Source organism: Dama dama, chromosome X (genome assembly GCF_033118175.1).
Source record: "Dama dama isolate Ldn47 chromosome X, ASM3311817v1, whole genome shotgun sequence".
Classification (NCBI taxonomy): domain Eukaryota; kingdom Metazoa; phylum Chordata; class Mammalia; order Artiodactyla; family Cervidae; genus Dama; species Dama dama.
The window spans coordinates 100,718,719-100,840,614 of record NC_083714.1 but is presented as its reverse complement, the minus strand read 5'-3'; the positions used below and the strand labels follow the sequence as shown (position 1 = coordinate 100,840,614).

General features: G+C 42.3%; 3 protein-coding genes and 1 pseudogene across 7 annotated transcripts; 1 reads left to right on the top strand and 3 right to left on the bottom strand.

The window, feature by feature from the left end:
- Positions 1–1,234: 1,234 nt before the first annotated feature.
- KANTR (KANTR integral membrane protein) lies at positions 1,235–41,741 on the bottom strand. 4 transcript variants are annotated; one of them, XR_009692096.1, is made up of 4 exons: positions 41,536–41,741; positions 41,349–41,422; positions 7,197–7,969; positions 1,235–4,420 (listed from the first exon to the last, which is right to left on the bottom strand). XR_009692096.1 is itself a non-coding variant. In XM_061138027.1 (3 exons), exon 3 carries the CDS (start codon positions 21,091–21,093, stop codon positions 20,863–20,865), a length of 231 nt encoding a protein of 76 aa, XP_060994010.1. In that variant the 5' UTR covers positions 21,094–22,448; positions 41,349–41,422; positions 41,536–41,741; the 3' UTR covers positions 15,452–20,862. The 4 variants fall into 4 exon arrangements, 2 of the variants coding, with proteins under 2 accessions (XP_060994010.1, XP_060994008.1); XR_009692095.1 differs by having other exon boundaries at positions 1,235–7,969; XM_061138027.1 differs by lacking the exons at positions 1,235–4,420; positions 7,197–7,969 and adding an exon at positions 15,452–22,448.
- A 4,741-nt stretch (positions 41,742–46,482) lies between these two features.
- On the bottom strand, positions 46,483–53,519 carry TSPYL2 (TSPY like 2). Its single transcript, XM_061136322.1, has 7 exons — positions 52,556–53,519; positions 51,235–51,312; positions 50,996–51,107; positions 50,769–50,914; positions 50,549–50,646; positions 49,492–50,213; positions 46,483–47,174 (listed from the first exon to the last, which is right to left on the bottom strand). Exons 1-7 carry the CDS (start codon positions 53,348–53,350, stop codon positions 47,029–47,031), a joined length of 2,097 nt encoding a protein of 698 aa, XP_060992305.1. The 5' UTR covers positions 53,351–53,519; the 3' UTR covers positions 46,483–47,028.
- Positions 53,520–55,376: 1,857 nt separating this feature from the next.
- Positions 55,377–78,514, bottom strand: GPR173 (G protein-coupled receptor 173). 2 transcript variants are annotated; one of them, XM_061136271.1, is made up of 3 exons: positions 77,855–78,514; positions 63,761–63,936; positions 55,377–61,293 (listed from the first exon to the last, which is right to left on the bottom strand). In XM_061136271.1, the coding sequence occupies exon 3, from the start codon at positions 58,587–58,589 to the stop codon at positions 57,468–57,470; it is 1,122 nt and encodes a 373-aa protein (XP_060992254.1). In that variant the 5' UTR covers positions 58,590–61,293; positions 63,761–63,936; positions 77,855–78,514; the 3' UTR covers positions 55,377–57,467. The 2 variants fall into 2 exon arrangements, with proteins under 2 accessions (XP_060992254.1, XP_060992252.1); XM_061136269.1 differs by lacking the exon at positions 63,761–63,936 and having other exon boundaries at positions 55,377–58,686.
- A 26,827-nt stretch (positions 78,515–105,341) lies between these two features.
- LOC133051492 (von Hippel-Lindau disease tumor suppressor-like) lies at positions 105,342–105,922 on the top strand (annotated as a pseudogene).
- The last annotated feature ends 15,974 nt before the right edge of the window (positions 105,923–121,896 follow it).

Here is a 121,896-nt window from a genome sequence, read left to right as displayed (position 1 = left end):
CTCTCCTCCAAAACACTACTTGATTTTGTAGGTGAATTGTAGCAAACTTTCAAGTTTCTGATCTTATGCATAATAACAAAAGAGTGAAACTTATCCATTTAATTTTTTGAGCTTAGTGCAACCTAGATTGAAAAACCAGATAAGAACCCATGAAAAGAAAATTCTAGGGCTGTTTCATTTATGAAATGAAAATCCCCCAAAAATGTTAGCTAACAGACATTAACAGTGTATTCAAAAATATAGATTATTACCAGGTAGAGTTTACCCCAGGAACTGTTGGTCCTTTAATGGACCGGAACCTGGTGGTCCGGAGAGTAAGAGAGAGAGAGAGGGGCTGACATCCCCTGGTTTACGCGGAAAGCCAATAGAGTCCTGTTCTTAGGGCCCGTGCTGCTGCACGTAGGCACCAGGCGCCCTCTCGAGTGGGTGAAGGCGCAGTGCGCCTTCTCGAGAGGGTCTTAGAAGCTCGGACAAGAAAGTGAGCTCAGCGGGCCTCTGCACTCCAAGGAATTAGCCAGAAAGAGAAAGAGAGAGAGAGAGGACACGGGGACCAAAGCTCTGATGGAGCAATGGTGTTTTAATCAACATGGTGTGGGCCTACATACTGTAATCTCAGCAAAGATAAAGATTAAAATTCCAGACTTACAAAACATAAGATGATCCCTATCAAAGAGAGAGTTGCAAACAATCACCTTTAACCATATGGCTCATAAAAAGGAAGAGAGTACTTATCACCGTAATGAGAAATGCCTGGATTCTTCAGCCCCGGGAAAGGCGTGCCTCTCCTCTTAATTCCTAAATATTCAGGAATCAATAAGGGCCAGAGGGTTCCTGACAGATCCAAAACAGCACACAGGAAGCCTCTTGTTAAATGCTTCCTGACAAGGAACATCAAACATTACCATATAAATGGTCTAAAGGACAAAAGCCTTTAGATTTTTCTGCATCAATTGAATTAACCATAAGATTAGCTCAATTGATGCAGAAAATCATTTGATATATTCCTTTTATGTTGAAGTTAGTGCATTATCTTGATTTTTAAGAACTGTGTAGGTGGGTTCCATTAGTAGCAAATTTCATTTCAGGTAAGTAGAAGGTACATTGGGTCTGATGAGTTGAGACTTCCTGCTCTCAGACTGTTGCAGGAAGGGGGACCCCTTCCAGGGCCCGAAACGGGGCTCTTGTCTAACACTTGGAAATGAATTGTCCGAGGAGACACATGTGCTGACAGAGATTTTATTGGGAAGGGCACCCAGGTGGAGAGCAGGAGAGTAAGGCTATCCAGAACTGCTCTGCCGCGTGGCTCACAGTCTTGGGTTTTATGGTGATTGGATTAGTTTTCGGGTGGTCTTTGGCCAATCATTCTAATTCAGAGTCTTTCCTGGTGGCGCACGCATCGCTCGCCCAAGATGGATGCTAGCAAGAGGGATTCTGGGAAGTGGACGGACAGGCAGTGTCTCCTCTCGACCTTTCCCGAACTCTTCTGGCTGGTGGTGGCTTATTATTCCTTATCAGGATCTCCTGTCATAAAACAACTCATGCAAATGGTTACTATGGTGCCTGGCCAGGGTGGGTGGTTTCAATCAGTGTGCTTCCCCTAACAACTCCCCCCTGAGAGACTTCATACTCAAGATGCTTCTTGGGAATTGGGGCGGAGGTCTCTTTCTTCTGTAACTTCTTCCTGCTGTGCCTGGGGGTAGGCCTGCCTAGCAGAGCAGAAGTCTCTCTCTACCTGATCTAAATTGGGGTGTTCCATATCTGAAACCAGCTTTCACTCTTGTAATAACAGCAATTTAGTTTGACACTGTTGGCACCTCTCAGAGAAGAAATAGACAGGGGCCAAACAGGAGACCTAACAGGATGGTCATCACTGGTCCCCAGAAACAGGAGGCAACATTTGGGGTGAGGGCTGCAGGGTTTGTGACTTTTTTTTTTTTTTTCTTGATTGGCTGGTGGTGAAGCAACAGAGCTGTGCTCCAGGAATCTTGTGTTTAGTCTGAAGTTACCATCCTCCACCTAAGTGGGGGCTCCAGTTCTGTAGAAGAACTCAAAAGACATTGTTATGCATATTTCTTTGGGTAGGAAATAGGACCCTGTCTCAAGGCTGTACCACCATTTGATTGTTTCTCCTCTGTTTCTGTATTCCCTCCCTTCCCTGATTAGCAATTGTTTGAATCCACCCTTTGGAACTCAGGGAAGGTCAAGGAGGCTGAATGAAGCCTATATCCTATAGATAAGAAATGGAGAACACACAGCAGATCTGTACTCCAGAGTCACCACCCCACAGAGTCTTGCTCAGTTTTAATTTAGGGAACAGGGCAACTATGACTGTGATAACTTCCTGTCAAAATGGGGCATAGGACTGCCTCAGCTTGGAGAAGAGACACTGATTTGGAAGTATTCCTGAGTTCCAAGTCCTAGATCTGAACCTTGTATGATTAAAATCTCAATCCCTTGGTCTGCCATTTTGTTGTAACAGACCCAATTAGTAGTAGCTGCAGGAGGGATACCTTGACAAAATAAATCTCTTTCTTTTTAGAAGAATAGGCCTGAAACCCAGTCTGGACCTGGCATTTCGGGGAGACTTTTAGCCAGGTGGCCAGTTGCCTAGTTTTATAAAAAGTAAGGTATAAGTTACTAGCTTCCAGCAGACATTGTTTTGAGAATGGTGGCATCTAAGCCTGACACGACTCAGAAAACTCAAGTGTTTAGCAATACAACGTCTAATCTGAAATTACACCCGTAGTAACACCTGGTTATTTCCCAGGATGTCTGAACCATAGCTGAGTACTCTATTTTGACTTTTAATTGTAAGATTTTCCTTAATAGCCAAAGCAGATGTCACCATTAATGATGTCAGTGTTTCTCTACGTATGAGAAGATGCAAGAATTGGGACTCATAAAATCTCCTGAAAAGATCTAACTATCTGAAGGCCTGTTCTGCCAGTTTTTTTCAGAGCACAGAGTGCCTCATTCCTGATTTTCACCTTGAACACCTTTCAGGGCCGTTGAAAGTCAGCAGTTGCAGTGGCCATGATTTAATCTCTGTAGATGTAGATGGCAAGTGTCAACCTTCAGTTGGCAGAGCCCCCTTTTGCTCATAAACTTGACCATGATTTTGAGGGGGGCATTTCATGATCATTTTATCCCATGGTGCTGAGAATGTCCATTCTCAGGTTTGGCAAAGATTTTGTTGACAGGCCACTCAATGTGCTGTTACTGGACTAGGCCATAAAACAATATCCAAAATTCTCTGGACCACCTGTCTTACTAGTCTCTTGGTCCAGGAAAACATTCCCTCTTGTTGCTTTTTCTCATATCTAGAGTTACACTGTTATCATCATCGATCTCATAGGGAACTATATATTATTCTATCAGAGGCCTCAGTCACACATTTGGCACTGTAAGAAACAGCAATTTTATAAAACTGGTGAAATACAAAGAACGTAGCCAGCAGTATTAGTAAAGTCACAAGTAAGACTTAAGAGCTTCCATTAGATGTAGCCCAGTATATCCCAGGTCGTCTGACTTAGTCTACTCTGTACGAATCTTTATCTTTCAGGGAAATTATACATTGGCACCACCATCTATAAGGCACATAGCCCAGTTTTCTAGTATTACTAGACTGATTATCCTTAGTATGATTTAATTGTTTTCAACACAGTGGAGACTTTAAACCTAAATTACCATAGCCTGGTGTTATCTATATAAATCCATCTCATAATTGTGGGAGATTTCTTTCTCCTTTGCTGAAACTTTTCTTGTTGCTCTGATTGAGCTTGAGTAATAGAAAAAGGCTCAAATTTATGGCCAGAGTCAGAGTAGGCATTATTAATTGGCCCAGTGAGGGGACCCTGTCTGGTAGTATCACAGTGACCTGAATATGACTATAATTTTTTTTTAAAATAAATTTCCTCAGGGCCAACCAGTTAGAGTCTTGTAGTAGAGAAATTTACCAAGGTAACCCAGAACTAGATACAGGTAATTGGCCACAAACCCAACAATTGGATTGATTTCTAAAACTAGCATAGGATAAGGCCTATGATAGAAAAGCATTTGATTTATATGCAAAGGTCTAAGAAGTCAAGAAAACATTATAGATGATCATACGAATCAGGTCCAGCATCTTGGACAAGCTGTCTACCTCTGATGTCGTTGTCTTCTCATCCTGGTGTAGTGTAGTTTCTTCTGTTTGAGCATCATTTTAAGGTGAGATCAGGTCGGCTGTCTTCTCTATAGACCAATCCAGTGTAGGGGCCTTTGGAAGTGGGAATTAATCTAAGAGTTAATTTCCCTTCAGTTTCATTGTGCATGAGCTGGTAAGGAGTACCTGATTAAAAAGTCCTTCCATCCAGGTTGGAGACAGTCCCTTAAATTATGTCTTTTTCCAGTCCTGGTTGCAGGTCATGAGGCATCTGATCTTCATCCAAAGATAGATTACTGAGATAAGCTTCAAAAACAAACTTAGGGTGTTCTTTAAGAATTCAATTAAATTTTGCATTAATATCACATAACAGCAAAGAACTATCCAAGAAATGAGTCTTACTACATGCAGACCTCCATTAACAAATTGGGATTTAACATTTTTTGAAATATCTTTTTCTCCCTAAAGTTACCCTCATTTTTATCAAATACAACCAAATTAAGGCTAGTTTGTTTGCAAAATAGGTCTGTTCTCACTAATTTTGGTCTGATGATTTATATAACCATAATTGATTATAGACTTTTTTATTTTGCTGAAACACTTATAGAATCTCAGACTGAACTTTTAATATAAAACAGGGCTGGGAAACTCACACCAAAGGCTTATCACAGATTTTGCCTAACAAATCTAGGTGAACTCTTCCCTTTTTAAGGTCTCAAAAATTCCTTGAGATTTTTGTACCTGTTAGTGAGATAACCTTCCTAGCTCATTTGATAAACTTACTGGAAACCTAAGAGTTTCAAATTTCTGGAGGAATCAGATAGAGAGAAAATATAATTGTTTTGTTTATAACATATAATTTTACCAAATTATTTTCATAATTAGTTTGAGAGGAAGGTTTTCCCTACTCCCGGAAAACACAAGATTCAAACCTGTAATTTTTCAGATAGAAACCATAAAAGTTATAAGCATATTCGCTGGTTCATTCAGTCCTTTGTTAACTTTTGTGAAGTCATCAGGTTTCTCATTAGAACAGCAAGACATATCAAAATGTTAAGAACTCCATATAATTTCTAGGATATCTGTATTAGTAATTTTATCATACATTATAACATGAGCAGATTTATTACTCATTTGATAATCTTTTTCACGTAATTTAACCAACCAAATAAACACAGTTTAATATCTCTCTTTGGGATGTTTCAGGGGCCCTCTGAAGCACCCCAAAGTTAGCTAGAGGTCAAAGGAACTTCAAAAGAATTCAATTTAGGAAGTTTTATTGAAAAGATCAATTAAAAGCATTTAGAACATTTGGTCAGATTTAGTCAATGTTGATGGGAGTATCATTTAGCTTGTTGATATGTCACAATGGGCGTAAATACCAAGGCTCAAGGTATAGTGAAAGTCAGCTCCGCCACCTTGGACCTAATTGGCTCTAACCAGTTTTCTTATGACCTGTCATTCCTAAAAAAATCCATTTATCTAACTAATTGTAATCCAATTTTAGAAAATCCTGATCATGCATAACTCTTTTTAGTATTTTTTCATACCTTTTTTTTTTTACTGAAAGCACACTTCCTGCTTTCCTTTAGCAACCAAGAGCTAACTTTTGTATTAGCATTTTATAGATTGGTGAGCATAAATACCAGTGATAATTTCTAAAACCCTTGCTTTCTTAAAACATTTTAGGATGGCATCAAACATTATTCATTTATAGTCCCAAATCTCTTTAGTTTTTCTGTAAAAGGAAATCAGTGTTTAGTAGTAAATGTTTCAAAATCTTATTTCATTTGGAAACGACCTAATTATTTAATAGACTTCCAATACTTAACAGCACAATCCTTAGAAATTCAAGTTACGCCAATCTGGGGAGACTATTGTAGACAGATATTCTTAAAGAATAATTATTCTTAATAGAGTTTATATACAAACTCATACCTTATTTACATTTTTTAGTTTTTTCACTCAAGGTAATTTCCTTGTTGACAAACTTGTAACAGATATAATATTTAACTTATATTAAACCTAGGTACAATGAAAATATTCTACTTGATGTTAATTACTCTAAGATATGTCTATATTAGATAGGTCAACAAACAAACATTAATATCAGGTATTTAATACTGAATATTTCCCAGTTCACCTGAACCTGGAATTTATTGTTTAATTTAGAATTATTTGATTTGTAAGCACTTACCTTTTTTTAAGCCAATTAAATAGAGCTCATTTACAAATTAACCTAAAAAATATTACCCAAAGACAAAGACATACTAAGACATATTTAGACAGACAGTGCAAGATCCAGCTTCATTTTCTAAGTTTGGTCATGAATTAGATATTACAATATAAAATTTAAATAAATAACATTTTAAAAGGCTTTTTTTCCTTTTTCTCTCAGTCTCAGGAGTTAGAGATGGTCTAGATAAGTGTTCCTGAGAGCCCTGGTCTCAAGGCACAGGGAAAGAAAATCAAGTTCTAACAAAATGGCGGCAGGTCTAAATGGTGGCCAGACAAAGCAAAATGACCGACACAAATCACAACACAGAACACAGTTAAAACACACACATATAAACCCTCATCAGACACTCCCTTAAATACAAGAATACAGTCTCAAAAAAAAAAAAAAGAATACAGTCTCTCAGAAAACCTTCTACAGAGACACAAAACTTCAGATGTCTTCAAAGATTTCAAAAGGAGGAAAGGAAGCCAGGTTGAAAGAAGAAGGAGGAGGAGGCGGGAAAGGGGGGCAAACGGGGTGGCCTTACAGACGTATCCTGCCACCTGCAGACACCCAGGCATTACGGGACTTTTCCCTGGGCTTCCAGAAAAGGGAGGACTGGAACTCGGCCCTACCAGAAACCAAACCAGAAAATTCGAGTTCTCTGCCAAGAGGAGGTGATCAGTCTCCAATCCTCAGCTCAAGCTGAGGCCCTTCGACCAGATTCCTGCATCCAGGACCGGGGGACTAGAAAAACGGGAAGGATAGGCATGGCTAAGGAGAGAAAAGAGAGAAGGAAGGGGTGAGAGGTCAATAAAGTCTCTTGTTCCTTACCGGTTGGGGCACTCTGGCCAGTTATCCACGTCAGGAGGAGACCAGGGACAAAAGGGTCCCAGTTGCGGCCGCTAGGTCTGGTCCATTGGCAGGCAAGCTGGCCCCTGAGTACCCCGAGTGGTCAGGATGTCAGTCTCAGTGAAGAAGAGTCCCCAGCAGAGTCACCATTTGTTGCAGGAAGGGGGACCCCTTCCGGGGCCCGAAACTGGGCTCTTGTCTAACACTTGGAAATGAATTGTCCGAGGAGACACATGTGCTGACAAAGCAAGAGATTTTATTGGGAAGGGCACCCAGGTGGAGAGCAGGAGAATAAGGGTACCCAGGAGAACTGCTCTGCCGCGTGGCTCAGTCTTGGGTTTTATGGTGATGGGATTAGTTTTCGGGTGGCCAATCATTCTAATTCAGAGTCTTTCCTGGTGGCGCATGCATCACTCAGCCAAGATGGATGCTAGCAAGAGGGATTCTGGGAAGTGGACGGACAGGCAGTGTCTCCTCTCGACCTTTCCCAAACTCTTCCAGCTGGTGGTGGCTTATTAGTTCCGTATTCCTTATCAGGATCTCCTGTCATAAAACTCATGCAAATGGTTACTATGGTGCCTGGCCAGGGTGGGCGGTTTCAATCAGTGTGCTTCCCCTAACAAGATGACACTGAGGCATACTGAGGACTAACGTAACAGTCTAGTTTCCTTACAGATGCTGGGGCCTGGGAAGGGACAGTCTAAGTTATTAGTTGTTGATGGTGGGTGAAGGCAGTTTTGGGGAACTGGAGTGTCCTGAAACAAGAGAAACAAAGAGATGCTCAGATCAATCTCAAATGAGTTTAAGATAGATGCATGGAGAAAATGAGGTGGGTTCAGAACTCTGAGATGAAAGGGGTGACATATTCATTAAAGTGATGTGGGTTTGGAATGTTGTGGCAGACCTGTTGGCTCTTAGGAATAAACTGCCTTTTTACTGGGAGGACAAGGCTATTGCAAAGATTATGAGTTGGTATTAAGATGCCATGTTTGAGTGGATAATAAAAAGGTCCTACTGTACAGCACAGGGAACTATACTCATTATCCTATGATAAACCATAATGGAAAAGAATATTAAAGAATGTATATATATATATATGGATGAGATGGTTGGATAGCATCACTGATTCAATGGACATAAACTTGGGCAAACTCCAGGAGATGGTAAGGGTGAGGGACAGGGAAGCCTGGTGTGCTGCAGTCCATGGGGTCTTGAGGAGTTGGACACACCTGGTGACTGTACAACAACATACATATATGTATCTGAATCACTTTGCTGTACAGCAGAAATTAACACAACACTGTAAATCAACTATAATTTTAAAAAAGATGCCATGAGCCTGGATTGGTGGGGGTGGGCTTGGGGAGAATGGATACATGGCTGAGTCCCTTTGCTGTTCACCTGAAACTGCCACAACATTGTTAATTGGCTATATCCCAATACAAAATAAAAAGTTCAAAAGAAAAATAAGATGCCATGTTTGAGGAGAACATTGATGACAGGCTCTTTGGGACAGAAAGGTAATTATACGCTCTGTAATTCTTTTAAAAAAATATTTATTTGACCGCATTGAGTCTTAGTTGCAGCAGGCAAGACCTTTTGTTGTGGTGCACAACCTCTCTAAGTTGTGGTTGGCAGGCTCAGTTTTGTTGCAGCTCGTGGGCTTAGCTGCTCCCTGGCATGTGGAATTTTCCCAGACCAGGGATTGAACTTGTGTCCCCTGCATTGGCAGGTGGATTCTTATCTGCTGTACCACTAGAGAAGTCTGCAAAAAATATTTCTAGTTGATATGTTAGTAGACACATGGGTTAGGGCAGGAAGGCACATAACACAGTAATAGGGAGCCATTTCATAAGATTAGGGATAATTGGCTTTATCTCAATTTCAATTCCAGTAAACAACAAGTTTAATGAGCAAACTGAGCATGGGAAGATTAGGTGGAACAGGTGGCCTTAAAATTGAGGGGGAAATGAGGATTTGCCCATCAGTGGAGATGGGGATGCTAGGATTAGGAGCCAAAATGAGATATTGTGGCCAGGAGTGAGCTGAGTAGACTCAGTGTTACCCTCATGATTCTTCTCCAGGCTGAGGATGGCTGAGGTTTACACAAGCACTCATTTTCCCAACTGCCAGGTTTTGTTTCTTGTTTTTAAAACTATAGAGGCAATTTCTTTTCCCTCTTTTGCTCTTATAAGAACATGACTTTAATCTCTTGCTTTCTCCACTGGTTTTTTGAGTTTTATTGTGAAATGGGCTGATGCACCAAGGGTTGTGTTGGAATCCTTCAGGAACACTGGGCAGGAGTCCACAAATCAAACCTTGGAGAGATGACCACTCAGAGGGGCCTTCAAAACCTTCCACCTTGGGAAACCTTCTGTAGCAACCCTTTGTTATAATAATCTTCATGTGATTTGACTTTGCACCTGTTGATTTTGAAGAGATTTGTAAGGCCCAGCTGCTTTATCATATTCAATATTCAGGGGCAGAAGGTAAAGGAAACTGTCATTATTTTTGACCACTAGACTGGATGTCTTTTTATTTATTTATTCATGCATCCCATTTTCTCTTCATTCTCCATTTACATTTCCAACCCTCTGCCTCCATAGGCAAGTATTCTAATTTGTTTATTGTGATTCTCTTTGATTCTATGTGTTCTGTCAGGTGTAAATGTTATTGCGGTTGAAAACTGTGCTTCTTCAAAAATTTTAACTGCATTCAACATATAGAAAAGCTTCTCAAACTTATTTGTACTATTTGTTGTGTTGTTTAGTTGCTAAGTCATGTCTGACTCTTTGCAACCCCATCGACTGTAGTCCGCCAGGCTCCTCTGTCCATAAGATTTTCCAGGCAAGACTACTGGAGTGGGTTGCCATTTCCTCTTCCAGGTGATCTTCCTGACTCAGGGATCAAATCTGCGTCTCCTGCACTGGCAGGTGTATCCTTTACCACTGAGCCACCAGGGAAGCCATTGTACAGTTTAAGAAAGAGTAATAAAATATCCAAGACTCAGAACTGGAACTTTACAGTATTTTAGAAGCCGCTTTGTATCTTCCTTCCCCCAAGGAAACCATTATCTTGACCTTTATGTTCTCATTCTCTTGCTTTCCTTGAAAGTTTTGCCCTAGACAATATATTGCTTTGTTTTGAAAATGGTTGTGGCCAGCACACACCTAGCTGGTTACTGAAGTTACTGTTGGGTGAAGATGCCCAAAAGCGGGTAAGCTGAACAGTCTTTTGGTCATAGTCTGGCTTCAGCTTCCCTAAGAGTTAATGAGAGCTAAGTCTGGGACGGTCAGAGGGTAAGGTCACATGTGAGTCCAGGGAAACACACATGGCTCACCACAGTCAGGGCACCAGCAGGCTGCTGTGCAGACCAGAAAAATTAGTTGTCTGGTAACAATATGTTTTGACAGGAAGTGGGTCCCTCTAACTTTTCTACTTCTCATCTCCCCATGACCTGCCCCCACTTCCCAGCATGGGCAAGAGTAGAAGACAGCAGATAACTTCTGTTGGGTGGAATGTATGTCCACATCTGATTCAGGCTATGCAGTGCTTGGAGGGAGGATGTGCAGGAGCTTCGGCAGCATGTGGTCAAATTAACACAGATAAAGTACAGATACTCTGAGTCAGGTTCCCCTAGGCATTCTGTCTCCAGGTTAACAGAGGACAGGTGGGGCTGTTTCCTCCTCAGTGAAGAGGAGATGCCAAAGGATGAACACCACAGAGAGTAGGTAAACTAAGACAAAGGAATAATGCTTTCTGTTTATTTTTTTCCTTTCTCCCTTGCTTGTTTTGTTTATTCCCTATTATCCACACTCCCATTCTATGCCAAATCCTGCCTCACAAGCATCTCTTCGAATGTGTTTAACTTATATCCTTTTAAGGGGCTTCCCTGGTGGCTCAGATGATAAGAATCTGCCTGCAGTGCAGGAGACCCAGGTTCGATCCCAGGGTTGGGAAGATCCCCTGGAGAAGGGAAGGGCAACTCACTCCAGTATTCTTGCCTGGAGAATCCCAAGGATAGAGGAGCCTGGCAGGGTACAGTCCATGGGGTCGCAAAGAGTTGGACACGACTGAGCGACTAACACATACCACATAATATACCCTTTTGAGTTCTTTTAAGATGTATATTTGGTATATATGTGCATGCATTTGTAACTTATGAGAATAGTGTTTTGTTTTATGGCATATTATTTTTCATCCAGTGCTATGTATAGAAGATCACCAGTATTGCTCTGTGTATGCCTAACTCACTGATCTAACTGCTGAAAGGCCAACTATGGAGTGTATCTCCTGGTAACAACCAGAATGACCCCAACTCCCCACTGTTGCAAATCATGCTATAACAAACATTCTCCTACCTGACCTGTTATGGATCTGTGTGAGAATTTCTTCAGGTGGCACATGAGGATATTGACTGGATTATGTATTGCCACATTCATCTCTGGGATGGCTGCCCAAGTCCCTTCTATCACTAGAATTGCATGAGGGTCCTTAACCTTACATCCCTATTATAGGACATGGCATGATTGTTGTTCAGTTGCCAAGTTGTGTCTGACTATGCGACCCCATGGGCTGCAGCGTGCCAGGCTTCCCTGTCCTTCACTCTCCCTGAGTTTGCTCAAACTCATGTCCATTGAGTCAGTGATGCCATCCAACCACCTTATCCTCTGTTGCTCCCTTCTCCGCTTGCCCTCAATCTTTCCCAGCATCAGGGTCTTTTCCAATGAGTCAGTTCTTTGCATCAGGTGGCCAAAATATTGGAGCTTCAGCTTCAGCATCAGTCTTTCCAATGAATATTTAGGGTTGATTTCCTTTAGGATTTACTGGTTTGATCTTCTTGCTGTCGAAGGGACTCTCTAGAGTCTTCTCTAGCACCACAGTTGGCATGATTGAGCTTTCTAAAATTTGGCCATCTATGAGATCTAAAGTGAAATCTCACAATTTCATCTTGTACTTTTTTTATGATAACCAATGCATTTGCACATCTTTTCTTAAGCCTGTTAGTTTTTTCAGTTTTCTACTTCAGCAAATCGCTTGTTTGTATCCTGTGGAGGCCCCTCTACTGTTTTTCCTATGGTGGCTCTATCGACAGCACTGATCCTGTAGGAAGGCTGGACCCTAACCAAAGCTTCTGTACTCTGTTTCAGGTTCTGCAGTGCCTTTATATTTCTATATGAATTTAATTAAAAAAAATTTTTTTAAATTTTATTGGCTGCATGGCATGCAAGATCTTAGTTCCCTAACCAGGGATCAAACCTGTGCCCCTTGCAGTGGAAAGTCTTAATCATAGGCCACCAGGGAAGTCACTCCATATGAATTTTAAGATCACCTTGTCCATTTCTGCAGGAAAAAAAGCCTGCTGAGACTTTTATAGGGATTATGTTAAATGTACAAATTGGTTTGGGAAGAATGGACATCTTAACAATTCTTAGTTTTCTGACCCATGAACAAGGTGTATCCTTCCATTTAATTTGGTCTTCTTTCAGCAATATAGGTGTACAGGTCTTTCTGTCAGAAATATTCCTAATTCATATTTTTAGATGTTATTATGCTGAAATTTTAAAAATTTCTATGTCCAATTGTTCACTGCTATATACAGTTGGTATATACAATTGTTTTGTGTATATTGATCTTGTATCTTGCAACTTGGGGAATTATTAGTTCTAGTAGTTTGTTGTTATTCGGTAGATTCAATTAGATTTTCTACACAGATAGTCACATCTTCTATAAAAAATATAGTTTGATATAACTATAAAAATATAGTTTAACTTCCTCCTTTCCCATCTGAATGTCTTGCCTTTTCTTCTCTTTTTTCTTTTCTTACCTGATTGCACTGGCAAGAACCTCCAGTACAATGCCGAACAGAAGTGATGAAACCAGACATCCTTGTGTCGTCTCTGATGTTGGAGGGTAAACCTTTCAGTCTTTCACCACTAAACATAGTGTCAGCTGTGGATTTTTTGTAAATGCTCTATGTCTGGTTGAGAGGTTCCCTTACATTCCTAGTTTGCCAGTGGTTTTCTTTTTAAATCAGGAATGGATATTGGATTTTGTCAAATGTTTTTCTGCATTTATTGCAATAATCATATAGGGTTTGGAGGGGGGTTGTTAACATGGTGAATTGCAATGACTGATTTTCTAATGTTAAGTCAGCCCTGCATTCCTGAGATAAATTCCACTTGGTTATCTTTCAAAATATATTGTTGGATTTGATTGGATAAAATCCTGTTTACAATTCTTGCATTTCTTGAACTTTCACTTTTGACACTTTCCTCAAATTTGCCTCCCCACCAAGCACTTAATTTCAGTATGACTCACTCCTCCTGTTCATATCCTCTAGATTTCTAGTGTCTGAGATAGTTACTAAGGCTGGGAATTTCCCTAAACTCAGAGGGGGGCCCATAAGAATTTAGAACAAAGACTGAAAGCATTTCTGATGTGGTCAGTCCTACCTCTGAGAGTGTGACTCAACTCCTGACAGTAAACTTGCTTTCCAACAGATTCATGTCCTCAACCTGAAGAGCCATCACACCCTTTAAAAAGCCTCTCAGTACCTGACAGCTTAGTTCCAAAAGAGAATTATTAAATGCTTAGGAAATCCCTTACCCTAGATTGCCTCCCCTGGTGGCTCAAACAGTAAGGAAGCTGCCTGCAATGCAGGAGACCCGGGCTAGATACCTAGGTCAGAAAGATCCGTGGGAGAACAGAATGGCAACCTACTCCAATATTCTTGCCTGGAGAATTCCATGGACAGAGGAATCTGGCGGGCTATAGACTATGGGGTCGCAAAGAATCAGACACGACTGAGCGACTAACACTTACTTACTTACTTACTTACTTACCCTAGATTAATCCTTACTATCAGTGCTCCCCCATTTGGTATTGTTCTGGTCCAATGAGGAAATAGCCAATGTGGGTCACCTCTCAAGAGGGGTTTAACCTTAAAGCCTGCTTCCTGTTTTCCCATTGAAGAATCCTAAACCATTCTGACTGCCTAATGAACTTGATATCCCACAGCCTAAAGTACCCAAATAACTTCTCTAAATTCCCAAATTTGTGTTTTTTGAGAATAGTTTTTGTTTCTAAGAGTGCTTACTACCTGCCAGTCTCTATTCTAAACACATTAGATATATTTACTCATTTAATACCCTCAATAACTCTGTGAAGTAAGTACTATTAATATCCACATTTTTTTTAATATCCACATTTTTATAGAAGATAAAACTAAAGAATATAGAGATTAAATGACTTGTCCAGCTATGAAATGGCAGATCTAGGATTTGAACCCAGGCAGTCTGGTTTCAGAGTACACTGCACTACCATGCTATCAAGTGACAACTGTGGCACTGACGCATGCTTGCACAGTAATGGAGCCCCTCCCTCGATATCATATAAACTCTAAGTCTTCAGAATATGTTATGTCTTTGGTATGTGTGATGCCTCTGGCCACATCTGGTAGCCAGTAAGTTTCTCACTGATACCCAAATACATATACTTAGAAACAAAAACTATGCAAGGAAAAGAACACTTTTTTTGAAAGACACTATTATTTAATGTCCTCAGAGTGACAAGAAAAAAATACTGCATTCATGAAGCAAGATCAAGAAGCTGTACAAAGAAACATTCAAAGAACAACAACGATGAAAAGCCCTTAGAGTTATGCAACAATTAAAGAAGGATCTTCAAAACAGCCAGAGAAAAAGAACACCTGAAAAAAAAAATGAAAACTGACAACAGACTTCTTAACAGCAACAGTTGGAACCAAAAGACAGTGCCATAATATTTTATAAGTGCTAAGAGAAAAAGAGGTAAATCGGAATTGGGGACCAGCAAAACTTATCTTTCAAGAAGAATAAAATATAATAAACACATTTACAGATAAATACAGATTCAGACAGCTTCCTGTTAAGAGGTCTGCACTAGAGGATCTAAAGTATGTATTTCAAGAAGGAAACTTATCCCCAAAAAGGAGATCTGAGGTTTAAGAAGGAGGGTGAGCAAATAAAATAGTAAATAATTATTTAAACACTGACTGCACAAAATAATATTGTTAGTGTCCATACATCTCCCTTAGAAAAGAAAGAACTAAAATAGTAGACAAACATAATATGTAAATTGGGAGACATTAGTATTTGATAAAATCCTTGAATTGTTTGGGGTGGGGGATTAGGATACTGTTTAGACTTTACACCGAATATTTATGGTAAATTTTCTAGACTAACCACTAGAAAATCTCTGGAGGGACTAATCAAGAAAGAGAGAAAAGGCACAAATAAATAATATGAACAACATAAAAGATAAAGCAGAAATTACACAACAAGAGGATACAATTAATTTGAGAAATTAGATGGACTGGACCAACTAATTTATTTACTGGATGAGCCCTCTAATAACTTTGACCAGACAAATATGGTGGATGACCAAAGGTGTGAAAATCCTAAAGAATTTATTAGCAAAACAAATCTAGTATGAGTAAAAAAAGATTTAACATAAGATGAAAATGTTGGGTTAATTCCAGAAATGCAACAGCCAATTAACATAAGAAAGCTCCTATAACAAGGTAGCCCTGTGGCTCTGAGGGGCCAGCTCAGTCCTCTTTGTTAGCCTTAGAGAGGGGGAAGCTAAAGGTAGGTCCCCTGGGGAGGGGGGGAGTCTCTTGAGAGGGCAGGCTGGGGAGGGGTCCAAGGTTTGTGAAGGCTCCCACCTCACATATAAATCCTGCTACAAGAACATACTCTGAGGTAGGTGCAGTAAGTTCATTTTACTAAGGTTTTTAAAAAGGTTAGGAAACTTGACCAAGGTCCCAATGTTTGTAAGTAGTTGAGCTATAATCCAAATCCAGGTTGGTCCGGATCTTCAGCTCATGTTCTTAACCACTAGGCCATTCTCCCTTTAATACTGGTGTTCAATAAATAGTGGTCAGCTGCCAAGTACCTCACATATGCTTTAACACCCACAACTATTCAAGGTGAGTATTCAACTCATTTTACTGATGAGTAAACTGACACTTAAAGAAAGGACAGGTGACATGGCTAAGGTCACACAACCAAGATATGGGGGCTCCATACTTTGAAACTAGGCTTGCCAGACTCTACAACCAACTTGTCCTAGATTATTAGAGGTATGAATTAATCCTAGAGGAGGTTAACCCTAATGTCCGAGAACAAGACAGGCAGGCAGGCCCTGTCCATTCCCTGAAAGATGAATAGTCTTTATGCCATGGTTGATATCAGGAGTCAGAAAAACTCCTCTCCATGAGATCTTTATACAAGTTGTTGAGGGAGACTCCACAACCTCCAGGACAGTGGGACTGACCCCAACCCCAGGGGAGGTACAAAGGAAGCAGGTAATATAAACACTATCATCTATTTAAGGAATACACGAACGTTGGAAGCTGGTATGGACAAGTTTGAGGACAGTCGTGTCCAACCAACTTTTCACTGCTTTTCTGGAGTTAACAGATTAGCACAAACTCCTCATGTCAGAATTTTGGTCTCCTAGAATGATCTCATAGAAAAAAAGGTGAACAGTGAATGCAATTAGGTTGGTGTACAGCACATTGTTTCCCATCTTTGGGCCTTTGCCCATGCTGTACATTTTGCCTGGACTGCCTTCCTCTCCTCTTGCTAGTCACTAGAAGATTCCTACTCATCTTTTTTAGAGTCAGTTCACATACCACCTCTTCCAATGAAACCTTCCTTGGTACCCTGAGCTGGGTTGGTGTGTTCGATAGGGTCTCTCACAGTCTCTTGTATCATCACTATCACTGTATTGACCACTGCCCTGAGATGATGGTTGTGTGTCTGAGAACACACCTGTTCATCTCTGTGTCCTCAATGCGGGACAGGAGGCCTGATACGTACTAGGTGTCCTGTCAACTTTGCTGCAGTGAACGTATAACTAGTTGGCTGGTTAAAACCAATGTGACAATGATTAATGAACTGATGTTGGCCCAGAGAGGATGTCTCTAGGGGTATGCCACAGGGACCTGTGTGTATTGACAGCATTCTGATGAAATCAGTGTGTTACAAAAAGCCAGGGGAGTAGGCTACACATTAAACAGAATTAGTATCTAAAGAGTCATGGGTAGACAAAAACACTGGAGCCATGCTGGCCCACAAGGGGGTTAGGGGAAAGGCCAGGATTAAAAAATGTAAATCTATGGCTGATTCATATCAATGTATGACAAAACCCACTGAAAAAAAATAAATAAATAAAGGGAAAAAAAATAAAATAAAATAAAATAAAACAAAAAAAACACCTCACAACCTGTTGTAGCCTTTACAATGGAAAAAAATTTTCTGAACTGAAACTTACCTCCCTGAAGTGTCCATCATTATGACAGCACTTACTATGTTCCAGGCTTTATACCAGCTGCTGTACCACCACCCCCAACCTAAGTACTACAGAAAAAGTCTAATGGGGGTGATCGGCTTGGCCTGAGGACGAAGAAACAGTCTCTCACAGGCTGGAGAAAGGAGGATCCTAGCTGGGACCAAAAGGCCTAATCAGAGCAGGGGCTTTGGTTTTCACCAAGTAAACAGGTAGGCATGACAACACAGCAGTTTGAGGGCTGTTTGAGAAAGAGGCTGGTTTACCTTCAAGAGCCCAGGGTATAGAGCCAGTCATAAAGATGGGGTTTTGTTACTACCCTATCAACTCTGAACTTGCTTCTCAAAAGAATCCAGGAGCTATCCTCACTGCTTTTTTTACAGCCCCTACCCTTCTGAACAATAACACTCAAGCTCCTTTGCATGACACGAAAGGCCTTCATGCCTAGTTGAGTTCTCAATGCATTTCTCCCTTTATCCTCCACATTAATTCATTAATTAATTCACTCAGTTTATTCCAAAAATATTTATTGAATGTCCATTAAATATGACTATGCACTATTCTTAACACTAGAGAGACAACTATGGACAAAACAACAGTCCTTGCTTTGTGCAGCTTACAGTCTATTGTGGAGAGACAAACACTGATCACAGTAAATAAATATATCAGTTGGTCATCAGTGATTTGTAGAAAAATATAACATAGAGGAGGATAAGGGGATAGAAAGTGCTGGTGAATGGGGTTATTTTAGATATGTCAGTCAGGGAATGCTTCTCTAGGGAGGTGACATTTGAGCATACTGGAAGTGGGTGGGTAAGTCATCAGATTATCTGGGAAGAAGAGTATTCTAGATGTGAGACTAGCAAGTACAAAGGCTCTGAAGTTGGTGGGGGGAGATACCTGACATGCTTAAGGAATACAATGTGGTTGGAGAACAGTGAGTGATGGGGAGAGTGGAAGATCAGAGAGGTGATGGGGACCAGGTTGTGTAAAGACTTTTGGGCCATGGTGAGGGCTTTGGCTTTTATTCTAAGGGAGCTGGGAGCTATGGGAGAATTTTGAGCAAAGGAGGGACATGATCTGATATGAATTTTAAAAAGAATTTCAGAGAAGAACTAGTAATGGTATTAGAACACTAGGCAAAAGAAAAAAAAAAACCAGTTACTAAGAAAACAAAAAGGCATACAACAGAGGATATGTAATCCAACTGTACTATGTAGTTGGATGTGAACAATATTTATAATGCCATACTTAGACAAACAATGATTACTGGTTGAATAATAATTGTATAAAATGTTTAAAGAAATAATAAATGCAATCACAAAGATGAGAAAGCAACAAGAGACTATTAGGGATGACTGGGAAGATTAGAAAGTGAAATATATGAAGTTTGTATAAGTGAAAAATATAATTCTTGAAATAAAAAACTCAGTGGACAGATTAAACAGCAGATCAGACAGAGTTGAAGAGAGAATCAATAAGCTAAAAGACATAGCTAAAGAAATTGCCTAGAATGAAGTTCAGGAAGACAAGACAATAGAAAATATCAATGAGACATTATGAGATATGGAAGATAGAATGAGGAGGTCCAAAATATGACCAACTGAATTCTGAGAAAGAAAATATAGAAAGAATGGAAGACAGGCAATATTTGGAGACAAGGCTGAGAAGTTCCCAGAAATTATGAAAAACATAAACCCAGAGGCATGAAGAACATCTCCAAAGTATAATAATAAAAAAGAAAAACATATGTAAACACTGATAGAATGAAACTGCAGAATCCCATGAATATCCAACCCCCAAGAAAAGAGAAAAAATAGCAATTAGACAGATAGTGGACTTCTAATATTACCTATAACAAACTATCTTTTAAGAATGAGAATAAATAAATTCACATATAATAATGACTAGGAGAATTTAACACCAACAGACATGTACTGTAAGAGCAGTTAAACACTGTAATCATAATGAAGGAAAATGATCCCAGAATGATGTCTGAGATGCAAGAATGTATGCATGTAAATCCGAACACAACTATCTATGTAAAATATACTAATGATGTTATATTAGTAAGGTTAGGGGAGAAAAAGGAACAAACAAACATACTCAAAAAAATAACATGTAGTTAAGATAGGAATGACTAGAGTTGAAGGCTTCAAAGGTTCCTGAATTCTTCAAGAGGGAGGTTAAAATAATGTTCAACTTTAAACCTTGTAAGTTAAACATGCATGGTAAAATTTCAAGGATAACCACAGAAAGAATGGGAAAAAACAGGCAAATTCCAAAGAGCAGGGAGGAAAAAAATAATCGAAAAAGCAAACAAACAAATTTTAAAACTAAAAAAGCAGGCAAAAAAAGGAGGAAAATGAAGCATCAAAAAGGTGGTAGTAGGAAATAGAGGTTAAAAATTATGGTGGTAGAAACAAGTCAAAATATATCACAATAAATGTAAACAGACTAAAGTCATCATTAAAAAAGAGATCATTAGATCAGACTTCTTAAAAGGTCCAGCTATATGCTATTCCCAAGAGATATAATTAAAGTATAAAGGCATGAAAATGTTGAAGAGTAAAAGGATGGAAAATTATATACCACACAAATCCTAACAAGAAGAAAAATTTGTGTTGCTGTATTAATGTGAGATAAAACAGGAAGAATGCATTATCAGGAATAGAGAGGGTCATTACATGCTTACCAGGAATATATAACAATTCTTAATTTGAATATTCCTAATAAAATACTCTCAAAAATAACTAAAAGAAAAAAAGAACTACAAGGAGAAATAAACAAATCACCATCATAACTGCATATTAATACACCTTACAATTATTGGTATATTATGACCAAAAATTCAGTTTATATATAGAAAATGTGAATAATACAATGAACAAATTTGATAACAGACTTATATAGAACTCTGTATTCAACAATTAGAGAACATACATTCTTATAAAGCACATAGGAAACATTCAAAAATATTGATCACTACTAAGCCATAAAACAAGTCTCAATAAATATCAGTTTTTAATCACACAGATCACATCCTGACTATAATGCAATTAAGACAGACTTCAGTAACAGAGATAAATTTTTAAATCTCCAAATATTTAGAAACACACTTCTAAATAACTCACAAGTCAAAAAAGTAACCATGATGGAAATGCCAAAGTACTTGGAACCAAACAGTTGCAAAATATAACATGTCTGAACTTGTAGAAAAGCAGTAATTAGAGGGAAAGTTATGTCCTTAAATGTGCAAATAAGAAAACAAGCAAGGTTGAAAATTAATGAGCTCAGTGTCAAATTTAAGAAATTAGAAAAATAACAACAGAATAAATCCAAAAAATGTGGAAGGAAGGAGATCAAAAAAGATAAGAGCAGAAATTAAAGAAATAGAAAACAAAGACAAAATAGAGAGGAGCAACAAAGCCAAAAGCTGGTTCTTTGAAAAGACTAATAAAATAGACAAACCTCTGGTGAGATTGATCAAGAAAAAAAGTGAGAAGGCACAAATTACCAATATTAGCAATGAAAAAGGAGACATAACTACAGATTGTATACAGCAGAAAATAAAAAAAAATAAGGAAACTTAATGCTAATAAACTTGAGAAGGCAGAAAAAATGGACCAATTCCCAGAAAACTATAACTTAGTAGAATAAATTCAAGATGAAAAAGAAATCCTGACTAGTCCTCTAACTACTAAAGGAATTGAAGCAATAGATAAAACTCTTCCTACTAAAAAACAAACACAAGAACAAAAAATAACAGGAGACGAAATTTCCCAGTTGATAAGTGGATGACAGGTAGGTGAAAAAATACTAATCCCCTTAGATCTGGAGTGTCCACATAGGACCTAAGGCAGTGGAGACCCTAGGCAGGCCACTTCTCTCTATGGACAGCCTCCTGTTGAGATCCTTAGAGGGTGGCCCTTAGTGAAATGGGGTCTGACAAATCCCTTTGCAGTCCCTAAAGGTGGTGAGCATGAACGACTAACATCCAGCACTCAGTTACAGCACTGTGCTAAGCAGGGCCAATGAGGAGCTCTAAGACTTGGACGGCCTCTTCAGTAGCCAGCTTCTGTAGTCTTCTGCTCACTGAGGGCAAGGGGCCTGTGGAGCTGCTGGAGAAGTCTATGTTCCAGTTGCCAAGAAATACCACACACGACCCAAGTTGTGACTGGATGGAGTGGGGCTGGGTGCAGGGAGGCCAAGCAGGGGCTTCTGGAGAATGTAGCTCCAAGGAGAAGCCCTGAAACTGTCTTCAGATATCAGATACTTCTATCCGTTTGCAGCTGATGAGCCCTTTTAATGGTGTCCAAGCTAGCTGCAGGGTGATGGTTCTAACAATGATGCATGTTCTGCAAATAAGAGCTTCATCATTATTTTGAAACAGTTAATACAAAGAGTTCAATTGGATTTGAAATCTAATCACATTATCACAAGAAAGTTTTAAAAATATATTTGTCAGTGAAACAAAAGTTGTTAGATATCATTTCACTTATTAAACATTTTTAAACAACTTAAAAGTTGGTTTTAAATACTTTATCACCTAATTGTACAAAAAAAGATTTTTATTGGTGACTGTTAAGAATTTGAAGAACACTTCATTAAAAAGTCTTGATCAGGATTTGTGTGTAGCCATTTCAAGCATAAAACTTGATATAAAATAAACATGTTAAGGAAGCAAATTTCAAGTTTTTAATTAAAAAATTTGAAAATATTTAAAGTTTAATATTCACTTAATATTAATAATGAAAACACCAGACAAAAGTGGTTTCACAGGAGAATTCTACCAAACAGATCATTCCAATAGCATCTTCCAGAATATTGTAAACGAGGGAACACTGACTCATTCTATGATGCAAGCAGGACTTGATGCCAAAAGCAAATAAAAACAGCCTGAGGAAGGAAAATCAAAGACTGATTTAACTCATGAACACGGATACAGAAATCCTAAACAAAATATTAACAAACTGAATCTAGTATCATATAAAAAGGAAAAGATCATGACCAAGTTGTATTTACACCAGAAATGCAAATGTAGTCTAACATGCAGAAAATCTATAAATGTCATTTATCACATCATTGGATTATTGGAGGGAAAAAATATAATCATCCTAAGAAACAGAAAATGTATTGGATAAAGATTACAATACACTTTCATGATTTAAAAACAATAACAAAAACTTCTTATCATAGATGAACAGTATGGAACTTGTTTAATCTGATAAAACCTGTAGGAATCTACAGCAAATATCATTCTTACTATGGAAAAGTTAGTGGTGTTTCCTCTAAAATAGCCAACAAGTCAAGGAAGCCCATGGCCATCTTTTCTATTTGCCATTGTACTGGTGGTCCTGGGCATCTCAGTAACACAAGAAAAATAAAAGCATGAAGATTGGAAAGGAAAAAACAAAACTGTCATTATTAATAGCTGATATGGCAGTCAACATAGAAAACACAAAAGAATATATAGACATCTCAAAAGGAAGCAGGGCTCTTTGAGAAATGGTCAATTCTGGGGTTGGGGTTGGGGCAGGAAAATAAAAGATAAGTAGAGAGTATCTTGTAGAGTTGGCAAATAAGGAAGTACTTAAAAACAAAAGGATGGGGGCCATGTCAAAGGGACACAGAAGCCAAACTAAAAGAGCCTCCAGTGGCTAAAGCTGGAACAATTTGAGCCACGGGACAAATAACAGTATTGGATTTATAACTCAAATTATTAAACAAATATATATCAGTTCAGTTCATACTGATATAAGCAAGCAACTGAATAAATAGGTAGGCAAACAAAGGAAAAGAAATAAATCTTTTTTAAATTTTTTTTTAGAAATAAATCTTTTTTACAGAATTCCAGATATTATATGTAATTACACCCCCTTCCAGAGGTGCAGCTTAATTTATTTCCTTCTCCTTGATGGTGAGCTAAATTCTTTCAAAGAAAAGAGAGTGAAAAGGGAAAAAAATAGCAACTTTATAGTGGAGAAATCTGGCAAACACTACCTTAACTAAGTGGTGAAAGTCAACATCATCAGGGATGTCATAGGGATATCACATACTCCTGATATGATGTGATGGAAATGGCACTTCAACTCTGTGGTATTCTTTCCAAGACCAACCCCAGTCTAATTATGAGGAAAACTTCAGACAAATCCAAATTGAGGGATATTCTATAGTACATCTCAAAACTGTCAAGGTTATGAAAAACAAGGAGAGTAAGAAACTATCATAAACCAGAAGACACAAAAGAGACAAGGACAATTTAAATGCATGGTGGTATTTGGAACTGGATCCTAGAACAGAAAAAGGACAATAGTGGGAAGACTCAGATGTCTATACAAAGTCTGAAGTTTAGTTTATAGTCATATACCAAAGTTGTTTTCTTAGTTTTGATAAACATATCACGGTGAAGAGTTATACAGGAACTCTCCATACTGTCCATGTATTTACTTTTCTATAAATAAAATTCTTCTAAAATTAAAAGTTTGCTTAAAGGTAATGAAAGTTTAGCAAAATGAATGGCTATAATAACAATATAAAAATCAACTTCATTTCTATACACCTGCAAAAAAGATAAAACACATTAAAAATAACATGATCTCATTTAGAGCAGCAGATTAGAAATGAGATTTATAAACAGATCTCATCTATAAAAGTCATAACTAACAAGGAAAAAAACTAATACAAATATGCAAAACCCTATATGGAGAATTATAAAGCTCTACCAAAAGACATTCAACAATTTATTTAAAATGAAAGGATATATCATGTGTAGAGTTAGGAAGAGTCACCATGATAAACACAGCATTTTTCTTCAAACTGATCTATAGATTTACTCCAATTCCAATGTTTTTGTAGAACATGACAAGCTCATTCTGAAATGTGTTTGAAATAACAAAGGACCATGAATATATAATACTACTAGAGAAAATTAGGATGGGAAAATTTTGCTCCTTTAAATACTAAGATTCTTTATGAAGCTAAATAATTAAAGGTAGTGTAGTACTGATTCAGGGGCAAAAAGTCGGCCAAATCAGAGATCCCAGAAACAGACCTACACAAATGTGAAACTTTGATGCATGACAGAAGTGGCACTTCAGATCATAACGCTATCCATGGGGACAATAACACAACTGGCTTTCTGCCCTATGACTCGTACCACACAAAATCCGATTCCAGTTAGACTGAGGACTTAAAAGTGAAAGGTATATCTTTAACTTTTTATTAGAAGAAAAGAAAGAATATCTTTATGACTACAGGTTAGGGAAGACAACACACAAAAAGAACTGGCTACAGAGAAAAAATTGAATTGTTTAACTCACTTAAAATTAGGAATTTCTGATCATGCAGACACCATAAAGAAAAAAAAGGCCACAAACTGAGAGAAGAAATTCAAAATATGTAACTGACAAATGATTGAGTAGTATCCATGGAATTCTCCAGGCCAGAATACTAGAGTGGGTAGCCTTTCCCTTCTCCAGGGGATCTTCCCAACCGAGGGATTGAACCCAGGTCTCCCGCATTGCAAGTGGATTCTTTACCAGCTGAGCCATAAGGGAAGCCCAAGAATACTAGAGTGGGTTGCCTATCCCTTCTCCAGCGGATCTTCCGAACCCACAAATCGAACCAGGATCTCCTGCATTGCAGGCGGATTCTTTACCAGCTGAGCTATGAGGGAAGCCAAATAACTAAAACCTTTCTGTAATTCAATAAAAATGATAAAAATATCCATTTTTAAATGGGCAAAAGATATTAATAGTCATTGCACAGAAGAAGAAACATGTATGACCAATAAACATGAAAAGGTGCTCTATCACATTAGTAATTTGAAAAATGCTAATTATGCCCAGGTGGGATGCACGAGACAAATGCTCCGGCCTGGTGCACTGGGAAGACCCAGAGGAATCGGGTGGAGAGGGAGGTGGGAGGGGGGATCGGGATTGGGAATACATGTAAATCCATGGCTGATTCATATCAATGTATGACAAAACCCACTGGAAAAAAAAATAATAATAATAAAAATTAAAAAAAAAAAAAAAGAAAAATGCTAATTATGTCCACAGACTCACTATAATGACAAAAATTTAAAAGTGGGACAATATCAAGTATTGATAGGGTGTGTGTGAATGAATGGGACCTCTTATAAATTGCTGAAAAGTGTGTAAATTGGTAATAACAGTTTAAAATACATTTTGGCATAATCTTGTCAAGATGAATATTTATATGTCTTATTAACCAGCAATTCCATACATAGGTATATAACTTGGAAAAGTGAGTGTGCAAGTGTACCAGGAGACATGTACAAGAATGTTCATACTAGCACTTTCTATAAGAGCAAAAGCTAGAAATGATCCAAATGTCCCTCAACATGTAAATAGATGAATAGTTTGTTTTAGGATCACCCAATGAAATATTATACAGCATTGAGAATGAACAAGTTACAGCTACATGCAAAACAGGTGAATCTTGGAAATACAATAGTGAGTGAAAAAAGTAAGTCACAGAAGACCACATATAGTATGATACTAGTTTTTTATGGATCTCACAACCAAGCCAAATAAACAACATATTGGTTACACATCTCCAAAAATATGAATTAAAAAATAAAAAAGAGGGAGATGGGAGGGAGGTTCAAAAGGAAGGGGATATATGTATACCTATGGCTGATTCATGTTGAGGTTTGACAGAAAACAACAAAATTCTATAAAACAATTGTCTTTCAATAAAAAAATAAATTAAAAAAATATAAAGAGCAAGCAAAGAGTAGCCCCCACTTGCTGCTAGATAGAGAACACACAGCAATGAAGATCCAGCACAGCCAAAAAAAAAAAAAATACATAAATAAAAAAATTTTTTAAAAGAAAAAAAAATCTGGAGTTGAAAGGTATAGTAACTGAAATAAAAATTTCACCTAGAGGGGCTCAACAATACCTTGAGCTGGCAGAAGAGGGAAAGGATAAATGATAGGTCAAATAGAGATTATCCATTTTTGAAAAGCAGAAAGAAAAAAGAATGGAAAAAAAGAAACAACCTCACACACCTGTGGGACACTATCAAGTGTACCAACATACACATAATAGGAAATCTTGGAAGGAAAAGAGGATGAGAAAGGGGCAAAACATCACAAATTTGAAAGACATCAATCTATATATGTTCAAGAAACTCAAGTAGAATAAACTTGAAGAGATACACACACACAGAAACTGATAAAAGTCAAAGACAAGAGAATCTTGAATGTAGCAAGAGAAAAATGACTTAATGCATATAAGGGATTATCAATAAGATTAATAGCTGATTTATCATTAGCAACCATGGAGGCCAGAAGACAATATACATCTTCAAAATGTTGAAAGAAACAGATGGAGAATTCTTTATCTAGCAAAACTGTCCATCAAACATGAAAAAAGTAACAAAAACTGAAAGAATTTGTTACTAGTAGAATTATCTACAAGAAATACTAATTTAAAGCTGAAATGAAAGGACACTAAATGTTAACTTGAAGGTAACTACACAGGTATTATGACACAAAGTATTTCTGTTTGTAACACTTTTACTGACTTATCCTACAAGAAATACTAATTTAAAGCTGAAATGAAAGGACACTAAATGTTAACTTGAAGGAAACTACACAGGTATTATGACACAAAATATTTTTGTTTGTAACACATTTATTTTCCTACCTGTTTTGAAAGACAACTACAAAAGACAAAGACAACTACACAGACCAATAATAAAACTGTGTTGGCAGGCTTATAGTGTATAAAGAGGCAATCTGTATGATAATGATACTATGAAGGAGGGAAGAGGAAACAGAGGTATACTGGAGCAAAGTTTTTACATACTATTGAAATTAAGTTAGATTTAACCCAAAGTAGATTGTTTCAAGTTAAGATGCAATCCCCAGGGCAACCACTAAGAACTCAAAAATAAATAGTTAACAAGGAAATTAAAAATTTATAATAGAAAACATCTACTAGATATATAAGAAGAGAGAAATTAAAGAACAAAGGAACAGAAAAGACATAAGACATACACAAAGCAAGTATCAATCCTTCACAAACTCTTCTAAAAAACAGGAGGAAACACTTCCCAATTCATTTTATACAACCTGTATTATCCTGATACCAAAATCAAACAAAAACAAGAAAATTACATCCCTTAGGAATACTGATGTAAAAATCCTCAACCAAACACTAGCAAACCAAGTTCAGATACATATAAAAAGTGTTACGTAACATGACCAATGAGGATTTATTTCAGGAATGCAAAGTTAGTACACTACCTGAAAACTAATCAATGTAATGTACCATGTTAGTAGAACAGACATAAACTCCACAGGAACATCTCAGTAGATGCAGAAAAAGCATTTGACAAAATTCAACATCCATTTGGATCATTTGCAGAATGATCTCTGTTCGTTTCCAAGGCAAACCATTCAATATCACGGTAATCCAAGTCTATGCCCCGACCAGTAATGCTGAAGAAGCTGAAGTTGAATGGTTCTATGAAGACCTACAAGACCTTCTAGAACTAACATCCAAAAAAGATGTCCTTTTCATTACAGGGGACTGGAATGCAAAAGTAGGAAGTCAGGAAACACCTGGAGTAACAGGCAAATTTGGCCTTGGAGTACGGAATGAAGCAGGGCAAAGGCTAATAGAGTTTTGCCAAGAGAACACACAGGTCATAGCAAACACCCTCTTCCAACAACACAAGAGAAGACTCCACACATGGACATCACCAGATGGTCAACACTGAAATAAGACTGATTATATTCTTTGCAGACAAAGATGGAGAAAGTCTATAGAGTCAGCAAAAACAAGACCGGGAGCCGACTGTGGCTCAGATCATGAACTCCTTATTGCCAAATTCAGACTTAAATTGAAGAAAGTGGGGAAAACCACTAAACCATTCAGGTATGACCTAAATCAAATCCCTTATGATTATACAGTGGAAGTGACAAATAGATTTAAGGGACTAGATCTGACAGGCAGATTGCCTGATAAACTATGAACAGAGGTTCGTGACACTGTACAGGAGACAGGGATCAAGACCATCACCAGGAGACAGAAATGCAAAAAAAGCAAAATGGCTGTCGGAGGAGGCCTTACAAATAGCTGTGAAAAGAAGAGAAGTGAAAAGCAAAGGAGAAAAGGAAAGACATACCCATTTGAATACAGAGTTCCAAAGAACAGAAAGGAGAGATAAGAAAGCCTTTCTCAGCGATAAATGCAAATAAATAGAGGAAAACAATAGAATGGGAAAGACTAGAGATCTCTTCAAGAAAATTAGAGACACCAAGGGAACACTTCATGCAAGGATGGGCTCAATAAAGGACAGAAATGGTATGGACCTAACAGAAGCAGAAGATATTAAGAAGAGGAGGCAAGAATACACAGAACTGTACAAAAAAGATCTTCACAACCCAGTTAATTATGATGGTGTGATCATTCACCTAGAGCCAGACATCTGGAATGTGAAGTCAAGTGGGCCTTAGGAAGCATCACTACGAACAAAGCTAGCAGAGGTGATGGAATTCCAGTTGAGCCATTTCAAATCCTAAAAGATGATGCTGTGAAAGTGCTGCACTCAATATGTCAAATTTGGAAAACTCAGCAGTGGCCACAGGACTGGAAAAGGTCAGTTTTCATTCCAATCCCAAAGAAAGGCAATGCCAAAGAATGCTCAAACTACCGCACAATTGCACTCATCTCACACGCTAGTAAAGTAATGCTCCAAATTCTCCAAGCCAGGCTTCAGCAATATGTGAACCGTGAACTTCCAGATGTTCAAACTGGTTTTAGAAAAGGCAGAGGAACCAGAGATTAAGTTGCCAACATCCAATGGATCCTAGAAAAAGCAACAGAGTTCCGGAAAACCATCTATTTCTGCTTTATTGACTATGCCAAAGCCTTTGACTGTGTGGATCACAATAAACTGTGGAAAATTCTTCAAGAGATGGGAATACCAGACCACGTGACCTGCCTCTTGAGAAATCTGTATGCAGGTCAGGAAGCAACAGGTAGAACTGGACATGGAACAACAGACTGGTTCCAAATAGGAAAAGGAGTACGTCAAGATTGTATATTGTCACCCTGCTTATTTAACTTATATGCAGAGTACATCATGAGAAACGCTGGGCTGGATGAAGCACAAGCTGGAATCAAGATTGCCGGGAGAAATATCAATAACCTCAGATATGCAGATGACACCACCCTTATGGCAGAAAGTGAAGAAGAACTAAAGAGCCTCTTGATGAAAGTGAAAGAGGAGAGTGAAAAAGTTGGCTTAAAGCTCAACATTCAGAAAACTAAGATCATGGCATCTGGTCCCATCACTTCATGGCAAATAGATGGGGAAACAGTGGAAACAGTGAGAGACTATTTTTTTGGCTCCAAAATCACTGCAGATGGTGATTTCAGCCATGAAATGAAAAGATGCTTACTCCTTGGAAGGAAATTTATGACCAACCTAGACAGCATATTAAAAAGCAGAGACATTACTTTGCCAATAAAGGTCCGTCTAGTCAAGGCTATGGTTTTTCCAATGTCATGTATGGATGTGAGAGTTGGACTATAAAGAAAGTTGAGCACCGAAGAATTGATGCTTTTGAACTGTGGTGTTGGAGAAGATTCTTGAGATTCCCTTGGACTGCAAGGAGATCCAACCAGTCCATCCTAAAGGAGATCAGTCCTGGGTGTTCATTTGAAGAACAGATGTTGAAGCTGAAACTCCAATACTTTGGCCACCTGATGCGAAGAGCTGACTCATTTGAAAAGACCCTGATGCTGGGAAAGATTGAGGGCAAGAGGAGAAGGGGATGACAGAGGATGAGATGGTTGGAAGGCATCACCGACTCAATGGACATGAGTTTGCGTAAACTCTGGGAGTTGGTGTTGGACAGGGAGGCCTGGCGTGCTGCGGTTCATGGGGTCGCAAAGAGTCAGACAGGACTGAGCGACTGAACTGAACTGAACATCCATTTGTGGCAAAAACACTCAGGGAACTAGGAGAAGAGACTTTCCTCAAGTGCTAACAACATGCTTATTGGAGAAAGACTCAATACTTTCCCCCTAAGATCAGGAATAAGATAAGGATGTCTGCTCTTGTTGTTTCTAGTCAATACTATAACTCTAGCCAGGGTAATTGATCAAGAAAAAATAAATACAAGGCAACCAGATGGAAAATAAAAGTAAAACTACCTCTATTTGTAGATGATATGATCTTATACATAGAAACTCCAAAGGAATCCAGTAAAAAAAAACTATTTGAACTAATAAGTTCAGAAATGTGACCAGATAGAAATCAATAAACAAATCAATTGTATTGTACACACTAACACTAAATAATCAGCAAGTGAAAGTAAGAAAACAACCCCATTCATAATAGTAGCAAAAAGAATAAAATATCTAGGATAAGTTTAACAAAATAAGTGCAAGACTTGTACACTGAAAATACAAAACACTTTTGAAAGAAAGAAGGCATGGATTGGATGACTTAATATTGTTAAATGGAAATACTTCCCCAATTAATATACAGATTCAACATAATCTCTGTAAAAATTTTAGCTGATTTTCTGCAGGAATTGACAAGATGATTCTAAAATTCATATGGAAATGCAAAGGACTTACAGCCAAAACAATCTTGAAAAAGAAGAACAAAGTTGGGGGACTCATATTTCCTGATTTAAAAATTGACTACATAGCTAATTTAATCAAAACAGTGTGGTCTGGCATAGTGACAAACATGTAATTCAATGGAATAGAATTGAGAGTTCAAAAATTAACCTTTATATTTATGATTTATGGTCAACTGATTTTTCCCAAGGTCGTCAAGACAATTCAATGAGGGAAAGAATACTCTTTTCAACAACAGGTGCTGGGACAACTAGATATCCACAAGTAGAAGAATGAAATTTGGACTCCACCTCACAGCAAGCACAAAAATTAATTCAAAATGGATCACTGGCTTAAATTTAAGAGCTAAAACCATGCAATTCCTAGAAGAAAACAAAAGAATAAATCTTTGTGATCTTGGTTTATGGAATGATTTCTTGTATATGACACAGAAAGCTCAAGTAAGAAAAGAAAAAAACAGATAAACTGAACTTCATCAAAATTAAAAGCTTTTGTGAATCAAAGGACACCACCAAGAAAGTGAAAAACTAGCCCAAAGAATGGGAGGAAAGATTTGCAATTCATATATCTGACAAGAGACATATTTAAAATACATAAAGAATTCTTACAATCTTACAATATAAAAAGATAAATAATCTAATTTTAAAAGGGCTAATGATTTAAGTAGACATTTCTCCAAGAACGATGTACAAATAGCCAATAAACACACGGAAAGAAGTTCAACAGCATTATTAGGGAAATGCAAATAACCACAATGAGACACCATTTCATACTCATTAGGATGGCTATAATAAAAAAGACAGACAATAAAATAAAAAGTGTTGGTTAGGATATGAAGAAACTGGAACCCTTAAACATTGCTGACTGAATGTAAAATGGTGCAGTCTCCCCCTTTTCCTATTTTTTTGCCATGCCTCAAGGCATGTGAGATCTTAGTTTCCTGACCAGGGACAGAACTCATGCCCCCCTTTCTGTGGAATAACAGTGTTTTGACCGCTGGACTGCCAGGGAAATCTAGTGCAGCCACTTTTGTGAACAGTTTGACAGTTCCTCAAAAAGTTAAACACAGAGTTGCCATATGACCAAGCAGTCCCACTCCTAGGTATCTACCCAAGAGAAAAGAAAACATATTCTAAGTGAAAGAAGCCACTCATAAAGGCCAATATACTGTATGATCCCATTTATATGAGATGTCTAGACAAGACAAATCAATAGAAACAGAAAGTAGATTAGTGGCTGCCTAGGGTTGGGTGGGGGGAGAAGGCAATGGCACCCCCCTCCAGTACTCTTGCCTGGAAAACCCCATGGATGGAGGAGCCTGGTAGGCTGCAGTCCATGGAGTCGCAAAGAGTCGGACATGACTGAGCGACTTCACTTTCACTTTTCACTTTTATGCGTTGGAGAAGGAAATGGCAACCCACTCCAGTGTTCTTGCCGGGAGAATCCCAGGGATGGGGTCGCACAGAGTCAGACACGACTGAAGTGACTTAGCAGCAGGGTTGGGGGGAGGGGGAATCGTGGGGAGTAACTGCTAATGAGTATGAAGCTTCTTTTTGGAGGGAATAAAAATGTTCTAAAATTGATTGTAATGATGGCTGCACAATGCTGTGAATATACTAAAGACCACCGAATAGTACCCTTTAAAAGGGTGAGTTTTATGGTATGTGAAATATATCTCAATAAAGCTGTAACAAAGAAATGGAAGCAATAACAGGATGTCTGTGTGCTAGTGGGAATAATCTTGTAGAGAGGGGGAAATTGAGGCAGGAGAGAGGGAGAAATTGCTGAAGCAATATCTTCATGTAGGTAAGAGAATAGGATCTAGTGCCAAAGTGGAAGAACAGGATTTTGATGACAGTATGGACAATTTTTCCATAATAACAAAAAATAAGGCAGAGTATGTGAATACAGATGCAGTTTGGTAGTTGGCTGTAGCAATGGGAATCTGTGGAGGTTTTCTTCTGATGGTTTAAAATTGTCAATCAAGTGGGCAGCCTGAGCCTAGGATGGGAGAGGAGGTGTTGGAGATTTGAGGAGAGAAGGCATGAAATAGTCATCTAGAAGGGTAGGACAGTGAATGGTCTAGGGAGAAGTACAGTGGAGCTGGCAGAGTTGAATTTAAGCAGGGCTGGTGTTTTGCCTGATAAGTATGCTATAGTGACAGAGGGCAAGGGAAGTGAGGATGTATGCAAGGGAATGATTATTTTGATGGACCACGGAATCTAAGCTGATTAAAGGAAGAACATGGGAACCTGGAGAAAGTAAAGGGCAGTGAAAACATTCAATCCCAGTGGCATTGAAGGACTGTTGGAATTGGGGTGCTGGAAGGAGTGAGCTAGAACGATAGTTACTGGTTGGAGAACAGGATGCCTGAAACAGATTATGGAGGTGATGCAGTCAGAGGTAACTCATAAGATGGGGAAGACTATCAAGGTGCACGCCTGAGGTGTGGCTGAAGGCAAGAATACCATAGAAAAACAGACTATAGAACTGAGACACAAGAACACTGGAAGGGTAATCTATGAGGATATTAAAATCACCAAGAAGTAGGACTGGAGTAGTGTTACAGAGAGTGACAGTGAGCTGGTAGCTAAATTTTTCTAGGAATGGGGCATGAGGCATGAGGCATGTACATGTGTATGTCTGTACCTGACTATAACAGACAGATAGGTGATGGTATAGTTTGACGACCTGAGATTTAAAACAAAGTGGTTGATACTCATATAATCTTAATGTAACTCTTCATAAATTACTCATTAATTACAAAGGAAAAAAAGGGTACAATGGAGAAACCTGGAGACATCAACTTAAACAAAGTCAATGTGAACAAAACCAGTATTGATAAACTGACATCATGTGCCTCCTGATATAAAGCACTGAAGGCACATCTCTTCTGTGGCATCCTTGCCAAAATTATATAACTTAACTATAATCACAAGGAAATATCAGACAAACCCAAATTTTATAAAATCACTGCCTAGGACTCCTCAAAAGTATCAAAGGCATGCAAGACCAAGAAAGACTAAAGAACTGTACCAGATTAAAAGTGTCTAAGGAGAAAAAAAAATAAAAGTGTCTAAGGAGAGAGTACCATTCAAGATGGCGAAGTAGAAGGATGTGTGCTCATTTTCTCCTGAGAGCACCAAAATCACAACTAGTTGTTGAACAAACATCGATAGGAGGATGCTTGTTGTTGTTTAGTCAGTCACTAAGTCATATCCTACGCTTTGTGACTCCATAGACTGTAGCCTGCCAGACTCCTCTGTCCATGGGATTTCCCAGGCAAGAATACTAGAGTGGGTTGCCATTTACTTCTCCAGGGGATCTTCTTGACCCAGGGATCGAACTTGGGTCTCCTGCATTGCAGGCAGATTCTTTACCACTGAGCCACCAGGGAAACCCAAGGATTCTGGAACACACCAAAAAAGTTACCCCATTTCCAAAGACAAAGGAGAAGCTGCAACAAGACAGTAGGAGGGGTGCAATCATGATAAAATCAAAGCCCACATCTATTGAGTGGGCAACCCACAAACTGGAGAAAAATAATCCCAAAGATGTTCTCCCACTGTTGTGAAGGTTTTGAGCCCCAGGTCAGACTTCCCAGCCTGGGGAGCCAGCATAGGAACTAGGAATCTCCAGGGAATCTGACTTTGAAGGCCAGCAGGATTTGATTATAGGACTTCCACAGGACTGGGAGAAACAGAGACTCCACTCTTGGAGGGCACAAACAAAATCTTGTGTGTACCAGGACCCATAGGAAAAAAAGCAGTGACCCTACAGGAATCTGAACCAGACCTACCTGCTCGTGTGGGAGTGTCTCCTGCAGAGGCATGGGTCAGAAGTGGCTCATCACAGAGATGGGGGCACTGGCAGCAGCAGTCCCGTGCCTTGGCCTAGGCCCATGGAGCCTGTAGATTCCAGGGCTGGGTTACCTCAAGCCAAACAACTAACAGGGAGGAAGGCAGCCCCACCACTCAGTAGACAATTGGATTAAAGTTTTACTGAGTATGGCCTGCCCACCAGAGCAAGATTCAGGTTTTCCCACTGCCAGTCCCACCTATCAGGAAGCTTATACAAGCCTCTTAGCCTTATCCACCAGGAGGCAGGCAGAAGCAAGAACTATAATCCCACACCTGCTGGAACAAAAACCAACCACATCACAGAAAGTTAATCAGGATGAAAAAGCAGAAATTTATGTCAAAGGGATGAGATAAAACCCCAGAAAAACTAAATGAATTGGAGATAGGCACCTTCCAGAAAAAGAATTCAGAATAATGATGGAAAAGATGCAAGAAATGTTTGCCAAAGATCTATAGGAACTAAAGAACAAACAGAGATGAATAATACACTAGAAGGAATCAATAGCAGAATAACTGTGGCAGAAGAATGGATAAATGACCTGGAGGACAAAATACTGGAAATCATGGTCGCAGAACACAATCTAGAAAAAAGAATGAAAAGAAATGAAGACAGCCTAAGAGACCTCCGGGACAACATTAAATGCACCAACGTTCTCATTATAGGGGTCCAGAAGGAGAAGAAAGAAAGAATCTGGGAAAATATTTGAAGAGATAATAGCTGAAAATGTCCCTAACAGGGGAAAGGAAATAGTCAACCAAGTCCAGGAAGCACAGAGTCCCAGGCAGGATAAACCCAAGGAGGAAAACACTGAGACACATAGTAATCAAACTGACAAAAATTAAAGACAAAGATAAAATTTTAAAAGCAACAAGGGAAAAAGAATAAATAACATAAAAGGGAACTCCCATAAGGTTATCAGCTGATTTCTCAACAGAAACTCTACCAGCCAGAATGGAATGGCATGATATATTTAAAGTGATAAAAGGGAAGAAACTACAACCAAGAACACTCTACCCGCAAGACTCTTGTTCAGACTGAATGGAGAAATTAAATGCTTTCCAGATAAGTAAAAGTTAAAGAATCCAGCACCACCAAACCAGCTTTACAACAAATGCTAAAGGAACTTCTCTAGGCAGGAAAGACAAGAGAAGGAAAAGACCTACAAAAAATAAACTCAAAACAGTTATGAAAATGGTAATAGGATCATACATATCAACAATTTCCTTAAATGTAAATGGATTAAATGAACCAAACAAAAAAAATGAAGAAGAAAAGAATAAATGCACCAAACAAAAGACATAGGCTGGCTGGGTGGATGAAAACACATGTGCACATATGCACTTCCACTTACCACATTCTTCTACTTAATCCCCCAAATTGTATGTGATTATTTTATATTGTTAGGTTAATCATGTTCCCATTATGGCTAGCAATTGTAACTATCTTTTATTTTTTGTCCATTGATTGTGAAAACTGATAAACATCTTTTACTATTGTGATTATATAACTATTATTCATTTAAAACCATTGTATCATATGTAACTGTTATTCATTCAAAACCATTGTATCACAACTGGCCAACAGAAAATAATAGAATTCTATATTATAAAACTACCATTTAATAGAAAAACCTGCAATCAATTTTTAAAATCCAAATGCATATCAGAATTATCTTGGAATTGTATGAAAAACACAAATGCCGAGATTTTGCTTTTTTCTCCAAAGCTTAACTCCAGATGTGTTTCTAATAAGCAGACGTGTTTAAAAACAATTGGACTATATGATGGTCTTTTACTTTTATCTAGTTTGTTTCACTTTTTCTATTTCATATCCAGTGCTCGCATTTCATTTAGTTTATGTTTTTCCAGTTTCTCAGTCTCATTTTTCGTTGTTCTTTCTCAAGCTTTTATCAAGTGTAGAAAAGCTTTTGTATACATATATAGTATGTATAATACAATATAGTATGTATAATATAACATATATATTTTAGAAAACTTACAACTTTTTGCATATCCCAAAAACATGACATTTTGATTCCACTTGTTTGACTAAGTATGAACAGAATGCGAGATTTCTAATTTATATTCACTCAAAACTTTGATATCGTTCCATTTATTCTGACATCTAGTATTACTGCTAAAAGTCTAGAAAGCTTATTACCTTAGTGATTTAAAAAAAACAAGTTGAACAAGGCTTGAAATTTCTAATCCAATTCTGAGAATATAATGAAATACTATGTTGAAAAAAAAATCCACTAAATTAACATATGATACATATTATAAACTAAAGTATAGATTTTGCTCAAATTTCACAAAATTTTATGTTAGTGTCCATTATCTGTTTTCATACCTTAGTCAAGATTCTATATAGTATTTAGTTGCATTGAGCAGCTTCAGCTGCATGCAACAAATTCTGATAAATTCTTTTTATTTTTATTGTTATATTTTCTAATTTTTCTTGTTATGGCTTATTAGATACACTCATAATTTTAGAGTAGACATTTAATTTCCAAATACATGCTTTTTTTAAAAGTATTTTTGATTTTTTTTAAAGTATCTTTGATATTAATTTCTCATTTAAATGCTTTCTTCTCTGCAATCACTCACCCTCTGTTTTTTCAGTGTTTTAACTTTACCGAGGCTTTCAACGGCTAAGTCAAAGGTCTCTGTTGGTAACTGTCACATTGCACTTGAAAATATGTGGTTTATTTTTGAATATCTTTTGATATTGATTTCTAACATAATTCCACAGGGATAAGAGAACAGACTCTGCATGATTTCAATACTTTCAGACCATGAAATTTTTGCACCTTGTTTTTGGATATGTTCCAGTGTCACTCAGTTGGTAAAGAATCTGCCTACAATGCAGGAGACCCAGGTTTGATCCCCGGGTTGATATGTTCCAGCGTCTCCTGGTTTATAGTCTATGGGAACTTGAATAGAATTGTATCCTGCTGTTGTGTGAAAATTGTATAAGTCTTAATTACGTTGAATTGGTTCATAGTACTTTTCAGGTCTACTATATCCTTCTACTTCTCTGTTTATTCATTCCATTAATTTTTGAGAGTTTGATATTGAAACTCCAACTAAAAATCTTATTTTATCTACTTAAAAAAGTAACTGTACTTACTATATAGTGGAACTATATGTAAATTTGTTCTGTATTTTCCAAGTCTCCTGTAAATGTGTTATCAATTTTCATAATTTAAAAAAGAAAAAAAAGTACATAGTGATGTATTATTGGAGATAATCTAAATAAGTACATGTTTGATTGAAGAAATAATTGCATTGACACATGCTAATTTCTCATTGTTGAATATAACAATAAAAATTTTCATGTATTCTCATGGACAAATTATATTCATAGAAATGGGTAATATATATGTTGGGCTTTTCTTCTCTACAGGTTTGTAAACTGAAATTAAAAAAAATAATGTATAGTTGATCTATAATATTGTGTTAGTTTCAGATGTATAGCATAGGGATTAAGTTTCCTGTTTTTGTTTTATGGATTTTTTTTTGCAAATTATATTCCGCTATAGGTTATGACAATATATTGGGTATAATCCCATGTTATACAATAAATTTGTGTTGCTTATCTAAAAAAAAGTGCCTAAGGTGATATGACAGCTAAACACAATGTGGAATTCTGAATCTGATCCTAGAATAGAAAAATTATAGTAGTGGAAAAAATGATGAAATTCAAATAGATTCTATACTTTCATTAAGAGTATTGTATCAAAAAAAAAAAAAGAGTATTGTACCATTGTTCATTTCCTAATTTTGATAATTGAAATGTAGTTGTATAATTTCTTAACATTTGGGGAATCTAAGTGAAGGATATATGGGGATTCTTTGTATTGTTTTTATAACTGTTAAAAAGTCTGAAGTTATTTAAAAATAAGAAGGTTTTAATTCTAAAAAAATAGAATGTTTAAGGAGGAGGGAGAGAAAATGTCTGGGAAGGACATATAGAGTGAGGACACCTACTCTCATGTCCTAATCTCCTGGCAGGAGGGGTATGAGGGGGCTGCTGGGGGAGCAGAGTGCTCAGGGAAAAGCCAGATTTCTATTCAAGCAGTTGTTCTCAGTGAGGGATTGAACAGACAGGCAAGGGGTGTTTGGGGAGCATTTGACTGTCACAATAATTGGAGATTACTTGTGACATTCAGTGGGCACTAACCAGGGATGCTCAGCATTCTGCAGTGCACAAGACAGCTCCACACAGCTAACAATCATAATGAGTCCCATACAACTTTAGAATGTTCCATCAGACAATCACGTAGGTGAAAAACCTGTTCATTCATTCATTCATTCAATCAACAGTTATTGAGAGAGACTACTATGTTCAAGCACGGTTTCAGGATACATCAGGGATACATCAGAACACAAAACAAACAAACCATGTCTGCCCTTCTGGAGTTTACAATTGAGTGGGAGAGTCAGACATACAACAACAAACATAATAAAGATGTAAGTTATGTTATGTAAGAGGGTGAGAAGCACTATGGAAAAAACAGAGCAGGGTATGTGCTAGGGGAGTGCTACAATTTTAAATATGAAGGTCAGGGTAGGCCTCTTTGAGAAAGTGACATCTGAGAAGAGGCCTGAAGGAGGTGAGGGCATGAGCTTTGTGGATATTGGAGGCGGGCGCATTCTAGGTACAAGGGATGGCCCAGTTCAACCTCCTGAGGTGGATGTGTGCCTAATATGTTCAAGTAGCCTAGAGGAGGTCAGGATGGGTGAAAGAGAGGGAGTAAGTGGGGAAAGTCATTGGAGATAAGATCAGAGAGGTTATGGGAGCCAGATCATGGATTTTAATATATAATGACTTTTCCAGTAATTCAACAACTATATAAATTGAGGGAAGACTGCACTTTGTTTTGTTTAGAACCTTATGAAGAACTGCTCATCATCTAGGAAAATCACATCACCCTATCCATGGTTTGTGAGTCACAGTGTAGCTGTCACACTCCCAGGTACAAGCATTATATGTTCAAGACCACTCCATTATGTTCAAAACCACCACATTATGTTCAAGACCACTCCATTATGTCTTCCGGTGGAATTACATCCCAGGCTTTACATATAGAAATATATATTTTAAAAGAAAAAAAGATAAGGAAATATATATTGTTTTATCATAAATTATTTTTCCTGTACTTCTCACTTATATCCAGTTAGGACACTATATTGGTTTTGAGGGGAATTATGTGTGTAGACAGATTCTATTATCTATGCATTTCAGTTCAGAACAGTGAAGGAGATATTTCAAAATGTACATTATAAAAATGGAGTGCTGTGTCCAAAAGGTATGAGAACCACTAAGGCATGGCAAAAAAACCAACAGGACTATTCAGAAACCAGGGTGAGAATGAAAGGGATTTTGCTGATGACTGAAGGTGAGTTCCAGACCCTTGGTCAACTCCCGGGTTGTAATGAGAAGACCCCTGGTCTCTGGTCTTCTTGTGGTAACTAACATGATACAGGATAGGAGCCTGATTCACTTTTTCATCTAAGCTGCTCCCCACCCTAGGGGGGTAGGTCTCACGTGTTTAACACAGTAGCTGGGGAACAAAGAGGGTTGTCTCCTCAATGATGCCAGAAGCAGCCTAAGAACAGGCTCCGTTTTTTTACCCACAGAACAGACAAGAGCCCCAGACTAAGCTGATAGGCACTCTTAGGCCAAGCTCATGGCTATAAACAATGTACCTCTAACCTTCTAACCTATTTCGGGATGGGAAAGAGACAGAAAGAGGAAAAGCAATAACAGAGAAAGAAGCATTCAGAAAGAAGAACCAATTGGGGTGGGGGGAGGGTCATAGACAGGGAAAAATAAAGGCAAAGGCCAAGAGAGACTATATTCTTTTCAATCATAACAGTTATTATTTATTGACACTTTTCTAGGGGCCAGGCAGCAGGGCAAAGGGAGGCACATGTATTGTCTCAGGAGATTATTAGACTCCCATTTGACAGATGAGGAAACTGAGGCCCAGCTGGGTGAGGCTCAAGGTTTTACAGCTAGTTTTTACTGGCTGGATCAGGATTCAGCCTTGTAGGTCTGGATGGTCTCCTATGTCTCAGAGAGGGAGCCAGATAGAAAGGTAAAGGCAGACAGAAAGGTGGGGATAGACACAGAGGAAGGGGGAGTGGAGTGGGTAGAGAGAGACGGAGACTTTCAGACAAGCAAGCAGACAGACAATCACTGAGCTGCAGACCTGCAAAGTACACCGTTTACCAACAGACAAAAATGAGGGGAGCTCTGAGGGCGGGCATGGGGGTGGGCTCCGCAGGGTACTCACCTGGTTGCTGTTTGGGGCCGCAGGAGCACTCGCCCTCCTTTTGCTACCCGCACGATCCTCCGCAACCTGCTGACCTAGGGTTGAGAGGCCGCCCAGATAAAAGCTCGCCCAGGTCCAACCTCTCACGCGCTTCGGCTGGGCATCTTTCCCCCCGCGTTCCCCACCCCCAGTCTTTACAGAGTCTCACCGGAAACCTCAGGCCGTCGGTGCCGCCACTGCCTCGCGCAAGCAGATTCCAGGTACCGGCAACTGGATCTCGCGAATGCACCGGATGCGTCCCTCCCGCCAGCCTAAGCGCTAGGGGTGGTCGCAGGCCGCCACTGCTACCGACGGCTCCAGGGTCCTATTGGAGGAGTGCCCTCCTGTCTTCCCTGGGATTGGCTGGAGGTGGAAACACTTTATTTTTACCCCCCGCCCCCCCCCCCCCCCCCAGCTAGGATCCAAGCCCAGGAAAACCCGCCCCTCTGGGGGTCTTTGATTGGTTTATGAGCCAAGCCCATCCTTTAGTAGGATTGGCCAAGAGGAGGATCGTCATCGCTCTTTGCCAGTCGGTTCGATAGGTCTTCGGGCGGTTGGTTGGGAGCACGCAGGCGCGAAGCCTAAAGTGAGGCCTGGCGCGAGTCACTGGACAATCTGAGATGCGCAGCTTCTTGACGTTTTATTCTCCGTAAACCACCGCTCCGCTAAGAGACACCATTCTGCCCCCAGTTTCCCATAGGTTACCCCCGCCTGCAGGCATCTCGGAGCCAGGTTTCTCTCGCTCAAAGTGAACGTAGTTCCCAGTTTTATCCCTGGAGGATGAGGTGGTTATAGGCGTCTGGCCAGTCACCCACTAGCCCCTGCTACTTACTGATTAAGACATTGGTCAAGTGACAACCTCACTCAGAGCCTCAGCTTAACCATCTGTGAAATGGGAAGATAACTTTTAAAATCTTACCTGAAAATGCTATCCATTCAATAGGGGATTCAATGAGAGAACATAAATTAGTTGCCTGGAACATAAATAATTAAGGTCTCCCCTCCCAATTCTTGCCTTTGCCATTGTTTCAGATTTAGGGAGCTATGGCTCAGAGAGGCAAACTGATTGACTTAAGGTCACACAGCAGTACGACCCAGCATAAAACCCCAGCTTCTGTCTTCCAGACGAAAAGGGTTTAAGAAGGGAGGAGATACAGGAAGGCCCTTCCTATTATCAGGGTTTCTTAGTTTGGGTTCACATACCTCACTTCAGTCCAGCTGGGACAGGGTTTAGAGGGGTTCCTAAATTTGAATGGGGGAAAATGTTTTTTCTCTACTCTCCTGTAATTGAAATTTAGCATCTTTTCAGCAAAGAATATAACTCACCATAGTAGTAATAGTACCTGTGACTCCATCACTAATAGAAATCACAGAGATTTTCATGTCATATTCTAGATGTTTCACATTTCTTGAAATATATAATCTCATCTCTATCTCAAAAGCATATTTGTCATTAGACTGTCCATTAGATCTTGTGATTGAATGGGTTAACAAGGAGCAAATATATTACTATAACACATATTTGTTTTTCCATATTTAATAACAATATTTAAATATACTCAACATTTTATGGCTCTAATTATTTTATTTTATGCATTGAAAAGATATTGTTTTCTGAGAAAAGATGCATAGGCTTCACCAGGTCACCAAGCAGGTCCATAGCACACAAAAAATGTTATGAACACTTGTTTCAACTCTGTACTCCAGGGGGACAAAAACTTGGTCTATTCATGTTCCCTTGCTGTATTCCTATCACTGAGTTTCTATCAGGCACACAGCATGTGCTCAATAAATGTTTATGGAATGAAAAATAGGATGCTTCCCTAACCATCCTCCACTTCCCCAACCACGGGAGCCACTGATGGCCTTTTTGGTCACCAAAGAAGGAGGAATCTAGTTTCCTGAATTTAGTTTTGTCCCTGCCAATCTACTTTTAGTCACAGAAGTGGGTGGCACTTTAAAGGTCTGGTCCTAGGAAGTCCTGGGAACCTCACCCTAAGGAGGTTGCTCCAGGCTTCAGGGGAGTGGGGTGAGTTGTGAAGGATATGAACAGGCTCTGGGGCACATTGGATCTATAGTTCCTCACTCTCCTCCTGGTTTCTGTTTGGGGTCCCAGCAGATGGGCCTGTCTTCGTTGGTCTTCAGCAAAGACTATATTCTGGAGTTGGATGTGACCTTAAGGACTTCTAGAACAGTCCTCCCTTTTGGAGGACCAGACTGGGCAGAACTGAAGCCACACCACACACTAAGGAGTGAGAGCACAGGGAAAAGATGTCACCCTAGACAAAGAACATTTTCTTCTCCCATGCCTCAGTCCAGGACATGAGCATCCTGGCCAAGTATATTAGAATCCCATAATTGGGTCCTAACAGTGTCCCTGAAGTCAGAGGCCCTCTCTGACAGGGTGGGTGAAGAGGAGCCAGGATGAGAGGCTAGGGATTTGATTAGAGAGATAGAGATGAATCAGGGAAGAGCAGGATGAAGGCCAGACTTCAAAGGTTTGCTTTAAGATTAGACTCCATTTGGGATCTTAGGCTGGTTGCTTCTCCTGGGCTGATCCCCCAGCATGATTCTGTTTGTAGATGGGAAAGCTGAGACCCTCTAAAGAGGGTTAGGGAGTCATGTTGTGCATCAGAGTAGACTCAGGCAAGGATACCCAGGCCATCTTTCTCCAGATCCTTTGCCCCTGCTGCTTTCCCCTCCCCTCCACTTCATCACGTGCTCATTAGGACTGACTCCAGATACTGCACATAGGTGTTTCTTTCCTTTGCACAAGATGCCTTGACTCAGCATCCTGTACTCTCAGCTTTGGCCCTGGGGAAAGATGTTCTCCTTTTGGGCCAGGGTCTCTTCTACCCACTTCTGATAGTGTGGTCCCAGCTTAGAACCAGAGGCATCCAAGCTTCCATGCTTTCCCCAAAACATTTATCAGAATCTGGAGTATATCCAAGATCTGGTATTCTAACCATTTCACAGGAGGTCCCACAGCAACTTGGCAGTCATCTCTGACTTCTCTCAATCCCTCTTTTTCTATACTTAGAGACTGTTGATTCTAGCATCTTAAAAGCACTCATAGAATACACACATTTCTTGTGCAGGAGAATTCCAATTAATTTATGTAGATACTTCCCCATCAAGGAGTTGGAGGATAACTCCCCACTCCCTAAGCACGGCCTATGCTTAGTGGCTTCCTTCCAGAGAGTACAGTATGGAAGGTGGGGGAATGGAGTGACTTTACAGTGGAAAAACCTGACATACACTACCTCAGCCAGGTGATCAAGTTAACATCAACAGTGATAATGCATATTTATAGCATGTACCTTTGATATGATACAAAGAGTATGGTACTTTATTTCTGCGGTCCTCCTTTTCCAAACCCATAACTCCTGTCTAATCATGAGGAAAATAGTAGACAAATCCCAATTGAGGGACATCCTGCAAAATACCTGACTAGTATTCCTCAAATGTTGATGACTCCAGGTCATCAAAAATGAGAAAAATCTGAAAAACTGTCATAGCCAAGAAGAGTCTATGGAGACATGATGACTAAATGTAATGTGTCCTAGATGGCATCCTGGAACAGAAAAAGAAAATTTAGTGAAAACTAAGGAAATATGGACTTTCATTAATAGTGTTTTGATATTTGTTCATTAATTGTGACAGACATATCATACAAATGTAAGATGTTAACAATAGGGGAAACTGGTAAGGTATACTGGTAGGGTATAGGTACACTCTCTGTATTATCTTTGCAATGATTTTGTAAATCTAAAATTTCCAAAAGATAATATTTTAAAAACCTCCTGTATCCTTCCCCATGGGGCCATTCTCACCTTAGGTATAGCATCAACTTCCTCACTGCTCTCCCTCCCTCGAATCAATGCTCCTGGCAGCCAGCAGAGGGCATTATGTAAAACACAAACCAAACTGTCTGAAGCCTTCCCCAAAATAAGAGCATCGGATGGAAAGTTTGGGACGTATATTGCAGAAGATATACTCGGATGTCTGGGATCTGTGTGTAAGTTATTATGATTCATAAATAAACTGGGAGGTTTCTGTGGTGTTCGTGGAAATAAAGTTACTGTATCCAAAACGTAAAGCCACTGGGCCTTTCCTCAGATATCTCCCAGATAAAGCCTCTTTCAGACGCCCAACTCCTGACCGTTTCCGCCCTGCCCCCACAGCTACATAGTAATTTTCCTTTTCTCTTCCTTTGAAAAGTAGTGAAAGTGTCAGTCACTCACTCGTGTCTGACCCTTTCCGACCCCATGTACTGTAGCCCACCAGGCTCCTCCGTCCATGGAATTCTCCAAGTAAGAATACTGGAGTGGGTAGCCATTCCGTTCTCCAGGGGATCTTCCCCACCCAGGGATCCAACCTGGTCTCCCGCATAGCAGGCAGATTTTTTACCGACTGAGCCACCAGAAAGCCCTGCTTTTCCTTTATCTCTATGCAAACTCCCCAGTCAGGGCTCTCTTTTCTTGCCTTCTCTCCCAGGTCCAGCCCCAGAGATCATGCACCCTCTTCCTGAGAGAGCGCTTATGCATTACTGGATTAAGTCCTAACTGATATCATTTTTATTTCACTACATGCGAATGAAAAAAATGGATTCCTCTAGCGCCCCCTCTCCCAGCCTATACTAGGCCGGAGGAAAGGTTTGACGCACGATAAATAAAAAGATAACTGCATGGCTGATTCATATCAATGTATGACAAAACCCACTGGAAAAAAATAATAATAATAATTAAAAAAAATAAAAAAAAAATAAAAAGATAACTGAATAAAATATTCCAGGGCGCAGGGCATCTCTGTGCGCATGCGCGGAGGGGAAGGCGTGGGAAGCCGTTAGCTACCTGCCTGGGTCTACTGCGGCCTCCGGGAGAGGGAGGGGCTCCCTCAGCCTCGCCCTGCCATTGGTCAGGATGGTCCGCATTGACCTGACGCAACATCTCTGCGGTCGGGAGGAGCTCGCCCCTAGCCAGGCACCCCCACCCCCAGCAACTACCATCTTCCTGGCCCCTGCATAGACGAGGCGCCTACTTGCGGGCCTGTGGGAACGGAGACTGGCTGTTGGGGTCCGCGCACCGAGTGGGACAAAAGACTCGAAACAGCACTCTGAATTTGCTCACACTTTTATTAGGATTACCAGGTCCAGAGGGAAGGAGGTGGGACTTCTGGGGGAGGGGCACAGGAATACCGCAATGGCGAAGCGGCCTTGCATAGACACCGAGGCGGGCTAGCGGGCGCAGCTGGTAAAGGCGACGGGTGGAGGAAAAGCGAGGGACTTGGGAGAACAGGGTGGCAGCAGAGCCCCCCAAGGCCACAGCAGCCCTCCCCGCTTCGGGATCAAGGGTGTCCACTCCACACAGCACGAGGAGGGGGATAGAGGGGCCCTGACCAAGGCATCACAATAAATACGTTTAGCAGCACACAGAAGCCTGCAGGGGAGGAGGGCTAAAAGGAAGGGGAAAGCCCCCATTCCCTCCCCCCAAAATAAGAACTTCTCAATTACTAAACCATAAAAATAAACTTTAAACCCGTGTACGAAGTCAGTCACCCCCCAGAAGTGCAATGCGGGGCCGCTCGGCCCTAGCTGATAGGGAGGGCAAATGGGGCAGGGGGAGGAGGATATAGAGAAGCAGCCCCTGAAAGGGTAAGACGTTTATCCCATTTTGCCCCTCTTTGCCGGGATGGCCCAAGGGTTTTGGACCTGAAGCACCTTCTCCATGTCGGAGTCTTCTGAGTCTTCCTCTCCTGAGTCGTCCTCGATTCCTTCCTCATCATTGCTGTTCTCACCTTGCTCACTGCCTGCACAGGACAGAGAATCAAGGGGGTTAAAATGGAAGAGGGTGGTTAGATGGACAGGTAGATGTCACTCTTCATAGGGAAGAGAGCCCACAGTCAGGTTTTGGGGGGCCTGGGACCACTCATCAAGCACCTCTGCTTGGAACAAGCAGCCAAGTATGTGTGTGAACTCAAGCTAAGAGAGTAAGGGGCAGTGGGAGGAAAGCAGGAAGGCAGGGTGGGCTGCCCCTGTCCTAATTAATACACCTCTGAAAGTAGCTTTTTCTCCCAGTGTATGCAGTGTGCATGTCTCTTCCTGAGCTCTGACTTCAGCTGAATAAACCTTCTATTCATCCAGAGGCTGCTCCCTCTTTTTCCTTCGTGTGATTCAAATAGGCCTAAGTCTGTCTTCTTTGGCCCAATTCCCCACCCCTGCTCCCGTACTAGGGTTGTGTGGATAACTCTGCCTCCCCTTTTCTGAAAGGAGATGCCACTGAGTAGGAGGGGATGAGGCCACCAATTCCCTCAGTTTCCCTACCTAAAAATATGTTTAGATTGAATCTGCTCGCTCATTCAACTCCTCCTTTCTCGGTGCCCTCTATGGAAGTTTGCCAGGGATACCATGGCCAAAACTCCCAGGAGTGGTTGGTCCTCCTGCTCCTTCCACCTACGGGGCTGCCTCTCCTCTATTTGCCTGCCTACAGCCAGGCTCAAACATACCCCTTGCTTGCCTTCTGGCATTTCCTTCTTAGCCAAAGTTTGACTCTATTACCTTAACCCCTGCTCATCCCTCCCCCTCCCTACTGTGGTCTGGTTCTACCCCCACCAAGCCACTGAAACTACTCTTCCCAAGGTCACAGATGATCTATTCAGCCGCTAATACAATGAACACATCCCGGCCCTCATTTTACTTGCCCTTTCAGGACCACTGGACACTGCTGACAATTCCTTCCTTCTCAGAATGTTCCATGACTTAGTTCTCCTCCTAAATCTTCCCTTTCAGAGTCTCAGTTTCCCCATCTATAAAATGAGGATAATAGTACCTACTTCTTAAGAGTTGCTGTGAGAATTAAATTACTTAAAGCAAGAAAACCCTTAGTACAATGTCTGGCACATAGTAAACACTTCATTAATGTTAATTGGACCCAATTAACATTAACTGGCCCCAGAATCCAGATAGAGGATTCTGCCCTGGCTTGTTACCTCCTTTCTTTACAATTTCTGACTTCCCAGACATACCACTAACCATCTGCCTCTCAGACACCTGTACCTGTGTCCAACAAGCCCTTCCAACTCCATGTTCCTCTCTGCATCCCACCAATCCCACTGCCATGCCCTTCCCCATCTCATGAAATGGTGCCTCCTTTGGCCAGTCATCCAGGCCAGAACCAAACATGACAGTTACCTTAATTACTGCTTTCTCCCTCAACCCTCCATGTGCAACCCTTCCTCAGCATTTCCCAAAATGCTTTTTTTGGTGGACAGTGAACAATGGCTTCTGTGATCAACATTTGGGAAATGCTGACTTCTACAATGTTTAAATAGGTTTCTTAGAGCAGGATTTATCAGAGCCTTTCAGGTGCCAATGTACATGTGACTCTACATAAGGACATTATTGTATGCAGTATTTCCCCAACATATTTGACCACTGAACCTTTTTGTGAGAACCTTTTGGTGAAGGGTCTTTAGAAGACAACCTGGGAAACCCTAACAGACAGACTATGCATTTTCACCCTTCTAGGTTCTTTTTCATGTGATCCCTTCCACCAAGAATGCCCCATAATGCTCCTTAATGTGAAGGCAGCCTCCAATTCAAATGTCACTTTCTTTCTCTAGTTCTCCCCTTCCTGATTCTGGAGATAGAATTAGCTCCTCCCTCCTCTGGGATCACTGAGCACACTGTTCACTTCACCCCCAGCTCCCCAAGCAAGCCTGGGAGTTCCCAGAAGGCCAGGGCTGGGTACAGAGTGTGCTGAATTGCAATGTGTTTGCCACTTTTTTTCTTCTGTGTGTGAACCTGTCTTAGTTTACCACCCACTGCCTCCTATCTCTTCTCTCTGCTTCATTTGTCTTGTGTTCTGTTACAACCTATCTGCCTATCACCAAGAACTGAAATTTGTTTCTTTGTTTTGTTATGTTTGCAAATTTGTTTCCTGGCCTTGCTTCATTTAAAAACTTACTGAGAATGCTTTTTTCTTTTCTCCACAAGAGCAGATTGTGCTCTTGCCTTGATACTCTGACCCCAGCCAGATTTTCTCTGACAGAAGAGAAAGGAGGTAAGACAAAAGGTGAGGGTCCAAAGAAAAAAAAACAAAACAAAAAAGGTGAGGGTCCAGCTCACCTTCCTCACTGCCCTCCTCCTCTTCCTCCACTGACGACTCTTCTTCAGAGATGTTCTCTACTTCGTCCTCATAGTCATCCTGGTTGGTGGTGTTATGGTGATCCTTGTCAGAGTCTTCAAGGTAATTCTCGTAGTCTTCAATGTCTCTGTCGTCATCATCGCTGCCTTCATTGTCACCTTCGTTGCCATCATCATCACTACCTTCATTGTCACCTTCGTTGCCATCATTATCTTCAATATCACTGCCATCATTGTCTCCTTCATTGTCACTGTCACTGCTGTCCTGGTTGTTGCCATTGCTGCTTTGGTTGCCACCTTTGGGGTTCTCATCAGCATTCTCATCGTTGTCATCAGGGTTCTCTTCGTTCTCATCAGTGTTGTCATCTTCAGGGTTCTCAGTGTTGTCATCGGTACTCTCCTTGTCATCAGCACTCTCATTGTTATCAGTGGTTTCATTGTCATTGGGGCTTTCGTTGTTGTCGGTGGTCTCATTGTGGCCAGGGCACTCGCTGTCACAGAGGCTCTCACTGATATCAGTTATCTCGTTGTCAGTGGTCTCGAAGCAGTCAGTAGTCTCCATGAAGTCAGAGATCTTGACGTCATGAATGGTCTCATTGTCGGTGATACCATCACTGTCTGAGGTCTCTCCAATAATGTCTTCCATGATGTGATAGTCATCAGAGTCTTCCACGATCACCACTTCATATTCATCCTTGTTTTTACTGTGGAGAAGTCTGGGGTTCAGTATAGGGTTGGTGGGAGGTGATGTACCCAGAGCAGATAAACACTGAAAGGTGGTAAGTAACACGGAGGCAGTAGGCTACAAGGATTCCCAGGTATGAGGCTAGGTGGGGAGAGTCCCATTTCTGCCCCTGACAGCATAACCTCAGCCAATCACACCCCATTTCTGGGCAATATGTTTCACCCACTTGTAAAACATATTGGATTGGATCATCTCAAAGGTCCCTTTTGGCTCTACGAATACTGTGTGACACTAGCCTAGTCTTTGCCCCACCCCTAACAAACCACCTCTCAGTCATCAACACTCCGCAATCACCTTTCTTCTTTTTCTTGCTTCTTTCTGCTTGTTCTGTAGCCCCCTTCTCCCATCATGTAGTAACGCACAGGGTTAACCCACAGGTCATTCTTGATAATCTGTTGAAAGAGACAGGGGAAGGGAGCTATGGGCACAAGTCCCAGAGCCTACTCCCAATCTCCCAGGCATCCAAGGGCAAGCCTAGCAAGGTCTTCCCTGGCAATGCCAGGAGGGGCCCCACCTCAGCAATCCTGTCAGCTTCTGGGAGGCTATGGTTTGAGAACCAGCTGAAGAAGCTGTGGCTGGCGTCCTGGTTCCCATGCCTGTGGGCCTGAGGTTCCTGGCCCCGGTGCCAGCGAATTGGGGTGGAGTGAGACACCAGCCGGCCTGGGGCAAAAGGAAGCTATAGAGAGGGCACTGGACAAGGTTAGATGGGGGGGATGAATTTGCTCTGGGGCTACCTCTTACCTGAGCGGTTGCGCTGGAACTCCTTGACAATCACCATATTTGTGAAGTAGGGGTTTGTCTGGAAGTACAGCTTCATTTTGTAGCCCATGGAGATATGTCTGAGATCCTGTACCTGCTCAGGGTGGGGGTAATGGTGGAATTCCCACCACACTGTGGCCCCTCCCACCCAATCCCCCCTCACCTCCAAGGACCAGATTCCTCGCCCAGTCCTAGTAGAAAAGATCTCTCTTTGGCCTGACCTGCAGGTTGGTCAAGTAGCGGAAAATGTCTTCATCGCGTTGGTTGATCAAGATTGAAATTTTGGGGTGGTTGAGGAACTGATGGAGGGAGCAGTTTAGGTCAAGGAGTGACTGTTCAATGAGAAGGAGGGAAGGAAGGCCAGACAGGGATATGCAGGGTGGAACAAAAGAGAGGCTGGAGCAGAATTCCTTCTGTGCTCATGTGATGTATGTGGAGCAAGTAGGTCATGCGACAAGACCCATACTTTTATTCCCATGATACCATGTGGTGAGCGCCTGTGTTTAAAAATATCAAACCTCTATATTAGGTGGCCCTGCCATGGTTCATATTTGCCGTGTGTTTGGGTGCTGGGAGTCTATACCTAAGTGATGTTGTATCTCTGAGTGTTCACAAGACAAGACATCGTGTGTCTGGGGGCTAAAAGCCCATGTCCAAATGATGCTATATCTGGTTGCTGATGGCCTGTTGTCACATGATGTTATATATTCGGGTGTTATGGGTATGTGTGCACATAATGTTGTGTGTCTGTGTCTGAGGGCTTGTGTCCAGGTGATGGTGTGGTCTGGGTACTGAGGACCTGTGGCCACATGATACTGTGCCTGGGTACTGGGGGCCTGTGATCATGTGATATGTATGTATGACAGTGTCAAGTGTCTGTGTCCATGTAATTCTATTAGGATGTTAACCCCAGGTGTTCCTAACATGTTACATGGTCCCCTAGAGACAAGCTTATCACCAACAGTGAATTACTGTTATTTCCTTCATTTAACTTCTTAATCTCTAGATACTCCTTCTCCTGATCCTTCAGGGCTCTGGCCCCCTCCTCTCCAGCCAGGATTGGGGTCTCCCTAGAATCTAAGTAGAGACCTAGGCATGCGCAGCCATGTGTGACTTGGGTACCCTTTCTGGGCCAATTCTCTGCTGTATGCCCTTCCCCTCCCTCTTCACTGTCTCTGAGTCAGGTTATCTTCCATGTCCCCCTATCCCCACTCCTCTTTTTACCATCTCTGGTCTAATTTTTCTGCTATGTGTCTCTGTCCTCCCCCTTTCACTGTCTGTGATCCATTTATTTTTTAACGCTATGCTCTTCTCTCCCTTTCCCATTTGTGGTCCAGTTTTAATGGGCCCCCTCCCCCTTCCCCAGCCCAGCTTCTCTGATGTTTTGCCACACTCCTTCCATCCCTTCTCCACCAGACTTCCTCATTCTTCCAACAGGGGCCCGCCCCCACACCCTTTCACCCAGTCTGTCCCTCCTCCCACCGCCCCCCACCCAATTCTGGTCATGGGCTCCTGGCCCATGAGTATAGATGACAAGGATACTGCTTTGACCCAGAAGCCTGGGATATGCTGGATGATAAGATCTCTGCGCTCCAGGAAGGGTCTCCGCATCTGGATGAACTTGCGCTTGAGACGGAGGAAGGCCTTGCCTGCCTTGATATTCACCGCCTCCAGGTCTAGTTGAATGTTTTCCAGAGCCTGCAGGATGCACTCTATCTTCTCGGCATTCTTCTCTGGGCTTTCCCTCTTCACCTTCCTGGGCTTCCTCTTCCTCCTCCTCCTCCTCTTCCTCACGCTTTCCTTTTCATCCTCGTCGTCGTCTTCCACGATGATGACAGTCTCCTCTCTCCCCCTTGGACCGGCTAACCTCTGGTACCCCCGCCCCCCTGCGCTACAGGTTTCTAGGGCCTTCTCTCCTGCAAAGCTGCTGGGCTCCGTCACCTGGAAGTCAATCTCCAGGCTTCCCCCAGAAACCTCTGAGGGAGAGAGCGTTTCTAGGCTCTCCGCGGGAGGGGACGACCCCCCGTACCCTGACTCGACTGCGGGCTCCCAGCCAGGACCCCCAGCCCCCAGGGTGAAGTATGCGCGGATACCCCCCTCCTCGAGAATGACATAGGGCGGAGGCGGGGGCAGAGCAGGGCCCAGTCCCACCCCCCTCATGTCAGCCAGCACCTGTGCCGCCTCGGTTTCCTCCTGGAGCCTCGGGCGCTGCTGAGGTGGAGGCAGGGGCAGGCGCAGGAGAGGAGGAGGCGGCGGCGGCGGCAGCTCGCTCTGAGGGGGCTCGGAGCCACTAAGGCGGCGGGCCTTGGCCGGAGGCCCTTCATCTGGGCGGTCCATGGTGACCGCGTTTGCACAGCTTGGTTCTTCGCGCTCGGCCAGGCCGCCGCTGCTCGTCACACCTGAAGCGAAGCTGCCGAGCCTCACGCGACCAGCTCTGCTCTCAGCCTCGCTGTGGCGCTACCGCCCACAGCTCCTGCCGTACTCCCTCCGCGCCAACAGTCAGGCCCAGCCCCCTCGTGACGCCAGGGGCCGTCCCGCATCGCCATTGGCTGCAAGCCGTGGCGGCGGCCCTTGCGCCCCCTAGCTCCCCACTTTCTCGCAAGCAATCTGCTTGCCAACACCGCACCTCATCACTTTCCCATTGGCTTCCCCCAGGCTCGCCAATCACCCGGCTGACTCTCTCAGCGACCGTCTAGACTGTGCAGGGCGATTGGCCGCGGAGAGATCTGAGGGGAAGAAGCCCTTCTCCCTCACCCGCCGACGTTTTATCCAATGGGAAAAGTACCAGTGGTTCTGAAGACCCAAACGCAAAACAGAAAAACAAGCGCAAGCAGTGAGCAGGATGTGCTCAGATAGACTCGAGAGCCTCGCCGTCATTCTCTCCCTCCCCCCCCTCCCCATCAGCAACTACGCACTTCTTAAATCTGCCCCTTACCCTCGGCCTTGCTTTCGCCCCTGCAGCGGCGAACTCGGAGGTGGCGAACTCGGGGCTCGGGTGGCCCTGAAGGAGCCTGGGGTTTAGAAATCGAAGGTCTTTCGTTTGGGGCCAGGTTTTGACGTGGCGTTTCCCATTTCTGCAAAATGGCTCTAGCAATAATAATCACACCAAAAAACTAACTTCCTCTGCGTCATGAAAATTATTGTGATTCAGTTCATCTGCTAGATCTTTCTAGGATTTTCTATTTCTTCATCAACTCCATACTTCTTTCCACCCTTTCCTCTCAATTTCCTCAGTGTATGCTGCTTTTAATTGTATTTTAGATTTGGGGGGGGGGGTGGCAAATGGATGGTCTCTCATGAGGCACAGTGGTGGGGTTCTGACTTCCGTCTGGGACTCGTGCCACAGGTATGCTTCTCACTTTTAAACCCTGACAAAATCACTGCCTCTTTCTGAGCTTGTTTCCTCTCCTCTTAATAAGGTGTCACTAAAAAGACATTTAGAAAACTGCCCATTGCAGTCTTGTCGTGGTAGCAGAGAATTGGAGACACCTACAGACACATCATCCAGGAGAATGAATAAGGAAAATGTGATATATGTATAAGATGGACCACTAGAATGAATTAGGTGTAAACACGGCAACATGGCTGGATATCTCAAAAAACAGAATGTTGAGTGAAGAAAGAAACGGAACAAGATTTATAGTACAATACTGTTTATGTAAATTAAAACACATAACAATACCATACATTTCCCACATATACACGTATATGTAAATAAAACACATGAATGGTGGATTGGAAAAACACACGTTAAATACACAAGAGTGGGGTGCCTGTGTGGGAGGGGGGATGGGATTAGGGATGGGTGATGAAGTGGACAAAACAAAACAAAAAAGAATATAAGGGCTTCATATGGACCAGTGATGATACAGTGTGCCAAGAACTGAGGAGTATGGTCAACTCAATTCTGTGCATCTCATAGAGTAAAGTAATTGAGCGCCCAGGGAACAGGCTGACTGGGGAGACTCCCAGGCTTGTTTTTTTTCCCCCCTGTGACATCCATCCCTCTGAATTTAATCAAAGCTTACCAAAATCCCAGCTGTATACAATGGATCCTTCTGAAGGGCTCCTATCCCAGACTGAGCAGTCCCTCCATAAACCATTACTTTGTGTGTGTGTGGAGGGGGGCATTACCTAACCCAACAGTTCCCCCAAGTTTGATCCCCAACTACCAGTCCCCATTCTCCATGGTGGTCCAGTTTCAGGAACACCTTATCTGGGTTTTTGAGGGGAGACTCATACAGGAGTTGGGAGTGGTACCTGGGGGCTCCAGACTTTTGGAAGAGATGGTATTCTCAAGTATCCTGTCCCCCATGTTCAGAGCCTGGGCCAGGGGAGGAAGATCTTTTGAGATGGGAGTCTACCCTCTTGCTACATCCATACATATCAAGTTCCATCTCTCCAACCACTCTGCTTCCTGCTGCAGGCACATACTGTTTTGTCTTCTTTCAATTAGGTGCATATGTGCATGTGTGTGCTCACATGCACTGTATAAGTCTCCACATACAGGCATTTGCTCACATATGTGCCCCAGGCCAGAGTGTGCCCCAACAAAGTCACACAGACACACTGTCTCACTTGACCATACCTCCCTACATGTGGCCATTGCAGATAGGGCACACACCCACCCACACACACAGACAGAAAGAGAAAACATTCAATATAGCATTGTTCATTTCAGTTTTCCATTTACAAAATCCAGTGGTGAATCCAGGCAGTTAGAAAAAAGAAATAGAGGAAAATCCTCCTGAATGTACCCTATCTACCCCCACCCCACTCCCTGGGAAAGGCACCCCCATCACTATCACTGAGAGAACAGGTACCCCCCTGTATACCAGTCTCTCAGCCACTCTGGCCTGCCTTTCCAGGGCCACTCCATAACCAGGCTCATTAATGTCTCTCCTGCCTAGAGTGCCTTCTCCATTCCTCTTGCTTAAGTCGAGGCTTGCCCAGTTCCGGAGCTGTCTTAGGGTAGGGAGGGAGTGTAAGACAAGGGCTTCTATAGGGGAGAGAAAGGGGGTGGAAAAATACAGATCTCCCCCTCTCCCAGGAGATAAGAGGGGGACAGAGAACTTGGGAAAGACCAGGCAAAGAATGCCAGTTTGGCTCACCAGTCCATAAGACTTGATGTGAACCCAGAGTGGGCTCTGCCCTGGGAAGGAGGCTTTGGATCTCCCACCTGGGAAATCTGGCTGCATTCTGCTCCACTTGGGGTGGATGTGATGGTGGAGGGAAGAAGAGGGCGAAGGGCTGTTCAGAGCAAGGAAGGTGGGGGCTAAGGGCCCAGAAGGCCAAGGGTTACCACAGAGGGGCCTGAGGCCCCTGAGGCTTTAAGGGACAAAAGAGGTCAAAGAGGAATGGACTCAAGTCCACAGTGCCTTGGAGCTTATACCACAATGACTTACCAAGGCCCTCAAAGAATTTTCATCTTCAGGAGAGTAGCATGAACTCAGGAGACAATTCTGGGGTTCAACTCTGCTCTGACCCCAGGCTTTGGGATTCAGCCATTCTGGGGAGTTTGACTTTCTCCTTACACTTCCCTGGAGTGCTTCCCTACAGCACCCCCTGGAGGGGTGCTGCTCCTGCCTGTATGGCACCCATCGATTTCAGTGGGGTTGGAGTGGATTTCCATCCTCAGGAAGAAGAGCTGTAGGATGGGGATCCTGGAGGCAGCTTGAGAGAATGCAGCCAAGCTGAGGTCTCTTCAGCTCAAGGCATATTGCTCACATCCTGCTCTTCACCTAACCTGGGTCCATCCCAGAGGCCCTTCTCCCTCCCCTCCTTGTTTCTCAAACAGATGCTCAAGAAACACTTGGGAGGTCTGGACATGGTAGGGATGGATAAAAGACTGGCCTTGGGACCAGGGTTAGCCTAAAACAACATTGCACACAACATAGCAATTAAACCTTGCTCCCTGGGGACCGAGCACCCACTTTGGTCCCTCTCATCAGCAGATCAATTTCATTCAGGCCTTGCTAAAGGACTTGGAAGGAGAGGGTGCATGGGAGCAGAGGGGACAATAAGAGCTCTAGAAGTCTATTTTACAGGACATATTTCCCCCTTCTGGACAATGTCAGAGGAGAGACATTAAAGCAAGAAAGCCTGTCTCCTCAGCTATGAGTAGGAAAACCTGCATTTTCAGTTTTGTTTTTTTTTTCTGAATTGTCACTTCTGAGAGAGAGAGAGAGAGAGAAAGAGGAGAGAGACTGTAGAAGTGGAGAAGGAGGAGGTGGAGACAGGCCCCATAGGACTAGAAATGCATCTTTCCCAGTCCCCACCCAGTCCCCAGCCCTGGGGAGGTGTTGGCAAAGGTGCCTAGATTCCAGGTTGTTCCAGGGTCTGGGGCTGGAGCTCAGAAAGAAAGGCTCCTGTGTGGAGCCCTACCTCTTCCCTTCTGTTGGCTCCATCGTGGTGGCCACAACCTTCTCCCTGCCTGTCTGCCTACTAGCCTGCTTCACATCACACAGTAGGGTTCTCTAGGAGCTGGGGCACCTCCTGTGCCCCAGCAGGGGGCGTGAGTCCTCAGGCACTTCTTGAGGTCCTTGTTGAGCAGAAAGCAGACGATTGGGTTGACGGCAGCCTGGGCGAAGCTCATCCAAACAGCAGTGGCCAGGTAACGGTGGGGCACGGTGCAGGCTTTCACAAACACTCGCCAGTAGCAGGCCACGATGTAGGGTGACCAGAGGAGCAGGAAGAGCAGTGTGATCGCGTAGAACATACGGCCCAGCTGCTTTTCACCCTTGACCTCGTCCATGCCCAGCAGCCGCCGGCTGGCTGCATGCCCATTCTGCCGGATACCCAGTAGGGTTGGTGGCATGGGCCCTCGGCCAAAGCCAGCGATCCAATTGGCAGCAGCCTGGCCAGTGGCCCCAGGGCCATGGAATGTCCAGTTCTGACTGATGGCTGGCACCATCTGCACAGGCTTCATCTTGCGGTGACGATACTCGAAGAGGAGCAGCTTGCCATAGACAGCATGTGTGGCTGCCATAAGCACAGCCAACATAAGCATGAAGCCCAGCGTGTCATTGGCCTTGAAGTAGCGATGCTCAAAGATACACTGGTCCTCCTCACGGATGAACTTGTAGGTGCCCACGTCAAAGACAGGTGGGAAGGCCATGGCCACAGACAGGGTCCAGGCCATGCAGATGACGGCTGCGCATGTCCAGAGTGTCATGCGCTTGGCATAGAAGCGGTGGTGGGCGATGGCCATGTAGCGTGTGACGCTGATGCAGAACAGCATGAAGGCCGCATGGAAGCAAAAGAGCACAGCCATAAAGGCCACAATCTTGCAGCTGAGCGCACTGAAGGTCCATGAGGAGCCGTGGCGCACAGAAGCCAGCACAAAGGGGAAGCAGACGGCAGAGCGTATGCCGTCAGCCAGGCACAGGTCCAGCAGAAAGTAGTAAGGAGCCTTGTGCAGGGCACGGTCCTTGAGCACCAGCAGGGACAAGATGGCGTTGCCCGCCAGGCTCACGCACATGATCAGTCCCAGAAGCACCAGCTTCACGTAAGCCGCTGCTGATGGTGGAGACAGTGCACCGCTCACCTCCTCGGGCTCTCCAGTGGTGTTGGCCATACTGAGGGGCAGGGGCTGCTCCCAACCTTATGGGGTCAGCCAGTCCAGTACTCGATGGGCCCCAGGGGACTCCATCAGTTGTTCTGCTGGGCTGCACCTGCAAATGAGGATAATGGGGGAGACACAGACACAGATAGACAGAGGTATGAGGGCAGGAGAGCGTGAAAACACACACACAGGGGCAGAGAGAGTGAGAAAGGACAGAACAAAGAGAAAATGGACATAAATTGAGACAGAAATGGAGGGGATGAGAAAGAGTTAGAAAAGACAGGGAGACAGACAGAGCCAGAGAGACAAGAAGAGGGGGAAAGAAGGAGAGAGGAGGGAGGGAGAGAGAGAAACACAAGAAAAAGAAACAGTGAGAAACAGATGGAAAGGAAAGGTGAGGAAGAAAGAGAAAGGGCAGTGTTAGTGTGTCTACGCGGCCTCCCCTCTTACTCCCAGCTGGTGTCAGGCCCTGCCCCTGGCCCACTGCTGCTCCTCCTCCCTCCTTGCTGAGTGAGGGGTGCTTCATCTCTCTGGATGTCCTCGGTTACCTCTTTCCTCCATTGGTGGGTCTGTGGGATGGGGATGTGGGTGTGGCTCTTCTCTCCCTTTGTAAAGCCCAAAGGTTGTGTTCTTCAAACTTTTAAAACTGCCACCCATAATAAGAAATACATTTTACATCACAACCTGATACACATACACACATGTGCACATAGAGCTGAACCCAAAGTTTCACAAAACAGTACAGATCCTATATGTAATGTACCTCATTAGCTTTTATTCTATTTCACAGTGGTTTTATTTTTTTCTTTTTGGTTAACACTAGTAGCCACTCATTAAGTAGGTTTCTTTATTCATAATCAAGAACGTGTTTAGCACACTCATGGAACAGTAGGAAGATCAGTGTGGTTGGAACAGGGCAGGCAAGAGAGACAGTGGAAAGTTAATTCACAGAGGGGTCTGGGGCCAGATTGTGCAGGGCTGTGGGCCATGACAAAGACTTGGGTTTTACTTTAAATGAAGTGGAAAGTATGTGTGAACATAAAGATATAGGTATGCTTGTATGTACTCATTTCTTGAAAAACTATTTATTGAGCATCTACTGTGTGCCAGGCACTGGTGACACAGATGTGAAATAAACAGACAAAGGTCTCTGCTCTTGTGAAGTTGACATTGTAGATAATAAAGAAGATACATAGGTGAAATATAGTAGGTCAGATGATGATAAGTTCCTAAATTTAAGGAGGGAAGGGGGATAGGAAGTGCCAGGGGTGGAGGAAGTACAGTTTTGTTTATTTTTGGAAGTACAGTTTTAAATGAGGTGGACAGGGGAAGCTTCATGGAAGAGGTGACATCTGAGCAAAAATATGAAGGAGGTGAGCGAGCCATGTGGATATCTGGGAGAAGAGAAGTCTAGGCAGAGGAAATAGCCAGAACAAAGGGTCTGAGGTGAGACTGCACGTGGTACATTTGAGGAAGAGTAAGGAGGTAGGTGGGATGGAATGAGCAAGGGGAAAGTGGTAGGAGGAGAGCTCAGCAAGGTGGTGAGGCCATATCACATAGGTCACATTGAGGACTCTTGACTTTTACTCTGAGTGAGATGGGTGCCATGGGAGAGTTTTGCACAGAGATAAGATGTGATATGACTCAGGATTGAATGGGATCCTGCTTGCTGTTGTGAGAAGCATAGATCATGTGAGGCGAAGGTAGAAGTAGGGATACTACTTAGGAGGCTCCTGTAGTAATCTGGGTGAGAAAACAGCACCCCTGTGCCCCCCTGCCCTGCTTTATTTCTCTTCCTGGTATTTCTCGCTTCTGATGCACTACATAATTTACCTTTTTTTTATAGTTGTTTTAATTTATTTATTTATATTGTCATATATTTGATGTAAGTATTATATAAGTTACAGACAGTGATTCACAGTTTTAAAGATTATACTTCATTTATGGTTAGTATAAAATATTCACTTTTAAATTTTGATTTATTGCTTGCCCCTCTCTATTAGTAGGAAAGCTCCACGAGGGTAGGGATTATTGACTCACACACTCTAAAAGAGCAGTGCAGAGCCCACCGTAGGCTCTCAGTCAAAAGCTGTCAAATCAATTGGTTGAGGGACTTGGGGGCTAGTGGCTCAGGGAGGGCCACCTGGAGGCATCCAGGTCGGGTTTGCTGAGAAAGCAGCCTGGGCAGCGTGTGAATGGGAGGACGCAGGAAAGCTTGGGGGTAAGTAGGAGAGCTCCTAGTGTATGAGGGCTGGGTGGGGGATATAGGGTGTGATAGGATAGCAGGGCAGGTTTCCCAGGAGAGGCAGTAAAGCAGAAGCCAGAGAAGCCCAGAGCTCCTGCTGGGGCTGGGATGGGATTGAGGTTGTGGGGCTTGAGTGGATGTCTTTCTACCCCCTCCCTCCCTGGAAAATGGCTCCCCTCTGCACTGTTTCTCAGCTCAATCCAACTGAGCCTGCCACAGCCACCTGGGGCCAAACTTTTCTCATGGTACCCCCAAAGTCTCAGAGCCAGTGCCAGTGGACCAAGAGAAGGTGCTAGGGCAGGGGCTTGAGATAAGCGGAGTTGGTGGGCCCCTTCAGCCCCTCAAGGCCTCACAGCTCCCACAGATCTGTGGACTAGCTGATAGCTGGGTGTGTGTAAATATGCACACACACATACACACACACACTCCTTAGCCTTGAGGAGTGGCAGGGGGAAGTGATAAAGACAGAAACTGAATGTAAGACAGAGTCAGACACACAAGTGACAGAAAGAGAGAGGAGCAAAAAGAGAAAGATGGAGACATAGGAACATGGCGGGGAGGGGTGGGAGAAATAAACAGAGAAAGGAAAGAGGTTTACATAGAGAAGAGGAGACAGAAAGAAGAAGAAGAAAGGAAGCCAAAAAAAGACAAACAGACAGACACAGAGAAACAGAGACAGTGCAAGAGACCAACAAGGGAGAAATATAGAGACAGAAAGGGGAAAATAGATGAGAGTGGGAGAGAGAGACAGAGAGAAAAAATAGAGACAGAGAGAGAGAGGGAAGGAGGGAGGGAGACAGAGACAAAGAGATAGAAGGACAGGGATAATGCCAGGAAAGGGAGGAAGATGTAGAGAAATAAAGAGACAGGGTTGGGGAGTGAGAGACAGATATAGAGAGGTGATGGAGATAGAGAGAGGCAGAAATAAAGATGGATACAGAGAGAGGGAGACACAGAGAGACAAACTAAGACCAAGAAAGTGGATAATGTGTAGCTCAGAGTCTCAGTGAAGACAAAACAAACACTAAAACAGAATAAACAAAACAAAAAACCATAAAACAATACTAGCAAACAAACAAAACCCTGGTGTTGCCTGGAAAGCTGGGGTGATAATATAAAAAATGAGGAGAGGGTCTGAGCATGGATGGGCAGCCACAGCCTGGGACCATCCGAGACTAAGGATGCATGTGCATATGCGTAACATGTACACACCTGCTTGTGCCCAGATGTCCTTAGACAGAGGTACACAGACACCAACACAAACACTCAGAATCACATAGGCTACTTCTATAGAGACCAACGGACAGCAACCAGCTCACATATAGGGGCACTGGTGTGCATGTGAGGTGTGCATACACACACACATACACACACACACACACACACACACACACCGTATATTGTGTATGCTGCCTCATTCACACGGCACAGTGTACCCCTGCTTAAACACTGGCGCTTTGTTCTCAATAAGGGTATTACTGCCCCCTAGGGGAAATTTTGGAAATTTATAGGCGCATTTTTTGGTTTCCACAATGCTGGGTGTGTCCCTCTAACATTTTTGGAGTCCGTGAGGATGTTGGCTGTCTGGAGACCTGTAGGGCAATTCCACACAATCAAAATATGTCTCATATCCCATAGATTTTAGGACTTGGCATGAACTGAACCTAGACTCTAACTCTATTTCACTGATAAACACAGTTGTTTCTTTGATTAAATATATCCTGAATTATCCAGGAATGTGGCTGTCATGTTAAGTCTAAAGACTATGCTTTGTTTTGTGGAGTACTTTCTTTGAGTAGTTCACTATTTCGGAAACTCTCATTCCTAGACCTTTGCCTGTCATTTTCCTGCACTTTGTACAAACGGCAGCTTCTGATTTTTCCCCGTCTCTAAATCCATGTTTACCTGTTATGTTACAAGCCTTAATTCACGGAATCTCTTAGGGAGTGTCATGTTCAAACATTTCTGTATTGAAATACAAATTATTTTCTTATAAATCACTTTTATTCCTTATTTATTTATATTAGAGTTAATACAATGTGGATATGGTATAAAATACTATATGTCTTCTTTTGAAATTATATATGCAGAGAGGTTATATTATCTAAGAACTTAATGTCCAGATGGTAAAGGGGTGTTACAAAATGTGTTACATAAAAGAGGGTGTTGTGTACGGGAGGGCTAAGAATTGCTCATATGCACAGACACACCCAGACACACACGCACATACACATACATGTGCAGTGGCCCACAAACCCATTAATTACAACTCCCCTAAAACACACACAAATTCTTAAATCCTGAGAGACACACACACATAAACCTACTCATTGTCACTCACACTCAGGCTCATATATACCCTTTGTCCCAGTGTACCTGATTATTCAAATCTTCTCATGTATTCAAACTCTTGCAACACAGGTATGAAAACAGTGGCATATCTATATTATCACATATACAATCATGGTTACACACGTTAACACTCAGTTACATACACCAGCATGCTCACATGCACTTGAACCCTGACACACACATATATACACACACAAACACACATATGTATGTGTATACAGACAGACTGCCTCTCGGATACCAACAGAAGAAACAGACTAGTTAAAAACTACTCACATATACACACATGTACATACTCTAACACACAGAGACCAACTGATCCAAGATGTCTCACACAGATTAGTTACACTCACCAACACAGATGTGTACACCCTAGCACAGGTACACACAGTTGCCCATTCATGTACATTATGCAGAGAAGTAGACCAGCTCCAATGAACACACACACACACACACACACACACCTTAGCAAAATGCAAGCACAAGCAAACACAAAGAGAAAAGCCAGATATAGTATATACAGATACACTCTCACACACAGGTGTCTATACACACACATTCTTGCTCACAACCCAGATATACTTACTTGACATATACATCCTGCAACAGGTACATATCAAGAGACAAACCTGTGCAAGTGCACAGAGCAGCCAACTCTGGAACATACAGGTGGAAACATTAGCAGAGCTGCCCCGGGCTGGAGCAAGATGGGGCTCAAGGGGACCACATGAGAAGGAAGGTTGTAAATGTCTGGACTGCTTCCTGTAGGAACATCCCAGAGAGTTGGATTATTACTTTGATTGCCACTTTTTGTTCATAATCAGTGAGGCTTTTTGCTTTTGCCCATACATGTACAATGTTTGTTTTTCTTTTAATTTTATCTCATTCTTATTTTGGGGCAATTTTTTTTCTACAAAAAAAGAAGGGCTATATGATTGTAGCTGTTATTACTATCATATAGCATCATGTGCTCAGTTGCTCAATTGTGTCCGACTCTTTGCAACCCCATAGACTGTAGCCTGCCAGGCTCCTCTGTCCATGTGATTTTCCAGGCCAGAATACTGGAGAAGGTTGCCATTTCCGCTTCCAGGGAATCTTCCTGACCCAGGGATTGAACCTGCGTCTCTTGCATCTCCTGCATTGGCAGGTGGATTCTTTACCCCTGTGCCACCTGGGAAGCCCTATGTAGTATTAGGTGTTCCTAGAGAGAATATATCTATTTTGTTAATTTCCTTGATTATTGCTTCTTTTGGGAAGCCCTATATAGTATTAGGTGTCCTAAAGAGAATACACATACTTTGTTAATTTCCTTGATTATTGCTTCTTTATTAAAAAAAAAAAATGTTTTCTTCTAGAACATTTCAAACAGAAATGTAAAAGAATCCTGTAACGAACCTCTGTGCACCCACTGCCCAGCTTCACCAACAGTCAACTCATAGGGTCTTGTTTCACCTATAATCTCACCCAATTCTCCCACTTTCAGAGTATTCTGAAGCTTGTATATTACACCATTTCATCCATAAGAATTTCAGTAATTATTTCTAAAAGATAAGAGCTCTTTAAAAATATTAGAACATTTTTATTATTTCTTTGCTTATTTATTGATCTATTTGTTACTGGCTTTTAATATTTAAAATTTGGCAAATCTGATTCTTGGCAGGATTTCATAATTGATTTCACAATTAGTTTTTATCTCTTTTTTTAGTTCTACCACTTTATTGCTACCAACCCATCTCCCTCCACCCTCGTGCACACATGCTCAGTCATGTAACCCCATGGACTGCGCCCGCCAGGCTCCTCTGTCCATGGACTTTTCTAGGCAAGAATACTGGAGGGGGTTGCCATTTCCTTCTCCAAATTTTTATCTTTTATTATGTAAAAAATTTGTCAACAAACAAGTGCAGCCTGACTACAGTTGAACTGATTCATTAAAGAGAACTCTAAGCCTTTCTGAGTGCTGCTTAAAAATATAGAAGACCTAGAACTTGATTTTGGGGAAAAAAATCAATTTTCGGAAGTCACAAAGGTCTGCTGACCCCTTCAATGGTTCATATTCAAGTAGATTTAATTTTTAAGATATTTCTTTCTTCATCAAATTGGACTTTTTGATCAAAACTGGAAAATCAGGAGACTCATAAGACAAATGCAGTAGTCTCCCCTACAAAATAATCCAGGATATTCCTAATTAAAACAATTTAATGAGGATTGTCTCAGACTTGAGTTCAGCTGCCAATTAGCCCTCTTTACCTCAGCCTAAACATCCAATTCGCACGGAAAAGTTATCAAAAGAAACTTTCCCAGTAGGCTATGTTGGTCAACAGACCACAAAACAATCTATTGCACAGAGAAAGATATGGACCTTTTGAAGCATCTAGAAGAGCAAATTAAGAAACTGGGCTCTTTTTTGAGATGAGTTAGAACATTCTTAGATGGAGATCAACCAGCTAGTAACAAGGTTATGCAATTAACCTGTAAAGCTAAGATGCCTGCCCAGTAGAATCTTTTATGTTAGCAGTCTGCTGGGAAATTGTCCACACATTTGAGACCAAATAAAAAAGGGGACACTTTCAATGATATCCGTTAGGAGACACACTGATGACAGGTCAAGGGATATCAAGATAACACTAAGCCAGAAGATCACTGAATCAAAGAAGTTTTCATTTTATATTGATATATCTCAGGATGTTGATTAACTGTTATTGGTTTATAGTACTGGTCAGAAAGCCTTAAGAGAAATGCCAGAAGCACCAAAAAAACTAAGGTTGAAGTATTCAAAGTGATAGATAAATATTTTGAAATACTGTGGAAACTCTGCACAAGTCTGTGGACTGATGCTGCTGTTGTGATGGCAGAAAGTTTACAGTTGGAATTTGTTCTGAAAATGCTGAGAGTCATCCATGAAGGAGCCTTAACCTATAAAAGTTTGCCCAAAGGTCTAACTTCTACTGTAAATGATGCCAGGTGAATTTAATTAGATCAAGGCATTACCCACCCACTTATCAGCTTTCTCTGGAGCACTGAAATCAGTATACCTTTCTCTATTGTTTTAAACCTAAGTGTGTAGGATATTATAAAGGAGTTATGAGCTAAAAGAAAAATTTCAGCATTCCTTTGTGAATGATTCTCCCTTTGCAGATTGGATGCTTACTGGTTTCAACACATGGCTCTTTGAGCACGTGAATGAAATATATCAAAAATTTTCGACACTCAAAGATACATGAAAGTATGCTGATAAGGTTTATGGATTTGAAGCCAAACGTCACCTTGGAAGAAGTCAAGTGAAGTATGGTTCCTTGGGTGATGCTTAGTTACCGTTACAAGGTAATACTAAAGAAGACTTATTATGAATAGGACAAGGTCTACTTAAGGGAAAACTTCATTACTTTTAAATGCTCAAAATGAAAATTTTCTGTTGGATTCAAAATTCATGACCATTTGTTACAAGAAATTTCAACATCACATTTGATTGAAAGAAAAGAAAGAGGGGTTAGAGTTCAAGAAGGAGCTCACCTTTGAAGCACAAAATTCAAAGGCTAAGAATTATTGATTATTGATGAGAAAAGTTTTAACCAATTAAAAAAATACCCTCTATTTGCTACCACTTACTTATGCAAATGGTTTCCTCTTGACAGTGATTACTAAGAGATAGAAGAGGTTATGTAGCTATTCCCAACATAAAACCTGGGTCTCTGCCTGGCCATGGCAAGAATGAGTGAGTTATAAAAGGGAGGTGAAAAAGGGAAGTGTGCTCAAGCAGTTGTTCCATTTCTTAAGAAAGGTTGGTAAGGTGTGAAAGCACCAGCCATATTCAACATAAGAAACTGCGCCTGATGCTTCAGAGAAACCAAAATGATACCTGATGGCCCCAAAACTCATGCTTTTAAGTGAGTTTTCTGAACTATGCTGCTACATTTCATACATCCAAGCTAATTACAAGGGCATTAGGGCAAACTATGCCCAAACAACCTCCATGGAATGGGTCTTACCTTTTGACATCAAGAAGAGACAGGCCACAATAGAAATTTATATCCCGGTCAAAAGTACCAATGGTTAGTTGCTTTATGTTTTGTTTGGGCTTTTACCAAGATGTACAATAATTATATAAATTATCTATGCTCAGCACTAAGTGATTTACCAAATCATGATGAAAACGACCATAAAATAAATCAAGACAGTCATGACTGAACATGCAGAAGTGGGCATGAATGTTGACCACTACAGATTTGCATGAGTGAATTAAAAAGTTATGTTTACAGAAGTGAGCTCAAGTGTGCCATGAAAAAAATTGGAAAAGATTTCATTGAAAAGTTGTATACAGGGACTTCTCGGAAGTACAGTGGTTGAGAATGTGACTGCCAATGCAGAGGACACGGGTTTGATCACTTGTCTGGGAAGATTCTATGTGCCATGGGGCAACTAAGCCTGTGTGTCAAAACTACTGACCCCACGCTCCACAACGACTGAAGCCTACATGCCCTAGAGCCTGCACTCCACAACAAGAGAAGACACTGCAATGAGAAACCCATGCATCACAATGAAGAGTAGCCCCGCTTGATGCAACTAGAGAAAGCCCACGCACAGCAACAAAGACCCAGTGCAGCCAAAAATGAATAAATAAATAATTTAAAAAATTGCATACAAATCCAACACTAAATAACTTCTAAAACTTGGCATTTTAATTTCCTTATCACAACTTTTATAACATAAAGAAAATGTAAGGAATTTCTTTTCCCCAAACCCCAGTACCCCAAAATCCCCTTAAAGTTTACTATGGTGTGCCATACAAATATTTCACCTTCTCTGTGTGCTTGACACATTCACAGCTAGTCATATTGCATAGACACTTGCAGACGCAAACAGATACACAGCACACAGGCAAAGGTGTACATGGAAATTCAAATATGCACTCACATCCAGACTTACTGCGTCTGATAAGTGCAATTGGATGCTCACACACATACCTCCTTTCCTACACAGAATGAGTTAGGCATGTGTGTAGGTGTCCACCTACCAGCAAATCATGCAAAGATTTATATAACACACATATAACCACCCTTCTATAGAAATACAGCCCTAGGCACTGATACATTTGCCATTCACATGAGCACGTGCAGACACACACACCTACAGACCAAATCGTATGGACTTATATGCTTTCAGACACAGTCATACATGCACAGATGTAAGATCTGACATTCAGACACAGGGTACGTCCTGCTCACATCCTACAGATCTAAGCCCTTCCCCACCCCCAGGCTCTTACACTAAGAGATTTAAACCTACTCTCTTATATAAATCCTACCCTGGCACACATACATATATACACAATACAGACTTGCTCACACATACAGACACATGGCTCAGGCTCACTGCTACGTACACAGAGGCAGGTAGGCATGTGGAGCAATGCAGACTCATGTATACACACACACATAGCCACTGCTGCTTATAAACATAAACAGACACACTGATTCACACCTACACATGCATTCACATGACACAGAACACATATCTTAGTACATGGCCATAAGGCATAAATCCTCTTCACACATCCACATCAACCCACATCATCACATATAAACCTGAATACCAATCTTCTTACATTTACAGACACTCACAACATGCATACATTTACACTCTGACCATTAAAAAACCCATTTACAGTTAAAAACACACTGTGTACTGACACAGATACAGGTATATGCACTCATACACTCAGATGTGTGTATGCTGGGAAACATACACACAGGGCCAAACCCCCTCCATCAACCTCCCAGAACCATGCTTCCATTCTCATATACCCATGGTTTTATACACACACTGGGACACATATAAGTACAAACCCACTTTTATGTACAAACACACTCTCACATACAGCCAGGATGAGCAAATACATGTGGATACTGATAATGTGGCAAATATGCATATAGAAACTACCCCATTCACACTTACAAATAGGCACATGTGACAATTATAGTACTGGGTAACGCCATATAAGGTGCCAAACACAGTCCAAAGCACTTTTTGAATATTAACTCATCCAATTTTCATCCTATAAAATAGGCAGTATTATTACCCTACTTTACAGATAAGAAATTAGGGTATAGAACAGACTTTTGGACTCTGTGGGAGAAGGCGAGGGTGGGATGATCTGAGAGGATAGCATTGAAACATGTATATTATCAAGTGTGAAACAGATCGCCAGTCCAGGTTGGATGCATGAGACAAGTGCTCAGGGCTGGTGCACTGGGATGACCCAGAGGGATGGGATGGGGAGGGAGGTGGGAGGGGGGATCAGGACGGGGAACACATGTAAACCCATGGCTGATTCATATCAATGTATGGCAAAAACCACTACAATATTGTAAAGTAATTAGCCTCCAACTAATATAAATAAATGAAAAAAAAAAGAAATTAGGGCATATTTGAGGTTAGGCGACTTTCCCAAAGTCACATAGCTAATAAAGGCAGAACTAGGATGCAAACTCAGATCCTGGCTTGAAACCTTACAGATTCAACTTACTCACATGTAGAAACACACTCACCTCATACACATATACAGATACACACTACTCTATCACAAGCACATGTACACACAAGCCATGTACTCAGGCTCAGGAACAGTCACATACATACACATACATAAAAACTCCATACATATACACATACATATATATGTCTGTATACACATACACAGACAACCCAGCAGAGGTGTATTTTGCCCCAGGAAAGATATACACATTCACACACATTCCCCAAATCATGCACCCCACCAAGACACACCCACACTATCAAACACACACACATACCACCAACACACCATCTAGATAAATCCACATCACATACAGATGTACCCACATCCATAGATATACTCCCTACCCAGATATAATAAACTGTGGAAAATTCTGAAGGAGATGGGAATACAGACCACCTGACCTGCCTCCTGAGAAATCTGTATGCAGGTCAGGAAGCAACAGTTAGAACTGGACATGGAACAACAGACTGGTTCCAAATAGGGAAAGGAGAACGTCAAGGCTGTATATTGTTACTGTGTTTATTTAAATTATATGCAGTGTATATCATGAGAAATGCTGGGCTGGATGAAGCACAAGCTGGAATCAAGATTGCAGGGAGAAATATCAATAACCTCAGATATGCAGATGACACCACCCTTATGGCAGAAAGTGAAGAAGTACTAAAGAACCTCTTGATGAAAGTGAAAGAAGAGAGTGAAAAAGTTGGCTTAAAACTCAATATTCAGAAAACAAAGATCATGGCATCCAGTCCCATCACTTCATGGCAAATAGATGGAGAAACAGTGGAAACAGTGGCAGACTTTATTTTGGGGGGCTCCAAAATCACTGCAGATGGTGACTGCAGCCATGAAATTAAAAGATGCCTGCTCCTTGGAAGAAAAGTTATGACCAACCTAGACAGCATATTAAAAAGCAGAGAGAGATGTTACTTTGCCAATAAAGGTCCATCTAGTCAAGGCTATAGTTTTTCCAGTAGTCATATATGGATGTGAGAGTTGGACTATAAAGAAAGCTGAGTGCTGAAGAGTTGATGCTTTCAAACTGTGGTGTTGGAGAAGACTCTTGAGAGTCCCTTGGACTGCAAGGAGATCCAACCAGTCCATCCTAAAGGAAAGCAGTCCTGAATATGCATTGGAAGGACTGATGTTGAAGCTGAAACTCCAATACTTTGGCCACCTGATGCAAAGAGCTGACTCATTTGAAAAGACCCTGATGCTGGGAAAGATTGAAGGTGGGAGAAAAGGGGACGACAGAGGATGAGATGGTTGGATGGCATGACCAACTCCATGGGCATGAGTTTGAGTAAACTCTGGGAGTTGGTGATGGACAGAGAGGCCTGGCGTGCTGCAGTCCGTGGGGTCGCAAAGAATCGGACACAACTGAGCAACTGAACTGAACTGAACCCAGATATACCCAAACACTCTCACACACTATCCATATATTTCACATGCACACACATCACTCAGATATACTTTATCTCTCTCCCATACACCATCCAGAGAAAACCTCATACATACTACTTAGATATATCCATTCCCACATGCCCCACCCCAAGTGGGTACACTATTCTTTTTCTCACACACTATTTAGATGCACCCACTCTCACACACACACAATACTAACACACTCTCTCACACACACACCATCTAGATACACCTCATACATATATATACCTCATACATATATACCTCAAATACACCTACATTCAGAGGCACTCCACCCAGATACAGCCACACTTACACAAATTCCCAACTCAGTATACCCACACTCTCACATACCACATTCAGATACACCCAAACTCACATTCCCAATCTAGAGCCCTCATACCCAACCCAGGCACACCTACAGTCTCTTTCACATGTGGTATTAAGACACACCCACAATGATACACACACCATTCAAAAATACTATACTTACAAACACCTTACCCAGATACACTCACCTAACTCAAATACATCCAAATGCACATAATCCAGAGACACCCTACACATGATCCAGAGACACCTACACATAATCCAGAGACACCCACTCACACACAAATCCTATCCATGTACACCCACACTTCTCTGTCTCTCTCTCTCACACATAAACACACAGAACCCCACTCACACAGCCCCAGCCAGATACATCCTCTCATACATATACACAGTATCCAGATTCATCCCCTGTGGACCACTAAGACACATTCACACCCACATGCATCATCTAGATATGCTCCACTACCATCTAGAAACGTCTGCAAATTCACACATACACATACACCCAAATATATTCAACTTTCACACATACTGTCCAGGTGCACTTCCCCACACATTCCACTGACCAGATACACCCAATGTTCTTATCCTCTCCACACCACCCAGATGCACCCACATTCTAAACTCATACTTCCTACCCAGCAATGTCCCCCAAACACTCTCTTCCACACACCTCATCCGATTATATACATACTAACACACATACTCAAGTATATATACACCCAGATACACAATCAAAGCTTTAACAACACACCATCCAGATATACCTTAATACACCACCCAAATACACCTGTGCTCTCACCCACCCACCATCGAGATACATTCACATTCAAACACACTCCATCCACACAGTTTCACAAACAGCCTATATATACCACACTCTCTCACACATCATCCAGATATACCCACTGACACCCCAACACACATTCACTCCCTAACACACTCACATTCACTCCCTGACCCAATCAAACCCAAACACTTCTACCCCATCCAGATACACCTACCCACTCCTCCTACTGGATGCATTCATGCTGTCACACTCCCATCACACTCAGAAACACCTACACACTCTCTTACACACACACACACACACACATATAATCTAGCTCCCCCTCTCTTAATCACCATCATCCAGAATACCCACCTGCCACACACACCATGAGAATAAAGCCATGCTCTCTCACATACACCACACACACCTCACTCACATGTACCCCTCACAGCATCCATAGGTACTCCCAATTATATACACACTCACACTTCACCCTCACTCAGATGTGCCCAAGTTCTCTCTTACACACACACACACACACACACACACACACACACACACACAACCATATTGATATACTCCATACACACTTCCAGTGCCTAGATACACTTGTGCTGTCACCCACCTACACACCATCCAAATTTACCCACACTTGAATGCCCCAGTCCAATGCACCCATACTCCCTCATACACTTACTCTACTCAGAAACACTCATACTCCCTCTTATACACATAACATAGATAGGTCCACAATGTAAAACATACATCTAGATAGCCCCTCACTCTCTCTTGCACCACCCAGATACACTCATACCCACATATCCCTAAAATATATACATTCTCACATATCTTCCCACATAGCTACACCCAGAGTGTCACTCATACCATCCTCCACCCAATAGGCCAATGGTCTCATAGTGCCTCACAAATGCATCATTCACATACACCCACATCCACACTCATCACCCTCAAATACACCCAAATGTCTCACATACAAACCCTATCCAGAAACACCCAGGGTCTCTCTTACATACACACAAACCAGATCCTTCTCTCTCTCTCTCTCATCAAATATAGAACCTCTTCCACACACATCCTACTCTACCTGAATGTACCTTCCCTTTTCACTTATACATACACATTTAGATCTAGAATTCTGCCTGGATAGCACAATTTGGGTGCTGTGTGTAAAAACCATTTGCCAACCTTTGATACCACACAATGCCATTTTGTTCTGTGCCTTTGGTGGTGGCAGGAAGGATGGGAAAAGAGGTCTTTGTGTTTCAAGAAATCCTTTTCTAAAGGGGCCATAGGCCCCATTCCCTCGTAGGACATCAGTCATTATTGGTTTCACTTCCTGAGTGTGAAGATGACAGGAATTATCCTGAGACCCATACAAGAGCCCAGCATATGGTCAAGGCCGGAGAAGCCCCAGAAGGTGGTTATGGATTGCTGAAGTGTTATGGCTTCTATTCTCTAGGATTTCTACACAATTAAAGCCAGACATGATCTAGCAGGGTACCACTCACTCTCAGACATGCACGTAAATACATGCCGGGGTACACAGAGCATAATGCAGACTCACAAGTATCCTCCCTTATCTTCCCCTTCAATGATCAGATCTATCTGCACAAGCCCAAGGCCAAATCTCTTTCCCTGAGCCATGCACATGCACAAATACCTACCCTCATCCCCACACATAGGTACTCCCATGACAGTGAACACTCATACTGCACTTGGTACTGCATATGCACATCCATTTATCCTCAAACACAGACATATAGGCATAGCATATATTCACATGACAATGCCCATGAAGGGCATACATTCAGTCACAAACACAAGTGTATACACAAGCAAATTTATGCATATGTTCATAGACAGGCAGACTCTGTATCACACCCAGTAAGACAATGACCAAACATGACACACAGAAGTGAGTTCCCAAATATATACATGTACAGTCCCAGACATTACCACATATGCATATTCATACATACGCACACAAAGATGTACTCACACACACAAAAACCCAGATGTGCACATGCTTATAATTTAGATGGTGTACTCATACATGGCATTCTAACACACACAGACATACACACAACTGGGCATGTACACCTATAAGCATATTCACATGAACTTAGGCTGGTACATCATTCCTCCATGCATGAAATCAGACACGAAGACACAAATTACTTACAAAACATGCTCACTCACAATTACACACACCATGTATGTATGTTGAGACATGTTCATACACCCATATGAGAAACCATGCAAACAAAAGAAGAGTCATGCACATGTGGAAGAATAGTCACATATTCTCACAAACTTGTACACCTGCACAAGAAGAATTGCTAACACTCATCACAGACACACTCATGCAAAGACATCCTCACACACACACTCAAATGCACTTACAGGTCAAGAGGGGTGTGTATATATACTCACTTATACTGTTCTACAACATACACTCCAAAATAAACAATGGTATACACAAATACACATATACAAATAATTAGAACTGTACAAACTGGTACAGTTTGGACACCTGTACATTCAGACAGACACACACATGGGCATATTTACACACACATACACTTAGATGTGTGTGAATACACAGGCAAATATACAGACATGTTCACTCAAGTGCACACACAGCTAATATTCACACATACTAGCATACACAAAGGCATTCAGTCACTCACAGGCATTTCCACACTCACACATTCAAACTCACTCAGAAATTCAAACAAAATACATAATGAGACATGTGCATCCAAGAATTATGAGAAGTAGCTGCTCATGCAAACCACACTCAGAAATGCACTTGCACACAAGAGTGTACCCACAAACACAAGTAGATGTATACATGAATGTAGCCATTTACCTATGCACACAGCCTTTTGTGCATATATTTAAAGGTGTATAGCCCTCAGCCATACCCATATTTTCAAATGTGCACACACAGGCAAACCCACAAGATATACTTTCATGCACAAAACATGTGCATTCACATACTCTCCCCTTCCCACACAATTAATTCTTTTTATACTAGTGTGACCATCTACACTAACATTTCCCTAATCAGATGTGGACCCAACGGTCTGTCTACAGACAATATGTTTTCAAACATGTACACACAGACATAGACATACTTCAAAATGTTGCAGAATCCACAAAGACATTCACACACAGGCCTACTCATACATATACATGACAGGCACACCTATGCAGAAGCGTGTTCACACACACATACCCTCCCATACATGCATGGACACACACACAAGCCCGTTCACTTAGAAATACATCATTTAGATGCACCTATACTCATATGCACACATGGGTACACACAAATATACACAATCAGATACACCCAGGCAATCACCTAATAGGATATGCACACCTAGGCATTCTGAAACCCTCATACTCATACAAATACAATCAGACATGTACATTCAAAGACAAATGGATACCACACACATATAACACAGCCAGACATTCAACAGGCCTATTGGCTCAGAGAAACAACACCCTCACTCAGGCTTAGGATCAAACATGCCCATTTGCTCACCCAGACAGATATGCAAAGTCATACCCACTCCCTTGTAGAAATATGATCCTACTCAGACACCTACACACTTGAACACCATCATGTGACCTGCTCATACACACAGACTCATACACATTCATAGTGCCCATGAACAGATGCACACACACAGCCATATGTTTTCAGTTGCACATATATACCCATGCTCAGGCCTAGATGCCTCTGGACCACGTGTGGGAGTCTCTCCCTTCTGTACCAAATGCTTCTTTAGAAAAGTCTAGTCTGTACCCCAGAATGCCACCCCCCTGCCCCTACAGAGGAGGTCTTCTGGGCCTCAGTGTTTCCCCTCCCTCTACTCCCCTGGCTTTGACAACTGTCCTCCAGCCATTGACCCCTCACACAGTGGTCCACCACATCTCTACATTCAGAAACCAGCCAGTGGACCCAACTGTCCCTCCAGCCCAAGCTCTATGTTGGGAACTCCCTGGGACCTGTCCCCCACAGCTCTGGCTGCTACATGGGCCACACCTGAAGCCCTGTGATCTCAGAAGCTTCAGCCTTGTCACCAAACTCTTGCCAAGTCTCCCCTCAACAGGGAGATGCATATATCACCAGTCAGCAATGCTGCAGGCTATAAGCCAGGTCTCTGCTAGCTCATGGGGGCTCAAGCATCTATATGTGTGTGCACAGACAGGGGAAAGTGTAGGGAAGGATCCTAGAGGAGGGTGGGCGCAGGAGGCTCTGCCTACAGCCACCACATATTCCTCCTTAGATGAACAGTCACAACACAGAATTGCTCCTGCCTCCCTCCCTTCCATGCCCCTCCCCCATTTACCTACCTGCTGACCACCCCCCAGATCTCAGCAAAGACCCTGGAGAAGAGGGGCCACTCCTTCCTCCAAATAAGTAATGACAATATTAACCATGAACAATCACCAACAATATTGACCATGAGCTTTGCTGACATTGCTTCAGGGTCACTTCTACAAACATCCTTTACTTACATGCACCAACTCATTTTGTCACTACACACACCCATGAAGGAAGGGTTACCAGTCTCTTTGACAGATGAGAAAACTGAGGTTCAGTAAGTTTCACTTTCACTATAAGCTGCAGAGCCAGTAGTTGAGGGAGGTCTCCCTGGAGAATCCATGTTCTCCGTGTACCAGGCTTTCTTGCCTCTTCAGGCAGAGGGACGAGTGGCCAACAGCATGCAAGGCCACAATATCTGGGGAGTCCCAGACACAATGTGGACGTCTGAAACAGACTGAGAGCCTTGGATTAAGGTTAGGGCTCACACTGTGGAGGCAACCATGTTGTGTCTGGCCCCTACAGGGTGTTGCGTGGCATGGTCCTTGCCCCCACCACGGCATCAGGCAGTCTAGGGCCTGGAAGTGCTTCTCACCCCCACCTCACCTTCCTTTTAGCCCTACAGTGGCTTCCAACCCCTAGCTGGAAATCACAGCAGTATCTTCCATAGTGAGTGAGCAAAAGTCTTTGCTACCTGTAGGGAGAGACAGGGGAAGGAAGGAAAGAAGGAAGAAAGGAGTGGGGGGTGGTCTGGGCTGGAAGCAGCTTCTCTACCCATCTGCCAGCTCATACACATGGGCAGACACACATACACAGACACACGCTGCATGCTGGCCAAGGAACCTGGCTGAGAGTGGAGAAGGGAGAGCAGGAAGCTGCAGGAGGCTGAGCCTGCCCAGGGTGCAGGCATTGTGAGGGGAGCACAGTCGGGCTCCAGACATGCCTTCCACAGATAGCACACAAGGAAATATTAACACAGCCTCGTGCTCAAACGCAACCATAATTATAAAAATAGACCCTGTACAGGGAAACAGGTGGTGGTTCCCTTCCTCATGGGACATCTGGGATCGAGGAAGATAGGGAGGGCTAGAGGACTCTCCAGGCTTGGGTGCCCAAGTAGTCCTTGTGATGGAGCAGAAAGAGAGACACAGTCAGAGAGAGAGAGCATGTCAGTGATAGAGACTCTGGAATATGTGTGGGGGGACAGAAGTCCCAGCCCCCCATCATCGATGGAGGGATGCTGACTACTTACCTAGGCTCTCTCAGCAGGGCTGTCTTGAAATCCAGGAAGGGGGCTGAAGCTGTCTCACTCGGGATAAATCACAGCCCAGGCCATACTGTGGGACCCTCAGTGATCTGGCAGCCAGTGACACTCCTGCTTCTGTTGCCGTGGATACAGCCGGGCTGGTCTAAATTGAAGACATCAGGGGAAGCAGGCACTGGAGGAGTGCACTGGGCAGGGCTGGGGGTGATGGGGAACACCAGGTGGGCAGCACACAGCCTTGAGGTGCCCGGCTAGCTGGCAGGTGGGGGTCCGGGCAGGTGCTTCCCCAACTACACACTCCCTCCCCCATCTTCATGCCTCCGCCAAGCTGGGAGGGGGGCCAACACTGGCCCCTGCTACCCGTCTGCCCGTCAGCCCGCCAGGCTGCCGGTCTCCCCCTTCCCCCTTCCTGTCTGCCTGCTGGCCGCGCCTTTTGTCCTCAGAAGACACGGTCCCTGTGGGGCCTCTGCCAAGCCTCTAGCAGATGCTCAGGGTCCCGGGCTCCTCCCTGGAAGCACCCGGGCCATGGCCTGGGAGAGCCCCAGCTTGGGGGAGCTCTCATCCAGGCTCAGCCCGCTCCCCAGGCCTTCAGGGATGGGGAAGAGGTGCAGGTCCACAGCCAGAGGCAGCAGCAGAGGTGGAGTTGAGAAGGGGATGGACGCCAGAAAGAGGGGGTGGGGTGGAGAGAGAGGCTGGCCTGATAGCTGTGTCCTGGGTTTTAGATCCGGGTTGAGGAGGGTGGCTCAGAGCATCCGAGGGGGGTCCTGATGCAAAACAGGGGCACTATGAGCCTGCCGGAGGGACCCTCCAGGCCTGGGAACCACCCCAGTTCACACAAATGTAGGCCCCAAGATGCTGAGGACTCCCAACCTGGATAGGGCATTGGCGGGGAGCCCAGGGCACTAAGCTGGACCCCATCTGGCCTGTCCGTCCCCCCTCTCCTCGATTTGCACGGTCCCTGCCTCAGGGGCGGGCGGAGGAGGGAGGGAGGCAGGGAGGGAGAGGGAGGGAAGGAGGGAGGCAGAACAGGCAGGGAGACTCCCAGCCGCCAGCCTGGTCCTCCCTGGGGTGGGGCAGGGAGGGAGGGCTGGGGAGTCCGGAGAGCAGCCGGCTGGCTGGCTGGCTGGCCGGCCGACTGGGTCGGGATGGCTGGCGAGGTGGCTGCGCTGCCAGGACAATAGCTGGCTGGGGAATTCAGACTCCAGTCTTTCTGAGATGCTGAAGAGAGGCACGCATGGAGGTGTGGAGAGGTAGCTAAGAGGCCGCTCAGAGAACAACTCTACACGGGCTACAAAGTTCAGAGGAGGCAGGGGTAGGAGGGATCTGTGGTTGGGGTCAGGGCAGAAAGGTCTGTGGAAGTTTCTCAAAAGCTTTCATATGGGAGGGATGCTTAAAGCTCTGAGAGATAGGACAGACAATCTTATTTAGAATGGGTTCTATGGGCATTTTCCCAGGAAGGCCTGCAGGTGGGCAGGTGTTGGGGGGAGGGCGGGGCTGGGAGCGCTGCCCATCTCTGAACAACCCTTCGTTGGACGTCATCTCCTGTGCCACCCCTACTTTCTCTGGGCCAGTAGACAGACACGCACCCATGACAGCAGAATGGGACAGGTGAGGAGGAAGCCTTGTAGGCAGAGGTTTGAAGGCAAGGAAAAAAATATTTCTGTCCTGAATAGATTAAATTGAGACCAAATGATGCTATGGTGGTTCCCCTAATTTATAGCATTTAAGAATTCCAGTTCTCTTCATATATGCAATTTTCTTCTATTTCTCTTCTTCCCTCATTCACTGGTTCACTCGTTTATTAAACATGGCTGTATGCTAGGTTCAGGGTGCTTGTGTGTGCTCAGTTGTGTCCAACTCTTTGCGACGCCATGGACTGTAATCCGCCAGTCTCCTCTGTCCATGGCACTCTCCAGGCAAGAATACCAGAGTGGGTTCTGGTGAATCAGATTTGCTCTCTGCCCTTAGGAAACCCTTCCTCCATTACCAAGTTGTGATCCTGCAATCCACCTGCATCTAAAACCTCGTAAAGTCTGTGAAATGTGGATCCCCAGGTACACCTACCCAAAATACTAATTTAGGAGGCTTGAAATGAAGCTCCAACATGTGTATTTTGACACGGCCATCAGGTGGTTATTGTTATGTTTGGGCATCATGTTTTGGAGAGGGAAGAAAACCCATGAGTCAAATATAAAGTCACAATGGAAGATTTTGAACTGAGTGATAATGAAAATATTATATCTGAAATTCTGTGGGATGCTGCTAAGGCTATGCTTAGAGAGAAATTTATAGCCTTAAACATATATATTTTTTAAAAGGCTGAAAATCCATCTCATGGTATGCTTACCAAAAGGCATATACAATAATGTGCATTTCATAAAGGCAGTGTTTTTAATAGTTCAAACTCGAAACAACCTAAATGTCATTAAGAATGATAAATAAATTGTCTTATATTCACACAATTCAATACTACACATTGATGGGAAGAAATGCCCCACAACCACATACAACAATATGGATGGTGTGCATATGTGTGAGTGCTCACGCTCAGTAGTGTCTAACTCTTGGATTGTAATCTGCCAGGCTCCTCTGTTCATGGAATTTTCCAGGCCAGAATACTGGAGTGGGTTGCCATTTCCTACTCCAGGGGATCTTCCCAACCCAGGGGTTGAACTTGTATCTCTTATGTCTCCTGCATTGGCAGGCAGATTCTTTACCACTGAGCCACCTGGGAAGCCCACAACAATATGGATAGATCCTGCAAACATTATGCTGAGGAGAATAAACCAGACACAAAGAGCACATGTGCATTTGGTTCTATTTATATGAAGTTCTAAAGCAGGTGAAACTCATCTATGGTGCTAGAAGTCAGAATCTTGATTGCCTTTGGACTGAGTAGGAGGTCCAAGGAGACTTTTATAGGTATTGAGAAGGTTCTATTTCTTGATTTCCCTGTTGATTACATGGATTGTTACTTAGTAACAATTCATTGAAAGCTGTATATTTATGCCTCTAGTACTTTTCTTTATGTGTGTTATATATTTCCATTTTTTAAAAAGTTTTTAAAAATGAAAAACTAAAATTAGCAGTCAGGATGTTTCATCATAATGGGAGGCAAAGGTGGGAATTGGGAGCTGTGGGAGAGGGGCAGTGTGGGGAGGGGTGGTTGATAGCCAGAATAAGTGTGGAAGAAGTAGAAGTGAATTGGAAGAAGTTTGAGAGCCAACACAGTGTGGTGGCTAAGAGCACTGACTCTGGTTCCAGGCTGCTGGGGTTTGAATCTGTGCCTCTTAACCTTCCTTGTACCTCAAGTTCCTTATCTGTTAAATGAGGTAGTAATAGTGCTTACAAAATAAGGTTGTGAAGATAAATGAGATACTATTTGTAGAGTGTTCATAATAAAGTCAAGACATAAAATCATTAATAGTACCATGCACATCTTGATTAAATTAAAATGGTGCCTAGGTGAGTAAAAAAGCTTGAGAGTTCCAGAAGGCAAGATGCATTTGAAGCATGGCAGAAACAATTTGTTGTGGCCTAGGTGAAGGATGGTCCTCCGGCACAGGCCAGATCCTGAATGCCACACTAAGGCTCTTAGACTTTCTCTTGATCACAGAGATATTGACCTGGGCTTCTGCTATGTTGATTTGCCATCGTTGACCTCCAAGTCATACCTTTTAAGGCTCTCAGGAGAAAGGATTTTTCTGTTGAGGTCATGGGAGATGGCAAGGAACCATGATGAGGAAAGAAGGGTTTGCAAAGGAGGGTGGGAGAGGTCAGCTGGACTTAAGCCCGACACCCTACACTCCACCCTGAAGTAACTTTCCTCCCTTAGCAAGGGGGAGAAAAAGTTCTCCAAAAAAGGCATGTCCCCTATGAGATAAGTGCACAACATCCAACAGGCAGAGCTGCAGTGGGAGGAGGCAAGGGAAACTGTGTCATATACTAGCCACAGTCCTCCATTTTTAATCAACTCCAACATTCCAGGAATGGGAGAACCCTGGCTGCCTTCTGCCTGTGCCCTTCTGTTTACACTCCCTGACCAGGTGAGGAGATAAGCACGTTTTCGAGGATTTTAAAAGTTCCTCATTTCTTCCCATTCCTTTCTCTGAAATAACAGTACTCCACTTCCAGGTGGGCAAAAGCACCTTAGTGGATTGCTGTGGCCTGCTTAACAAGTCCAGGTTACCTTGAATTTGGAGACAGAGTGCTATGTTTTACCATTCAATCATGATTTTAAAAATATAACATTTTATCAGAAAACTAAGATCATGGCATCTGGTCCCGTCACTTCATGGCAAATAGATGGGGAACCAGTGGAAACAGTGGCTGATTTTATTTCTCTGGGCTCCAGAATCACTGCAGATGGTGATTGCAGCCATGAAATTAAAAGATGCTTACTCCTTGGAAGGAAAATTATGACCAACCTAGACAGCATATTAAAAAGCAGAGACATCACTTTGCCAACAAAGGTCCGTCTAGTCAAGGCTATGGTTTTTCCAGTGGTCATGTATGGATGTGAGAGTTGGACTATAAAGAAAGCTGAGCACTGAAGAATTGATGTTTTTGAACTGTGCTGTTGGAGAAGGCTCTTGAGAGTCCCTCGGACTGCAAGGAGATCCAATTGGTCCATCCTAAAGGAGATCAGTCCTGGGTATTCATTGAAAGGACTGATGCTGAAGCTGAAACTCCAATACTTTGGCCACCTGATGCGAAGAGCTGACTCATCTGAAAAGACCCTGATGCTGGGAAAGATTGAGGGCAGGAGGAGAAGGGGACAACAGAGGATGAGATGGTTGGATGGCATCACCGACTCGATGGACGTTGGTTTGGGTGGACTCCGGGAGTTGGTGATGGACAGGGAGGCCTGGCATGCCGCAGTTCATGGGTTTGCAAAGTCAGATACGACTGAGCGACTGACCTGAACTGAACTGAAAGTGTGAAATGTAATATACAGATAGAAATGTGCATGAGATGTATTAACAAATAGTTATAAAGTGAACACTCATGTAACTTATCACTGCTCAGCTCAAGAAATAGAACATTAACAATATCTAGAAGCTCCTGTCGTTGTTGTCCAGGTGCTAAGTTGTGTCCGACTCTTTGTGACCCCCATGGACTGTAGCATGCCAGGCATTCTGTCCTTCATTATCTCCCAGAGTTTGTTCAAACTCGTGTCCAGTGAGTAGGTGATGCCATCCAACATCTCATCCTCTGTCGCCCCCTTCTCCTCCTGCCCTCAATCTTTCCCAGCACTAGGGTCTTTTGCAATGAGTCAGCTCTTCACATCAGGTGGCCCAAGTATTGGAGCTTCAGCTTCAGCATCAGTCCTTCCAGTGAATATTCAGGGTTGATTTTCCTTAGGATTGACTTGATGGACATGAGTTTGAGCAAGCTCCGGGAGTTGGTCATGGACAGGGAAGCCTGGCGTGCTGCAGTCCATAGGGTCGCAAAGAGTCGGACATGACTGAGCGACTGAACTGAATTGATCCCAGGGTTAATGGTGACCTCCAAGAGGGCTTATGCCAGGGAGGACCTTCCAGGACTGCTGCTGCCAGTGGCCCCCTCCCTGTGGTGAGCCTCTGCAACCCAAGCCTCAACAGGAGACCCTCCAACACTAGCACGGAGTTTTGGTTCAGTTTCCTGTGTGGTCACTGCTCCTTTTCTCTGGGTCTTGGTGCATGCAAGATTTTGTTTGTGCCCTGCAAGAGTGGAGTCTCTGTTTCCTCCATCCTGTGGAAGTCCTATAATAAAATCCTGCTGGCCTTCAAGGTCACATTCCCTGAAGAGTCCCAATCCCTTTGTCAAATCCCCAGGCTAGGAAGCCTGACGTGGCGTTCAGAATCTTCACAACAGTGGGAGAACTTCTTTGGTGTTACTGTTCTCTAGTTTGTGGGTCACCCACCAGTGGGTATGGGACTTGATTTTATCATGATTGTGTCCCTCCTACTGTCTCACTGCAGCTTCTTCTTTGTCTTTGGATGTGTGGTATCTTTTTTGGTGGGTGCCAGCATTCTCCTGTTGATGGTTGTTCAGTAGCTAATTGTGATTTTGGTGCTCTCATAGGATGAGATGAGCGCACGTCCTTCTATTCCACCATTTTGAATCAGCAGCCTACTCCTTTCCCAATTTTGAACCAGTCTGTTGTTCCATGTCTGGTTCTAACTGTTGCTTCTTGACTGGCATACAGATTTCTTAGGAAACAGGCAAGGTAGTCTGGTATACCCATTTCTCTAAGAATTTTCCACAGCCTTTTAAAAAAATAATAAATCACATACTTGTCATAAAGAATGTTCTACTTGGTGTCAAAACAGTTGGCAATGGTTTGGTGCATTTCTCACCCATGTTTAACTGTCCTAGTCACTGAACCTAAACAAGTCTTTTACCCCTGGCTTGAATAAAAATACTTCTTTCCAACTTATTCTAGAATTTTTCTTAGGGCCCACTTTCATTTTCTCGACAAACTTTATCTTTTTTATTATGAACATTTCAAACACAGACAGTAGTAGCATAAACACACATGCAATCATGATTGAATAATGAATATTCTACCATATATGTTTAATATATTCCATTTTTTTCTTTTGCTGGAGTATTTAAAAGCAAATCTCAGACATTGAATTGTACCCATATATACTTCAGTATGCATTTCTAAAAAAGGAGATAATTTAATAAACCACTATTCCATTATTACACTTAAGCATAGCAATAATTCCTTGGAATGTCTAACAATAAGCAAGCCCACCATTACCCAATTGTCTTTATAATCAAATGTCTTTTTACAGTAGGCTTGTTCTATTTAGAGCACATTGCACTGTTTGATGTGGCTCTTTAGTGTCCCTTAATCTGGAGCATTTTGCCCCTTAATCTCTCTTTGCACTTTTTTTTGTCATGCCCTTGACTTATTGCAGTTGTGCTGTAGCACAACAAAAGGATCTCCAGCATTTTTGGCACCAGAGACCAGTTTTGTGGAAGACAATTTTTCATGGACTGCGAGGGGGTGGTAGTTTCAGGGTGATTTAAGTGCATTACATTTGCTGTGCACTTTATTTCTAATCTAATATTGCTGCTGATTTGACAGGAGGTACGAGCCACAGCCTGGAGGTTGGAAATCGCTCCTGTAGAAGGACTCATCTTCTAAATTTGTCTTTTTGCTCCCTTGTGGTGTCATTTAACATGTTATCTACTTCCCATTATTCCTGGAGATGGTCTTAGCTCTGAGGACTCTATTGCATTCAGGTTATTAAGAACACTTCATAGGTGGTGCTGTGAGATTCCTATTTCATCATACCAGGAGGCATATAATATATGGTGGTCCTGCTTTTAATGATGTTAAGATTCATCAGCGAGTTAAGGTGGTAATAGTGACTGAGCAGCAGCAGCAGCCTGACACCTCCCTAGGAAATTTCCCCATCAACCTTTCATTTAATTATTTCATCTATTTAATATTTCATCTATTGCTCTTCCCAGGTGGTGCAGTGGTTAAGAATCCACCTGCCAATGCAGGAGATGCAAGAGACGCAAGAGATATGGGTTCATTCCCTGGGTCAGGAAGATCCCTTGGAGTAGGAAATGGCAATTCACTCCAGTATTCTTATCTGGAGAATCCCATGGACAGAGGAGCCTGGCGGGCTACAGTCCATGGGGGTGAAAATAGTTGGACATGACTGAGCACACACATTGATGATGGTTGCCTGGTTCAGTTATTTTATTAAGATTTTCAGAGTGGCCATTTTTCTAAAATTCTATCACTTTTCTATATTTATTAACTGGCATTTTTATATAAGTGAAAAGTATCCTTCCTTAACTCAGGCTATTGGATTGCACAAAATACAATTAACACAGGAAAGATAACATAAAGATGTAATTCTGTCATTAAGGAATACTAATTTTAGAGCAAGGAGTTGATGCCCTATTGGATCATACTGATATTTCCAATTCAAAATGAATAGTCCAAGGTGTTTATGCAATTTTAAAATTTTGCACTTAAAAAGTGGCACTTTTATATGGAAGATCTTGGTTCCTAACAACATTTATATAATGGCTTGTTTGCAGTAAAGTAACAAAACCAGTATTTCTACCAGCAATTAGACTCCTGAAAGAAGTCTAAACTTTCTTAGCAGCTCTATATGTCCTTGGAATATATTCCGTTAAGGGCATGCATTCAAAACACGGTGTTCCAAAGTTGTTGGAAATAATATATTGTCTTTGGAAGCTATGTCATGAATGTGATATAGTGAGATTTTTTTCAGTTCCATTTGTTTTCAATTTTTAGGGAATAAATTTTAATCAAATTTCAATTTTTGAATATGTAAAACATTTTTATGTTTTCAGTATATAGTCTAAACTACATAACTTCCATCCTGTCCCTGCACCCTGTTATGCCCTGCCTATCATAAGTCACTTTTTAAAAATGAGTTTTTGGTTTATCCTTCCAGTGTTGCTCTTTGAAAATATAAGTATTAATATCTACCTATATGCTTATATATGTATATCTATATATACTTATATATCATACTTCGCATTCCCCACTTTCTTATGCAAAGATAGTGACTGGATATGCTTTTTACACCTTATGCAAATTTCTACTGGGTGCTTGTTATAGTCTCAGCACAGTGCTGAGGTACTCAGGCAAGAGTGATCCCACCATGTTCTAGTGTATTTTTTCAGTATTACAGTTAATTAGACTTGCTGCTCTTATCTCTGTCTCTCAGGAGACAGTGCTCCTGGGTGCTGCCTCAGTGCTACTTATTAATGTCCCAGTATCTTGCAGCAAGCACTGACAGTGACAAACACTTGTCCCTCAGCATGTCAAAAGAATAAACATATTTTTAATTATACAAGTGATGCATGGGAACATGCACACGGTGAGACAAACAACACAGCAGTATATGGAATAACAAGCCATGGTTTTCCCTCACACTCACATCCCACTGTACTTGGCTGAAACAATTATTCCTATGGTGGCTGCCAAATGGTGATTTTCTAATTCTATTATTATTCCTTCTACATTTGTTAGTTCATATTCTACAATAAGGAAGAGCTCTCTCTCTTTTCCTTCCTTTCTTCCTTCTTTGTTCATTCATTTAGTTTTGTCATATGGATTTGTGGATTCTTATTTTCTTCAATGCATTATAAACTGCTACATTCATTATTTATTTTGATGCCCAAATTGTCCCAGAATTTGACAAGGAGAATCCTTTCAAGCTTGCTTTTGTGTCCTTTTGATATGTCCATTATCCTTTGAACATTCCCTTACTTTCTGGAACATCAAGACATTCTAGGCTCATCTTATACTTGTTCTGCCCCAGCTCTGGGATCAGCCATCTCCTCAAGAAACCAGTCTTGTTCCTTTTGGAGGAGATACCAAAATATGGGCATGAAGTGTGCCCATTGTTGCAACCAGGAGTCATTGCTTACAGTCCATCTCAGTGGACAGAGCTGGTGTGTATGTATATATTCCTAAACACACATACACACATTATCTATCATCTATCAACCATATGCCTATATCTATCTATCTATGAAATCTCTGTATCATCTTAAAATCATTAATTCATACTGGCACTCCAATTGTAATCTCAAACCAGAAGATTCATTCTAGCTGTACCCCCTTTCCATATCTCTAACTCCTTTCTTGGACAGTGAGAAATCTGGTTCTCAATATCCACAATATATTTACTTATTTGTTCAATCCTAGGATATGCATATAGTTGTTTTAGAACTGCCAAGTCACTACTGTGGAAAATAAAGCTGCTAACTAGTACTTAATATTTGTTTATAGTTTTTTTTGTTTGTTTCCCCTCTTTGTTGTAGTTTCGTTATTCATTTGAAATAGACTTATTTGTTTCTGTTTGTATTTCATTTTGTTTTTCCCTTTTCTTTGTTGATTAAATAGAACATCAACATAATTTAAAAAAATTGAAGTATAGTCAATTTATAATATATTAGTTTCAGGTGTATGCAAAGTGATTCAGTTATACATATATACATATACCTGTCATTTTTCAGATTCTTTTCTATTAAAGAGTCTCTGGATGAGAGAGAAAGAGGAGAGTGAAAAAGCTGGCTTAAAACTCAATATTAAAAAAAACAACTCAATATTCATGTATGGCAAAAACCACTACAATATTGTAAAGTAATTAGCCTCCAATTAATAAAAGTAAATGGAAAAAAAAAATAAACAGACCATTGCTCTCCCAATTAAAAAAAACCTCAATATTCAAAAAAACTAAGATCATGACATCTGGTCTCATCACTTCATGGCAAATAAATGGGGAAATAGTGGAAACAGTGACAGATTTTATTTTCTTGGGCTCCAAAATCATTGTGGTTGGTGACTGCAGCCATGAGATTGAAAGACACTTGCTCTTTGTAAAGAAAGCTATGACAAACCTAGACAGCATGTTAAAACCAGAGGAATCGGGTGGAGAGGGAGGTGGGAGGGGGGATCGGGATGGGGAATACATGTAAATCCATGGCTGATTCATGTCAATGTATGACAAAAACCACTACAATATTGTAAAGTAATTAGCCTCCAACTAATAAAAATAAATGAAAAAAAAATCAGAGACATCACTTTTCCGACAAAGATCCATCTAGTCAAAGCTATGGTTCTTCCAGTAGCCATGTACAGATGTAAGAGTTGGACCATAAACAAGGCTGAGTGCCAAAGAACTGATGCTTTCGAATTGTGGTGCTGGAGAAGACTCTGGAGAGTCTCTTGGACAGCAAGGAAATCAAACCACTCAATCCTTAAGGAAATCAACCCTGAGTATTCATTGGAAGGACTGATGCTGAAGCTGAAGCTCTAATACTTTGGTCACCTGATGTGAAGAGCTGACTCATTGGAAAAGACCCTGATGCTGGGAAAGATTGAGGGCAGGAGGAGAAGGGGGCAACAGAGGATGAGATGGTTGGATCTCAACGACTCAGTGTGAGTTTGAGCAAACCCCAGGAGATGGTGAAGGACAGGGACGCCTGGTGTGCTGCAGTCCATGGGGTCACTCTGAGCCAGACACAACTTTGTGGCTGAACAACAGTAACATATTGAATACAATTCCCTGTACTATATGGTAAGTCATTGTTGTCTATCTATTTTCTATGTAGTAGTGTGTATCTACTTTTTGTAAATAAGTTCATTTGTATCATTTTAAAAATTATACGTATAAGAGATATCACATGATATTTGTCTTTCTGTGTGTGACTTACTTTGGGCTACCCAGGTGGCTCAGCGGTAAAGAATCTGCCTGCCAATGCAGGAGACGCAGGACACATGAATTCAATTCCGGTTTCGGGAAGATCCCCTGGAGGAGGAAATGGCAACCCACTCCAGTATTCTTGCCTGGAGCATCGTGTGGACAGAGGAAGCTGGCAGGCTACAGTCCATGGGGTTGCAAAGAGTCGAACACAACTGAATGACTGAGTACACATGCACAGCTGACTTACTTTACTTAGTATGATTATCTCTAGGTCCATCAGTGTTGCTGCAAATGGCATTTTTAATTCTTTTTTTATGACTGAGTAATATTCTGTTGTATATGTATACCACTTCTTCTTTGTCCATTCATCTGTCTATGGACATTTAAGTTGCTTCCACGTCTTAACTATTGCGAATTGTGCTGCTATGAACATTGGGGTGCATTTTTGAATTAGGTTTTTCGTTTCTTCTAGATATATGCCCAGGAGTGGGACTGCAGAATCATATGGTATTATAGTTATATTTTTAGTTTTTTAAGGAGCCTCCATACTATTCTCCATAGTGGCTGCAACAGTTTATAGACCCATCAACAGTGTAGAAGGGTAACGTGGTTTTTAAAGTCAAAGCCATGAAAAAACTTATGCCCAGAGGTGTCACTCTCCTATCTCCTGTACCCTATTCCATCCTCCCATCCTTTTCATACTATTCCTGCTCATCCCATGTAGGTAATAAATCCCACTAGCTTCTGATTTATACTTATTATATTTCTTTTTTGTACAAATGAACAGTGTATTTTTTTCATTTCTGCTTCTTTCTTACATAAAAGCTAGCATTACTATAGACACTCCATTGTACTTTGTTTTTATTTTGCACTATTTGCTTTACAAAATATATCCTGAAAATGTATGCACTTATAGAACTATTTTAATGATAAAGTATATTACCCAAACAGAAAAGTTCAGAAAACATATGTCCACTTTTTAAGAATATTTATAATTCAAACACCTGTGTAAACACCACACAGGTTAAGAAACAGAACATTGTACACCTTAGAAGTTCACTGGGTGACTTTTACCAATCATAGCTCCCCCTCTCTCAACCTGAATCTTATGCAATTTACTTCCTTGTTTTTCGTTATGGTTAATCACCTTAGTTAGTTTTGTTTTTATTCAAGTACAACAATATACCAAAGTGCACAAAAATTATGGACAACTTGATGAGTTTTCACAAACATGCCTGAGTCAAGAAACAGATCATGATTAGCACCCCAGGAGGCGCATCTGTGCCCCCTCCTAGTCACTTCTACCTCAGGATAGCCACTATTTTGATTTCTAAGGGCATGGTTTGGCTTTTCACTTTATATAAATGGAAAAATAGTACAGTATATGCTTCTTTTATTTAATTATGCTTGGGCAATTTCTCCATTCTGTTGACTGAACAAGAGTTCATTTTCTATGGCTGAATGGCATCCCACTGTATGAATATGTCAAAATTTCAGAAATATATTTCACTGGTATTGCTGGAAACTTGAGTTGTATACATATAGCTTATAAAAGAGGAGGGGAAATAACCTGAAGATCATGGCCCTGAGGGTGAGACATAAGCTTTCCGTGCGAGTGATACATGTTGGGTTATGGATAGATGGACTTTGAGATGTTGAGGAAAGTTTTGAAGGATGAGAAGATATAATGAGCTTAAGAGGGAATGGGAAAGGGGAGGGAGGGAGAGATTCCAGGCAGGAAGGATCTAGGAGCTGGTACCATTTTGGGAAGGCTGGGTCAGATGGCACTGCATTAAAGGTGGAGGGGAGAAATGAGGTTATAGGTAGGTTGGTGAGGCAAAGAACATGTCACAAAAATCCTAGGGTGCTGGATTAAGAAGATGAGACTTTATCTCTCAGGGGACTGGGATGCTGTTACTGAAAATGTTTTTCTCTTCTCCTCCTTAGTTTCCTTCTTTATTTTTTAAGCAGGGGCATTATATGGTCAATTTTTGCACTTTAGAAGGATTCTGCCAGCCGTGGGCAGGAAAGATGGATTGGAGGGTTAAGAGCAGGAAACAGGGAGACCTGTGAGGAAGTCATAGCAACATTCATGGAGTGATACATACTGGTGGTTATGCCTGAAAGCCCTCGAGTCAGGCTTCCAAATTTTCTCCAACGCAGTTTTTTCTCCAACCCAGTTCTCTCTTATCGCCAGTCTCTCACATCCAACTTTCTATACAACATCCCCACTTAGATGTCTAATAGGCACTCTCAAACTCAACACAACCAAAACTGAATTCCTGACCTTACCCCTAAAACCAGCTCCTCCTGCAAGCTTTCTCTTATCATGTTGGCAATTTCATCCTTCTGGTTCCTCAGACCTCATTCTTAGAGTTTTTCTTCACTGCTCCCTCTCTTTCACATTCCACATCCTAAAGTCTACTAATCTATTCATTTGTACTTCTTAGATTTCATATAAATGGAATCATACAATGTGTATTCCTTTTTTTCTTTTGGTCTGACTCCTTTCACTCAGCATAATTAGTTTCAGATTCCTCCTTGCAGTTGTGTGTGTGTCAATAGATCATTCCTTTCAGTGCTGAGTAGTATTCTATTGTATTTATATACCACAATTTCTTTATCCATTCACCCAGTGATGGATGTTTGGTTTGTTTCCAGTTTTTGTCTATTATAAATAAAGCTGCTATGAATATTTGTGCACATGTCTTTGTATGGACATATGCTTTCATTTATCTTGGGTAAATATATAGGAATGGGAAGTTTAGATTGTATAGAAAAGTGTATGTTTAACTTTGTAAGAAACTGCTAAACTGTTCCAAAATAGCCGTACCATTCCATTTTTCGTATCTGCTCAGGTCTTTTGCCCATTTAAAAAACTGGTTTGTTTGAGTGCTTATTATTGAGTTTACAGAGTTCTTTACATATTCTGCGTACAAGTCCTTTATTAGATACATACTTTTCAAAAATCTTCCTTTCAGTCTGTGGCTTGCCTTTTTATTTTCACAATAGTCTCTCTTTTGAAGAAAAATGTCTAGTTTTGATAAAGTCCAAGTTATCAATGTTTTTATATTCATGGTTTTTGAGTCCTAGTTAGGAAATATTTGTCAACCCGAAGGTGACTAAGATTTTCTTTTAAGCTTCTTTAATGTATTTTTGTAGGTTTCAGTTTTACATTTAGGTCTATGATCCAACTTGCATTCATTTTGTACATGTTGTGAGGTAATGGTCAAAGTTCAATTTTTCGCATATGGCTATTCATATATTGAAAATATTATTCTTTCTCTCACTGAATTGCATTTATACCTTTGTTGAAAATCAATTAGCCATGTATGTATGAGCCTAGGTCTTGATTCTCTTTTTTTTCACTGCTGTTTACTCCAATACCACATTTGTCTTGATTATTAAAGCTTGAAATCAGGTAGTGTAACTCCTCTAACTTTATTCTGTTTAAAAATTATTTTGGCTATTCTAGGTCCTTTGCACCTCCATATAAATTTGAGAATTGGCTTGTCAATTTATGCATCTTAGCAATATTGAATCATCTAGTCTGTGAACACAAGGTATCTTTCTGTTTATTTAGATCTTTTATTGCTCTTAGTAATATTTTGTAATTTTCAGTGTACAGGCCTTGTACTTCCTTTGTCAAATTTATCCCTAAGTATCTTATATATTGTGATGCTATTATAAATGGTATTTTAATTTCAAATTCCAATCGTTAATTGTTAGCATATAGAAATGCACTTGATTTTGAATACTGACCTTTTATCTTGCAACTTGCTAAACTCTTTTGTAGTCTTTTGGTATATTTCTTAGGATTTTCTATAGACAATAATATTATATGCAAAAGGATAGATTTATTTATTTCTTTACAATGTGGGTATATTTTATTTTTTTCTTACCACACTGCCAGGGCTAGAACCTCTATTACAAGGTTGAATAGAAGTGAGGTCAGATATTCTTGCCTTCTTGCTGATTTCAAAGAGAAAACATGAAATCTTTCCTCTGCACAGTATGATGTTAGCTGTAGGTTTCCTGAAGATGCACAACATCATTAATTATAAGGGAAATGCAAATCAAAACCACAAGAAGCTATCACCTCACACCTGTTAGGACATCTATTATTTAAAAAATACAAGAGGTAATGCGTGCTGGTGAGGTTGTGGAAAAAGGGGAACACTTGTACACTGCTGATGGGAATGTAAACTGGTGCAGCCACTATGGAAGAGTATGGAGGTTCCTCAATAAATTAAAAATAGAACTACCATATGATCTAGCAATCCTACTTTTGGGTATGTACCCAAAGGAAATGAAATCACTTTCTCAAAGAGTTAATCTGTATGCCCCTGTTCATTGCAGCATTGTTCACAATAGCCAAGGTATGGAAACAACCTAAGTGTCTATCAACAGATAGATGGACAAAGAAAGCGTGGTGTGTGTGTGTGTGTGTGTGCACATACACAATGAAGTATTATTCAGCCTTAAAAAAGAAGGAAATTCTGCCATTTTTTGACAACATAGGTGAACTTGGAAGGCATTATGCATGTATCACTTACATGTGGGATCTAAAAAAAAGTTGAACTCAGAAAGAGAGTAGAATGGTGATTTCCAGGGGCTACAGGGTGGGAAAAATAGGGAGAGGCTGGTAAAAGGGTACAAACATTCAGTTATAAGTTGAGTAAGGTCTGAGGATCTAATGTATAGCATGGTGACTATAGTTGATAACACTGTATTATGTACTTTAAATGTGCTAAGAGAGTGGAACTTAAATGTTCTCACCACAAAAAAACAAAACAAAACAAAACACACAAGCCAAACGAAACAAGTTAATATGTAAAGCGATGGATGTAATGGTGGGAATACTTTCATAATGTACATGTATTAAATTATCATGTTCTACACTTTAAATATGTCACAATTTCATTTGTTAATTACACCTCAGTAAAGCTGAAGATTTTTCTGTTTCCCCTTTGGATTTCTTCTTTGACACAATATTTATAAGTGTTATTTTGTTTCAAAACATTTGCATATTTTTCAAGTACCTTTATAATTTTATCCCTAATTTAATTCCATTGTGTTAAGAGAAAATGCTTTGTCTGATTTGAATCTCAAGTTTATGGAGATTTGTTTTACGGTCCAGAGAATATGGTTGTATTAGTTTCCTGAGGCTGCCATAATGAATTACTACAAACTTGACGGCTTAAAACAACAGAAATTTATTCTCTCACATTCTGGAGGGCAGAGGTCTGAAATCAAGGTTTAGGCAACTTTGGTTTATTTTGTAGACTTTGAGGGAGAATACGTTCCATGCCTCCCCTCGCCAGCTTCTGCTAGCTGCTGGCTATCCTTGGCAGGTAGATGCATCACTAATCTCTGCCTCTGTGTTCACATTGTCTTCTTCTCTGTGTCGCAAATCTCCCTGTGCTTTTCTTTTACAAGGATGCCTAAGGTTGGATTTAAGGTTGACCATGAATTTAGCATGATCTCATCTTGAGATCTTTAACTTAACTACATCTTCAAAATTTCTCTTTTCAAATAAGGTCACATTCACACGTTTTGGAGGTTAGGACTTGCACATATCTTTTGGGAGGCCATTATTAAACCTAGTGGGGCTTCCTTGGTGGCTCAGACAGTAAAGAATCTGCCTGCAATGCAGGAGACCTGGGTTCAATCCCTCAGTCAGGAAGATCCCTTTGAGAATGGAATGGCTACCCACTCCAGTATTTTTGCCTGGAAAATTCCATGGACAGAAGAGCCTGGTGGGCTAGTCCATGGGGTCACAAAAGAGTTGGGAATGACTGAGTGAGTAACATTTTCAGTTTTTTCACTATTAAACCTAGTGCAGCGGCCTATCTTGATAACTGTTCTGTGTGCATTTGAAAAGAATATCTATTCTGTTGTTGGATCGTGAAAGTGAAAGTCACTTAGTCATGTCCGACTCTTTGCGACCCCACGGACTATACAGTCCATGGAATTCTCTAGGCCAGAATACTGGAGTGGGTAACCTACCTTTCCTTTCTCCAGAGGATCTTCCCAAACCAGGGATCAAACCCAGGCCTCCTGCATTGCAGGCAGATTCTTTACCAGCTGAACCACAAGGGAAGCCCTGTTGGATAGTATGTCCTATAAATATCAGTTAGGTAAGTTTGGTTGATAGTGTTTTTCAATCATATTCTAATTTTTTTTGTCTACTTGTTCTATACATTACAAGAGGGATGTTATGAATTCTTCAACTGTAATTTATGAATTTTTCTATTTTGTCTTTTATTTTTATCTGTTTTTAGTACATGTATATTGAAACTCTGTTATTAGGTGCATAAATGTTCAGAATTGCTACATCCTGCTGATAAATTGACCCTTTTATTATTATAAAATGGCCCTTTTTGAAAAAATAAATTAAAAATAAAATAAAATGGCCCTTTTCATCCCTGGTGACACCCTTCGCTCTGAAATATTTTCCTACCTTTTCTGGTATTAATATAGCCACTCAGCTTTCTTTATATTAGTATTTACATAGGATATCTTTTCTCATCTTTTTACTTTTTTCTTTAAAAAACCACTTTATTGAGGTACAATTTACATTCCATAATATGTGCTCATTTTAGGTGTACATTTTGATGCCTTTTGACCAGTATATATACTCATATAACAATCATCACAAGATACAAAACATTTCTGTCACTCCCCAAAATCTTATCATGTCCTTCAAAAAATAACAGCTTTATTGAGATTTAATTCACATGCCATACAATTTATCCTTTTAAAGATACAATTAAAATTTAAAACTATATTCATAGAATTAATGCAATAATCACAATTTTTGAACATTTTCAAAAACTTTATGCATATTAGCAATCACTCCCCTCTCCCCTCTATCCCACCCCTAAGCAATCACTAATCTACTTTCCATCTGTATCTATTGGCCTGTTCCAGGATTCATATAAATGAAACTGTACAATATGTGATCTTTTGTCACTGGCCTCTTTCACTTAGGATAATGTTTTCAGACTCATCCATGTTGTAGCATGTATCAATACCTCATCTCTTTTTGTTGCTGAATAATATTCCATTGTATGGATATACCACATATCAGTTGACAGACATTACAGTTGTTTCCACTTTGGGATTATTATGAATAATGCTCCTTTGAATATTTGTTTACAAATTTTTAAAGACTTTTTATTTTATGTTGGCGTATAGACAGTTAACAATGTTGTGATGGTTTCCAGTGGACAGCAAAGGGACTGAGTCATACATATACATGTATCCATTCTCCCCCAAATTCTCCTCCTTCCAGGCTGCCACATAACAATTGAACAGCATTCCCTGTGCTCTACAGTAGATCCTTGTTGGTTATCCATTTTAAATACAGACGTGTGATTGTAAAAATTTTTGTGTAGACATTTGTTTTCAGTTCTCTTGGGTGTATACTTAGGAGCAGAATTGCAGGGTCATATGGTAACTGTATATAATATAATCTTTGAGGAATTTTCAGATTGTTCCCTAAAGCACCTGTACTAGTCTACATTTTCAGCAGTGTGTCCCACCCTCCACATCTTCATCAACACATATTATCTGCCTTTTGGAGTTAAGCCATTTTACTGGGTGTGAAGTGATCATTCATGTGATTTTGATTGCATTTCCTTGATGACTAATGATGTTGAGCATCCTTTCATGGGCTTGTTGTTGTTGTCTAGTCGCTGTCTTGTCCAACTATTTGGTGACCCCATGGACTGTAGCCCACTAGGCTCCTCTATCCATGGGGCCATGTGCTTACTGGTCATTATATATTTTCTTTGGAGAAAGATCTGTTCATACGTATGCCCATTTAAAAATTGGGTTATTTGCCTTTTAATTATTGAGCTGTAAGGATTCTCTCTACAATCTAGATATCAGGTATGTAATTTACAAGAAAAGGTCTCCCATTCTATGAGTTTTTTTTTTTTTTTACTTTCTAATAGTGTCACTTGCAGCATAAAGGCTTTTCATCTTGGTGAAGTCCAGTTTACTCACTATGTTTCAGGTTCACTAGGTTTTTCTTCCAAAATGTCTAATCTGCTATTAATTTCATCCAGTGTATTTTTTTTTTTGTCTCAGAACATGTGTTATTCATCTCTAGAAGTTCGACTTGGGTCTTTTAAAGATAACTTCATGTCCCCTATTGGCATACTTGATTTTGCTCTATCTTCTTCAATATGTAGAATAATTTTATAATAGCTGTTTTAATCTCCTTATCAGGTAACTTTATCACCTGTGTTATTTCTGAGTCTGTATTTTATTGATTGATTCTTCTCTTCATTATTGGTTACATATTCTGCTTCTGTGCATGCCTAATAACTTTATTGTAGCCAGATTGTGAATTTTATCATCTTGGATTCTGATTTTTATAGCAGCAATAGTAATAATTCCTTGAAGTAATTTTGAGCTTTATCCTGGGACACAGTTGAATTACTTGGAAATAGGTTTATCCTTTTGAGGCATACTTTCAAGCATTATTAAGATGAGACCAGAACAGTTTTCAGTCTAGGGTGAATTTTGCTGACCACTGGGAAAATACCTAGCTGAGAAATCTACCCGATACCCTGAATATTTGAGGTTTTGTCACCCCTGGCAGGTGAGAAGATAGACTATTTCCATCTCTCTGAGAGCTCTGAAGTTCTCTACCCACTACTTTTTGGTGGTTATTTTTCCATCCAGAATACAGCAGGAGACTCCAAACGAAACTCTATGCAAATCTCCAGAGTGCTCTCTCTCTGCAGTCCTCCCCTCTCTCTGCAGCTCCCCTTTCTCTGGTCCTATGTTCCAGGAATTCTGGCTGCTTTGGCCTCCCTGAATGCTGTACTCTTGTTTCCTCAGATCTGGGAGCGTGCTGGCCTCTGTCTGGGTTCCCTATCCCTGCTCTGATGCCTGGAAAGCCTCTCGGGGAAGTAAGCTGGGAGAAATTGTAGTTCTCACCTCGTTTTTCCCCTTCTCTCAGGTATCAGCATCCTGAATGTTGTACTACACATGAAAACGGTCACGTACAAACTTTCAGTTACTTAAAGGGGGAAGATAAATCCAACCTCTTCATTCCTCATGGGCAGAATCACTTTCTAAGTCAGTCTTGTTTTTAAAATACTTGCTCATTTATTTGATTGCATTGGGTCTTTGCTGCGGCACTAAGTTGTGGCCCTTTCCTGGCGTTGCACGGACTCTCTAGTTGTGGTGCAGGCTCAGTAGTTGCAGCAAACATGCGTGCCCTGAATTGCAAAGTGAATTATTAACCACAGGATGACCAGGGAAGTCCCCCCAAGTCAGTCTTAATTATTGAATGCTGAGTTTAGAGGATCGGTTATCTTTCTCTTAGGACATGTGTGTGTCCTGGTATGAAGAGGTTCAGGGAAACTCCCAAGGAGTTCAGAGCAGTGTAACAATGTAACAACTGATGCAGTCCTGACAATTACCACTATTTATGATGCTGAGGAGGTTTTCAAGAGGGTCTGGGGTCTGCACCAGCTCCATTTTCTCTCTTATACCTACACCAGAAGCATGTCAGCAGGGAACATTTACCATGCTCATGTGCTGCTCTTCCCTACCCTTACCTGAGCTGGGTTCCCTTATGCACATTAACTGCCTGGCCCTGGACCATGTAAGTTTGAGAACCCTGTTCCTGGACATCTTCCAGATACCCTCACATACAAATGCTCTGTGGTACAAGTATTGTTTTCATCATATGACATTGCTTTGTATATTACTAGTTACTCAAATATTACCTGAGTACGGGGCTGGTGAAAGATTCCATTAGTATATCAGTACATGGACTACACAGGCAACCACATCCTTCCACATTCTCTGCTTCCAGGGCCTACCACTGGGGTTAGTTTTCAGTGCCTCCTTGTTTCTTTCAAACACGTTTCTCTATATTTAAAGCACACACACAAAAATGGGCTTTCCTGGTGGCTCAGATGGTAAAGAATTTGCCTGCAATGTGGGAGACCTGAGTTTGATCCCAGGGTTGGGAAGATCCCCTGGAAGAGGGCATGGCAACCCACTCCAGTGTTCTTGCCTGGAGAATCCCCATTGGATAGAGGTGCCTGGAGGGTTACAGTCCATGGGGTTACAAAGAGTCAGACACAACTGAGTGACTAAGCAGAGCACAGCATAGCACACACACACACAGAGCAGGTCCCACTATGAGCATCTCCCATTTGCTTCCCCTCTCCACAACTATTAACAGCATGTCCTGAAGCAGTTCCATCTGATCAGTACACACTGGACCCCTCATTCTGTTCCATGGCCAGTGTGTGCTGCATGGTATAACATGAATGCCTCACCATTCGTTTACAATCCAAAGACCATTGATTATTTGTGGACATAAAGAGGTTTTATACAATTGTTTCCTTCTACACACAACTCTCCAAATGTGGGTGTGTTGATTATACATTTTAAAGTGGAGCTGCTGGGACAAAATTCAGTCACCAATCACCCAATGAGCACCTACTACGTGTCATGCACTGGGGCGACTACACAAAAAATGTCCTTCCCTCAAGAACAGGACAAGGATTTTGTAAGGATTTTTCACTTTGATAGATGCTGCCACAATGCTGTCCATCTGTGGTTCAGGAGAAGTCAAGCTTTTTTACTATCTCCTCACATCATTCTTGGGACAGACTGAGGGGCATCCCCTTTCACAGGTGTCCATGAGGCCGCTCCAATCCCATTTTGCCAAAACCGATCCCCTGCAGATTTGAATACACCAGCAGCCTGATTGGTTGTGGGGCTTGGGAGGCAAGGAATCCTAGACCACTCTGGGCAGCCCACGTGGAAAATGCAGGCTCAAGCTCTTGCGGGTTACAGGGACAGAGCCCACAGATTAGTCCCTGGCTCACACAGTCAGGCAATGATGTTGATGGACAGGATCTTGCAGTGGGGGCCTCGGGCCTGAACACTGGAGGACCAGTGGAACCCAGTCTTCAGGAGTGTTCACTGCCCAGTCAACAGGCTGGACATGCTTCCCCAGGCAGTGGCTGCTTTAGTGAGGTCACTCTAGGAGTCAGCTGGCATCCGTGGGCACATCTCTGAGTTTTAGGTAATCAGACTTCTGAGTTGCAGTGTCCTAAGCACTTCTATTCTTTGGAACTCTGCATTCAGATGGGTGTATCTTTCCTTTTCTCCTTTGCTTTTCGCTTCCCTTCTTTTCACAGCTATTTGTAAGGCCTCCTCAGACAACCATTTTGCTTTTTTGCATCTCTTTTTCTTGGGGATGGTCTTGATTACTGTCTCCTGTACAATGTCACGAACCTCCGTCCATAGTTCATCAGGCACTCCGTCTATCAGATCTAGTCCCTTAAATCTATTTCTCACTTCCACTGTATAGTCATAAGGGATTTGATTTAGGTCATACCTGAATAGTCTAGTGGTTTTCTCCACTTTCTCCAATTTCAGTCTGAATTTGGCAATAAGGAGTTCATGATCTGAGCCACAGTCAGCTCCTGGTCTTGTTTGCTGACTGTATAGAGCTTCTCCATCTTTGGCTGCAAAGAATATAATCAATCTGATTTCAGTGTCGACCACCTGGTGATGTCTATGTGTAGAGTCTTCTCTTGTGTTGTTGGAAGAGGGTGTTTGCTATGACCAGTGCATTCTCTTGGCAGAACTCTATTAGACTTTGCCCTGCTTCATTCTACTGTACTCCAAGGCCAAATCTGCCTGTTACTCCAGGTGTTTCCTGACTTCCTACTTTTGCATTCCAGTCCCCTATAATGAAAAGGACATCTTTTTTTGGGTGTTAGTTCTAGAAGGTCTTGTAGATCTTCATAGAACTGTTCAACTTCAGCTTTTTCAGTGTTACTGGTCGGGGCATAGATTTGGATTACCGTGATATTGAATGGTTTGCCTTGGAAATGAACAGAGATTATTCTGTCAGTTTTGAGATTGCATCCAAGTATTGCATTTCAGATTCTTTTGTTGACTATAATGGCTACTCTATTTCTTCTAAGGGATTTCTGCCCACAGTAGTAGATATAATGGTCATCTGAGTTAGATTCACCCATTCCAGTCCATCTTAGTTCGCTGATTCCTAGAATGTCAATGTTCACTCTTGTCATCTCCTATTTGACCACTTCCAATTTGCTTCCCCTCTCATGGACCTAACATTCCAGGTTCCTATGCAATATTGCTAGGAACATGGACCTAACATTCCAGGTTCCTATGCAATATTGCTCTTTACAGCATCGAATCTTGCTTCTAGCACCTGTCCCATCCACAACTGGGTGTTGTTTTTGCTTTGGTTCCATCCCTTCATTCTTTCTGGAGTTATTTCTCCACTGATCTCCAGTAGCATATTGGGAATGTACTGACCTGGGGAGTTCATCTTTCAGTGTCCTATCTTTTTGCCTTTTCATACTGTTCATGGGGTTCTCAAGGCAAGAATACTGGTTTGCCATTCCCTTCTCCAGTGGGCCACATTCTGTCAGACCTCTCCATCATGACCCATCCAACTTGGGTGGCCCCACACAGCATGGCTTAGTTTCATTGAGTTAGACAAAACTGTGGTCCATGTGATCAGATTGGCTAGCTGCAAAGGAGAAAAGGGAAGATATACCCATTTGAATGCAGAGCTCCAAAGAATAGCAAGGAGAGATAAGAAAGCCTTCCTCAGTGATCAATGCAAAGAAATAGAGGAAAACAATAGAATGGGAAAGACTAGAGATCTCTTGAAAAAAATCAGAGATACCAAGGGAATATTTTATGCAAATATGGGCTCAATAAAGGACAGAAATGGTATGGACCTAACAGAAGCAGAAGATATTAAGAAGAGGTGGCAAGAATACACAGAAGAACTGTACAAAAAAAGATCTTCATGACCCAGATAATCAAGATGGTGTGATCACTCACCTAGAGCCAGACATCCTGGAATGTGAAGTCAAGTGGGCCTTAGAAAGCATCACTACGAACAATGCTAGTGGAGGTGATGGAATTCCAGTTGAGCTATTTCAAATCCTGAAAGATGATGCTGTGAAAGTGCTGCACTCAATATGCCAGCAAATTTGGAAAACTCAGCAGTGGCCACAGGACTGGAAAAGGTCAGTTTTCATCCCAATCCCAAAGAAAGGCAATGCCAAAGAATGCTTAAACTACCGCACAATTGCACTCATCTCACACGCTCGTAAAGTAATGCTCCAAATTCTCCAAGCCAGGCTTCAGCAATATGTGAACCGTGAACTTCCAGCTGTTCAAGCTGGGTTTGGAAAAGGCAGAGGAACCAGAGATTAAGTTGCCAACATCTGCTGGATCATTGAAAAAGCAAGAGAGTTCCAGAAAAACATCTATTTCTGCTTTATTGACTATGCCAAAGCCTTTGATTGTGTGGATCACAATAAACTGTGGAAAATTCTTAAAGAGATGGGAATACCAGACCACCTGACCTGCCTCTTGAGAAATCTGTATGCAAGTCAGGAAGCAACAGTTAGAACTGGACATGGAACAACAGACTGGTACCAAATAGGAAAAGGAGTACGTCAAGGCTGTATATGGTCACCCTACTCATTTAACTTATATGCAGAGTACATCATGAGAAACGCTGGGCTGGATGAAGCACAAGCTGGAATCAGGATTGCTGGGAGAAATATCAATAACCTCAGATATGCAGATGACACCACCCTTGTGGCAGAAAGTGAAGAGGAGCTAAAAAGCCTCTTGATGAAAGTGAAAGAGGAGAGTGAAAAAGTTGGCTTAAAGCTCAATCTTCAGAAAACTAAGATCATGGTATCTGGTCCCCTCACTTCATGGCAAATAGATGGGGAAACAGTGGAAACAGTGAGAGACTTTATTTTTCTGGGCTCCAATATCACTGCAGATGGTGATTGCAGCCATGAAATTAAAAGATGCTTGCTCCTTGGAAGGAAAGTTATGACCAACCTAGACAGCACATTAAAAAGCAGAGACATTACTTTGGCAAGAGAGGTCCGTCTAGTCAAGGCTATGGTTTTTCCAGTGGTCACGTATGGATGTGAGAGTTGGACTATAAAGAAAGCTGAGCGCAGAAGAATTTATGGTTTTGAGCTGTGGTGTCAGAGAAGACTCCTGAGAGTCACTTGGACTGCAAGGAGATCCAACCAGTCCATCCTAAAGGAGATCAGTCCTGGGTGTTCATTGGAAGGTCTGATGTTAAAGCTGAAACTCCAATATTTTGGCCACCTGATGCAAAGAGCTGACTCATTTGAAAAGACCCTGATGCTGGGAAAGATTGAAGGCAGGAGGAGAAGGGGACAACAGAGGATGAGATGGTTGGATGGCATCACCAACTCGATGGACATTGGTTTGGGTAAACTCTGGGAGTTGGTGATGGACAGAGAGGCCTGGCATGCTGCGGTTCATGGAGTTGCAAAGTGTCGGACACAACTGAGCGACTGAACTGAAGCACTTCTAAGGTGCCATCTCACTTCTTCCTCACTAGGCCCTTTGAAGAAAACCCTGTCACCCCTGTGGGACCTTCAGTCAAGCTCTTTCTCTCAGAGACCCTCTCCCCTTCCCCCCAGCCCTGAGGGAAGTGCCCTGGACTCATGGTCTGGGACTGGATTTTCTGTGGATCCTGAAGAGATTTTCAGTTTGGCTCTTTCAGGGACTTTATGACAGATCCCTGTGTTTGGGCAGGAAAGAGGTGTCCTGCAGAATGCAGGGAGTAGGCAGGGTCCTGAGGGGATCCTCTTAGGCAGCACCGGTCCTGGGTGAGAGGCCACAAATGGGGTGAGAGTGTAACTGAGACCCTCTGAGTAGGGCTGTGGGAGGGGCTAAAGAGGCCCCTGGGTGGGAGGGGAAGCCTGGTGGAGGGTGAGGGGAGATGTGGGGATTTGGGGAGAGAGAGGACTTATGGAAGCTGTCACCAGGAAAGGGACTTTGGAAAATGACAGATGATTAGAGGGATGTAAGGGAGTTGTCATAGGCAAAGTGAGAGGAAGACCTCTCCTATTTCCAGAATTCAGGATCCCACAGTGGGTGCTGAGAGATGACAGAGAGGACAAGGTCCCCAGGGCTTGTTCTGTGGATCTGGGATTCACTCTAAACCTCCCGCTGGGCAGGATACAAAGTCACCATGACCAGAGGTGACCAGAGTGTGTTAGGTCCATTCTCAGGACCCAGACATGGGAAATCAACCTCAGAACCCCTCAGCTCTAAGGCAATCCCCACCCCTGGAATGAACTTGCATTCCTCAGGATGACATGCTGGTGAATGCAGATTGCAGGGACTTCAAGACTGGATGTCTCACTCTCTTGGGGTTGACTGAACAGAAACGCACTGCCACTGCCCACACAGAAGCCCAGAGGCGAAGATTTGGGGCTCTGTGTCCCGGTGCAGCCTGTGGGCAGTGGGGGAGAAGTGTGAAGGCTCAGAGCTAATGGGGTGTTGTTAGCTAGAGTAGTGTCCACTTAAAGAAAAGCATACAACAGAAGAGTTGTGAGTTTGAGTTGAATTCTGGGTCTTCTGGGGACTATAGCCTGCGACACAGTTACTCTGTCAGCTCTGAGGAAACTGCTCTGAGGAGGTAACAGAGAAGTCAATATGATTTTTGGCTGTGAAATACATGCAGTCAAGCGTGCATATTGGTAAAAGATTACTGTGAAACACAGAGATCAGATATCACAAGTAAATCATTTTCATGCTTTTCTGTGTGTGGGAAGATGCAAGAATCTGGGGTCCCTGAACCGTTTCCTGAGGTAGGCGTGTAACTAAATAAAGGCCAGCTTGTCCAAAGCACAGAGTGCTTCATCCTGTTTTTCATCCTGAATTCCTTCAGGATTCACTGTCATTCAGCAACCACAGAGGTTAGAATTTAACCCTGTAGAACTGGCTGTGAGTAATGCTGTTTGTCTTAGGGATCCTAAGTTTTCTGAGTCTACAGCTGGAATTTCTGAGCTGGCTGGGGTCTGTGTCCTCAGGTGTGATCCATTAGAGCTGTTTCGAGTGGGAGTCTAGGATGAGCAGTCTCTGAAGTGATTCCAGATATCTGTCCCAGGGCATGAAGTCTCTGAACTATTTAGGGGGTCTTTGTCAAGAGGGTTGGGCCTCTGAGCTGTTCATGAATCTGCATATAACAATAGTCTTAAGAGGAAGGTTGGATGGACCCCACTCTCATGGGTCTTAGAAGTCGACCTGTGATTTCACATTTGCTATCATTTCTACCATGCCTCCCTACAGAGATTAAAGCTTGGGGTGCCATCCTCAGAAAGGGTAAGTCATGTGCAGTTCACAGGAGCCCATGGTAATAACCCTGTTAAGAACAATACTTGCGGGTAATGCCCCGGAAGGCGGGGGACGTGGAAGAGGCTGAGGCCGGCGCTGAGGAGGCGAGTGCAGAGGAACGCGGCGCCGAGCGGGAGATGGAGGCCGGGCGGCTGCTGCCGGTGCTGCGCTCCTTGAACACGCGCGAGCCGTCCCAGGTCATCTTCTGCAACCGTAGCCCGCGCGTGGTGCTGCCCTGTGGCTCAACTTCAATGGCGAGCCGCAACCCTACCTGACGCTGCCCCCCGGCACGGGCCGCCGCATCCACAGCTACAGAGGTCACCTTTGGCTCTTCCCAGATGCTGGGACATCTGATGGGCTTCTAGTTAACCAAACTGAGCTATTTGTGCCATCTCTCAATGTTGATGGGCAGCCTGTTTCTGCCAACATCACACTGCCAGTGTACACCCTGAAAGAGTGGTGCCTCCAGGTTGTGAGAAGCCTAGTCAAGCCTGAGGATTACAGGAGACTGGACACTGTGTGATCCCTCTACGAAGATCTGGAAGACCACCCCAATGTGCAGAAGGATCTGCTGCGGCTGACACAGGAGCATATTGAAAACCAGCGGATGGCAGGGGAGACTGAAGATTTCTAATTGAAAGTTACACTCCTGGGTCTCAGCTTTTGACGGTCCTGACAGGTCTTGATCTAGAGCTGGGACTGGTCACCTTTTCTCGGCTTAAAAGTGTCTCATTCTTGGAGTGAAAATGCTCCATTGCTTAAAACAAAGTTAACTGACCTCACTACTAGGCATTGTGATGTTTAAGGGCAAATATCACAAAATGTAATAATTATGCCTGCCTCTTGTAGAAGTATTTATCAAGGAAAAGTAGTTGCATCTTTGCTTCCTAGTGAGTCAGGGAAGTTTTTGCGTAAGGACTTTGGTGGAAGTAATTACAGCGAGAATTGTAGCTTATTCTTGAGTTGTAAGGAAGCAGTGGCACCTGCTTTTCATTGTTGTGTTGTGGTTGGTGATGTGCCCACCTCTGCTCTGAGAGACGAAAATGTCCTTGGGGCAGGGGAAAATCTGTCTGCTCTTTGAGACCCTAGTGCCTCGCACATTATGAGCCTTCCATCTGTGTTAATTGAATGAACAAACCAGTAGTCCTTTGGTAGAAAGTGTTTAGAGGTTTTGACCCTTTTTTTGACGGGGGTGGGGGCTGATAGTGGGAACCTTAAAGTATATACAGTAAACAGATGTTTAAAAGGGAATCATTTTTATAGAAAGCAGTTTTTTCATAATTTTCTAAATTTTGACTTTTCTTAGTCCATTGTTGTCACAGGGCTGTTTTACTTCTGTTTCTAAGCCAGGATTAGCTTTCTACAATTCTTGTGGTGATAGCTTTTTGAAACTTGCTATCCACACAGGAGATAGGAGAAAATAGCCATTGCCTTGTTTAATCATAGTATTAAAGAGCTACTCTTGAAAAAAAAAAAAAAAAGAGCTACTCCTGTACTATAAATTGGTTTTTGCCAAGTGTGGGTATTCCTGTTCCTTTTTGTAAATCCATGACGTTTCTGTTTAATTCAGCAGTTTTTCATCAGGCAGGATCTGGTGACACTTTGCACCTGGCTAGAGGAGAAGACGGAGCCCTCTAGCCTCTGGGATGTTACAGGTAACACACTGTGGATTTAGAGAGTAGCCTGGAATGTTTTATAGTTTTGTACATGCCCAGATCCTTGCCTATAGGCTGGACTTAAATTCATTAATTTGAATTCAATACTTCTATCAGGCATCCTTTTTTAGTAGCTAATGGTTTAAAAAAAAAAAAAAGGGATCCGCCCCAGTAGAGAGAGTTTTGGAAGAGACAGAAAAATAAAAGGAAGAAAAGATCCAGGTAGATACATTGTTTAAATACAACCACTAACTTAACATTTTGAACTTTCAGCCTTTTTTTGGCTTGGTTTTACATAGTTGAGATCATACAGAATATACAGTTTTATATTCTACTTTCTCATTTAACTTTATAACTTAAAATATTTTTCCATGGTATTATAAGCTCTTCATACTCATGAGTGCAGCCTTCCTTTTATAAATAATGTGGGACTATTTCTTGCCATCCTTATTAAATCCTTCTGCTAACCTTTGAGCACGTTTCCTGTGCTCTGATATCAGAGTGAAGTGAATAAATCAAATGCCTTACAGTATTTCCACCTAATCATATTCTCCTCTTTCAACACTCAACAAATAAGGGGCTTTCAAAAAAAATCTGTTGTGTTATTCATTCAGTGACACACCTCTAATTTTTTATCTAATTTTTGTTGTTGAATTGTTGGGTGGAGAAGAAAATATGCTGGTATAGAAGGTAGCTGTATGATTTCAAAAGTAGGATAGTATGAGAGATTTAAGGAAGTCTATTGGTGCTGGATTAGTTCAATGTTGGTTTTATTATTTTTTTAACCTGCCATTGTGTCAAAATGTTCCTGTTAAAACTTACAATTTGAGTACTGTGCTTTTGTGTTGTCCAGAGAAAATCGAAAACCTGTAGCATGTATGTACTCATTTAAATCTTATGAATGTATTAAATGTATTGCTCTTGAGAGACTGTGAAAAAAAAAAAGAACAATACTTGCTGACATGAGTACCACCCATGATAGGGGTCCTGTGACAAAAACTGTGTACACACACTTATTCAGTGAATCTGCCCAACCCACAACAAGGAGGGCAGCATTTACAGAAGGGAGCCCAAGGCCCGGTGCAGGTGGAAGGTCTCAGCTCATGATGATGGGAGGAACCAGATGTAAGCTTGGGCTCCTTGGCGGAGGCAGGGAAGACTCAGCATGACCCTGGCCAGGTAGAGGGTAGGGGGGCGTTTACACAGGGCCACAAGGACCCTGTGACTGACTCACTGTCAGGATATGTCTCTGTGTCTCCCCATCACACATCCAACTTCTTACCTGATGTATGGAATGTAATCTTAATATTCCCTGGAGAGGTGGTGCTGAAAGTCACAGAGGTGAACCTCCAAGTAGGTGGGGAGAAACCTCACATTCGCCAATTTGCACAAGGCTCCACCACAAATGAAGAGATCCATGCCTCTCTTCCCCCATTAAAGCAGTCATTGGCACTGAGGGAAGGCTGGGCTGGACAAGTTCTGAGGGACCCTATATACAGATGAGCCTCACCAGGACTGGTACATGTCCTTATCATGATAGGCAGAGACCCCCGATGTGTGTTAAGGGAACATGATTAAGGCCCAGGCCATGGGCAACTGAGTCATTCCCTAGAGACAGTCCCTGGGGAGGGGCTTTTATTCTCCTATAGAGAAAATGTACTGTCCATCATCCAGTAGCAGGGCTGGGGGCCTGTAGGTGACTGCTAACTAAGTGGGGACAGTTTGCTGCCAGAAATAGTCTCTCTGTCCCTGTCTAATGCTCTATCTTTGTCTTTCTCCCTGCCATCTCTGTGCCTGTTATATCATCCCTCTTTGCCTTTGCAAGACTCAATGTGACCTCACTCACACCAAGAGGGTCCTGGGCTCTGTCTCTCCTGAGGGTATCTTCAGTTGACACGGATGTTCACTGGGAGCAGTAGGGGGGATTCTCCTTGAGGGTAGGGGATTCCAGGAAAGGCATGTTCAATTGCAGATGGCCTGTGGTTTTCCTGGGGTAAATCAGGAGCTCCTCAAAAATCATTGTGTGATCTGGGTCTCTGAGAGAAGCCTAGGGGTTCCTCTGGTAGGAAACCTCCGGTGGCTCAAGTCAAAGTCCCCCCTATGGCCAGAAAGCCCTATGGGACCTGACCCTCATTGGATCTCCTGGCTCTCCCTCCATCATGCTGTGACAGTCACATAGGCCTCCTCACTATTTTCATACACACTACACTGAGTTCCTGGAGACGGAAATGGCAACCCACTCCAGTATTCTTGCCTAGAGAATCCCCTGGACGGAGGAGCCTGGTGGGCTGCTATCCATGGGGTCGCACAGAGTTGAGCATGACTGAAGTGACTTAGCATGCATGCATGCATTGGAGAAGGAAATGGCAACCGACTCCAGAATTCTTCCCTGGAGAATCCCAGGGACAGAGGAGCCTGGTAGGCTGCCATCTATGTCCCTGTCTAATGCTCTATCTTTGTCTTTCTCCCGACTCTGCACAGAGTCGGACACGACTGAAGCAATTTAGCAGCAGCAGCAACACACTGAGTTCCACGCCCCAAGTTTTCAACTGGCCTTAACTCTGTCTGGGATAGTTTTCTTCCAGATAGGCATATCCTCTAGGCTGTTACTCAAATGTCACAATCTTAGAAAGAACTTCCCTGGCCACTCTTTCTAGATATCATCCCCTCTCTCTATTTCACTATCCCGGTTTAATGTTAATCACAGCAGTTATGAACACCTGAAAATTACTTATCTATTGGGGCTGTATGACCCCAACACAATGTAAGTTTCATGAAGCCGAAGTTGATTTTCTCTTTGCTAACACACATAGTTGTGCTTGACACAAACTGTGGAGAGAATGAATGAATGACGGAATGAATAAACAAATTTGAACTTGTTGAGAGAGGCATAGCTAGACAGGCTGAGGATTCTGCTAGGGAACATATTCAGGGATGACAAGATGGTGATAAATCTGTGGTCTTTATCTCATCTACACGGTATCCTTGGGTCCCCTTGGAGATGACCCCTTTCCTAACAGAATGGAATGTCCTGTTGTCCTTTTCAGTATTACTCACAGTCAAGGACAGAGGCCTTCCCCATGCCAGGCCTTCAGATCCCAGTCGGAAGCTTTCTCTCTCCTGCCCCTGGGGGGCCTGTGGCTGGCTTTCCCGATGAAACCGATTCTGTACTAAACAGGAAAACACAAACAAGCAAAGAGAAAATGTTTTCAATGCTTCCTGTTACGATAGTGGCCACTACAGAGAAGTAATCTTCAGTTTACGAAGACTTTTTTCTGGGTCCAAGATAGCAGCAATCGCTGGGGTTTTCATCCTAACTTTGCCTTTCCATCCTTGGAGAAACATCCTCTAATGGTCCACCGACATCTAGATTGGCTGTTTCTCAGTCTCACCACCACGGGGCGCGCGAGATAAAACACTTCTGTCCTGGGATGTACCATTGAGGGGTAGAGGTAAGACCACCCACTCTGGAAGGTACCATTGGGAGAGGGCGTGTAACAACACAGAGAGACCCTTTACAACGCGTCGGGCATCGACCACACTTACCAGCGGAGGCACTCGTGGCGCCATGGGTCCATCCTCATTCGCTCCATTCCGTCTCCCCGTGGCATTCGAGTCTGAGTGGACACCGGTATTAAGCTGCAACTTTCTTCGTCTCTTTTCCAACTCCACCCCTTCGTTTCTACATGGTTACATCCAGGGGGAACGGCTACCGAGCGAGATAGGCTGCCAGTTGGGGGTATGGCTTCAGGAAGCGTTCTGGGCATTGATTGGTCAACGCGTGCTTGCCGGAATTAGCTCATCCGGGGCGCCAATAGGCGCCGGAAGTCCCGTGAGTCCCTCCCTGCTTGGTCTCCTGCCCCGTTCCATTTGCCTGGCTGGCTGTTACAGGCACTGGGATGGCAGAGCTGGACCTGAGGGCCACGAGCGTGTGTGTACGCGTGCGCCTGCGTTGGCGTGCGCGGCTTTTCAGAGCATACAATTTTTCTCTGAGTTGTATTGCTTTTCCCGAAGGGGTCGAATAGCTGCCCTGGTTACTGGCAAGGTTTGGCGCTGTAGCTGGAGGAGCATGGTGACGGCGTTTCAGTCTTGTTTAGCTCTTGCTCAGTCTGGATGGTGTGGCAACACGCACGCTGTTTTGCACAAATGCATGCAATTCTTGTCCAAGGAGAGGTCTCTGAGTTTGGTGTCTCTCCCTGGAGAGTAAACTGTATCTGGCAGCTTGGGAATGCTACGTGTGACACACAGGTGCTGTTTGGGTACATTTGAGTCTTTGGGCGGAATAGGGAGTGATGGAATATTTGATCTGAGTGGATTTTGTGAGCCTAGCACAAAGCCTCTAGGATTCCGGGGTGTGCATTTTTGGAGCTTTCTGGCATTTCAGTCCCGGGGTGTGAGATCTCTTTGTAGGCGTGTGCACCCCAGATTGTGAGACCTCTGAGTTTTTGATTCTGGATCCTAAGTTGTGATGTCTCTGAGCTGCTTTAAGGATGGGTTTGTCTAAAGGTGTGAAGTCTCAGCTGCTTGGGGATCTGTGCACAGGGTGCAGGTTTACCATTTGTCTGGGGACTTTATGTAAAGATTATATGATGTTCTTGAGTTATTAAAGGTTCTCTTTCCGTTTAGGGTTTTTGTATTAGGTTGGAAAGTGTCCGAGTGGTTTGGGAGTCAGTCTCCATGGAGTGAAGTATCTGTGCAGTTCTCATTTGTTTCTGTCTTGAAGACTTTGGCCTGTTTGGAGGGTCTTTGTCACAGCGTGTATGGTGATGGTCTCAGTTGTGTTTGAGGGTCTGAGACGAGTTGTGTGCTCTTTGTGCAGAGATTCAGTGAGCTCTTTTTGGTGTCTCTGGGTATCTATCTGGGCTGTCTGGAGTCTCTGTGTCAGAAATAAAACCTCTTATGTTCTTGGCTGTGAGGTCTCTGTCCGGGAACTGAGGGTTTGGAAGCTGGCAGATATGATTCTGAGGCCTGAAACCTGACATGCTGACTGTGTGTTGCTGAGTATCAGTTGTCTCCTGGAATCTCAGGTTGTTCATAATTATTACAATGGGGCCAGTGCGTGTCTTGGAGGGTACCTGTGCATGTTAGCAATGTGTATAACGGGCCTGGCTCCAGACTATCCTTCAGCAAATGTTTTCTGAGCACCTGCCATATACCTGAGCACTGTTGGAGGAGTTTGTGACAGGACAGAACTGACAAAGTCTCTCCTTTGATAGACTTGCTGGTCAGTAAATAAATCGCGGGTGGCAGGCACTATGAAGAAAGATAATGCTAGATCAGGGGAAAGGGTATATGTAGGTATGATGTTATTATTTTATTCAAGGTAAGGAGGGAAAGTCTCCCTGAAAGATGGCAAGTAAGCAGAGATCTGGAGGAAGTGAGGGAGCAGGCCATGGGGTTATCTAAGGGAAGAGCATTCCAGGCAGAAGGAACAACAAATGCAACTGTCCTGGCATGGAAATCTACTTGGCGTGCTCGTAAATGTCAAGGAGTCCTGTGATGCACTGGGTTTGGCATGTAGCACTCATTGAAAGGGGTCTGGTTGCTGCTGTCTCTGTTTCTCCCACAATTTGTGATCATCCGCATTTCACAGATGAAGGCCTGAGGGCTCCAACGTGTGCCCTGCACCTTCTCTCCTACCTATCCCTGAAATTAGGAGTGAGACCTTCTGGTCCATCATGAGAGAGAGAGAGAGAGTTTCAGTGTCCCAGCTGCAGGGATGTCACACTGAATGTCAGCCAAGCAGCAGAGATCACTTATAATGTGGGAATCATGCCTCGTAACATTGGTACTCTTGATGGAGGGCAGGACTTAAGAAGGAAACAGGAACTGGGGCAAAGGACAGAGGCAGGAAGGGAAGTTGGAGGACAATGAGGAGAAAAAAAACAAAAAACAAAAAACGACTGGCTTCATCACATTGCTTGGGTTTGGCCCAGTTCACGTTGATTGGCTGACTGTATTATGACATAGTCACCTCTTCCTGTCCCTACCCTTTCTTTCCCTTCCCTTTTTTGTGCCTGAGCAAGTCAGTCCTAAAGCCGTTAGGTGTCGCCAGGCAAGGCATGTGTATGTGTAGAGGGGCATCCCTGCCTGGAGAGTCAGAGCCCAAGGTGGAAACAAGGATATACCTGGGTTTTGGGTGGGAAGGAGGCTAACTGCTTCATGGATTCAAGCTTGAGTGAGGTGTGGAAGTCAAGGACAAGTGATGGTTCTGCATAGATTGTGAGGAGGAATTTCCACTATGGAAGTGAAGTAAACTAGAACAAATCTAAGGAATTCTACTGGGATTAAAGGTCTCCATGCAAACTTCTTGTATTCGATAGGTGTGCATATGTGGCTAGACTTATATATAACTATAGATGTGTGTGTATGTGTTTGTGTGTGTGATTGTATACACACATATATTCCCAAGTTACTGGAAACAGCAACATTCCAATGGCAATAATTACACCAGTCCCCAGATCCTAGCTTCTGAACACCTTTCTCCACTAAATGATGGGTTCCCAGGCTGAGGAAGGAAAGGATAAATGAGCCTAGGTCACCTTGTCATGTCAGTAACAAGGGAAAGTTCAAGAATGATGTGGAGATGTCAGAGGGACACAGAATATAGCTTGAGGGCTCTCCCACTGGACACACTCAGGACTCTTATTTTTTCCACCTTTCTTGAGGTATTATTGACATATAACCTGTAAGTTTAAGATGCCAATGTGATGAGTTGATACACACATATTTGGCAAAACGATTACCACAGCAGGGTTGACACTCTATCCCCTCACATCATCCTTTTTAAAAATTGTTGAGGAAATAACATCTCAGATCTACCCTCTTAGCTTTCACTGTATTATACACTTTTGTTAATTATACTCACTATGCTATACATTGGATCCACGCAACTTACTCATCTCATACGTGGAAGTTTGTACCCTGTATTCAACATTTTCCCCAGGCCCTGGAAACCACCATTCTAAACTCTTAGAAATTTCTGTAAGTTTGACTTTTTTAGGTTCTGTATATAAGTGAGAACATAAAATATATGTCTTTCTCTCTTTCACTTTTTTCACTTAGCATAAAGCCTTTGAAGTCCATTCATGTTGTTGCAAAAGGCAGAATTTTCTTCTTTGTGACTGAATAATAGTCCATTGTATATATCACCACATTTTCTCTTTTCAAAGTAATTTATTTTAATTTGAGGGTAATTATGATATTGTGATGTTTTTGTCATACATCAACATGAATTGGCCATAGTGATTCACTTGTCCCCCCCATCCTGAACTCCCCTCCAACCTCCCTCCCCACCCTATCCCTCTGGGTTGTCCAAGAGTACTGGCTTTGGGTGCCCTGCTTCATGCATGGAGCTTAACACTGCTCATCTATTTTACTTAGGTCATGTACATTTTTCAATGGTATTCTCTCAAATCATCCCACCCACTCCTCCCACTGAGTCCCAGAGTCTGTTCTTTACATTTGTGTCTCCTTTGCTGCCCTGCATGTAGGGTCATTGGTACCATCTTTCTAAATTCCATATATAAGTGTTAATATACAGTATTTTTCTTTCTCTTTCTGACTTACTTCACTCTGTATCATAGGCTCCAGGTTCATCCACCTCATTAGAACTGACTCAAGTGCGTTCCTTTTTATACTTGAGTAATATTCCACTGTATACGTACCACAACTTCCTTATCCGTTCGTCTGCCAGTGGGCATCCAGGTCGTAGCTATTGTAAACAGTGCTGCAGTGAACATTGAGGTCTATGTGTCTGTTTCACTTCTGGTTTCCCCGAGATGTATGCCCAGCAGTGGGATTGCTGGGTCACATGGCAGGTCTATTACCAGTTTTTAAAGGAATCCCACACTGTTCTCTGTAGTGGCTATACCAGTTTGCATTCCCATCCAATGTGTAAGAGGGTTGCCCTTCCTCCACACCCTATCCAGCATTTGTTTGTAGGCTTTTTGATAGTGGCCATTCTGACTGGTGTCACCACGTTTTCTATATCCATTCATCCCTTCATAAACACATAGTTGCTTACAACTTTTGGTTGAAGCGGCAAAGTAAATTTCAGGTTAGTGTTACTGCTCCAATGTTGCATTTCAGAATAATTTGGCTATTCTAGTTCATTTGCCTTACCACAGAAATTTTATCATCAATTAGTCTATATGTATGAAAAAGTCCTGCTGGAATTTCTGACTGGAATTGTATGAAATTGATGGATGTGTATGGGGGCTACTGACATCCTAATTATTTTGAATTTCTCAACCCATGAACACACCATGTGCCCCCATTTTGTTATGTCTTATTTAAGGAACCACATTGCATTACCTTTTCTGCCATAGTTTTATCAAGTCTAATTCTTGTATATCAAATATTGAAGATCTGAATCTGATGACGATATGAAAATATTAGTTACTAGTCAGACGTTCATCAGTAATGCTTTATTTCTTCTGTAGTTTTTACATTGCCCGTTTATTGTGTTTCTTCTTTTTTCTGCTAATGTTCATGATTGTTTAATCCAAGGGTGATGTTATGGGTATTTTCTGGGGTAAATCGTGAGGAGATGTTCAGCTGTGTTTTGGGATGGAGACTCTGAGGACAGGGGCACAGGGGAGAGAGAGCAGAGTAGGGGTGGGGGAGGTGAAAATGTGGGGGCAGGGACAGGGGGCTACTAGTACAAGGGGAAACAGAAGTGAAGAGACACAAGAAGAAGAGCTCTCCTTCTGCACCGTGCGTAGCTCTCCGTACATACACGCATAATGAAGTCTTTGAGTACTCATAGCAACACAGTGAGGAAAGCATCTGTAATGCTATCATCCCTTTCGTCAGCTTAGGAGCAGAGACGCGTAGATGTTAATGGGTGAATGCATCTGCACAAAGTCACCTAGCTGGCAAGAGCTGAGTCAGATTGGTGCCTAGGCCAGAGAGAAACAGCCAGGTGTGGGATCTGACCCCAATCTGGAATACAGTGTAGTGTCTGGTGTACTCTGGATCAAAAGGCAGATCTACATGTCCATCCTCCTGAAACATTACTATGGATCTGAGTATGGATTGGACACAGTGTCTGCTAAGTGTGTGAAAGTCCATGGGGTGTCATGTCAACATGCACACATCACAGAGAACCAATCCTGGTCCATACCGAGGTCTAAACAGTGCTTCCTCTGACCAACATTAGTGGAGCACCCTCATCATTATGGAAAGTAGCATAACCATAGTATAATATAATGATACACAGACAGAGCAACAGATACAAGATCATGAAGACATTACCTCCCCCATCTCATCATTTTCTTAAATGCAGAGAACAAAACCTGGAAGGCAATAGACCACATACTAAGTTTTTCTCTCTTAAGTGTGACATTCTAGATAATTTCCAAACAACATTTTATTAGTATTGTAATTTGTTGTATCTTCATTGTTACATAGGCAGTTTTTCTATTATAATTGAAAACTGGACTTATTGAAGACTCATTCTCCTCAGGTATCTTGAGGTTTCAGCATAAAAAAGTTGTGTTGGTATCCCTGCCAGGTAAAAACCCAATCGGCGCACTGAAGTTAGAAGTGATATCTTTGGTACAGTAGGTGGGGGGCTGTGGGGAGTAGAGAGGTCCTGATGGAAGGCTAGCTAAGCCTGCAAGCATTGAGGAAAAGGTCACTGATGCTATAGACCCAAACCAAACGACACTGGTGTTCTGTCCATGGAAATGTCTCTGTTCAGTTCCCTGGAGGAGGGCATGGCAACCCACTCCAGTATTCTTGTCTGGATAATCCCCTGGACAGAGGAGCCTGGCGGGCCTTGGTCCATGGGTTCGTAAAGAGTATACTGAGAGACATCTCCTCCCAAACAGAATCTCTGGCCAATGGGCTGTCTCTTTAGCTTTATTCATCTCAAGTAAAATCTGTTCCCTGGCCTCAGAAGCCACATGAGATAACGAAGGAAACTTGAGGCAGTGGTGATTTAAGCAGAAATTTGGAGCAAGATCATTATTCCTTTGGGCCAAGTGACTGCAGGGAATGAAATGGGGCAGGGTGATGAAGGAAATGAGATGATGATTTTATTGCCCCAGCCACCTCCCTACCCCCAGGTAGCAGACTTCAGTAGGGCTGGCAGGTGTCAATGGCATGTGTATAGGCTCACTTGTAACAACATCCTGTGTGTGGTATGAGCAAATCAGACAGCATGGCCAAATACTCATTTCTCAGAGTGGATGGAGGGAGAAGAGAGAAAAGAATGATGAACCATGGGTTAGTTGTGAGTCAGTTTCTAAAATCTCAGTATTTCTTCACAAGGTGTGTGTGTGTGTGTGAATTCTTTCCTTTATCTAATTGGCTTTCTAGGCAAGGAAATTTCGTGAGAGACTCCTTGTGACATGTGGCAAGAGGTTGGGAGTGAATTGGGTTAAGGTCATTTTCCAAGTGTTTCACACCAAATGTTTAAGGGGATAGCAGTGGCGTTAAAGAACTGAACTATGTGGTTGAAATAGAGGTTTCAGTTACTGAAATGTGAAGAGACTCTGGGATGTGTGTTCATCCTAGCCAGTGGTCACAGGCAACTCAGACTCATAGGATTTGAACTGTGTCTTCCTAATGTCTTTTTCTTTCTGCCCTTGAATGTGGTGGAGGAGTCAGTTCCAGTGACTAAAGTTCCTAAGTAACAGTTCTCTGAGAAAAGTTTCTAGAAAAGAGCAGTGCCTGGGAAGCTGATCTAAAATTTTAATATAGCCTGTGATGAAATTTTTATTAGCTTCACCCAAAATATGATCATTCAAAGAATATAGAGAGATGCACCTACTTCGGTATCTACCATTGGATTTTTCAAATGTACATACATTAAGGTTGGCCCGGTTTTCTTTCTTATTATTTATTTATTGTTGGCTGCACTGAGTCTTTGTTGCTGCACAAGGCTTTCTCTAGTTGTGGAGAAGGAGGACTACTCTCTAGTGGCAGTACATGCGCTTCTCATTTCAGAGATTTCTCTTGTTGGGGAGCATGGAGTCTAGGCTCGAGGACTTCAGTACTCGAAGCAGATGGGTTCAGTAGTTGTAACCCACAGTCTTAGTCGCTGTGCGGCACGTGGAATCTTCCTGGACTAGGGACTGAACACCTGCCCCGTTACATTGACAGGTGGGTTCTGTTTATTTTTTTAATCATTAATTTATTTTAATTGGAGGATAATTACTATATCATATTGTGATGGATTTTGCCATATATGAACATGAATCGGCCACAGGTACACATGTGTCCTCCCCTCCTGAATCCCCATCCCACCTCCTTCCCCACCCTATCCCTCTGGGTTGCCTCAGAGCACTGGCTTTGGGTGCCCTGCTTCATGCATTGAACTTCCACTGGTCATCTGTTTTACATATGGGAATGTATATGTTTCACTGCTCTTCTCTCAAATCATCCCACCCTCGCCTTCTTTCACTGAGTCGAAAAGTATGTTCTGTACATCTCTGTCTCCGTTACTTCCCTGCATGTAGAATCGTTGCTACCGTCTTTCTAAATTCCATATATATGCATTAATATGAGTATTTGTCTTTCTCTTTCTGACTGACCTCTCTCTGTATAACAGGCTCCAGGTTCATCCACATCATTATCACTGATTTGAATGCATTCCTTTTTATAGCTGAGTAATAGTCCATTGTGTATATGCACCACAACTTCCTCATCCATTCATCTGCCGATGGACATCTAGGTTCCCTCCATGTCCTAGCTGTTGTAAATAGTGCTGCTGTGAACATTGGGGTACATGTGTGGTTCACTTCTGGTTTCTTTGAGGTGTATGCCCAGCAGTGGGATTGCTGGGTCGTGTGGCCGTTCTGTTCCCAGTGTTTTAAGGAATCTCCACTCTGTTCTCCATAGCGGCTTTACCAGTTTGCATTCCCACTAACAGTGGAAGAAGGTTCCCTTTTCTCCATACCATCTCCAGCAATTATTGTTTGTAGACTTTTTGATGATGGCCATTCTGACCTGTGTGAGATGATACCTCATTGTGGTTTTGATTTGCAGTTTTCTAACAATGAGTGATGTTGAGCATCTCTTCATGTGTTTGGTAGCCATCTCTATGTCTTTGGAGAAATGTCTGTTTAGATCTCCTGCCCACTTTTTATGGGGTGGTTCGTTTTTCTGGTATTGAGCCGCATGAGCCGCTTGTGTATTTTGGAGATTCATTCTTTGTCGGTTGTTCATTTGCTGTTATTTTCTCCCATTCTGAGGGCTGTCTTTTCACCCTGCTTATAGTTTCCTTCATTGTGCGAAAGCATTTAAGTTAAATTTGGTCCCTTTTGTTTATTTGTGTTTTTATTTCCATTACTCTGGGAGGAGGGCCATAGAGGATCTTGCTGTGATTTATGTCAGACAGTATTCTGCTGTTGGTCCTTAAATGGACCGGAACCTGGTGGTCCGGAGTTGACAATGAGAGAGTGAAAGAAGCAAAGAGGCTAATAGTCCCTGGGTTATGCAGCTGGCTTCCTCGCTCCAGGGAATCAGCCAGAAATAGAGAGATAGAGAGAGAGAGAGAAAGAAGGAAAGAAAGACAGACACGGGGACCAAAGCTCTGATGGAGCAAAGGTGTTTTAATCAACATGGCATGGGCATATATACTTTCTTACAAGGTAGTTATTCTCAGGAAAGGTAAAGATTAAAATTCCAGATTTACAAAACACAAGGTGATCCCTATTAAAGAGAGAAGAGGGTACTTATCACCATACTGAGAAACTAACGATGGAAATGCCTGGATTCCTTAGCTCCAGGAAAGGCGTGTCTCTCCTCTTAATTCTTGAATATTCAGGAATTAATAAGGGCCAGAAGTTTCCTGACAGATTCAAAGCAGTACACAGGAAGCCTCCTGTTAAATGCATCCTGACATTCTGCCTATGGTTTCCGCTTAAGAGTTTTTATAGGTTTTGGTCTTACATGTAGATCTTTAATCCATTTTGAGTTTATTTTTTTGTGTGGTGTTACAAAATGTTCCAGTTTCATTCTTTTACACGTAGTTGAGCATTTCCCCCAGCATCACATGTTGAAGAGACTTTGTTTATGCCATTGTATATTTGAGCCTCCTTTGTCAAAGATAAACCTGTGCATAGGTGTGTGGATTTATCTCTGGGTTCTCTATTTTGTTCCATTGATCTATATTTCTGTCTTTTCTGCCATGCTGTCTTGATGGCTGTCTTGATGACTGTAGGTTTGTAAAATAGTCTGTAGTATAGACTGAAGTTAGGAAGGTTGATTCCTCCAGGTCCATTCTTCTTTCTTAAGGTTGCTTTGGGTAATCGGAGTCTTTAGTGTTTCCATACAAACTGAGAAATTATTTGTTCTAGTTGTGTGAAAAATACCTTTGATAGTTTGATCTGGATTGTGATGAATCTACAGATCGCTTTGGGTAGTAGAGTCATTTTCACTATACTGATTCTTCCAATCCAAGAACGTTGTACATTTCTCCATCTCTCTGTGTCATCTTTGATTGCTTTCATCAGTTTTTTTTTTATAGTTTTCTGTATACAGGTCTCTTGTTTTTTTTTACATACATTTATTCCTAAGTATTTTATTCTTTTCATTGCAATGGTGAATGGGATTGTTTCCTTAAGTACGCTTTCTTATTTTTCTTTATTTTTCCACCACTTGTGTAGGAGGTAGGCTGAGCACGGTTAGAAATGCAAATAGTCGGATCCCACCCAGAACCAACAAGACTCAGTGAAAAATGGCTCCCCATGGGGGTCTCACCTTCTGGGGGTGTTGGAGGGTGAGGTGTGAAACAAACACACCGTTGTGGCTGCAGAGATGGGAAGCACAACCACAGGAAGTACAAGGTACTACAGGGGAGAAGGTTCCATTTGGTAACAATGCAACTACTGTGTATGGAAGGACAAACCATCCACCATTGCCCAGGGTGACCAACCGCAGCCTTTGACACAGATGGGGAGGATGCTACCCTGGCAACCCCGGTCTCAAACCTGGACCGAGGAGAGTCCCCTTTCTCAGATGTCCAGGAGGACACTCCAGGCCCATTTTGGTCATGCCCACCCCCTGCAGCCTGGAATACACAAGCAGCAGTGATTGGTTGTGAGGCTTGGGAGGCAAGGAATCCCAGACCACTCTGGGGAGCCCATGTGGAATACACAGGCTCAGGCTCTCATGGGGAACAGGGATAGAGAGCCCAGATCACACTAGGGCTCACAGAGTCAGGTGCTGAGGTTGATGGGCAAGAGTTCACAGTGGGGGTCTTGGGCCTGAGCACTGGAGGACCAGTGGAATCCAGTCTCCAGGAGTGTTCACTGCCCAGTAAACAGGCTGGAGACGCTTCCCCAGGCAGTGGGTACTTTAGTGAGGTCACTCTGGGAGTCAGCTGGCAACCGTGGGTGCATCTCTGAGTTTTAGGCAATCAATCGTCTGAGTTGCAGTGTCCTAAGCACTTCTAAGGTGCCATCTCACTTGAAGAAAACGCTGTCACCCTTGCAGGATGAGGAGTGAGTCCAGCATCCTTGAGTTCAGCTCTTTCTCTCAGAGACCCCCTCCCTTTCCCCCCAGCCCTGAGGGAAGTGCCTTGGACACCTGGTCTGGGTCTGGATTTTGTCTGGATCCTGGAGAGATTTTCAGTTCAGCCCTCACCAGGACTTTAAGACAGACACCTGTGTGTGGGCAGGAGAGAGGTGTCCTGCAGAATGCAGGGAGCAGGCAAGGTCCTCAGGGGATCGTCTGAGGCAGTGAGGGTACTGGGTGAGAGGCCACAAATGGGGTGAGGATGTAACTGAGGCCCTGTGAGCAGGGCCAGAGAGGGGCTAAAGAGGCTCCTGGAGTGGGAGGGAGGCCTGGTGGAAGGTGAGGGTAGAGGGTGGGGATTTGGGGATAGAGAGGATTTGTGGCAGCTGTCACCAGGAGAGGGACTCTGGAAAATGACAGATGACTAGAGGGATCTGTCATAGGCACAGTGAGGGGAAGACCTCTCCTATCTCCAGAATTCAGT

Excerpts from the sequence above, each read along its gene's own strand:
- KANTR (XM_061138027.1), bottom strand. The coding sequence starts at position 21,093 with ATGTCTCCTTTTTCATTGCTAATATTGGTAATTTGTGCCTTCTCACTT.
- TSPYL2 (XM_061136322.1), bottom strand. The coding sequence starts at position 53,350 with ATGGACCGCCCAGATGAAGGGCCTCCGGCCAAGGCCCGCCGCCTTAGT. Across the intron at positions 50,647-50,768 it reads AAGCTGACAGGATTGCTGAG|ATTATCAAGAATGACCTGTG; the intron begins GTGGGGCCCCTC and ends CTCTTTCAACAG. Across the intron at positions 50,214-50,548 it reads AAGCAAGAAAAAGAAGAAAG|TAAAAACAAGGATGAATATG; the intron begins GTGATTGCGGAG and ends ACTTCTCCACAG.
- GPR173 (XM_061136271.1), bottom strand. The coding sequence starts at position 58,589 with ATGGCCAACACCACTGGAGAGCCCGAGGAGGTGAGCGGTGCACTGTCT.